We start from the raw sequence: 144,179 nt of genomic DNA on the forward strand, positions 1-144,179 counted from the left end.
ATTTTTATTTTTAAAACTTTTCAAATAGCTTTAGCACACACTTTTTTAAACAAATGGGTGAATATAAAATACTAATTAAGCTAAATGTATTGAGTTATATAATAGTGTAAAATATTTCAATTTTAAAATTTTTATAATTCACTTTAAAATAATTTTTTACTTCAAATTTGATAATAGGTTAATTTACTTAAATATTATTTCTAATAACTCAAAATTTGTTTTAATTAATTCAAATTTATTATATTTTACATTTTTAAAATATAGACAATAAATTTAATGTGGGCGTGGTGTCTTATTAAAAATATCGGCCACACATATCTGCATATATACACATTACACATGTATTAAGTTATAAAAAAATGCATAATATTATATTATGTAAAACATCTTAAAAGTACCTTCAAAATCGTGTACCAAACTATAGCAATAATTTATAAATTAAAAATTACTTTCAGTTTTGAAATTAAAGAGGATTTACTAGAATAATATCTACATGCATAAATACATTACTTACTTTTTTTTTTATTATTTAAAAATAAATGCAAGCAATTAAAAAATTTTTAATTATATATTTTTAATTTTGTGATGAATTAATTGTATTTATATAAGTATTTCATGACATAGGTAAATAAATACATATAAACCAGCGCAAACATATATATTATGAATTATTATTGCAGTCGAAAATTATGTTTTTTAATTTTCCGTTTCATTTTACTGTTAGTGTTATTTCTTCTTGAAAAATATCAAAGCAGTAAAAATTTAAAGTTTTTATAACGTAAATACCTAATATGGTTGATTTAAAGGTAACTGATTCTTTTATATCTTTCATGCAACTAGAAATATAGCATTTGAAATTTTCTAAGTAATTAAATTTAAAATAATAATTCAGATTTTATTGTAACTTTAAATTTTGAACAACTGATATTTTTAATTTATATCCCATGTCACGGTTACAAATTAAAATTTTATAAAAAATATTTTTACTAAGATTTTATTTCAGTATTATTTTTGTTTTTATTATATTTTTTTAAAACTGTAAGTGAAATGGTATAATAATAATATATACATTTTTTTAAATGTATATAGAAAATTTAAATATGTAAATAATGTATTACCTGTACACTGTAAGCATTAACTTATTAATATTATCATTTAAAAAGTCAAGTGTGATGATGTATCAATATAATTTGTTGGTAAATACTAATAATTTATTAAAATAATGTACTATTGTAATGTATTTATTATTTACAGTTTTATGTAATATTACTTATTAATTTATTGCTATTTTTTTTTTTTAATGAAAGCGAATAATAAATTATTAAGTATATTATGAATTTATTATTTATAAATAATATTGAATAGAACTAAAAATTGCATTTGTGGTGATATAATTATTATTAGAAAGATTAACAATGTTTTCATTACAAATTTACATGCAATGGTGTATTATTTGTGATTAATTATTTACTGATTTGTGCATTATACAATGTCTACGTTATTTTTATTTAAATTAAGTAATTTAATCGTAATCATTATTTAAATTTATCAGTAAAATAATACATTTCATCCGATAATTTAAACTTTAAAATACTTTTAATTTATTCATATATAAACTATAAATAAATAGCATTTAAAATGACGAAAAAAATATATTGAAAGAAAAATAATATTTGTATAATAAAATATACCATGGAAGCAAGTAAATGGATTTCACTAAAATGTTAATTATACAACTTAAGGACTTAAGGTTTAATGAAGCTTTTAAAAGAATGAATTTTCTTACTAAGTGTTTTTTAAATACTTCAATATTTTTTCTCTTAAACTATATTAAATATTTGAAATATATAATTATCGGGAAAAATTACTTGTAGAGTGAAATCAATTATTGAGATTATACAGATTAAAAAACTTTTAAGATGTAGAAGTTTTAAATTTAACAAAAATATCATTTAAACTTAAATGTTAAAATTAAATTTCTATTAAGGTAAATATTTTTAAATCAAAAAATTATTTTTGTAGTTCTAGATGGCTCGAGAATCAATCTTTAAAAATTAACTGTGACTATTATGAAAAGCTAACTTTTAAATGTGATATACACATTTTGTTGACGTAATTGATTACATAGATGCAGTCATTTAGTATGTATATTTTGTTATCCACTACTATTTAATATTTATAGTTGTGTTATTATTTAATTGTTATTTTAAGTCATGATTATACTTTCATTGGTTTTTTTATTAACTAAATTGCGCGAGCTATTATTAAATTATAATAATCATTAATTATTTACAATTTACTATTGAATGTATAAATATTTGGTATCATAATTTGTATTATGAGTTATGACTCAACCCTGTGCACATGACGTATCTATATGTTTTAATGTTGCTGTCAAAATATTAACAGCACATATTATCAGACATTAGTTACGTAACATTTATTTTTTTTCATACTGACTATATAGGTACATACATGCTCACTGTCTAGCATTATTGTCAGTAATATAACTGATCTAGAATACGGAAGACTTTTGTTATTTAATATTAATTTACTTTATCGACCGTTTTAATAATTATTTACAAAACAAAAGTAAAAGTTTGTGCATCCATAATATTCTGAAATCCTCAATTAAATTCAAATGAATGACGTAAATATATCATAAAATTCCACATTTTTTTAGTGACCACTATCCAGTTAATATTATATTTTTATAAAAACTATGATACCTATAGTTTATTTTAAAATGAATAATACATTTTCGGCTTTTATTCGTGATGCTATTGTGAATTAATCAATAAAATATTACATTTGTTCTATGATAAATTAATTTAGATATTCCCAAAAAAATTGTTAGCTTTTGTTTATATATTCCTATCTGTTTGTGAGATTGTAAAATTTAATGCCTTCATAACATGTGTATAAAATAAAAAAAAAACATACACGTATATTATATGTAATTTAATAAAATATTATTTATTTATTATTTTTATGTATTAGGTATAAAAGTATTAAATTAATTAATTGATTATATTATTCAATGATAAAAACTGTCTATAATATAATATAATAGTGTTCATTATATTATTGGTTAATATTATTATTTTTATTTTACCAGACTTTTCATTGTGGTTTTTTTTAATATTCTTTATTTACAAAAGGTATTTTATTGTTTCGTGAATTGGTTTATTTATAAGATGTAGGTATTTGGTAGATTAAAAAAAAAAAAAAAAAAAAAAATGCATATTGATAAAATGTTTGTTCTTTATTATTGTACTAATATTATTGTTAACATTTTTTTTCGAGTTTAAAGGACAATCATGATTTTGAGTTCTTTTAATTAGTAATTTTTGTGTTTAAGTCGTGGGTTGTGAATGTGTCAGGGAGAGGGAATCTAACCTAACCTAAACTTACTCTTTTTGTTAATTTGAATTACTTAATCAACAAACCGATTGAATTATTATATTGGTGGGACGTATAAATAATGTTCATTCTTACAATCCTCAAATGCGTGGTAGTAGTAGGTGTAAAATACGCAGAGACGAATAAGTTACCTACTCAACTAGTTGTAATTGGTTATAAGTTATCTATTCAACTAGATGTAACTGGTTATAAGTTACAAGCTACTTTAAAATGGTAAATTTAATTACAAGATACAAGTACTTTGGAATTAATAATTGGTTGCAAGTTAAAACTTAGTAACAAGTAATAGTAACTTAGTATGTATAGGTACTTAATAATTATTTATACATATTTCTTTAAGAAAATAATGACATTACTAAATATTTATTTATATGGTAGGTTTATGAGAAAATATGCATCATAATAATATGCAATAAAGTTAGATTATATAACAAAAATAAAATACATAAACATAAAATGGCTGACTACAATATAATAATATAATGTTGACAGAAAATATAAATAGTATTCGTACACGTACACACGGTCACATGGAAACTTATACACCATTATCACAATTATTTTTATTGTAAAGTAATACATTTATCATTCATAAGTTAGAATAAAAATAACTAATTATATATTTTGTCAATTTGTGATAATATTACCACTATAAAAAGCAAAGAACAAAAATAAAAAATAAAATAATTATCTAGTTAATTGTATTCTATACGGTCTATGATCAAAATATGATTCTTATCAAACTTAAAATCAATAAGCAATAATTAAACTGTTATTTAAAAAAAAAAATAAACTAATTTTAATATTGATAAATATATATTATACAAAAATGTTTAAAAAAAAATTAAAATATAAACAATATTGATATTGTCTAATTATTATTTAAATATTAAATTTAGATAGATGCATATTTTATTTAAAATTGCAATAAAATATTAACAAAATACATTTTTAAATTATTCAAAGTTTTTTAAAAAAAGTATGTAACTGTTTACAAATTCAAAGTTACTAATGCAACTGATTATCGCCCAACTCTGTCAATACGCAATGATATTGTACACGACTCATATTTTGGACCATAATAATTCATAATATGATATATGTACCTACATATGTAGGTATAGTGTTTTATTAACGCACAGAAAAAATACCCGAGAAAAACCGATCTTTCATCCGCATTGTCGGCGGTCGCCCTTTCGTTTTATCCGTTTTCGCCCTTATTATATTATTGTGGAAGACTTTGTGGAGCAAGTCTCTCTTCCTCCTTCATTCTGATTGCGATGAGTTCCCCTGGACTGTGCTGCTGCGGTGGTTATAAGAAATACCGCTGGGATATTTTATTAAAACTTTTTTTCCGTCCACTGCATCGTCATCCTCCAACCCACAGTTTTTAATTGCCCTTAAAATTAATTTCAAAACATTCCCCTGGTGTTTTTAAAACTATTTGTAATAATTCATGGTTGTTTGCAAAAAGGCGATCGCGGCGGCAGTTCGTGTCGGGAGGGTGTGCGCGTTACAGCGCAAGAAGGGGCTCCCCGAAGTATTAACTCCCGAGTCCGAACGGCTGTCAGTCGGACGCGCGTCTTGGTCCGTGTTTGGCGTTCCCTTTTCTCGTCCGCTTCGCGTAGTTCCGTACGATATACTTTTTATTTTTTACTATTACGATCGTAAACGGGAAAATAACGTTTTTTTCAAATTATTATTATTACTTTTACAATCTTTTTTCGCCTACTTGTTGCACAAAAGTACGAACAACTGAAACTAAATAGTAAGTAATTTTTTTATGTATAATATTGTTAATGATACATTTTTTATTTTTTTACTTTTAATTTAAAAAAAAAAAAACACTATATTATAATTTTATTGATATTGACTTTTATGTATAAAATATTATATTGTATTAGAATTAAAAAAAAAAAAAAAAATTCAAACAATATAATATATCCATAAACATTAAAGGCTTTGACTAGTTTATGCAGTCTAATAGTTAAGAACTATTATTTAATTTATGAACTTTAAAAAAATATTTTTTTACGTTAATTATAATTCTGTACATATCGATTCTATATTATAGTGTTTTATTACTATTCAATAATCAAGTGATAATATTATAAATATCCAGAACAATTTTAAAATTATTATTAATTAAGCTACTTTTTATTTTTATTTTTAATAAATATAAGTAGTTTACTATAGAGTAGTATTAATCATAAAATTTATAACTATAAATAAAAATAAAATAGTATAATTAAATCTTCAAATTTATAAATTATAATAAATATAATATTACAATTTTATATTTATAACTTGATAGTTAATTTTAATATGTCGATAAAAAATAATAATCGAATACAATTATGAATAGTTTATGTTGTAACATTTGATAATAATTACTAGATGCGTTTAATTAAAAAAATATATTTATAATAATTATGATATATAAATTTATTATTTTCTGAGTAGGTATTAATTTGAACTATTAACTTTACAATTCTGGCTATTATTAAAATTGAGAAATATTTTTAAAATATTACATAGTTTATGTTTAAGTTTTTTTAAAGCTTTAGTATAATAATTCTAAAGCCAAAATCAATAACAAAATAAATCGAGTACACTTATCTAATTTGTAATTTAAAACATATTTTTTATTAACTTGATTTTAATTTGGTCTGAAAAATCACGTGTATAATATTTGTAGATATTATCGTTCATATAATTAACGGTTTATTATCCAAGGTACCACATTTTTTTTTTATTATTAGCTTCTAGTAACTGGTACTACACTATTAAGTTTATATGTTTACTATGCATAAAATATTGTAGTTTTTTTTTAGTAAATAATTTTATTAGTTACATAATATTTTCATCTTAATTACTAAACGATCTTTTTGATATCATGCTGAACAATCAAGCATGCAGTTTTCATGTTACAGATGATTAGTCAAGTGAAATAGTACAAATATTTTTACGAAATCTTAGACCTAGACCTAATGAAATTAAAGTCTTAAGCTATTATTTTGATACGCTCCAAAAATTGTACGTTAAAAAATAAAATGTGATTAGTTATATCACAACTGTGTGTTGTTTAAATTTTTATATTTTCCAATTATTTTATTATATTATTCAATGGTCTTTGAGAAAATAATATGCGAAACGTTCGTAATCACACATTGATTGTGTTAGCTTAAAACAAATAATTTAAAATATAAATTCTTTCTATTGAAAGTTACTTTATTTATATCCCTTTCAAAAAGTTCTGACCTCGTAAATTGAATACTTACGTGTCGTTTAATTGAAGAGAAATGAAATGAAACCGGATCTATTATCAACATCCAAGAACAAAATAATGCTTTTGTTTTTGTAGGTAATCCTTTTTTGTTTAGTAGCGAACCGAACTGTCGCGAACTTAAATAGGCCGATAGCGGTATATTGGTAGGAGTGGCTCCCCAACATTCCGGCGTATGTTATACATAGAAGTGAAAAAAAACCTTAACACATAGGATGAATCCATTTAAAGTGTCACACAGTCGGTGGTGTTATCACGTTCTATTGCTACTTCACAGCAATATAGGTACCACAGACGCGGCCTCTTCAAGTCGAGGACAAGGCCTCAACCTTCAGTCCGAGAAACGTGACCAGAAGCTCCATGTTTTATACATAATAAAAATAATAACGATTATTATAATACATAATCATTTATTATAAATAATGCAAACGTTACAAAATATTCGTTGTGATTTGTATGATATGTATATTGTATACATGAAAAAAAAAATAAAAATAAATAGCATGCATAAAACAGTCTCGTAAAAATTGTACCTACTTGCGTCGTGGATTTTGGACAATAGTGCAATAATTAAGGTGGCTGCGGTACATTTGCATGAGAACGGAATACTGCCGAGGTCAATGTTTTGGATGGATTGCTGAACAACCGGAAAAAAAAAATGAAAAAGATTACGGAGAGCTATATACTTTTTAGATACATGTATGACGACCTACGGACACCTTGCGCATTCCGGTTTTTCGCGCTTCAGGTTATGCACGAATTAATCATAATACGGGACCATTAAAACGTTGGATCAATAGCCTTTCTGTATATTGGATAAGATCATGATTTTTGTTAAGAATTGGCGGACCTAACTATCAAAGTATTTATTTGACTGGTTGTAAATAGACAAAGAACAGTTTATTTAAAATTTATCAAATGTAATTGGAGTAAATAAAACACCGTATTATCTATTCATAAATATTATATTTATAAAATAAAGTTAGTTGTTAAACAATTTTTATTTCAATAATCAGAGTAGTATAATAATTAAATTACGAATACACTTTTTGAAAATTATGTTTCAATAACACATTATAATATGAATATAATATGAAAATTACAAATTAATCATATTTATTAAAATGCAACTTGACATTTAAATATTTATTGTTATTTAAAACTATGAATAATTTTATTAATTTAACGATCAATCTTCGAGTAGGTATTTAAAAATTAAGAAAATTAAAATATTAATTTTCATAACAAAATTAAATGTAACGCACCTTAATTTAAACATTATATGGCCAAATTATAGCATTTAATTTTATATTATTTTGTAATGTTTCGAATACAATTGTCGTTCTTATCGATCCGACTAATCATATCTTTCGCATCTGATTATTACTATATGACGAATTACGATTCAATTATTAGTGAGTAGTATTAAATTTTGTCTGTGTCCGATCGGCGATCACAAATCGAATGGGAAGATAGTTGTGATGTATGAAAAATATAATAAGACGTTAATATTTTCTGAATACCGTAATGTTTAGTTTATTTATTTTTTTAATTATTTAGCCATCCTTTCTGAAATAACCTAAAAAATAATTTCTTTTTTTAAATTTGTGTTATACAATAGTTTTATTTTTCTAATATTTTTTTGTAATGACAATAAATAGTTCACATAAATTATAATTAGGGTTTAAATTTGAAGGAAAAAGCCTTTTTTTAATAATTATAATAGAAAAATATTGTTTATGTAAAAATATGTTTCGTTTAATATGATGGTGGATGTATTTTTTTTGTTGCCTTTTTCTACATATAAATGAAATTTTGCTTTTTTTTTGCCTATGGAACAAATCGATGAGCTGTGAAAACAGCGCATTGTCGATGTTATGTTAAAAATTATTTAGAATGAGTTAATAATTAGAACGGAGAAACAACAAGTGATGATGATTTAATAAGTAGTAATTTTAATTTAAATAATTATTTATGTATAAAATACACTCCCATAACTTTTATGTATGTAGAAAGATCATTTTTTATGTACAAAAATTATTTGAGCCCAAACGTCAAAGTTTTACTGAAGATAGCTTTTCTAAGTACACGGTAGTGAATTTTTTTTAATACCAACTAGTTAGTATATTGAATTTTGTTGTATATTTTTGAATTGCTTTTTATATAAATTAAATGATTTTTTTTTTTGCCTTTTTTCACATTTTAAATGCTTTTTTTATTGATTATATTGCCTTCAAATTCAAACCCTGCTTATAATATATTTTAGATGGGAAAAACTTATAGTTTCAACTCAAATATTAATATTTTACTATCGTGTTTGTGTTACTAATTTATTTAAAAATAACAAATTAATGATTTTGTTCATTTTATTAAAGATTATTTATAATTAAAATAATTGTTGATATTTGTATAATTTGAGGTGAAAACATAATTTAATTAGATGTACTTCAGAGTTTAAATTATACTTAATAAATTTTTAGAATTTTAAAACATGTCCTAGTTAAACGTTAGTTATGTTATAGCTTAATAAAAATTGATAGGTGCTTTAAATAGTTTTTAATAAATAATACATAAAACAATTATATATGTATGCCATTAGGTATCTACCTTGAATAAATTTAAACTAGAATTTACTATAAATAACTATGTTTTTAATAAAAAATAATTAAGAAGTAGCAAAATAATTTTAATTTTAAAAACAATTTATAATTTATTCTTTATATCATTATACATATTTACTAATTTAATATGTTATTGTTGTATGTTTGGCCGTTTAGATAGAAACTTACAAAATATACAAGCAGTTAATTTAATATACAATAGATTAAAGCAATTCGATATTATTAAAAAATTGTACGTTAGATTTATTTCAAGATTATATGATAATCTATAAATTATTTGAAAAAAAAATTTCTTTAGTATAGTATAGCATAAGGATTAAATATACTTTACATAAATGGCGAGTGATCTTTAATTGATTTCAAATTGAATAAAATTATGAAATTGTAGAATATTGAATAAGAAAAAGATTATTTGTATTGCTATTACTTTTTTCACAACTTTCAAGTTCTCTCATTTATTACTACGCAGTATAGAAAAAATTAATAATTGCCTATTTGTCTATTTACTAATAATTAAGAAATAGGCAAACTTCATTCAAGGTTAACGATGTAGTGTACCTATAGGTTATTTTGCAATCCATATTTTGTGTAGGTGCCACGGAAATTTGAAAAGTGCATAAACACGATCGTAATTTATTGCCGGTTTATAGAACCAACGCCAATTATGCAAAACAATGTTTTGTGGTTATAAGGGTCATTACACGCTAAATTAACCCTTGGGAACCTTTTCGTGTAACTTTCAAAATGTATCTACAATATTTAGTTGGTGAGCTTCCGACAACACCCTAATGAGAAACGTTATTCGAGTATATACTATTTATTAGACTAAAACTTTCGTTTTAATATTTTTATACACGTAACACTGAATTAAGAAATAAAATTGAGGCAATTTCATATCATAAACCATAGTACTTGTGTTGTTTATTCTTATTAAAGAATGTATGTTTGTATTATTAAATTGAAGAAATTTAACAAAATAATATTTGCAAATAAATTTGAATTGTGTATTTTAGTATATTGGAACTTGACTTGGTAATGTGTTCAATTTAAAACATAATCAAAAAATAAAATATTTATTAAGTTAATTGTAAGCCTCGATTCGAATGATTTAACATTAGGTATTTTATTGCGTGTTATAAAGCACCATAACAAAACATATTAATAGCAGGTGAGTTGTATAATAATATAAATATCATAAAATTGTATTTATATATTATCCTTTTCTTATAAATTATAATAGGTATTAACTTATGTATCAATAATATTAAGTTAAACTTTACAATATATATATACACTTTGATCTTCTCTGGATATGAATCAAATAAGAGGCTTAATAATTTAATAATATAATTAAATAACATGCATAGGTACACACAATACATATATATAATTATGAGCGTGCGATATATTGTCTGTTAACATTTATTTTAATCCTCAAATATTAACAATTGATTCTATAGGACAAAGTATATATAAATGGGATTATTATATTTTTATAACTATTTAAAATTGAACAGATTTACAAACAAGAAAAATAAGTACACATACAATTCAAAAAGCTGACCAAAATCAAATTTGTTCATTTTAAAATATAAACTAATGGAATTTATTAAAAGGATATTTAAATATTTAATTTTATTATTATCGTAATCACTGCATTATTTAAAATGAAAAAATATAATACAAATGCATGTTGTCAATTTAACATTAAATATTTATGTTTAATTTCGTTTCTTTGAAAATATCTATAACTGTATAGTATACAACTGTATAAAATAAATTTAATATTAACATCTAAATTTAATATTTTATAATTTTATTGAGAATTTACAGAATTTTAACATTTTTATTTACATTTATAAGAAACATTAAAATTGTATCAACAATTTGTGTTAAACTATAGATAAATGCTAATTATTAACAAAATATGCCATGTGCATTCAATATATTTTATTTCCAAAAAAAGTGTTTGCTGAAAAACAATAATAAAATCATTAGATATTACATATATTTACTCTTGCTCAAAATTTGAAGTTTGATAAATATTAATAAGTGAATAAATTAGGTAAGACAAATTATTGAAAATGTGCATTTTTTAATATTTGTTAATATTTAAATATTCTTACAATATATATTTTAAATCACATATTCATACGTCAAATTAAAGTGACTAATTTTTCAAAATACTCTGAACTTTCCATAATACTTATTAAAAGATTAATCTTTTTGGGTGTACTCCTTTTCCTAATTTATATTTGTGTTATTTCTATTTAATCGCATTTGCAATCTTTAGTTATGTTATTCAAAATTTATTAAGTAATCGATTGAATTGAATTTATTTTTTAAGCCACCAAAAAACATGCTTATCTAGTAAATTAAGTTTAAATTTAAAGTTATGTAATGTATATATATATTAATTTTACATTCGAAATCGATCAATGCTCGGCTTTTAATAAAGATGTGCATTCAATAAAGTTGCAGGGCAGGTTTACTGGTATAATTGTTTTGTCAGAAACGTCTAAGTAAATATTGAACCTTATGTTTTTCCCATCTACTGGTTGTGGGATCTCACACTACGGTATCGAACTTTGCACAAAGTTCTTTTCAATCCGTAAAGTTATATAATTCACGCGTGGCAAACGTTAAAGCTTTTAGTATTTTAACCACATCCGAGTCGACGATAAAAAAAATAAAACACAAAGTTTTTGAATTTAATTTTTTTTTTTTACTGCACTTTCCGGACGTATAAAATAACTTTGTCCGGTTTCTTATTTTTTCGTTGAAAACGACACAATTGAACTTTTATTTAAATGTATTGCTCCTCGTGGAGATGAAATAGTGAAAACAAACAAAAAAGTAGTATACCAAATTTATTTATTTAAAAACTTGGTAGAGACAACTTTTCAAAAAACAAAATATGCATTTAAAATATAACTACGTCCACACAATTAATTTTATTCACTCATCTTACAAGATGCACCTATTACCCACTTCAAATTATGCATGAAAAATTGAACAGTAGGTAATTTCACAATAGTATAAAATAATAACAATCAATATAAAATTATTTTATTTTAATTCCGCAGGTAATATTATACATCCTTGAATTTATGTATCAGTAAATTGTATGCATTTTTAATTTGTATTACGTGATCTTCTAAAATGGTTACCTAATGATTTATAATCAACAAGTTCTTAGACCAATATATGGTATGAAATAAACTAGAAAACTTTTAAGGTAGATAGTAGGTACATATCATATTTTATTCTTTACTTTATTATATAACATAGAACACATAGTAAATACATATACTGTATCTACTGTAAATGACGAGCTTTCATTATTTTTTTTATATGCAAATATAAAATTGTATTTTATTATTTTGAAATGTTGTTTTGCTGTATAAATATGAAAATTTAAATCAAATAAGCGAAACTTCCGACCCTAACGCAGCTTGTTATAAAATTATTACAAAAAATAAATAATGAAACCCGCTTTTAGTTGTATTCGCTAATGAATAACACGCTATTACTTGCATCTCTCGTAGTCCATTAAAGCTCGATGGAAACACATTGCATTAATAAATAGGTGATATTTCACAATTTACCCAAAGAAAATATTTCTTAAGCAATTGTTGAAAAACTTAGAGGATTTTGGAGAAATTTTATTAAATCATAAATCATTTATACGATTAATTACTAGTTGTATGATTTCTATTTCTGCTATAAAATATCTAAAAAGTTCTAATAATTTTGCTTTACAATAATTCATTGTCAAACGATAAGTTAGTTAAATAACACTTATACTTAGGTGCATAATAATATTAATTTTTACATGTATTTATATTTATTGGCAAATAATTAATAAACAATGAAATGTGTGTTTTAAATTATTGGTTCACATACTATACAGTATGGTTTATAATAGCATATACATGTACTGGGATAAAACATTTCCTTGTGCATAATATCGTTCTTCCGATGTATGTTTGTAAAAGACAGGTATCACAAATTGCTATTAAGTTTTATAAAAGAAATGCACTGAAACTCCCAACAGTAAACAAGTACGCTTTAAAATAATTGACTATCAAGCGGAATGGTGTTAAGATATTATATTCGCATATATAAATATATTATATGTGTGTGCGTGTGTGTGTGTGTGTGTGGTAAGGAAATAGAGAAGACTATAATATATTATCGTCAATTCGTCATGTTACAATAAATTATATTATATAGTTGTTAGTCACATAATATAAATATTATTCATTATTTTATGACGACACGAAAAAATAAAAACAATAATTTTATATTTATGGATACCTTACATATCTATTATTGTAGTAAGTTGTATTATATTTTGGAGGAAGTCGTAATTAAAACTTATATTGGCATTAGGCCATGTGGTTTTATTGATTTCTTCCATGTTTTCACGCATCACCGGTTTCCAGAGAAATAGAACAGTATTAAACCCGTTTTATTGCCAAAAAATAAAATACAAAAGCTCATGTTCGTGTGGTATAACACGCGCCAATAAAAGAAATATAGAAGACATTTTTTTGATTGTTCAAGTATATGTGTCCACAGACATAACAAAAACATAATAATGTGCGTAAATCGTATTTTTTTCCATGCAGTCACGGTACAACGAAATATTCGGTTACATGATATGAAACAAAAAAATAAAAAAAAACATGGCCAAGGTTGAATTAAATAATCTGCTATTTTTTCGCAATTAAAACATAATCATAATTGGTAATTAGAGTCATAATTGGTTTTTTTTTTGTGTACAATTATTATTTATTATAACTATAACAAGCGTTGCAGTTTAAATACAGTAATAAACTTAATGGTCAGCTCTTCTGCCGGTGCTTAAGGTCAACATAGTGTAAATCTATCATTAACAGAATTTTATAAAGCTTCGAATCATAACATTATTCGACTTCTTTTTAAGCGACAGGTAAATTTAGTTTACAGGATTCAATAAATCAGTGTCAGGCTATAAAGTATGCTAGCTATACTAGCTATATTTATTCGTAAATCGTAATCTTGCAAGCTATTTCAACGAGCACTCGCGTATAAATGTATAATTACACGTTGCAATAATACATCATCAGTTTCGATAATATCGAATAGAAATATACTTACATTATATATCCATGCATATAATATAAGATTTGAAAAATAGCATTTTTTTAATATTATTCTACTTGTGACAAACAACCTTGAGATAATATCTCCGGGGTTTTGTGTATAACAACGCTCGTTAAAAACCTGAAAAAGTTCATGTATGTTTTACGTTTAAAAATAATAATAATAATACAATACAAATATTCATGATATGATTTTTTTACACTTTTATTCATATGCCTATTCGACATGAAAAGTTTTCATAATAAGATACTACTTTCAGATTATTATGAAAACATTTGATAATTTTCTTATTAAATTTTTTTAAGAAGAAGTCCAACAAACATTTGAGAATTTCATTTATACGTAGGTAATAACATTATCACACAATGATATTATATTTAAATATTGTAAATGGCTTGTAATATTTAAAATTCTTTCAAAAGTAAAATATTCAAAAATACTACGTGGTGTCTTTATAAAGTTATAACTTAACCTAACTTTAAAATTTGATGATATGTGAATTTACTTTGATGCTATATTAACAGAATAAATGTAAAATGTGTCGTGTTCTGTGTTAGTAAGACGGAACAATGGATATAACTTTTTTATGCTAAGAAGCAGCCGATAATCATTAAAGTATTTACTAATGTTAAACTCACTATCGTGGTGATCATATTATATTACAATCATAAATAGAAATTAATAAAATGATTAGTAATATTATTTCATACTAATGCTGTTAAGTTTGATTGTTTTGATTTAATACAAAGAATGATAAAAAAAAAAATTGTCTATAAATTGATTTAATGATTTGTATAATATATAACTTATCAACATTGTTCAATTCATATAATGGCTTTATCAAAATAATAAGATTTTTATGAACCTACTGAGAAAGAAAAAAAAGAAGTGACATTTTTAAATTGAAATACGAGTATAATTGGTGATATTAGAAAATTTTAAAATAAAATAGAAATTTTCCATCCGTCTAATAAAATTAGATGTAGGTAATCTGCAGTATTGTGATAAAAATAAAATAATAAATAGTAAGATTTTGTATAATAGTAGTATTGATGATGCTGTAAATAATACTAAAAATGCGATACATCCGTTTTTACGCTTTCATTTGGTTCGTTAAAAAATAGTAATTATACTTGAAGATTATCAACTGCTATAAGAGGATGTTTAAAGTCTAAACATTATAAACATTAGTCCATAATCAATATTATAGCGTGTCCTCCGGATATCCATTTAGTCGTGGCGTCCTTGAATGAATAATTTGTGGGTCAATGGTTGAACTTTTGTTCTTAAGATCTTCAGACTGGCCTTTTAAATTTTTCAAGGTGGGCATAATATAATACGATCGCAAATCTCGAGTATAACACGTACGTTCGGGTTTCAACGAACGGAATTTGCTTAGCTAAATGAACCTATTTTGAATTTAGTTGGTAACTATCATTGAACATTGGCTATTATACTCGCGTACTCGTAAATATTCGGTTTTAAAAACATTTGCCATTGCAAAGAAGAATCAACGTAATGAAAAATAATGGCATATAAATCAAATGGCGTTGTAATGTTCACTACTATGGCTACTAGCTAAGATCTCGACGAAAATTCATGTCACGTTTGTTACAGCTTCGGTAAAACACGCATTGCCGATAAAAAGCATTCACTGTTATTTCCTTTGGTTTAACTTAAGTCAATGTACGATATATATTAATAGACGGTTTTACATCTCAATAATTGTTAATGTGATAATATTACTCCTATTGTGTTCTATATATTTATTTTTATTCTCCTCAACTCATCACTAAATTAATTTCGTGTCATACCCACTGATATAATTTATGTGCGTAGTACTTTGTAGCATATAAATGTGTTATGTGTATATGTTCATTGAACATATTAAAACCACTTTTTGAATAGAGCACCAATACCTACTTGTATTACAACGATGATTAAACAGGAAGGTACCGACTTTCTTGTATAAACATTGCTAATTTGATTTTAAGCATAATTATACCAGATTGTTATCGTTAAAAATTAAGATTATGGATGTTTAACGTTACCATTTTAACATCACATTACTTTAATATTACGTATATTAAGTACATACCTATCCGTGTTATATAACGAATTAATTAAAATTGTGATGTACATAACATCATAATAGTTGAATTTTATTAAAATCTGAAAAGGTGAAGTGTGGTCGCATTAAAATTTATATTGTTGTAATGCTGTACGTAACTAAAAGACAACGGTTAGTTATATTGAAAAAAATGTACTTTCAAATAAACGTAGAAATACAAAAATGCTTTTGTTTTTCATTAAATGGTATAATATATATAATGTAAAGTATAAACCTTGGATTTGGATTAATGTGTTTCCCATGTCTACCATTTGCACAATGACGTTTTATTGCGCATCTTATTAAAGAAATTATATACCTACAATACTACTATAATTATTTAAGTTGTTTTTCACTTATTTTGTTGTATTTACTTGTACACTAAAGTGAATATTTTCTTTATTAATAAAATGAGAAATTTAGCTTAATTAATTATTCCTTGTCAATGGCTTACTATATGTTTTATACATACTCAAATTTAGCTGGAAATTTACTAGCTTATCATTTATTTTTTTAATTTGTAAAATATTATTACATAAGTGTGTGTATATATATAATATTTATATTCATATTTTATATTTATCTTATCATTATTTTTAGAAAAGGAATTAATTAATATACAGTAAAAGCCGCTTATTAGAAACACTTTGGGACCAAGGTAAATTGTGTCAATTAACCGATTGTTTCTAATAAGCGATTGAAAAAAAAAATGAATAATAGGTACGCGAAAAAAATATGTATGTATGTATGTACCTATATTGTATAATTTAAAAAAGTATGCACAATTGTGTATATTTTACGATATTATGTAAAATATTTATCATTCGTAATTTGTTTTTTTACGTCGAGTAACTCCATGACCATATTTTCATACGAGTAATATTGCCCCTTTAGCTTTGTCACTTATTTTGAGTGCGTGTGTGTGTTCAGGTAGAGCTCCAAAATAAAGCCCAGTCTCGTCCGCATTGAAAATATCAGAGCGTGTGTATTGGGCTAGCAAATCGGTCAAATGAGTTTCAAACCATGAATGGTCGCATGAAAATTGGCTAAAATCTTAGCGTTTAGACATTTTTAGATTTTTAGAAAAAGGAAACACTAATAATCTTTACATACGCACGCTGAAGCTAAACTACAAACGGTACGACCAGTACGTATAGAAAGAGCATTCTCGCGATAAATTACAGTAAAAATAAACGTAACGACAGCAAAGATAAAATTGAAATACATTGGTTATCGCTAGATAATCGGTGTATATGTCAACTGACCTTCTCCCAATTGTTTCAAATAACCGATGTGATGTTTCAATAATCCGATTTATTTTCAATGTTCTAATATACGGCCGATCCGTCCCGAGACATTTTGTTTCAATAACACGATTGTATCAATTATCCGTGTTTCTAATAAGCGGCTTCTACTGTATTTAAAAAAATTGAGCTATTTATATTTTAAATGCTTAATTAAATGAAAATTTGTTGATTTGTTAATATTTAATTAGTAAGTTGTTCAGTATATATGGAAATAAAATAAATAAAAATATTTTGAATGTCAACATCGGCAGGCATTTAAAAATCAACTGTTAATTATATCTTTTGCTATTATAAAGCAAGTTTATTTTTAAGTATCGCTATTAAACAAATGGGATGGTTTTTTTTTTTTAAATAATTCATCATGTCGGAATTGTAACTACGTTATTTTATAACAAAGAAAAATTTTCGTTTTTTACAATAATATTTGTTGAATCATGATAATCAACAAGTCTTTAGGAGGAACTAGGTGCATTATGATAAAATTAAAACCTATTACTTTCCATACTGCTAATGGAACGTTTAATTACCATTATTGAAAAATCACGGTAGAAAATAAAACAAAGTATGAATCCTCTCATCAGGTCTTCTAGCTAGACCTATAGTGGTCGTCACCTGTTTATGTTTACGAGAAGTGTTGTACACCAGTACGTGTCGGTGTAACAACATTACGACATTTCGATAATCTACGCAGATGAACCGTTACGAACCGGTTATTAAATGTTAGACAAGGCCACAATTATAACAACACTGCATCTACATGACTAGGGTCATCATAAAATACCGCTAAACCGGTTCGGATTAACTTCCTGTGCCAATGGAGCTTTGTTCCAATGGACTCGATGGAGTGCCGTCAGCATCTGCAACATTCGCAAATAACCTCAACTTTGAACATCTCAATAATTCTTTCCATTACGCAGTAATTGAGTTAATATTATGTTTTTAATAGGCATAATATTGTATTTTATATCATCACAAATAGATTTATTATTCTTTTTATATACGTTTATGTGTACGTATATCATGCAATATAATAAGTACTTACTTGTATTTTTGCAAATATTATTAATTTGTTCAACTCACTTATAATGTTTTGTATCGTATATATTTATTTTTCGAATAATTTCCAAAGAAAAAAAAATGTATTAAAAGTTGTTTTTTATCAAAGAATTCAGAAATTGTAATATAGTACTGTAAATATGTTTTTTTTTTGAATTTATTATCGGCTAAGGTCATACCTGAACTATTGTTTAATTTAGTGTAATTTATGCGTGCTCATAAAATGAGGTGTTCATATAATCATGACTTAATGATGACAAGTAGGTACAAGTTTGGTTATTATTTTTTTATTCCAAAAACTTTTTAATGAATTCGAAATGTATGTTTAATGGAAATCATAAAGTACGAAGTGTGAAAAAAATATTTTGATTTTCATTCAAAACATGTTATTATTTTTAGAATACAAAATTCATACTTAAATTTTATTACTTTAAATTGTATTGTTAACTATAATGCATATAATTAATTATTAACAGTAAATCTAAAATTAGCAAAAAACTGGTTATTTAGAACACTATTTATGGCATCTAGTTATGCAACTAACGAGTCTAAAAAAACATTTGGAAGTCGTCATAATATGGATTGTACGAATACGGATACGTTAATACCATTCGGGTCAAGGCTAATTAATTGTTTGTACTCTTTTGAGTGACGATCGCCTACAACACGAGTTTATAATAGGTATAATAGATTATTAAAATGTTCAAACATTGTTGTATTTACTTCGCATAATAATATAGGTGTTTGAAAACGTATTTAAATCCTTGAGGTCTTTATGTTAAATGAAAAATAAAATAATTATTTTGATTATTTCAAAATTAAAATAATAATAATATTATCAAACGTGTGACCTCAGAGAAAGATCAAATTGTTTAGGTTTTAGTTTGTAGACTCGTTTACGGTATCTCAGTAATATATTAATATTCATGGCTGAAATGCACAGAAATGACCAGAAGGTTGGATTGTATCCAGAACTGTTGTCATCATAAACATATAACCATAGATAGAAAAAAAGGTTGTTTGTACTGGCTTTGTAATCGCTTAAGCTCGTTTGCTTTATTGTATAAATATTTTAAATTTAATACGTTTTGATTACACTCAAATGCGCATTTTATAAAACATTCAATTCATCATTTATCTTATTTATTGTGAGTAGATATTCTATATGTATAGATAATTGTTTTTATAGTTTATACTACGACAAAATAAAAATAAAAAAATACTCGTATACTAGCATAGGTACTATATTATTTAATTTTATTATTTTTTTTTGTTGAAATAATATTTATTAATCTTAGATTATTTAAATTATGTGGATATTAAGATACACTTAGAATGTTTAATAATTTTAAAATATTACCAAAATAATTTTTGATTATTATTTTTTTTATATAAATACAAATGAAAGACGAAGTTTAGTGTACTGTGTTCTAGTGTTTATAAGCTTTAAATCATATGTTTTAAATTGTATTTAGTATTTACTAATATCATTAGTTTGTTGTATCAAGTAAAATAAGTACATTTAGTAGATACTTACATTTTAGTTTATTAATTATAAAAAATTTAAATATTTAACGCATATTGTTTTTAATTTGAGGATCAGTTTTTAAATTTGACAAGTATAATATTATATCTACCTATAAGTAATCATTTTATTTGTACCTAGATGTTTATACATAATTTATTGTACTATTATATTTAAAATATTTTTGCTATAGAACTCGTTGAAAATCAAATAATTTTACCGACATAAATAATCAAGTAAGCTAAAGTTTTAATCGATTTTTTCCATAAAAAAATAAATTTTTGTTTTGTAAAATAAGAATTTAATACAAATTATAAATACATTTTAACTTTTAACTTATACAAAATATATTAAGCAACATGAACCGATCTAAATAAAAATGTTGTTGACATTATAAATTAGAAAAAATACAGTTTTAGCGCTTATACAATTTTAAAGAAATGTTGTATTTATTCCAAGATAAAATAGATGTGAAATTTTTGTATGTTGCTGAATCTAGCTATATTTTGAATTTCTATTAAATGTTTTACTTTGTTCATATAAGAACTTTTAAAATCAAGTACCGAAGAGAAAGATATGATAATAAAATGTTAAAAGCACAAATTGCTCGTGGGTAATTTTGGGTATGTTTGTAGTGAAACGAGAGCTACACAAAACTATCGTGAAATTTGCTTGCGGAATACGTATATATATATATATATATATACATTGCGAACCCTCGTTTTGATTAATCGGTTGAAAACGATAACGTCAGCACGAAGTTTAAACCACTCAAACCGTGTAATGATAAAGAGGGATGGTTGGATAAAGAGTATTGGACTGGGTAGACAATGTCGGTGGGAGGAGGGTCGCTATGTAGGTAGATATAGGCTTTTACTCCTTTCTCCTTTTATTCATCTTTTAGTATAAATGCCATTTAAGAATATTCGTCCACCCCGCAAATTATACGTAAATGTTGACCATTAATTATGGTCGCGTATTAATTAATAATAACGCTTTCTGTTATAAATCTGACACTGTCAGTGTTTAGAAGTTTCCTTCCGTCAACAGAGAATATATAATATTATTCTCTGCTCTACATCTAATTGTCACTATATTACAATGCTGACGTTCGGCAAATAGCTATAGTATAACAGCTCTTCATTTCGATAAATAATTAATTACGTCTGATTGTATTTAATATCTACCAGGTTCTTTGTTAACGTTTGATTCTGTAGGATATTAGTAGATACAATTAAAAAAATAGTATGTCATACATTATGTAAAACAATGCATAGATTATATGATGTATCTATATAATCATTAATAATAATAATAATAATAAAAAAATGATTTGTTAACTTTAAAAAAATAAATTGAAAAAACGACTATTGATTAGATTAATTAGATTAATTAATAGATGTAGTGTAGTATCTTATTGATTTTTTTTATTATTCACGATTATTTTAATTTATTAAGATTTGAGAAGAATTGTATGTAAAAGGTTCCAACTTCAATTACCCGGATTGGGAAGGCAATTTGAGTGAACTTATTTTTAAATGATAATCGATTTATTTTACTATACTAAGACTATGTGTTTATTTTAACAGTGAGTAATTATTGTTTTTATAAATGTTTGTGTTAAAAAAAAAAAAAAAAAAATTCAACATATTTAGTACTTACTTAAATCACTAAATATTTGGAAAAATATAATTTTGTAAATTTCATATTGGTGTTTTTTCAACGTTTTTTTTTTATATTTTAAAGAAAACCTTTTATTTTAATTTTAAATACTTTTAAATGGAAAACATATTTTTACATTCACACAGTGAGTACTTTAGTTTGAATAAAATTATTTAATACATTTTGATGATAAACTTATTTTTAAAATGTAACATGATATATTTAGATTATAGGTAGCAGAAGGACATGCGAGTCACCGATTGAATAAGTTTTAGACTTTATTGCAAACTGATGTTGACCATATGACGCGGCACATAATGCATATTTTATAATATAATATTTGTAATGTGTATAGGTATATAATCACGTTCTTGTATGGAGTTTACAAACTTTTTCCTATCAATTTTATTTTCCCTTGTTCTTGTTGGATTAGTCATAGTGGAAATTTATCTTGCGAATAAATGTATTAAGTGCTTATTCAAAACTTCTCACAAAATTTAGAATATTTTGGATAGAAAATAAGTGTAAATGGTAATACTTAAAGATTTTGTTAACGTACCTATTTGTTATCTGAATAGCTTTTTATGGCTATTAGTTCATCGGTGTGTTCCATCGTTCTGATAAAATACTTGTATATAAATGTTCCTAAAATAAGTGTGATTATAAGCCTTGAGGTTTGCTTATCAATACTTTTTTTAACATTTGCTTGAATAGTTTTACTTGTTAAAAATATTATGTACGGTATACATTTTTTTCAAATAGTAAAAAAATAAAAAAATGAATAAAGGGCAGTATAACTAACCTGCGGTGCTACGGGCTATAGATTTCATGAGTTTTGCCCTGGTTATTACTATTTGATATTTAGATTTTACAACCAAATGTTACAATATTTTATACTTGCGTTTTTACACTAAACACGCTACATTTATAATATATTATGGAATACAACCTTATGGTTTATATAGCCTTTGTATCTATCTGTGCGCAGCGATTTCCGTAACCATGGTTTCGGATATCACTGTTGATTTTATTAAAGAATTATTCAACGATGGTGTTTGGTCTACAATTATAATGATTGACTTTTTTATTTTGTAGTACTAATATTAAACTAAATAATTCTTTTATTATTTTTATACTACAATTAATATTAATTATAATTAAGTAATATCCATTGACTGCTTTTTATAGATATTTTACCATAATTTACTAGTTCACATTTTAACTAGTGTTTATACGACTAATTTAATTAGTCAATTTAAAAGATAATATTACACTATTAATTAAGTTTTATAATTTTTGACAAATAACTTTCATAGTTATATATTATGTAAAACAAAAACAAGGAATGTTTATAATGCCTGCTTTTAATTTTTTGTTTATTTTTAGAGTAAAAATTTTAATTCATTTAAAACATTCTAAGGTTAAGTTTTCAAAACTATTGTTGAATATTATAATTTCAAACAAATTTTATAAAAACAACAAATTATTTCTGTATTAAACAAACTAATTAACTAAATAATACCATACCTATATAAAATATTAAAATAAATAATTGGCGAGAATGTTAAATGTTTGAAGTTTTCTGAAATAATACAAAATAATTAAATAGATTAATTTTATATGGTTGTATTGCAAATTTCTGAATTTCATTTTAATTTTTTGCTAGTATTTTACTTTATGATCAGGGGAAATCAAAAAATATAATTTTTAAAGGATAACATTTTTTTCATAGTTTTTACTTTACAAATTACAAAAATGTATGACCCTTGTATTTGATTGCAAATTGTGTATGGCTCAGGATGTAAAGCAAGACAGGTCATATATTATAGTAACAATATATTGTTGAGAAAACCTTTATATTAATATTTAATTGTTATTAAAATATTCTTCAAAATGATGAAAAGTTTACAAAAAGTAAATAATGTAAGGTTTTTTTAGACTTTTCATTCTATTCGATTTATTTACTGTACCAGATCCTATCTATCATCAAATTGACCTGAAAATAAATTATTGTTACGGTAGTATTCATACTATGAAATATTTGAAAGGTTTAACCAACCTTTAACCTATAATGCAAGGAATGTAATATGATGAGTAGTTTTGTTATTCATTTATTTTCTAGATCGTTGGGTATTCAATTCGTTTTTTTGCGTTGAGAATGAATTGAAAATAAATGACGAAAAATATATTTATGTTATTACTATTAGAAACGACTGAGGTTTCGTCAGTGCGTTTGTTTGATATTGAATAGAGGCGGCGCAAAGCTTTCGTCTTTTATGAGCATTTATCAAAATGGAGAATTAAATTTTATATTATGTGTGTGGATTTTCGATTTTAATGTAGTTCTGCAAACACTTTATATCACATTTGAAAATGTTTAAAAATAAAAAAAAAATTTAAAAAGAATATACATTTTTATATAAAACATGTTGTTTGTAACTAATTTAATTAAATAAAAAATTATAAATATTTGTGATTGAATATTTTAATTAGCTGCACATTTTTTTTGTGTTCTCGATTCGTTTTCTTTATATTCTTAATTCATTTTCGTATAGGTACTACATGAAGATACACTAGAATAAGTAGTCTACTCTAGTCTTTTATTTTGGGTTAATGGAAAATATATTTTATTTTTGCAATAAAAGTAATAATTCTACTTTGAGCACAGTGGCGGGTTTAATAGGGTGGCTGAGGGAGCAGTATTCTCCCTCCCCCCTTGGGACTAAGCTAGTTATTTTTCTAAGGAAATGATATATATATATATATATATTATGGTATATCAATAATTATTATAAAACATCTTCATTAAAGAATATGGTTATTTATTTATATATAGCTATTGAAGCTTCAATCTCTTTTTAGATTGTTTTTTTGTTCAACGACTGAGGAGAATCAACGTTGTGGTTGATAGTAGTATTATTATTTCATATTATTATTTCATATTATTATAATATACAATATTATAATTAATAATACTTTTTGATATCGACTATTATTTATGTCATGAACACTGATATCTACAGAATTGTAACTATACTAAGTTGTACACAGCAATAGAATATACTCAATTTTTATGTGTGCGAGTTATAAGTTAAATTTATTTATTCGTTAAGTGTTTTACCGATTTTTGATTGTTAACGACACGTGTCCCAACAATGAGCAATGCCGGCAAAGATCATGAAAAATAACTTAAAAATACAACTAGCTAAGTTTGTAAACCTAATTAGCTTTACCCCCTTAGTGAGTGATAAAACTCGTCTCTGCTTGAGCGTATTAAAATTCAAAAAAACTACTTTTTGTATAATTTTTATAAAACAGATTTTATAATTTTTAGAACGGTCTCTATGAAATAATTTAAAACTTTATCTATTAAAAATTGGTAATTCTAGTAATAACAGCAATAAATAATAGTTGAAACTTATAAAAATTAAGTATTTCTAGTTCCTACATTAAGTTCAACAAAAAACTTGTTTACGAAAAAATCATACTAACGAACGTGTTTATGTAATACATAGTATTTTCTAATTGGACAAATAAAAACAATAGTAGAAAATTTGGGAGTCATTATACCACGATATTTTTGTAGTATTATAGTAGAGCTTATATATATCGTTTTGGTTTCTATTGAAACGACGTTTTTCCAAATCGACAAACACGACAACATTATTATATAATGTAGCGAATGAGTATACAGCGAATAAATATATATTGTATAGTAGAATAATATACTATGCCAATACATGGGGAAAGTATTCGATTAGCTTTTATACAACGATTTTAGTACCTATTTTACCACAAATACCCTCTTCTGACGATCCATAGTTTGTACGGAAACCATCGCCTATACAGCATAATGACTGATAATCGTCAACATTTGATAAATAATTACTGTGATTGAAAATCAAGTGTTCATGTCAATACAATATTACCGAGTATGTCGTTAATGGTATTAATGATAAAATACGAGGAAATATAATGCTTTTTTTTTTGTTGTTTAAATTTAAATGAAAGCATGTTATGTATCTCTAATATAGGTATGTGTTTAATTAATATCAGTTAGATATGATTATATATTTTTGCGAAAATATGGACTGTCTAAACGTATTATACGACAAGCATTGTATTGTTCTTGAAAACAGTTAGAAATTTGTTTCGAGGCTTGTCGCCAATATACGGTACCAATTTTCTGGCAATGTGAATAATAATCAACAAGTATAAAACGTTGTATTATTGTACGCCGATATTCTGGATTTATGAGCTAAAAGTTATTTACGATGGACTACATCAATAATAATAATATGAATATGAATATGAATAACGAGCATACATACATTACAATAATACATACCATCATACCAATAAATAGGTACGTTTATTATACGTACTTTTTATTCGAAACTTTGAATAACCCGGAGTAATACTTAGGAATCGACACAAGGTTATAGGTTCCTATTGATTTCATTATTTTATAAGTATCTATATTTTAATAATATTACTATGAATCATGATTTGTACATTTTTTTACCTTACAATAGTTTAATAATAATTCAATTTTTAATTGTAAATAGGTTGTATGATTTTACGTTTTTTTTTTTCAGAATAGCATGATACAATAACATAATAAATGTTAATTATATATATAGTATAATGAAACAAGAATAGTAAACATCGTCTAAGTTTAGTAATGAGCTTATATAAACATATATTACTGCAGATGGTATATACGGTATTAAAACAGAAAACTACGTGTATTGTTATTTTCAACTCGATTTTTTTTTTTTAGTTCAACACGTTCTGAGAGCGGGTGATAATAAAACAACCCTGTAATACCCTTCTAGTCTCGTTCGCGGGATTATTAACATTGGCCGGGTATATAGAATACCTATAGACATACTAAAACGCATATTACATTATAATATATATATTACATGTATTTATGTCGTTTGATGAACGAATTCCGATCGTCCTTCTAGGTGGGGTTGAGCTTTATATGTGTGTATATACGTGTATTATAATAGCAAGTCCAAACAACGAAATGTGCTAAATTATTCAAATGACACGTGCAATTACCGAGGTCACGGGCCTCAGAAAGTCGGTGGTATATATACCTGTATAATATTAATAATAATAATAATAATAATAATAGTAATAATAATATAAATGCAGGTGTGGTTGGAGTGGTATACTAGCTGTATATTATATACTATATAGTATATTATTGTGGATCGCGGATCTCAATCGGACAGAATTCAATATGTATTTTTATTTTTTATTTTGACAGGTTCGAACCCGCCGGGTGAGAGATGCCTATAAAATAATAAATAATATTATATTATATATACGTACGTTGTACGGGTTGCCGCACCACTGCTGTTTGAACATTTTTCCTTTTGATGCGATAGCGTATTCTCTCCGCGGTCTCTTTTTCACAACAGCTTTGTGGTCTTCTAACCCACTCGTTCAAATGTCTTCTGATTGCGGTGAGCTCCCAAAACCTTTTGCTTTGTGATGCACCTAAATACTTTTATTTTTCCTTCATATATTTTCCACCTTTCCGCATTTCTTTACTCATATTCGTATAATATATCTATATGCGTGTGTGTATATATACCTAGATATAGATATATTTATCGATTACCTCGATAGACTAGTCAATAGTCATATCGGTCCTTTTGTGTTTGTGAATGGTGCACAACAGTCATTTTACAAAAGTTTCACCATGAGACTCTTCTTTATATTTATTTTTCACATTTTTATTTTTATTTATTTTTTATTATACATAATAAATAGTTTTAATTCAATATTTTTTATTCTGTTTTTGGAATATTTTGTTATTTACTCGAGTGCACGAGTCAGTTATATTATTTTATCAGGTACACGCGATGGTGCGCTCATGAAAACCGGCGGTTGTCTGTGTCACGACTTTGTATACACGTACCTTCCAACCTACTATCTAAATCGTATTGTTGCTATGAAGTACCAGCCACAGAATTTTGTCGTTTATCAACCGTGATAAATACTTAAATAAAACAATCGCATTGTTTAAAAATAATATACTTTGTCGTGCTTTAAAAATTTGAAGGTTTTGTATTCTATGGGGTAAAAAAATGTGAAAACTACAATCGTGGGAGTGTGCGAAATAGTTTCTGGTGTTCGTCATAAATACAATTTTATCCATTTGGATTAGGATAGGCTTTAAAGTAGGCACTAATTCATTCCTTCGTTGACGTAGCAAATTATTTTCACTAATACGTTTAGATACTCATCTTTGTATGGGGCATATTTTAAATCTGACTTTACTAGAGTTTATATATTAAACAATAAAATCCTAATTTATTGTTAATAGTCTTAATTCACTTTTTAGGTAAGAATCATACTTTTAATATAAATACCTTTACATGTAGTGTTGGGCAGTGGCGTAAATTGGGCTAAATTGTTAGGGTTGCAATCAGTTTCTAGGTTAGACAGACTTGTGGGGGGGCTTTGCCCCCCACACCCCCCTAAAATATTTTATTTTATTCTAGATTTAACATTACAAGTACATAAATTCAACAAAACTATTTTAACCTTAAACACATATTGTATCTATTGGCAATTAGTATTATGAATATACGCTATAAATAGGGTATATAATTACTTACTGTCAATAAAATATTTATAATTTTCTTAAACAATATATGAGTACATTAAAAAAAAACAATTTTTTTATTTTATAAAATTTATATTTTAATAACAGCTGCCATTTATATTTTTTGTGTAATATAATACCTAATACAATATAATATATATATATACATAATACATTATAGGTAGATTTAAAATATTAGTTGGTTTTTTACTGAGGGAATAATATCATTTACTGCAGTAGTAATCGGCGGCCTCTACATTCTGCGGCAGCACTGAATTTTTCTATTACTAAATCTTTATCTATAAGAGATGATCTTTCACGTTCAATTTGCAAGATTCCAAGACTGTTTAATCTTGATTGTCCCATTGTGGTTCTTAAATATGTTTTTAACCTACGTAAACAAGAAAAACTTCTTTCGCATGATGCGGAGTTAGTTGGTATAGTAATAAATAATTGTATCAAACTTGTTAATGTTGGAAATCCAGCTTTATAATTTTCTGATGCAATGAAATTGATTTTTGATTGCACATTACTTTGATTATGTACAGCTTTATACATCCTATTTAAAATTTTTGTTTCTGCTTTAAGATTATCCTCATCAAAACCATACATTTTATTTATTTCTTTAAAAGAATTATTATTTGGAGTATCATTTAAGAGTATGTCTTGCATACAGTTTAAAATATATAAATTATTTTCTTCAAACCTTTCACTCATGTCATTTATAATATTATCCAGAACAGCAAAATATATATTTATTTTATAATGTTTATTTATGGTAGTATTTTCAACCTCCTTCAATCCACCGCCAAGTTTAGCTGGTATTTTTTGCTTTCTGGGAAGTATAGGAGAAGAAACATTATATTGTTTTCTTAAAATGTCTACTTCATTCCAAGTGTTATTAAAACTTTCTTCACACCGCATATTGCATAATTCTTGTATTGTTTCTTTTGCCATTGACTGTACATTACTATAAATTATTGAACTTGATTGTAAATACTTTGATAAAATATTAGTTAACAACAGTATCTTTTTAAGAAAGTATATACAAAATAAAAATTCAAAAGTATTTATTGACTTTAGTAATGCATTAGCATCAGATCCATAAACAGCATCATTTTCCGAAATATCTTCTAATGTACTAACCACAGTTTGAAAATTGAATAAAACCGCCTTGAGGGCATCTAGTCGGCAACTCCACCTAGTATCACTGAGACTTTTTAAAGTTTTAGGTCCTTCACATGTACTTATATTTAAAACTGAATACATTTTTTCAAAAATTGCATGCCTCTTGGATGATGCACCAATAAAATTATGTAATGTATTTAATGTTCCAAATACATTTCTTACATAAGATACTTGTTTAGCCAAATCTATAAGGCATAAATTTAAAATATGTGCATTACAGTGAATGTACATTGCTAAATGATTTTCTTCTTTAATTCTTGCTTGTACCCCTTTATACGACCCTCTCATTGACGCTGCACCGTCGTAACACTGCCCTCTCAAGTTTTCTATTTTTAAACCATGAGATACAAGAGTTGATTTTATTAACATTGAAAGTGTTTCTCCATCTGTATTTTCTGTTTTATAAAAACCAAGAAAAACTTCTGCTGGAGATAAATCTTTTGTTGCGTATCTTATAATAATTGCGACTTGTTCATGTCGAGACAAATCTTGAGTTTCGTCAACTATTATACTGAAAATACCCGCAGCTATTACATTATCAATTATATTTTCAATAACAATATTAGCTAAATACTCAAGAAATGTATTGGTGTAATCACCACTGACATAACGAAATGTCTTTTCTTTTTCAATAAAATATCGTTGAATAATATCATTATCTTTAGCACGAAGTGTTAATAGTTCTAGAAAGTTTCCTTTGTTTGAAGAGTCTTCGTCTTCTCTATGACCTCTGATAGCTATTCCTTGACGAGCACAAAAAAGTAAACTGTCTAAAATACATTTTAAATAGGCTCGATTATCAGCTACTATCTGCTGATGGTGTGTATTAATTTTGCTAATTATACTCCCAGATTTCTTAGAATTTTTATAACCAGCTAATTTGGCACTAGCTTCTTTGTGTCCAAATGATTTTTCATGCTGAGGAAAAGACTTGAAACTAGCTTTTGACCATTGCTTGAATCCAACACTAACAAAAGTTGGATCTGATGTTTTAGATGGAAAAACACGACAGTAAAAACAATATGCAGAGTTACTGCTAGGACTATATTCTATCCAAGGAAAAGAAGTATACCACTCTGTTCGAAATTTTCTTCCTAAATGCTGTGGAAATATAATGTTATTTGGTTGATACGGTCCAAACCCACTTGAAAATAAAATTAAAGCATTTGTATTCTTATGACCAGGATCTCGATTAAGATTGTCACTTATCTAGATAAATATATATACTTGAAATTAAAATAAATTTTAACAAATACCATATACAATTATTCAATTTATTAAAGAGTATAAAAATGAGTGAATATTGACTATTTTGTACAACATTTAAAATTCTACAAATTGAAATTATAATTATTTCAATACTTGTTTTATGTTTTGTGATTGCATGTACATACTATTTAAAATTCAAAACTTTTATCATTGGTTTAAAGATTAAAATTGAATGCAATATTTTATATTTACCAATAGTGTATTTGTAGTTTGATCTGACTTTGATGTACCTACATGGCTAGATATAGCATTCTGAATTTGATTTATGTCCTTGGTATTTGGTAGAATATCCTAAAATGATCAATGAAATTAATACAAACATGATTTATATACATATTTATCACTTTTATACTACACAAAATAACCAATACATTTACTATTATTTATTTAACGTAGGTAACTAGTTACAGAATTTTCACTTTAAATTTATTAAGGTAAAGTGTTTACTGTTAACCAAAATATCCTTAAATATTAAATGATATTAAATTAATATAAATTTAATTTTAATAAATTGTAAATGAATACTAAAGATATGATATGAAATTAAGTATTAACTGTATTTACCATTTTTGATCTTTTTTCTGGGGAAAGGTGGTTTTCTTCAGGTAAGTTAACATTTTTCTCAGCATTAGTATTTTTCTAATAAGCAGGTACAACAATTTATTAGAATCAAAATAATAAAAAAATATATAGCAAAATAAATTTAATTTTCCCAATAATATAATATTACCTTAATAATTAATATAAAAATTAAATTACAGATCAAAAATAAACTGTTTTATTCATCAAAATTGTAGTTTTAATATAATATAAATCAGTAATATATTTTAATGGCTACTCTTAACTTAATGTATACTAAATATGTGTACTAAAGACTAAACAATTATATGAATTTAAAGTAAAAATAGACACTTACTTTTGACTTCGATACTTTTATAAGAAATTTGTCCATTGTAGTAAGTACTTAATTTTAAGTCGATCACGAATAAGAAATAACAAGTGTAAAAATTAAATTCATGAATAAAACAAACAAATAGTAATTTTAAACTATGAAACACGTTTTCATTATCAGCTACCATTGAGACTCGAGTCGGCCGATCACAATAAATATACATATTGGTATAATAATAGAAAATTATTAATAACAAAACTATAAATAAATGTGGAAAGGATATAGTATAATAATAATTCCAGTGCTTCAAGACAACGTTAAACATTGGTTCTCAAAATATAAATTAGTTAGTTTATTATTATATTGATATTTCAATTTTTTGATAATTGAAATCGTAATTTTTTGGAGTCGCAAAAAGATACTCTTGCGACCCTATGATATTTTCAGGGGTTGCAAGTGCGACCCCGTGCGACCCCCAGTTTACGCCACTGGTGTTGGGAATAGATAATTATTAATTTATCTAGATAAAGATAAAAATAAATACGTTTTTATCTAGATAAATATCAGATAACTTCTTTAATTTTGCAAATATTCAGTGATATAGGTACAGGCATTAGGTACAAAAATATATTATTTAAAATATTTTAAAATATAAACATAAAATAAAATAGTTTATTCATTAGAACATAATATAAAAAGCCATTCTCTGATTTAATAATACAAAAAAGCTTAAATTTGAAAAAATTAAAAAAAAGTTAATTCTTGAATAAACTTCATTAGAAGATAACAAGTCAATCTCTGAGATAATAAACAAAAAATTTATATTTAAAAAAATAATATTTTTAATTTTAATTTTTTTTTTTGCCCATAAAAATAAATTATCTAGATAGTTACTCATAGATAACCAGAATTTTATATAAATGAAGATAAATATAAATGAGTTGTGAATTATTTACGAGTAGATAAGATAAAAGATAAATCAATTCTATCTAGATATTTCCTAACATTGTTTACATGTCAATAGTTTGATGAAACATTTATTATTTGAACTCTGAAAAATATGCTTTACAATATTTTTAAATATTTATAATTTATATGCCTATACCCAACATTTATATAATATATCATCATTAAATATGTTATTAGTGTAGGCTTATTAAAACATTTATTTTTTTCCTAAACTTCACATATTAAAATGTATCTGAGTGTTGTAAAAATATATACCACATAAATATATAATACGTACCATGATTTAAAATATAAATTAGGAAAGTGCTAATTTTAGTTTATGTTAGTAGGTTTATTTTTATCAATTTTTCTAATATTTTTTTTCTATTTTGATGTGACGAAATTAGGTAAATACTGACAAAAAATTATTGGTTTTTGTAGTAATGGTAAAATATTTTCAATTAATACTCACAAATACTAAGTATTTCATAACAGAATAACGAAAAACATTGTGAAAGTTTTTTATTTGACGGTAAAGAGTAACCGATTTTTAAATTGATTTTTTAGGTTATTTTAACTTTTTTTAAGTACATATTTTGGCAATTATTTAGTATTTAAGTTTCAAAAATTGGACTCATCATATTAACTTGTATTGGGTATACATCTTAAGTCTATATCTATATATATATTTACTTTTATTTTCATAATAATTTTTAAAAATTACACAATTAAAATGTAAAGCATTAATCTACAATATTATAATATACAAATATAATATTGTATTTCCTTATTAAGAATAAATACTGCGTTAGTATAACATACATCAATATATATGTGCTAATTACATATTAGCTCGTTAAAACGAACAGTAAAGATTTAATAAATTTGGTTTTGGGTGTATTTGTATAACTTATATACTTGGCAACAGCTTTTTTAAACACCCAAGGGGTTAGTTCATATAGGATTGGATTATTTTCTTGTGACCATGTTTATAAAACTTGAAATCCGATCTACATTTCGCTTTATTTATTCAAATTTGTTACGATTTTGTAAACTATTTCATTTGTTTTTCAATTCCATTTGCAATTTAAATAAAATCTCCATTGTGTTATAGTTCAAATAAAAATTTAGGTATAGTAGAAAAATTTAAAGATAATTAGTTTTGCATTTCCAAGAGGCTTAATCAGAAATAAAAATATTATTTAGTTAAAAATAATATAATTTTAATTATATTTGCCTGGTAAAATTGTAAAAATTAATTAAATAATTATTATTTAATATAATGTTTTATTGACCACCTAATTTAACAGTTATTAAAACTTCTAAGCATTCAACAATAATTAATTATAAATATTATCGATTTATGTAAGTGCAGTTTGCACAATATGCATATTGCCTATATATACTAGAGATTATTATTTTTGGGACATAGGTACTTTTCTTGTAAGTTAATGTAATAAAAAATTAAATAATTGCTAAAATAACTGAAACATTTTGAAATTTGTTAGATTTATTTCAATGCTATTTTTACTATGCTGTATTATTATAATTGATTCATTGATTAGAAATAACGAATAATACCATGATATTGAATACAACAAATTAAATTTAAATTTGCAGATTATTCATTTAGATTTTTGGAATTGTATGAATTATATTCAAGACAATATTTTAAGTGTAAAAATTATAACTATTTAGAGTACAATATTCAGAATATTTTTAGGATATTGTTTCCTGAAAGTATTTAATGTTGTATTTTGGATTACTTTTGAAAGTATTTCGGATACTTTTATAATACCTAAGCATTAAAATTAAATTTTTTTATTAAAATATTTGATATAATTTAGTATTGATTATTATGCTGTAAATAATAAATGATCATCGTTATAATTTACTTTTATAGGTACTAAGTGATATATTTTAGTATCGGCTAAAATTTTAAACTTCTTTAAAGACGATTACCATTTTTTTTTTTTTTGTGAAATATCTATAATAAGACATTTTAAAAGTTTTTGGAATAATTTAATAGTACCATATTGGTATAACTATTTTGATGAAAATATACTCGGAATACTTACTATTTTCATAAATATTTAAGTATTTATTTCAAATAATTTTTAAAGTATTTCATACAAGTTTTTTTTAAGTATTGTTACTCAATAATGATGAATTAGTTAAAAATATGCAAGTAGGTATTTTTTGAATTATTATTTATCAATTTATACTTTCTTCCTACAATTTTTAAAATAAGCTAGATAAACCCAAACACTCTTCATATTTTCAAGTTCACTAGGTTTTATTGGTTGGAATTTTTGGACAATTCTATACGAAATAGAAAATATTTGAAAGATATAATACAAGGAGAAGTGTACTGAGATAAAACTTTGTACTAGATATTTTTTCCCGTACTATTTTCACAGCCCTAGGGACTGAAAACGCTCGTTTACTTGTTTACTAGAAAATATCGAAAATATCTTTCGTCGATTTTTTATAAAATCTTATGTCGAATAGTCAGTATTCGATTCTTATAAATATAAGCTCTCAACATTTCAAATGTTTCTACTAATAATAATTTTAATAACTTATAGAGTAACAACGTTTATTTGAAAATTATTTGATTTTTCCTGAGCTTATTATTTCATAAAATGTTCATTTTTCAACAGAGAAATCAGCTTATATAATAAGTTATGTTTGTTTTCAGTGTTGTAAAAATTATTATACGATACTTTTTTCATTGTATTTCTAATCTTATATTTTCCCCCATGTAAAATTTCAAGAAATAAAATTCAATGTAAACTACAATTTTGTTTGTAAAAAAAAAATTGTATTTAATATTACCTTTAATAGTTTTATTCTTGTGTTTATTATTTATGACGTCCCTTTACGTCACACTACATCAGACTTGTAACACTAAATTTTCCTGCACTTGTCGTTTTATGCGTTTTGTTCTTGGCGTCTAACGATATTTTATAGAAACGCGTACTTTGAGTTTGACACGAAAACACAATACTATCACGTGCAAGGTAGTTATTTAGTATTGACACTGTCACATAGATCCTGATCACGGTACTATTTATACATTGTCAGTATACACTAAGCAATAACTACATGTTACTCTTTTAATATAATCTGGGTGGCTACTCGTGTTAATGAAATAATTCAATTGGGCTGAGGGAAAGTCTAATTATTTGTTTTAAAATAACTAGAAATAGATGTTATAGTATTAATGTTTCAAGTGATAATTTTCAGAGGAACGTTAGTTCGTTTTTTAGATTTTAGCGAAATGATGAATGTATTGATTTTACAATGATGTATTTTTTTTTATATATGTAGACACTTTTATAAAAAAACACTTCAATCTTCAACCTTGAGGTCGATTTTTGGTAGAAAATTGGATCTAGTTTGTATCATGATGAGGAGGGTTAAAATCCTCGGTTATAAGGTTATAACGTATATAAGTTAAGTACTTATTTATAATCATTGTATAGTTCAAAATGTTAGTATTTTTTTGGTTATATATTTTTTCTTGATTGTAAGTTTATTGTTTTATACAAAATGCTTATTATACACCATCGTGTGAATTATAAAACTTAAAAGTTTATTTTTTAAATTAATTTTTAAATTTTATGAGCAGAACGATATTTATATAACTCGTTCATATACTTAATGTTCTTTAGAAATTACTCCGAACGATGTGTTTTTTATTACTTAAATAAACTCTCTTAATTTTTTTTTTTTTGTCATAATCAAATTAAATTGTTATTTTGTCTCGTTAAAATCCAGTATACAGAAAAATATGGTATATTAGAATTTTTATGTTAAGAAATTGAAAATATTACATTACATTTTGCATTTAATGAATAATATTATGTATATATTGAATACCATTTTCAATTATTTTATACTGAACATTAATGATGATTCTAGATTCTATTATTTAGAATCTAAATACACAGCTTATTAGTTATTAAATATTACGAAATAGTATTAAATCTTTTATAAACTTTAGTGTTATAATTGATATACCTTTTTTTTTCATTTTAAAGTTTATTTTTTTTTATTAGATTAAATTCTAACTTATATCAGATTTAGAAAATGCATTTAATATATAATTGAATGTGATTTTAATGTGATATAATGTGAGATTTAAAATATAATAGGAAATATTGCGAATTATACATTTAAATATTATATACTTAAGTAAAAAGAGAAAATATTTTTAGAAAATTCCAACTTATTGTTTATTTTTATCCCTTTTTATTTTTAATTAAATATATATATATATATATATGCTTTCTGTGAATTTTTACTGATAATTACGTTTACTTAAGTACTATAAAATAAAAATAAAAGGTCAGCAAAAACAATTTTTAGTTTAAGCCCAAGGTAGGTAGTTTACAAAAAAACATAAAATGTATAATATGTGTTATATTATGACACCTTAATATCCAAAATTCAACTCACGTAACATATTTAAATTGCTTTCATTATCGACCGAAATGCAAATATATGATGATTTATTTAATCTTTTAGTTAAGTTAAGACATTTTTTTTTTAACTTTTTATTATACTTAACAATATGTTTTTCACAATATCGTAAAACGTTCTCATTATGTAGATATATAAACCATAAGAAATTATTATTTAAAGTATTTTTAGTTCTTAGTTTAGTATTATAAATTGTTTGGTATAGTTTTATAGTATTAAGTATATTTTATTATTTTGAAATACATAATGTTATAGGTAATATTAAAAGTACTTGTGGTGTTACCTAATTTTACTTACTTGACCGTAATTTTTATATGCATGCCAATTCACAATTTCATACTACTTAGTACATAATTATATTAATATAGTTACACGATTATTTTAAAAACATTTTTATTTAGACATTAAAATACAAGTATATAATTACTATAGAATATACATTTTATTCTTTCCGATGTTTAATAAAGTATTCAACAAAAATCTGATATAATATTTGATTAAATTAATTTAGCTTTTTAGATTTCTATATCATCATAGTGTATTAGCGTAGATACCAACATTGATAACATATAATAAAATATTAAATAATTATGGTATCAATGATGGCAATGGTGCTATAACGAATATTTATACTGTAATAGAATAACAAATATTGCTATTGTGTCGTTCATCTGTTATTATATTCGTTACCATGGTTACTAAAACCATAGTTGATTTTATAAAAAAGTATTAGATGATAATATTGGATAACCTTCTCGGAAACTAGACATTAAAATTTAGCAGTATCATTGTATTTTCTATTTTTATCGACTTTAAATATTTAATCAACTATTTTATTTTTTAGATGTATTATATGTATTTTGATATAGAAACATGTTCTAAAATATTTTAATAATTGAAACGATAAATTCATTTTGTCAATTTAATTATAAAATTGGTTAATACTTTATTGTTATTATTTTATAGTTTATTTTAAATACATGACACATTTTCTTAAAATATAAAAAAATACTTAACATTTTTTTAACCTATTTCTTAATGATACTTATTTTGAATTTTAATATTGTATTGTATGTTTATAATATTTGTCTTTTTCTACTTTGTATGTTTATTTTTTAATAAATCTTTGAACTTTTACAAATGCCATATGCAATGTTAAATGCCATATCAATACAACTTTTAATTCTTTAGATTTTAACTTTTAGTCGTGTAATCAAGCCTGGATTAAGATAATTTTTTAGGTGTTCATACACATAATACAAATATTGTTAACCTACAAATAAATATATTTTAGAAATAAAAAAAAAATTATATTTATTTGATACATTTTAAATATTGAAATAAAAATGTTATTTGTATAAATAATTTTTTCTCGCTTTTTTGGGAAGTAAATTCTTTAATTACACCATCAGTATTTATTACTTCCAAAACATCACTTTCTGAACACTAAACCATAAAGTTATTTAAATTTTCTTAAGTGTTTGTTCTATACTTGTTTTTTATACGAGCTAGTTTGGAGAAAGCTCTTTCAGCCGAACAATTTCCTATAGGTGTAGTTAGATATATTTTAATTGTAGTTGTACAAATTAGGAAAAGTGAATAATATATTTTTTTCATTGAAATGTTTCTAAATATAAAGGATATAAATCTGTTTGGCTAAAGAATATTATAACTAGCTTTATTATAAAAAACAGATTTTTAGCTTAATCTTTAATATCGCCTAGTGGTTAGTAATAACTAATAAATAATGTGTCAATCGTCATAACTCCGTAATCAATGATATTCACCGTATAAATACCATATCATCCTGCTAAAAATATGCGATATTGTTGATATTACGATGGCATAATAATAATAATAATATATATATATATTATAGTCATAGTCAATTTTAATGTATTTCATTAAAATATTTCTTATTTAATAAAAAAAAACGTGCGAACCGTCATGGGCTCACTATTGTTTGATAACCGTTGTGGGCTCGGCACTATTCTTAGCCCGGGCTTGGGTGTAACTATTATATTCACAGTTTTATGTACGTATATTATATATTATTATTATTATACATTACAATATTATGTGCGTGTACCTACAATATTAAGTCCCACAGTTTGATTTTGATTTGTTTGTTATAAACTAAACCATTTATATATATACGTACTTTACGTACTTACATATTATATACCTAGCAGTATAATAAGTATTCTCATTATGTGGTGTATTATACGGAAAAAAATACTCAACTTGATATTAATAATAATAATAATTTGGTTGTAGTTATAATATATTATAATAACATTATCATAACAAAGATGCTGTTTATAGTAATATCAATAAAATAAAATAAAATAAAATATACACATTACACATACATATATATAATTGCTTGCGATAGTTTTACACAGTATACATGATTGTAAAATAAAAATCTAGTGCTATGATTTCGGATGTGTAATAAAACATAATATTATAACAATACACTACCAGCTCCTCGATACAATAATAACAACAATGATGATGATATTAAAATATAATATTACATTATTATTAGTGTCGCAACTACATGTTGGGGGCCTGTATGTAAGAGTTTAACAAGAGGTCTTTAACTAACTACTAACAAGTCAATATAAATATGAATTAACTTCTTAACTATACGTATATTCATAGATATAATTTTATATCATTATATATACTATTTTTTTACTTAAAAAGCGAAAAAAATGATTTTTATTTTTTTTATCTGGGAATAAAAAGATCATACAATTTATAAAGCCATCTTAAACTCTAATAATCTTAAAATTACTAAGTGGAACCCTTTAAGTCTAGTAGTCATAAGACTATATTTCACTAAATAAATTATAGATAATTTAAATATCTTAAAAATCTTGTATACTAGTATTCCGTGAAGATTAAACTATTATTCGTAGTGGAGAAGTATCAACAGGATAAAAAATTATTTTATTACAATTTTTTTAGAAAATGAAAAAAATATTAAATAATTTGAGGTTAATAAAATTAAAATTACTCTAATATTAATAATTACAAATTAAATCTGTTAGGTTTCTGTTTTACTTTTTTCAATTATCATGTTACCTATAATGATAATTAAATAATAATCAATTTAATGATAACAAGGAGTTAATATTTAATAGATCAATGGATAAATAGTTGTAACAACTATAATATTAAAAATAATAGTGGCTTGTGGTTAAACGTATATAACCATGGTTCATGATAATGCAATTTTATCATTTAAATACTTTTGCTTTCTAGAAAAACTCAGTTGTCAACAATGTCATCTACTACTGTCTACAACTATTATTACGGATAATAATATCCCTTTCTCTGATTAATAAATACATTGTAAACTGACAATAAAGTAAGCTAAAATTGAGCTATAAAATTATTAAATTTAAAAGACTGGAGGTCCCCTCAAAACTTGGGGATCCGTGTGCGATGCACGTCTCGGGTAGTCGCGGCACTGAATTTAATATTTTTATGCGCCCAGAGGTAACAATATAATATATTTTATATTATAATATTGTTTGTACTATTTCAAGCGAACCACGGCATCAGATAATATGGAAACTACAAACTCGGTGGCTTTTATTTCCGATTTCGAGTACACGGCGGCGAGTAGGTTCCTCCGCCGTGAACAACATAAACATTAAACATAAAAAGTAAACACAATAATAATATCGTATCAGCTATTGCCCATTACATTATTATGGAGTATAGACACCGAGGCACAAGTGCACAACCGTCGTGTATTTATTTTTATTCCAATATTACAGCGAACGCGTGCGGGCGGCACCACTCGCCGCCAACGGTGTAGCCCGTCGAACGTCGGTCTGTCGTCGTCGCTGTCGCCGCCGCCGACGTTATCGCGGTTTACCTTTCCGAAACTCGTCCAAGGTCAATATCGTAGTAGTCGCAGTGGTCGTCGTAGTCGTCGTAGTGGTCGTCCGGCGTGACCGCGCCTAGCGCGCCCGCACAGGTTGCGACACGCGAAACCGGCGGCAGTCAGCTGTGCGTTAAATTAGCATAAACGCGCCGTGACGGTTAACCGCATTGTGTTAGCGGCCGCCGTTATTGTTGGATTGACCCAAAGACAATATTACGCCGTTCATAATAATAATAATAATAATAATAACAACAATAATAACGTATTCTTTGTGCGTGTGTCGATGCAAATGCACATTTTTCCTCCTCGTGATAATATTTTCCTCGTCACCTCCACTGCACCGCGGTCGTCTCGCTTCCACGACGAAGCACTAATATTTACACGTTTATGCGCGCGACGTCACTGGCAACCATAGTAATAATACATAATAAACCCATTACCGCTATATTATTATAACTCTATATTATATACCTACGCTGTACACATATCATATTGTTGTATAGCTATCTATAACGTCGTCGTTGTACACGACGTTGTCGTCCTTAAATTGTCTGTACCTATTATTGTTATAAAGTACCAATAAATACAACACATAAGACGTATTATCGTGCTTATGGTCATGAGTCATGACTTTTTTAATTGATTATTTTAAGCAATTTATTAAATGTAAATCGTACAGTAATTTTTAAGAAAAAGATCACGGGTTTGATTGCAAAAACACTACTACGCGAGTATAGAACTACTATATTTGGGTTAAAAATAACAATTTCTTAAAGTAAATAGTATCATAGATAGCTATAGTTGGGATTTCGTAAAATATTATATAAGAGGTATATATCTATATAATACAGCTTAATTAACTTGGCGTGCAAAATAGTTGCTTACAAACGAGATAGTATACTAAGAAAAATAGGAATTTGATAAAATTAACTTCCTATCCAATTTCTTCTAAATCTCGGTGAAATATTTTAAAAACAGAGTGGATATTTTTAATCGTCTTTAATATGTATACTAAAATTTATGATTATAAAATAGGTTAAATAGGTATCAGTATTATAATACAAATCTGAAAGATATTTAACTATGGATTTAAAATGTTCTTGATCGAGACCTGAATATTAAATAGTAATGTAGTAAAGATACCATATTTTTAATACCTATTGTAAATTAATAAGATGTTGTTAATAAATTAAACCTGCTAGGTTCCTATATAATTTTATCTATAACAAATTTTTAAATATTTATTTATGTTTCTATTATTATATAAAATAACATAATATGAAGATTGTGTTTCAATATTTCATTATTCTCAAAAAAGTACGGCATTAAACAAATTATAATATGTAAAAGTATACAATATCATTATTATATCAGTTATAATATTGGAATTCTGCGTTAAAGAGTTCTTTCAAGAAATCTTTTAAGAAGAGTGTAATGGAATTTTAGTGCTTTTATAAAAATGTCCTTTCAAAGTAATTGTTGATACATCTAAAACACTTATTAAAAAAAACTATTAATTGTGTTATCAAGTTATACATTTTGTTAGCCAAGTGCTTGTTTTTGTTTCAGGTATAATATTTTTTATGTCTGTAGTAAATATTTATGAAAATATTTTTATTGCTTAATAATCTTTGTAAATAATATACATACTTGAAAATTAAACTTGGTTCTTTAATTGTTTTATTTAGGTCAAGACTTACCTATAACAAAAAATTCGAAACCATATTAAAGTCATTCAATTAGATTGTTTTGTTGTAAATAATACTCGTATAGGGGAAATAAAGATAAATACTTTAAGCCAAACATTTAGCATTGTTGAACTTAAACGTTGAGCATTTTAAAGTTTTTTTTTAAGATGTTAGTTAATTATGTTTATTAATTAATAAATTACATTATATTTGTTTGGTATGAACTATAACAATTGTAAAAGAATCATTGAATATATGTCATATACTATCATACATAATATATAAAAATATGTATTTCATGTATTTTTAGTTTAGATCTAGATATATTTTAATATAAGCAAAGTACCTACCAACAAACTCAAACTATAGTTATTTTAATATTAGCTGAAAATGTATTGAACTCAACTTTAAATTTCTGCTATATTGTACACCTAATTTAAACATTTTATAAGCCATAGTAATATTGAAAGTAAAAAAAAATGATTTGAGTTAAAAATAAATAAATAAATAAATACGATATAAGTAATATACGAGTAGGTAGTTCATTGTGATTCTATGTTAAATATCTTTTAGGCTTTTTAAAGTATAATTTTATGTATCGTTCGTTAAAATAATTATATTTTTATTTAAAATAAAAATTATGATAAAAGATAAAAAGAACTAAGTAATATTGGAAATTCGTATGTAAACTAACGAAATATACTATTAACAAAAATTTGGTGTTTGTTTTAATATAGGTATGCTTTTAATCAATTAATTATTAAATTATTAAAATAAAACACAATTTTTTATTCTTGATAATATTATATTCATCATTGTCAAATTCGATTGTAACTTCTATTCCTTTAATACTTACAAATACATATTTTTTTTTATTTTTTATGCCATTCCATAAAACTTCCAATATATTTTCTTTTCGTTTATAAACTAACAGCCAACATTTATATTAAATTAAATTAAACTTATTTGTTGCGTCATGTTTTTATTCAATAAATAATGAATATAATATTTTTTATAAGACTATAAACATTCAATGCCTTGATTCTATGTACCCGTATATTTTATTTAGTCATTAGTCTTATACATAAGTATAAAATACTTAACTACAATATTGGTATAAGTAGTTCTATTTAGTATCCTTACGTGTATGTACGCCGTATGGTGATATTTTGATGATATTTATGTTACTAACTGATGATTACCTAATTACTTAAGTTTTGAAAACAAAGATAGAGTTTTGCATTGTTAGAAATATAATTTACTAGTGGGTATCATACAAGACGACTATCCTAAGTTTCTAACAACTAGTAAATATAAAGTAATATTAAGTATGTTAAAATAAAACACATTTTTTGAAAATACCCAATCAAATGTCACGTAGCAAATAAAATGTTTTTATAATGTTTGGTGGCTGAGGTGCCTTCTCTGGGTGACTTATCTACTCACGTCTACTGATTCTTTACCTCCATCAAATTTACTTATTATACAAATTGTGAATTGTCATATTTTAAATAGGTAAGTAAAAAAAAAAAAAAAAATGTAAGAAAAAAATATATGTTGCAAATTAATTTTAATATAACATACATTCACTAATATTAAAAAACTGTATTAAATATTATAATTCATTTTTTTTTTTTAATATTAAGATTTTAAGATCTTAATTTATTTTCAATTATAATATTAATTTAATAAATAATAGTTGTATTTTTTTATACCTACAAATTATATTGTATTTAAAAGTAATGAATATACTGTCTATTATGTTTTTAATATAATTTATGTGCATTTACCCGTACATTTTATTTGATCTAACGATTACACTAATGTGGGCAGTTCTTTGTCTTTAATAATATACATGAATGTAGGTATCTATAGTATATCACCATATATTACATGTTCGTGGTCATGTATATTATATTAAAATTTAAAACATCTAGGCCATGGGTATTGTGCATAAGCAATTATTTATTTTTTAAAAATTAATTTAATAATTATTTATTTTTATAAATTATATAATTTTACCGGAGTCCATAGGTATATTGTAATTTATATTAATTTATTTTATGGTAATTTTTGATGTTCCATTGTTAAATACCAGTTCCAAATATATAAAGCTAATGATGATTTAGTTATACAATGTAGTAAATTTAAGTTTCAATTATATACAACTCTGAAATATGTTATTTATTGCCAAAATAATATTTAAATTTAATATAATACTTATAATTGTTAAAAAATAAATAAGTATTTATTTAAATTAAAAAATTAAAAATAGAAGCTTTTACAAGGAAAAAAATTATGAAGTTATTTTTGTGTTCATTTTTTTTATATATTTTTATAATTTTTATGTTTATTACAAAGTCATAAAAATTCAATTATTATTTTTGGTCTATAAAAAATATTTATTATCTGAAACTGCATTAAATATATTATTTTTTTTTACTAAAAAGTATAGTTATTATCAGCTTTAAAAGAATTATAGCTGAAGCAGAAAAAAATATGTATTTGTTTTGAATTCTGATTTCCAATGTTATAATTCATTACTTACAAAAGTATAACAATAATTATTATAATTTTGGTCTAATATAGTAATCGTACATTTCTCCCCTTTTCTACGCTTCAATTAACAGCAACAAAGATTAAATTAAGATCTTCAGAGTGATTACTTTTATGCGATTTAGTTGTTGGCTATATGTCATATTCTCTGTTCCTTCTGATGGGATTTATTGGCTACATCCGCAATCCTCGTGCACAGCAGTAGTATATTTACAATAACAAGAAACTAACATTATTTTTACTGACAATATAATATGAACATTATTCGAGTACGTTATGCAATGGGTTTACGTTTGCAAACACATTTAGTTTATCCTATTTTTCTAAAATAACATTATTATGCTCTTACGTTAGATTATATTTTAAATTATTCATGCATTTATTTTTACCTTTAAAAAAAATTATCATATTTTTAATACTTGATAATAATCTCTCTCTAAATCATAATTTTATTGTAGTGTAATAATATACGTATGTATTATACAGAACTGAACAAATTATTACTGTAAGCACACAAATTGATTATAAAATAAAGCTTTATTTCACAGTAAATTTTTAATTTGATAGGTCTTATAAGTAATATACTTACATAATAAATGTATAAATGTATATATAAACATATATATTATGCATTAGATTTTAACAGTATTTATAGAATGAACAATTATTAGGAAATCTAAAGTTTACAGATAAATTACATTATTCTGTAAAGGATTATGTTATAATTAAAAATATTATTTACGTTTGTAAAATATATTTTAAAATAGTCTTAAAGCCCTTTAAAGTTTTAAATGTGACTGAAAAAAAAATTAAATATTTTGATACCACTTAAATTTATAACCAGTTAACTTTTTGAGCAGTTTGAATTTTAAAAACGTATAGTTTTATGACTTAGGTATATGAACCACACTATTATTTGCAGTTTTGGATAAATAAAACGTTATAGTGCACTAGTATATAATTTAACCGTATTTGGTATCAACAATAATTAAACTCTTATGGTAGGTATTTAGAATAATATGTTTTCAATATTTTAAACAAAGATATAAGATATACCCAAAAATATTAATTGACATGCGCGTTTCGTTGTTTCTACGATAGAAGCATTAGTGAAAAATGATCGGTTGATAAATGACTTTGATTTTTAACCGTCGTCATCATTACCATTGGTGTTGCGCTGCTGCTAAATACATTTTACTATTGTATTCAAGGTCGTATCCATATCAACTTGTCGAAACAACATATCATACCAGTATATTATGCAGTTCATTAACCCGAATGCGAAACTCTTCGAACCACTTCTTCGCTAATTGCATATTATAATATTTTTCCAGTCAAATTGGAGTTATTATATCTTCCTGTAACCCACCATATTAAACTTAATTCGTATTTGCATTATTCCCGCTGTAGCGTTATTTGTATTTGCATGCTCACTATATATCGCGTTATTCGTATTCGCATGACTATTATTTTTTCTACGGATACATTATTATAGGAATCGAGTTTCATCATAACCGAATCATGTTCGCAGTGCCAATTATTGCTGTCTACGAGTATGAACACGTGTAGGATTTACACAATAGTTGACATGAATACACGTAAAAATAATACATAATATATCTAGCATGTAGATATGTATTGTTGTACAATGTCCTAGTGAATAAACTATGTTTTTAATTTCCCCATCATACTGCTACTAAAAAAGTAAAATTATGTCAACAAAAATTTCGTTGTGCACGTCTCGCATCACATCTTCACAAAACTGTAACGAATTAAATAAATAATAGCAATACGATCTTACGATCTTATTGAACATACTAATATTTCATTGTAAACAACTAAAATGTTATATAATAGTCGTTAAATTTATATTCTAGTAAAAAATATTATATAATTATATTCAAGAGCTCTTGAAAAGTTGGTGTTTATACTTCCATATTATATTTCATCTTTAAATTGTATAACCACTTTATAAGTCTAGTGATGAATTATATAGAAAACAAATATCTTTGTATAATCCATATACAATGCGTAATGAAAAAGTTTTGAATAAAAAACAGACTACTCAATTTATAAAACGAAATGAAATATTTTATTTTATTATTGTATTTTTTCAGGAATTTCTTTGTAAGCTGCTGGACCAAGAATCTATGCCATAAATAAATGTAAGTTATGTATATTTTACAAATAACTTAAAATGATTATAAATTATAATCAAAAATTTATTGTTAAGTAAGGCTAAAATATATTTACAAAATTATGATGGAACAATTTAAATTGAATAATAGCAAGAATTTTGAGATTTTACAAAGAACTGAAAAAAATAATCATTAAAACTTCTTTAGTGAAAAAATCTCCAGATGAGTTTTTTAAAAGTTTCGTCCATAAATCACAATTTTTTGTGTGGTGAAAAATCTAATAGATTATGTGAACAGTTGTAGACTGTAGTATAAACTGTAGAGAAGTCTTCTTATCTTCGGAAGTTAATTATGTCTGTATTGAGTTTGACTGTTAGTTACGTCTGGATAATAAAACTAATTTTATTATTTTTTATTTTTTTAAATATATATAAATAAATAATTTATTAATTCAACAAGTAATTATACACAAGTATATAATGATTAACGTGCTTATAATAATATGAATATAATTATTAATTTATAGGATAATTTTTTTATTGGAATTGATTTTATTATATTATATTTTTTTATATTGATTTTAAAAGTTATCACGAAATCACAGAAATGGATCGTCGAATTCATGTTGAATTTTATTATATTTTAAGCTGGCTGTAGTATTTCGTAATATATCACAGGTATAATACTTCGCTGATCGTAAAATACAGCAATAATTTTTAAAATGTTTAATACTATTATTTTTGATTTTAAAACTTATAGTAGGGACTAATGGATTATAAATTGGTTATAATTTTTTACAAAAGTAGTAGTGTGTGAAAACTAAAATTTAACGGAAACCCTACCGAGTAGGTAGTTATTAGTTTATTAAAGCTCGCTATATTATTATATGAGAAATTGAGAAATAAATTTTGATAAAGGTGAAGTTATTTTTACGTTAGGTAAAAATTAATATAATATATTTTTATTCAAAGTATAGTTCATAGTGGTTTAAGGATACAAACACTTCGATAAAAGACTAAATTAAATCAAATTTTGATTAGAGTGCATAAAAGTTTTCAAAAAAATAAATAACCAACTAGAAAATTATTAAAGTTGTAATTTAAAAAAAGAAGTTTGTATCTCCTTGGTTACTGCTTTAAATGGAAAAAAAAATTCTAAGTATTTGAAAATATGGTTATAAAGTAGCCATACTTGAAAATAATATAGTAATTAATAATACTCTAAAGGATAAAGTGGGGTGAGCGCGCTTGGTGAATCACTCTGTGTATATACTATTTCATAATTTTATAATATCTCCATTAATCCTGTATTTAAACTTAACAAATATAAACTAAATAAAAACATTCTATTTTAATTTAAAATTTTAATTAAATTTATTTTGGCATCAATCTGATTTATATTTAAGTGTTTGTTTTTTTTTTTATGTGTATATCTTTAATATTTCTAAAATGTATATAATGTTTTTTTTAATTACATCATTAAAAATACGAAAATTGTTTACGAAATAGCACAAGTAATACGTTGTATGCATAGAATAATTATTTTACTAAAAATTATACTTCTTTTACAAATGCTAAGATTTTAGTAGTATTCACATACACATAATTAAAGTAGTACATCTCATTAATTTTTAAATTTTACATTTGATAATTGTATAACCAGTATCGGTTAACAATTTTGTAATTACATAATCGTATGTGAATGTAACTATGTATGTACCTCATATACATTTAATTGAAAAGTTTTATCGAACAATACATGATAATCGATAAAAAAGAAATAAAAGAATAATAATATAATTTATTCTTTTGACTTTTTAGAAATTATAAATTGGTACTGGAAATTTTCTTTACATAATGAGGATAATTAAAATGTGATTGTTTCAGTGGATAAGTTGAATTTTTTTTTGTAGTTAAAGGTAACTTTATAGTTCCTGGAAAAAAAAATAATCAACAAGGATATTAAAAATAGATTTACATGAAAATAAATTATCAACAATTAATTTTTTTCAATAAAAAAATATAAAATATAAAATGATTATTGATTAACCATTGTTTTATAACAGTATCATAATATAATCATAATATATTAATAAAAAATTAATACTCTTAGATTCTGATTTTTGGTAGAATATTGAATTTAGTTTATACACATAAAGTTAAAAATGTTCAGTAATTATTTCAATTAAAAGAAAAACGAAAAAAATAAATTGGAAACAAGAATATTTACACAATACCGCAGATTTTTATGGACATTGTGTAATTTTGAAAATATTTTAGGGGTTTTTGAGCTTAAAGACACTTAAGATTTTTGACAATTTTTAGTTTATTATGTATAGATAATATTGTAAATAGATTTTATGCTGGCTTAAAAAGCTTAGTAATTAAATACAAGGTTACTCATAAAATGTTCTTTCTAAAAAAAAAAAAAGTTGTGTATATATCTATATCAATTCAAATTTTTGTAAAATTCACTATAGTTTTTTTATTTTAATTTAAAAAATATTATTCATAGGTGTTTGAAATTTTTCACTACATTATTATTATTATTATTATATTAGTTATACACAATAATAATATTTAAAAAAATATTAGAGTAATTTATATTCTAATCCGTATAACTAATTTAAATATATTACAATATAAAAACAATCTTTAAAAATATAAACCGCATCCGCTTCAATCTTTTTTTGAATACAATGATGTATAATTACCGAATTTATTTTCAATATATCTATATTTATTTATTAAAAAAAAAATTACATTCAATACCTAATATACGTATAATATCAGGGTGATTTTCTTAGTTTGTTTAAAGCTGAAACTATTAGCGATCTGAATTTTTGCATTATTTTTTGTATAATTGTTATTTATATTTTATAAAATAGTTGTGTTAGTACTTAATATTTAATAATTTAATTTTTTAAGACATTAAATCATGATTATAATCTATTACTATCAAATTCCATTAAAAGTAATTAATAAAGATTTTATAATTAATTTTTTTTTAATAAAGCCAAAATAAATGATTTTATTATGTTAAGTTGTAGACGTTAAGGATTGGTTGTTTGACGGGATGGTCCTAGTGGCCGATAATACCCAAGAAGAAGAAAGAAGAAAAGACGTTATTCTGTCATATTATAAATTCCAAGTCAAAAAATTAAAATATTTATATAAACAACTACTGACAGAATATAAGGACTGAGTATTGTGTACTCATTTTGCCTCACTTAGTTCATTGTTTTGTCATAAAATTTTAACATTTAAAAAAATAATAAATTATTACACTCGTGGTGTTCACATAAAAAATTGTGATTTAGAATTTTTTAAATTGATGAAAAATTTGTTTGTTCTATATAATGTCAAATCTAATACTAAAAATTATACATTTTACCAAATTAAATTTATAAATAAATAAAAGTTTATAAATTATCATTATTTGTGAAATAAAAATTATTTTTTAATTTTGTAATATTATTTCTTAAATCACAGTTTTATTTTGTCTATACTAACAAACCTTTGTGTACTCAAATTGCTTGGCCATAACTAATTTTAATAAAAATTGTATTCATATCGTTTATTACTTATTAAACACAATATTATATACAGTAAAATCTATTCAAATATTTCAAATAAAAATAAATTCTCTAGATCACTCTTGTCCACACTTCGATATTTAAACCAATTGTAAATTTCAGTTATGAGATTATTTGAATATTTTGGGACGTTTTAAATTGAAAATGCGTTTAGCAGATGACTATAAAAAAAATACATCTTTATGAAATAAGTTTGAATTCAAAATAGTTCCAGTTAGGTTAAAATGTTATGAAATATTATTTTATGTTGTGCAACAATATGCATAAGGTAACTTCTTTTATTACTACGCTTATTTAAAGTTGCAATCTGATAGTTACATTAAATCTCAAAATATTAAATAATATCTTCATTAAGTAAGAAAACTCTTAATTTTTTTTTTAACTCGCATATAGTAACTTAATATCATTAAAAATTTTATTTCATAAATAACTTTTTGTTTTTATAGTTATATCACTATACTATGTCTTGTTGGAGTTCACATGTTGTTTTGTGTGATTAACATTAAAAGTCACGTGTATTCGCTTTTATCCTTTAGTCGGAAGTTTAAAAGCAGAAATGCATCCGGTTAAAATACGTCATAGAAGCGTCTTTCATTTAACTTTAAATCGTAACACAAGGTTCTATGCCTTTGCTCATTATACTCTAAAAAACTTTCTTGTTTGAGCAACTTTTCAATATTATGAATTTATCCATGAATAGTATTAGATTTTTTAAAGGAATTATCACGATTGTGTACTTATGTCAATTATAAATGTATTTGTTATCATTGACCAATCTAATTTTGAACTACAGGAAACTGTAGAATAGGTTTTAATCAAAACTTTTTACGACTATCTTATCTGTTCTTAGAGATGCACACTTTTTTCAAACAAATGAAATTAAATTCACTTTTATTGTGTAACTACTAGTTTATAGTATAGGTAGGTAGTATTAAAACAATATTTATTGTACGTGTCGTAGTAGTTTTGAACGAATGAATGAAAAAAGTTTTAAATGAATCGGCGTTTTTTCGAAAACTTAAAAATTGCATAACATTGTACAAATATTAATACATTTTCATAACTAAATTTTGTAATTTATTCTAAAGCATATTTACCAAATATTATTTCGTTTTCTCATGATGGATTTATGCACGCGTAGTATAACGTTTTTTAAAATTAAATATTTTAAAAGGACTTATTATAGTAGTAAATTATATTAGATTGTTAATAGTGTTGCTAGTTAAAATAATTTTATAAAGTTCAAAAAAATTAAAATTATATAATTAAAAATGTAAATTTTTAAAATTATAGCAATAATCTTATTTGTAATTAGAAAATGTCCAAGATAGAAATATTATCATGATAAATACGCTAATTTTGCATAAAGACCCTTAATTAAAGTTTTTTGTGTGTTATTAATTTATACTTTTGTTTTGAGACATTTGAATGTTATTAAATATATGGTAAAATAGTTAAATCAAAAGGTTGTTTGGATAAAATTTTAATGAGATGCATATTATAATATGATAAAATATGTATATTACAATTAACAATTGTATTTTTTCAGTATATTATATTAATATTCAGCTACGCAACATAAGTGCTTTATTCAATTAATTCTTGATGGTAAATTTTTTTTCTTAATTATTTTTAAATGAAATAGATTTCCTGGAAAAACAAAGTAGACTCAATTGAAAAAATTAAATATTAATTGTAAAAAAGATGTATCTATAAATAAAATAACAATATATCAATATATTATCAGTAATAATATATAAAATTACTTTAAATTAAGGAAATACTTTCTAGTGTTAAATTGATACCGAATATACATTTTTAACATAGGTGTTTGTAAAAATAGATTATTAATAATAACTATTGCATACATATAATTTTTATTTTAATTCTACAATACCTAGCTAATTTAATTTTAAGTTTTTTTTTTATTTAACTAAATTAATTGTTATAAATGTGATGATATTTTTTTGAATAATAGTTGTAATTAAAATATTAATGACGTAATAACACGTTTATAATTTATTTGTAAAATTGAAGTTATATAGTCTTATAGTCCAAAATATGAATAGTTATTCACGGTATTTGTATACTGTAGACAGTTCTTCAAATAAATACGTATAAATCTTTTTATTACTTTTGTTGAAAATAATTTATTAAAATAATAATTTTATTAAACTAATATAAGATTTAACTTTTTTAGATTTGATTATAGGCTTTTAATTTGTTTGTTTTTTTATTACTGGATACCTATCCGTTTATAAATTAGATCTGTTTTAATTAGATATTTTTCTGTGATGTTTGGCTAATATTGGTCTTACAAATAAATAAATTCATCTTATTTATCTATTTAACAATTATAATTTAAAAAACCTTAAATATCGAATATTGGACGAAAGTATATTTTATTAAAAATATTTCAATATTTCTATTGTTTAGTATATTATTATTATCAATTATATCTTAATTATATAGAGTTCTAAAAATAAGTTATTGCTGTTTAAATTCTAAATTTAGTTTCCTTCTTTTTTTTTGTAAAGGTTCATATGACATTTTGTAATTAAAGTTTATGCTGAGATTAAGATTACAAGAGTTGATATATAGCATGTTTATTGTGTTTATAACTTTCGGATTATAGTTCGTGTCATATCATATTATTTTTCAATTTAAACTTATTATAAAAGAATTACAACTTTTATACAAAAATAGGTTTATATTTTAAGTACAAAAATGTTATTCTGCAAATGAAAATTATTAATTATAAGATTTAGAATTAAGTATTCTAAACATAATATCTCGAATAAATAAATTAATGAGTTAACTCATTATTTTAATATTAGGGAATATGTACTGAATTTGATTTTAATGTTTAGATTTAAACTTCTTTTGTTTCAAGTTGTCCATTGTTTATTTATTTAATAGTGAGCACTGAACTTAACATGTACTTACCTGAAATAATTGAAAGTATCTTTATATTTAATATGCAAATTTTATTGTTGATATTTTTTAAATAATACTAAAGATTAAAGTATTATAATTCGAGCATTCTATTAAAGTGTATCATTTGCAAGTTAAGATTTAATCAATAACAAACAATTACCTTAAATACGATACTTTTGTGAAATAATTATAATTTTATTAGTATTTCAGGTATAGATTTATTAATGCCATTGATATAATTACACAATTTCTTCTGCTTATAAAATGAATTATGTTTAACAGAGAGTTGGTGTTTATAAAATATAAAATTTAAAGACACATATAAAATGTTCGCGTTTTATATTAATTTATATAAATGCATATTGTCTTATGATTAAACATTTTGGCAATAAACTGCAATTCAATTTGATTTAGTTTTAAATTTAAAAATATTTAAGTTGGTATATCGATAAAATTCAATCATTTGATTTATTTAATATTTATTATATTTATTTTTGTACAAAAATTAAGATCTTCATATCGGTTTATTAATTCATTTTTTATGTCCTATGTAGTAATAAATTTCCAAAATAATAAGATAAATAGTTATCATTGGAGACTTAGATACTAACCATGAGAAACATGAGAATCATATATATAGCTACATACTAAGGATTTATTAAAACAAGACATTTTATATATAATAAATATAACTAACTATTTAAAAGTAAACCATTATCAAGTTATAAAGCATAGTTTAAAATGTACAAAATGAACAAATCAAAATCAAACTACAATCTTATACTCATTGCATTTTTACAAATATGTCAGCAGTACGCTTTAATATTATGCCTAAGCTAAAAATGTATGTACTCGTACTTTAAAAATATGTTTCCTAACAATCATTTTTTTATACATACGATTTATTATTATTTAAAATATAATATTACAAGGTAAAACACATGACTATCCTGAATGAATGAGTGAAGCGCGGCAAGTGTCAAATATCCGGTTCCTTTATAATTTCTAGCGTACTTTATTTGTAAGTGGATAATCGTTTTTAAATAACAAAATCGTTTGAATGATCTTAATATCGACATTAGTTAATACGGATAGTGAAGTTATTAGTTATACACATATAAGTAATCAGTTAAATTTAATACCTACCTGTTTACTAATAAACTATTTTTTTTATCTTTTATATAGTAAAATATTATTGTATTTGTTTTAATAAAACCTTTAGCTTTACTCTACTCGGTGAAGAAATTAGATAAAGTAATCTTCTATATCATACCACCATCTTTGTATCTACTGAATGAACTCAAATACACGTAGAAAACATTTTTTAATGAAAATCTAAAAGTTTGTTTCAAGTATAACAACTGTATATTGAAGTAGTTTTAAACTTCTTTTTATTTATATTTTTGATCATTTATCTTTTACACCACTGTATTATAATAAATAATATAAATCCACTTAAATGTTTGAGTATCAACTACATATATTTTTTTGCCAAATTTACTTTTTAGAATAATTTTTGCATTATATTTTCACAATAATTAATACTTGTTAAAAATAGAAACAAAATCGATTAATAATATCTATAATATATGGTGTAATATTTAAAGATAAAATTACTATTGCTGTTTTATAGAGTTAATAACTTAAGTTATAGTAGACATTAAAATGTATGCTTAATAGTTAATGTAACTTAGTTAAACAAAGTATATTATAAATGTGTTCATGTATTTATAAATATTAGTTCTTACACAATTTACCAAATTATTTAAATATTTTTACTTCATGTATTCATATTGTGTATATTAATATTTTACAATATATTTAAAATTTAACTATTTTTAAGATTTAAAAGAAAAAAAAAATTATTTGTTTTTAATGCAATCAATTATACATTTTTTCTTAGATGGTATTATTTTTAATGAACAATAATTTTTCTGAGAATTTTAGATTATAACAAAAAAACGTTTTAATAAAATTCTGAACAATTTTTGGCTAAAATATATATATATATATATATATTTTTAAAATTAATTTTCTAATCATATAGTTTTCGTGTTTAATGTATCAAGAACAATGACATTTGTATCATTGTTGTACTGTATTCATATAAAACAAAATAAGTAAAGTACCTACTCTGCAATGTCTCAATATATGAAATGCTGACCATTTTATAAAAAATTACTTCATAAGAAAATTAAAGACAAACAAATAATCTTGATGTCTTAAGCAAACTTGATACATCTATAACAAACCATAATAATATATATTATGTTTGGTATAAGGTTCAAATAATATTGACAATTGTTGTTGATATTTACCAATTTGTGTATATATTTTGTTAAAAACGTCTAAACGAATGTCGCAAAAATATTGTTCTGTGTAACTCACTCAGTGGTCCTAGGTCATACTGTTTTTCACACTAAATTCCATTATAGTATTTGGTTCATTACACCTGGATGTAAAAAATACCAGTAAATATAACAGCTACTCGTGATTGATTAGCATAATTGTATTAAAACCCAAATGCGGCTGAATTGGCAAATTATGACGAATCGATTTGATCTAGCTAACTTAATATTACAATTTCGTAATACTACTATAGTTAACAATTACGATATTTTTTTTATTTCTGAGTGTGCGTGTAACGACGAACTAAATATGTATGCATTGATTCTTGTTAACGTTTCTTAGATTATAACCCCAAGGACTTATTGCCTGTCGAATCGATTGTTCGCCCATAAATAATTTACAGCACCCCTCAAAATAAACCACAAGGAATTATTTTATCAAGGATATTTTTCCCTATTTTTATTATTTGACATTTTTTCTCAGGACTTTGAGTTAAAAGAATTTTACGAATAATTTTATTTATAACACATCTCTTATTACTTGTTATTTGCTTGTCGTGCGCCCGTGTACGATCAGGGACGAAGATAACTAATTTTTCCATTAATTTAGTGCTTAAGAACAGCATAATATTGTGATTGGCTATAGATAAATATTTGCTTCCCATTTCTAGACACCTGTCAGCAGTGGTGGATAGTGATAATTTATAAGTATTTGAGTATTTAATAAATTCATGGTTACTAGAGTATACTATAGATTCGTCAATGTTTCACAGGCTGTCATCTCTATTAATTTATGATTATTAATTATAACGCGAGAAGAGTCAAGTATACATATTACATGCAAATTATTGGCCATACACAACATTGCACGTTTTAATGATATTCATGAGATCTGCCAACGGCCGTTATCTCCACTGCGATAGGGTATTATAATAATAGGTACATGAACAGATTTGACCATAACTCAATCATTTTGGGAGACAATACCAAAAACCGTTCAACGTTCGACTACCACTTTGATTGTTCCATAAATGATTGCGATTCGTTTAGCCCATTAAGGTGTTACTCAAATAAATTATGCTACCAATACTGCCCATACCGGATATACAACTATAATATTGTTTAATTGTTTTCTCGTTTATTAGGTAAATAAGTGGAATATATATATATTCCACCAATCCAAATTAGAACCATCTTTATGTGAATAATTTACTTTTTTAAACTATCTTTTAATTTATACTAATGAAATTTGTGTTTAGTCTTATTGATATTCATTGCATTCAATATTTTGTGTGATGCATAAATATTTTATGACTCGTCCATTTTAAAAATAGTATTATATAAAAATATAAATAATTATTAACTACTAATAATGTACAATAGATCATATATTATTTTGTAGGTATTTTTTTCAACTATTTTTATCTATAATATATACTATTATTGTTGTTTACATTTAATAGTTATAATAGCTAATTTTACTTTTTTTAATTAATTGAAGGATTTTATTCGATTCCTTAATACATATGTTTTTATCAATGTAATGAAATAGGTACATTTAAATAATAAAATTAACGATTTATGTGTATATGCAGTAATTATTCAGTATTTACTACCACCATTTCAATTTATTCAAAAGTATATATTACAGTTTTGTAAACTATTTTATTTTTACAAATGAAAAATTAATATTAACCTATTAATAATAAATATTCAACGGGTAAATTTACAATTTTTTTTTTTTCATTTAAATTTAAAACGCATATTAAATTTGTAAGTAGTAATTAATTAGGTCATCCATATTATATGTAAGTGATGTATTCGATAGTATTTCCTTATTTAAAACAAAGAATCGTTAGAATAGAGTTAAAATGTTATGATTGTTTAGATATAAGGTAGAAATATATTATTGAGTGATTTTTTAGGAAATATGGAATATATTTATTATTTATTAATATAAAATAAGTAAACATTAATTAGATCTTATATTTTGTTTACTCTAAAAATAAAAAGCTAAAAAAGTTGAATCTAATTATTATGTAGAGATGTTTTCGTGGTGATGGAATTCATCATAGGCCATAGTACTTATTGTATTAGTTAAGTAATTATCCGACCTTCGAAAAACATCAACAAAACAGTATCTGTGTGAATTTCGATTTTATTATTATTTTTTCATCTAATAGCCCATTATTATAAACTGATTTCTAACAAGATATCTGTAAAAAAAAAAATCTTAAAACCATACAGCTTGTTAGTCGTCTCTTAGGCTCTGGTTTCGTCACGTCTCTTACTAACCATTTCCCCACCATTAGTTCCAGTCCAAACTTCCAGTCACGTATCGAACATTAGGTGAGTATATCACAACAAAATCACAAACGCATTCATTGCGACCACTGTAGTAACACACTGATCTATAAACATACGTATACGCAAATACAATATCATGTTGTAGTATAGTAATACGCTGCTTTTTGATGACATTGTTCGTAATGTGTTGTTCTTTTGATTTTTGTTTTTAGCGTTAAACCATAGTACACAGTCCGGATCAGCTGATTGGGGCCATCATGATTGTCAACATTCACATTGGTCCGGTTGTACTTCTTTTAATTAACGTCATTCATAATGGTAAGTTTATTTATAGTTGTTATTTCTTGTAAATTTGGCTATTTTAATTTGACTTGACAGTTCACAGAGAATATTTCATAATTTTAATTCAGTGTTGCACTCAGGTATTTAAAGTATTTGCGAAACTGTTGAAGTTATTGGAACTAACAGTTTTATTACTTGGGTATGAAATATTATTTTTCCTTAATATACAAACCATATAACGTATGTCATTATTACAGATATGTCTTCATATTTATGACATGTTTATAAATTCTGTATAAAAAGTATTCATGTTTGGTTTTTTCATATTTAAATAATTAAATTGTTGAAATTTTTCTGAAATTTAACATTCCTCAGCTATGGTAAAAAAAAAAAAAAAATATCAATGCCATATAAATTTAAATGCACGTAGGTAAATGTTAATTAATGTTTTTCATTAATAAATAATTTTTATATACATAAAATATATCATAATATTAAATACTGTACTTAATTCATAATTGTTATGATTAAAACAGATATAATAGTTTAAAAAAAATTGACTTTAGTTAAAGAGATTATATAAATAAACAAAAATGTTAATCAAATATTTCGAACAATCTTTTTAAGTTATAATAATTTTCTATAATTTATCGTAGAAGATATTTATTTTTTTTTAATATTTTATTTTTTAGTATTACTATTTAATGATTTTTAATGAATTATAAAAATGCAATTTCTTTTTGACACTAGTCATAAAAGAGTAATGGTTTTTATTTTTTATTTTCTTATGAATTATTTTATAAACCTTTACATATATAATGCATTTTACATGCAATATATTATATAAATACATAAAATAATTAACTCTTGAGTATAATTAATACACAGTTATTAATTATAAAATATACTATAGAAATTCAAATTAGTTTACAGTATTTTAAATTAAAAATAATTAGTATTTCATTAGTATTATTTAAATAATAGAAACTATTTAATAATCTAAGTTTATGTATAATTATAATTATTTTATTTTTTAATTAATTCTTATTCAAACACACATTTTTAGTGATGGCAAAAATATAAATTTAAATAATAAATAAGACTTGAAATTACATCTATTTCAATTACGTTACACATTTAAAAAAATAAATGAACAGAAAAATTGAAGTGAAACTAATAAGAAAATTATTGAAAATTATTTGTATTTGAATTTAATTCTATTGTTTATTAATAGCTTTCATATTTACGTATATAAATGTGTTAAAATATTAAACTTTTTTTACGAATTTCATCTTTGAATGTTAAATATTTTTAGCTTTTTAGTTTAAAAATACAACTTATTATGTTTTTCTTTATTACCATTTTGAACACTGATTGAAATAATTAACTTGTTAATATTTTCTTCATCAATATTGAGTTCTGGTGGGGCTTAAAATCTATTCACAGCAAGCTAAAGTCATAATTCAATCTATTTGATTTATTATGGGATACAAAAAATATGTTTAGTAATTTTATGTACAATATACTATATTATCATTTTACTATTAAAGTATTAATTTATGTATTTATACTATTGTGAGTGTCAGCTAAAAATATTTCATTTTATATGCACATACCGAATTCAATTTGAATTTCAATCGTTATTATTTGTTAGCCTTCAAACATTGTTGACTTGTGAGTGCTCCTTGTTTATGTCATTATTTTTATTTTTATGGTACCATTAAGGAATTTAATATCATGTTTTTCCATGAAATTGTTTTATTATAGTATTTTTATCTCCGAAAAAAACACTATTTTTATTTTACTAAATATTATACAGGTAATGTGTAATAATTACTATTTTAAATCATTGTTGATCTACACGTGCCTAGTTTAAAACGTATTATTTAAAATTATTCTAATGGCATAGGTATTACAGTACTTTACGCTTGGGGAATACAACTGAATAATTCAAAACGTATAATTGTTCTTGAAACCAATGAAATTTCGATTGAAAACTATATTAATGTTGTCGTATAATATTAATTCGACAAGTTGTACGATTGAAATATGCATATTAAGGGAATCAATATTTCTTATAAGGAGTCACGTAGCTTAATTAAAAATTAAACGCCACTAGTTGAATTATTCGAAACGCATTTAAGACATTTATCGTATCTCATTATACAGACTTCTATTCAAAATAAATAGTTAATGCATTTTACGTTTTCTATTCTGCCGGAGATAAGACGTGCGATATTCTATCCGTTTAATTCTCATTTGATATTTCATATATTACTTCGTACGTGTCCGATCTGACATTTCGACCTGATCGTTGTCTGCATTTGTCATCTTCACGTTTCTGCTCTGAATCAATAACGAATAGGGAGTCTAAGTCCGGCGGAACAATAGTCATCAAAACAGTGATTCGCTTAGCGCGTTGTGTCGCGCTTGTAGGTGGTAAAATGGTTTTTAATTTTAATGTTTAACGGCCGTTAAGGGAGATAGGGTTTAAATTTATGGAGTTTTAACGCGGTCAATGGTGCCTCTTTCGCGGGCTCTGGGAGTGGGTCCAAAAACGGTGAACAATTAATACTTGCCATTCCTTTTAAAAGGGTGGCGCCGCCACTAGATTTTTGCTTTTTTCCTTTGAATTCGGCGTAAAATGTCTGTGTGGGATTCAGTGTGCCGCACCACTGTCCCGCGGGGGTATAGTACTGGAGCCAGATTAATGTGAACTTAATGTCTTGTATAGTAATTAGATGGGACGCACTAATGGCAAATCAAACGTCCGCTGTATATATATATATATCACGTATAATTCACTGTCTGACGATAGTGGTCCGTACGTCACTATATAGCGTCTAGCATAAATTTTTTTCTTTTTAAACATACGTTTTTCAACTTTCCTTGTCATTCACTATACGTCGGTTTTAATGTGCAGTCTCAGCGATTGTTAATGTAGTTCATGATTATCGTTTCAATTTACATTTTTTTTTTTTTGCTCCAACGTCGTCTATAGACCAAAAATGAACTCTTAATGGGCACGTGTTTCTGTCACAAATTAGCGCAAACATTAATAACAACCTAAAATGTTAATTTTCATAAACCCATTGATTTTTATTTTATTCTCTAAGCAAATACTTAACGACAATTAAATTATATCGTTTTTATAACTATGTATGGTTGTGATATATGCATATTTTACATGTCTGTATTAATTACAAAAAGTAAAATACACTATTATATATACGATATGTATTTTTTAATTTAATATAAAACCGTAATGATGACGAAAATAGATGTGATATTATTTGCTCATCAGCAAAAATTGATAGATTAACTATACGTACATTTATGTTATGTATAATAGTATAAGTATTGATTTCATGTGTATAGATTACAATCAATACACATATTTAAAAAAAAATATATAAATATTTACGAAGAATGACTTAGCTAATATATTACGAAGAAAATATATACTCTATCATTACAATGTAAATGAGTTTTTATTTTATGATTTTATATGGACCATTGATGAAAATTATTATTAGTTTTATAAGTTACTTATTACAAATTTTTTTCAAAAATATTTAGTTGAACATAATATGTTCATATAAATTTGATCTATCTTACTTATAATGTGATACAAATTAAATAATTTGTAAATGATTTTCATGTGACCTCATTATGTATTGAATAATATTATTAAATATATAGTGGGAATTTTATTTTTAAATAATTTTCCAAGCAAAGTTTTGAATTTACCTTTAAACTTCCTTTTTTAATTTATTTTTAAGTTATATATAATATGTATATTTTATTTTAAAATAAAGTATATTTAATTTTTTAACTTAAATTTAAATCAAATTTGTATTGTTCTTGACTTCTTGTACAGTGCATATAATAACAGGAAGAGTACTTAGTTAAAGATAATATACTCGTATATGGAGGATAATAACATTGTTACTTTGTTTTAATTGTTTTGTAAATCAAATGTATTGTCATAAAAAAAACATTGAATTTTGTCGTATGGTATTTTTAAACTCATTTTAAAGTAATTATTTACACAATTTTAAAATACTGTTTAATTGTTTATAACGAGTAGTTTAGTACAGTTAAATACACGACAATTATGTAAGAGTCATCAAAAAAAAAAAAAACTTTGATTATTTAACAAATTAAAATTGCTTTAATAAATAAAAACAAAAAAACAATTATGAAAAAGTTATTATGCATTTATGCCTCAATTTTAATTATTATTTTTATATTTCAATATATCAAGTGTATTGATTATATTTGGAATATAATATAACGTATCTAATTATAAAAAAAAAACATATTGTACCTAATATAAGTTGTTTGTCTTATCCGCTTTAAATTCGTTAATATTATATGATTTTTAATAATATAATATTTGTATATATAACTTTTAACGTTTATAATATTTTCAGTATTTTTTGTTTGCTTTTTTTTTTTTTTTTTTGTTTGATTTGGTATAAAAAGTTTTTTCGATTTAAATGGTATTATTAATACGAGAATATAATATTTGATCATAATATCATACATGGCAAAAAATATGAACAAGTGTACTACTTAGGTAAACAAGGCATACATCATAAAATAATAGCTTGTTCACTTCACTCAGAATCTAAAATGTATACATTTTAGTATTTTACTATATCAAAGTGTCTAGTGGCACACGTGCCTCTTCATTCGGTCAATTTACGTCAAAGTGTGTTTCTCTTTAGAGCCACCGCTGTCGGGTTATTTATACGAATAGTTTTTTTCATTTTTTTTTTATTTTTGTGTATTCTTTTACTATTTTTCCAATGACACTAAAATATGTACTAGTCCGTTAATTCTGAAGGCCGTACATTTTATTACTGTACTGCAGTGCCGTTCCGGCTGTTGAAGACCGTAGCCGCTAAATGGAACAACGTCCCATTGATTTTATAGTTGACACGGTTACGGGCAATGAGTTATGCTTATATACACATATACATATATATATACACATATACATATATATATATATATATATATATATATGTTTACCATTTAGAGATAAGTGATAATCAAAGAACAAATCATTCTGATGGCCAACACTTGTGGTTGCACATTTTTATGCGCACCTGATACTTACTAAGATATAGCCATAATAGCTATAGTGTAGGAAGACATTTTCACTATTACCACCAACAGTGGTTTTCATTTTCATTTATTTTTTTTATTTTTATGTGAGGTCATAATATTATTATATTATATTAAAATTGTACACCTTCTGATTATTACCTATGTGTGGCCATATAATGACAACCAGAGATTAGATAAACTTTATTTCCTATTACTTTTGTTTTGTTTAGTAATACACATCAGTCTAACATAATGGTGGCTTTAAGCGGCGTCGTCAATCTAAATAAATCATAATTCAGAAAAATTGAATTTGCCACTTTTAAATAAAATGTATTTAGTTATATAGGTATAGTTTGTATATCTATAAATAATACTGTTGAACAAATATATCAATTGATTTTTTTTAGTTTAAAAAGATTGTCCATAATATATTTTTCTTATCTATTGCGTGCAATCCATCAGTTTTTATTTTCGTCTATATTTCTTTTAATCTCTAAAAATGAGTGATTCCCATTGACTTTGTCTTTCAGTTCTATTATTGTTATGAAATTTTCAGTTTTACTTATTTTAAGTAGAAATTTAGTAAAAACATAACCAGTATTGTCTACACAATCTAATAATAAAATTTTAAATATTTCAACTTTGTGTAAAAATAAAATAAAAATTTATCATGAATTAAATAATTTCTTAATGTATGTACTTTTTATATTATGTAATTTAACATAAAAATATATTAAATATCAACATAATTACTTGGTAAATAATTCAATTTTACCTATAATCTATAAATCATAATATTATGTGGATAAATACTGATTTATATATTACCTTAATCTAAAATTACACAGATGAAATAAAAAAAAAACGTATACTTTAAACACTAATAAAAATTGTACATTTTTTCTGATTAAAATTATTATTTAACAATAGTTAAACAGTAAATTTAACATTTTAACCTTATGTTGTACTTATATTAATGCATATATTTTTTATATTCGAGTTAATTTTTATATAGTTAACACTTGTAGTGTTGGTAGGTTATTTTATTTTTGTATTATTTAATAACACGTTTTAACAGTCAGGTATTAGTGTTTTTTAAATCTAAAGTATTACAATTTAAGTTCGTAGATTAATGTAGGTATAATAAATATTTAAAATAAATGATACTAGTACGACAAACTAGGAAAACTTAAATTAAATAGCATAATTATTTCGATGGCTGATATAAAAAAGTTGTGGGCAGAGTGTTGGTTTTTAGAATAGATGCAAGAAATTCACAGAGGTTGTATGAGGTACTGAGAATTGAAATAATCTCGAAATCCTTGGTATTTGCGACATTTGGTAAAAATATGCTTGGTTTATCTTGTGTGACACATGCGTTACAGAGAGGTTGATCTTGTCCAGCCCTCAGGTGCTTGTGTATAAAATATTTGTGTTCAATTCTAAGTTTGTTTATTATTATATTTTGTGGTCTGTGTGGAAGTAATTCGGTGTATTCCCGAGGAAGAGTGGTTCATAGTTGGTTATTAGTTGTAGTTTATTCAATTAGGATTAAGACCAATTTAAATGTTATGAAATAAATATCAAATTAAATAATGATTAAATATTAATTATTCACGGAAAAGTGATTTTTACTTAGTACATATCAATATATTTAAATGTAAATTCATGAGTAAAGTTTATAAAACAGAAAAACTACGTTAAAAAAAAAGTATAAAGATATATTATTTTACAAAATTCGATTCATATATATACACATGACTGAACTATAATAATAATAATAATAATATCGTATGCTGAAATTCTGTCTATTCATAATTCATTCCTTAATAAAACATCAATAAATATATTTTTTATACTTGAATATAATTATAGATAAAATCAATATTTTTAATAACGATATTCGTATACTGTATTTGGTACATATTATGATAATATATATGATATTAAATTGATATACCTATCTATATTTATATTTTTATAGTAAAAATATAAACGAAAAGTTATAAACGTTAATATATTATTACCCATACTGAGTAAATATCAAAGTAAATTTTAAAAAGGTTATAACTTTTTTGGTTAAGATTACCTATTTTTTGCTTTTATGTTTTATTATATAATTTGCGTATTTTAAATAATTCATAATTTATGAATAACGGATTCATTTAAAATCTCTCTTCTACTTTTCTTTACATTAATGAGATTTATATTAATCAAATACATTATAAACTCATCAAGAACGCATTGTTCTATTTTAAATAACATAATGTTATGTCTTTAAAATTAAAAATAGAGTCAAGGCTTGGAATGTCACAAAAATGATCTACAAACAAATGTTTGGCTTAATTAATTTTACTCCATAGTAAGTAATAGCAATGAATGCGTGATCATATAAATTGAAATTAAATATAAATACAGAACTTTCCTTTCAAATTTGATCTATTATATTTTATATTCTCTACACAAAAAAATTAATTTACTCCATATTTTAATTTAAATGCATTAATTGGACATTTTTTACCTATTTAACTAGTATTTTGTTTATAACGAATTATTTAATTATTGCGTCTTATTTTCTTACAAAATACAAATACACTAAATGATAAGAATTCATAGTAACCTTAATTAAGATTAAGGATCATTGTAACTATAGTAACTATATACACAAGGTATATATATATATATATATATATATTCGATATATTATTATAGTACTATATTTCAATTTTTTCCATTTTACTTATTCAAGCACGTTGTTTGAAAGTGTTTCAGTCATGAAGTGTCAGTCGCTTAATAAGTAGTATTTGGATTTTATAATAACGTACAAATTATTTTGTACCCAGTATAATAATTTCAGCAACCCAACACTTTCGAACAATGATTTCTGAAGTATACCTCTAGTGGATTACAAGTGGAAGGGATTTCTTTTCTTTTAATACTGAAAATAATTTTCAAAAGAACCATGTTTCAACTTTCAAGTACTGTTCCTTGAGTTATTTTAGATTCAAGTAGTTTTTTTTTGATAAAATAATATATTCTATCTTATAGTTGCAAATAAAGGTCATCATAATTAAAAAGGAAAGGAAGTTTAGAGTTGGTAAAAAGTGCTTAAAGTACTTTACTACTATAAAAATGAGTAATTTAATTAAAATATTTATAAATCTTCTTGATACACGCGTTGATAAATAGAATACCTGTTTTAGTTTAAATTAATTATACCTAATTATTTCAGTATGGTTCACGAGTATTGTAACACAATACACACGTATCTATTACTTTTTTTTTTTTTATAGAAACTTTGTGTAACAATTAGTTTTGATAATTATTTAATCTATTACTTCATTAGTTATTATGTGTACAAATAATATTTTAAGTATACACGTTTTAATTAAATAGATAAAAATTAGGTAGTCAAAGTAGGTATATTTAGAATATTAAGCCTAATTTTTAAATTTCATTAATTGTGAATCTATCGTTAATTATAAAAAATAGTATTTCAAAGAGCATAAAAACATACACACATCCAACTAGTTTATATGTGCACATCGACATCTGCGAATGACGCTATACATTTCAAATATACCTATATTCGCTTCACTCTTCCAATGCTTTGTTGTACAGTGTTATTTATTGATATAAAAGATACAGTATAGTGTGGCCAGAACGTGAAGATTTACGAGTGGTGTGACCCAGGTGCCTTATGGATAGTACTGTTCACGGTTTCTGTCAGTAGTATTTTATAGAGTAAACACTTGTGTTTTGCTTTAAATATCTTGCAACATTGTTTATACTTAGATTATACATTTTTTCACGCTTATTGTTTAGGTAAATAGATGGAAAAATTTTACACAATTCACCGAGTTTTCGGGAATATAAATCTAATGCTATTTAATTTATTGTTTTTATATTTTTTTCTGTAGCAAATGTTTGTAACACTATATTGTTATCCTTTTAAAATTAAAGTAGATTTGTTTGAAAGCAATACAATTCATTAATCTCTCGTAAAGTTGTTTTATTTGAACATTTAAGTTTTACTATATTTTCATTATTGGATAGCGTGTATGAAAGATTGTGTTTTTCGTAATCAAAAAGTCACGTCACAAAAATTATTTTATCGTTGTTAATCTTTATGTTTCTATTATTGTAAGATTCATATATTATGTTTTAACTTTCAATTGTATGAGTCTATATATAGTGATAGATAGATTTGAACCGTATTGGTTGAACGATTTTGTTTTCTATGGACTTGATCATTGTCTAATGTAAATGGTCTTTAAGATGTATCTTTCCGATAACAAATATGTGAATATTGTATTGAAATATTCTATACAAGGCTGGTTGATACATAATGATTCCTCTTTTGTTTTCCATTTACCTAATCAATACTACGCGAATTAGGGCGATTAATATTTTACATGTAGTCATATGTCTCGAAGGACATCATGTACTGTCTGTTGTAATATTCTGATGTGTATGGTGCTTTTAAACTTTGACCTATTTGTACATAATATTGATGAAATTATGAGCCCCGCGATGATGGTTACAATGGTAGAATAGGAGTAAATAATTTAATTGAAGGCTGTTTTCAATTTATTATTGACCTACATATTAAAACTTAAATTTTACTTTTTATTATTTTTAGTGCAATTGTTGGGTACTGCCGAATTGCCGGTCATGCAAGAACCTACTGCAAAACCCATACACTCTAAAGAAGGTGACTCGGCTCTTATGACATGCGTCGTAAGAAATTTAGGGGACCACACTGTAATGTGGAAAACTGAAAATAAAGATAGACAGGGATTGAAGGTGTTGACCGCAGCGGAATCTAGAATAACCGCTGACAGAAGGTTCGAAGTCTTACACGATAAAGGTAAGAGGATATTTTATATTAAATAATACATTTTAAGTTAGTATTTTTTTTTGTTTTGTTGTTTTGATATTAATTTAAACGATAAAGAAAGGTTGTAAAAATTTGTATTTTTTAGAGTTTGTTTGAATCCTTATGGATCATGTTATGTTTAATTCTTTTTATCCCCAAGCATTATTAAAACCTTATTTATAAATCAATCTGTAACTATTAACTTAACAAATTTGCACAAACCTACGTAAATTGTATGGTAATACAATATAGGTTTACTTAATAGTTTGAATGTTTAATTTGTATCATATTAAACTTATATAACTTTATCGATTAAAACGTAAACTTGAAAAGGTTGTGATGATAATTGCACATTCTCAAAAAATCGATAAATTTGCTTATTTATTCAAAAAACTTTCGTAGATTTCATAAAAAAAAAAATGTTTATATACGTATTTTTGAAGGAATATAGTCATAAAAACACCTTAACTGAATCGATTAGACTCTTTTTTCCAAACAGTTATTTAATCATATTTTGATTGGGAATTTCTATTCTGAAACGGTAGTAGTGGGATAAAATAAAACGAAAGAAAAGAAATAAAGTTCTTCCGCAGAAAAATACTTGCGAAAAACTTTTTTTATAACCCTAAAAACTTTACACTGTCCGTGAAGATTTTTGATCGCATCAAGTCTTAAGTTTGCCACCAACAAATAAACCTTTAATATAATAAGTATGCCAGTTGGCAGTTTGGTGAAGTTTTGGTAAATTACTTTCACAATTCATGTTTGGAATCTTAAATAATTATCGAATTACCCTTTGAAAACTAAGAAGAATATACTAATGCATAATATGAATTACATACATATAATTGCTTCTACTTTAAATGTAAATTATCTTTTCAGTGAAAACATTTTTATTTATGCCAGGTCAAATTGTAACACTGTGGAATATTTTATAGAAATATGATCTATGAATAGTAGTAGTTAATATTATCAGTATAATATGCTATTAATTTATAAAGATTTACCTAAGCTATACTAATAAATTTGTAAAATTATTTTTCAAATAATGTTAGAACCGTGTTGTTTTAAATTGTAAAAACAAATACAATTTGATAGATATTATGTAAATATTTAATAAAAAAAGTAGTATATTCTTTCGATAATAATTGCCTATAATATATTATATCATATCATTTTATCTTATATGACTGTAAATTAGTGTCGTGAGTTTTTGCGAATCTAATGGTATTAGTGTTGTAAAAAAACTAATATTAAAACAAAAACGGCAACAACAAAAAGTAGCTTTTTAAACAATTTTTGCTTGTACTAATGTATCAGTGTGCTATATTATAAAAATAACTTATGAAATTGATCATTTCATTTAACAGATTTTTATTATTTTTATTTCATATGACAATTAAACAAATAATGTCTATTTAACTTACCTATAGTATTTTTGGTGTTTAATTAATTTAAAACTGTAAAACTAATATATAATATGTAAAAATACACGTAAGTATTCAATTTATTGTAACTAGTTTTCAATACAATATTAACATAATTTTAATGTAGTAGGTACATTTTAACATCTAGTTTATTAAACACTTGAGTTCAAATTTACATTATTCTTTCAAGGTACTTTTTATAATACAAAGGCTCAATACTTAAAAAAATAATATAATTTGAATTAGATTAATAAATTTAAAAATAAAATAAAATAATAGCCGGATTGCGTAATAAGTAACTACTATAGAAGTATTAATGTACAGTTATATAGATCACTACACTAGAATAAAACAACATGTAATTAATTAATTTTTGAAAATATTCGTAGTTTAACTTAATTGTTTTGATTCAAAAAGTCAAAGAAAAATAAAGAAATGTTTTTATCACAATAAACACTGACTTGACATTGAGGATTAGCATTGTTCGGCCCAAACGGCTAACGTAATATAAACTCAATAAAGTTTCATTACGTATCCCGTGGTGTTTAAAATGTCTTTGTTGTTAATGGTGCAGTAAATTCAAAATTTACACTGCAGGAAATTCACAGTCCCGTCAATTTCTGTATAAAAACTTTTGGTAATTTGTTAAACGTGGTATACACATTTAGGCAAATCCCTAGATTATGAATAATTAATACGCTCGCCTTTCTGTAGCAGATAAGGGTCCTGGAGAAAACTCTCGCGGGTATGAGCGTAGGGTAGTTGAGTAAGGGGTAGACGATATGCATTTAAGGATGAGAGAGGGAGGCCATGTACAATTTAGAATATACAAAACTACCACCACAATAATCATTAAGAATTATGTCTAGATCGTTTTAGTAGTTTGTTCTATAGGTTTTCAGCAAAACAAATGTAAATTGATCATTAATTTATAAGCAATAAATGATTTTAAATTCGAAATGTAATTGTAATTTAGCTAGTGTAGTGTATTTTAGCCGTAGAGAAATTTAACTTAGAAATTTCTTGATAATAGTTCAATGTTCTAAACTTGAACTTTTAATACTAACCGATGAATAAATAATTACATTTATGAGGAAAAATTGTAAAATATGATAGAATATTAGACATTCTTATAATACAATTACTTTTGTGTGAATGAATCTTTTATCGTTAATATAGCATACAAATTGATATAAATGGGTAGTATTAACTGCTATTATTTCAGTCAAATGCATTTCATCTTATAATGTACAGAAGTTTTTTTATAGATTTATATTTTAATTTTATCTATCGTATTTTATTTTATTAATATTAAAATCTAACTTGGTATTCAATAGTAGATTAAATTGTTAACTAATGATTTACGATTTACGATTTAAAAAAACATTCAATCAAATCGTTTTGATTGTAATTTGGTACTATAGAAAAATTATAACCTATATAACATTGTATTTTTTATTTCCATTCAAAAAAATTGATATTAAAACAATTATTTAATAAATACCTACGTTAAAAAATTAAACTATATATATTATGAATGGTCTTAAAGCATGCCCAAAAGAAAAAAAAATGATTCAAAACGTTGAAGAACTGATAAATATACCTTATTATGAAGATGCAAATCATTTGAGTTTCAAATGTAAAAGTCATATACTCATATCGTAAAAAATATTTGATGTCAAAGAATGCCGTGCTTACTCGATTGGTATTCTCATATTGTTATTTTTACATTGCCCAATTAATTTTAATTATACTGCTATTATCGATAAGTACTAATATTTATTCTATACATCAGTGTTACTCAAATCGTGTCACGCGAGCCGCATGTAAGTAAACAGTGCTGAGTTAAAAAGGATTAATTTGTATGTTGTTATTACATGATGTCATGATCTAAAACTAATTATATTTTGATGTAAATATGTTGTCTTATATGGCGTATCTTGATGTAATTTGTATTTAGATGTATTGTGGAGAGTTAAATTATAAATTAAAATATATCTCTTCTCTCTTTATATATATATATATATATATAAATATAATATATTTACTTATTTTAATAAAAATGATTAAAATAAATCATAACCTATTTTTGTAAGAGTCATAATGTAGAAAGTGTATAGGAAGTGTATAATTTTTTTATGTCATAAACCGCGGTATTACTTGTATAACTCACTTGTATTTGACAATAAACGACTTTTTGAATTCAATATTTTATCCAATACAATATTTAAACGATTCTGTCAAAATTATTTGACGTCTTCTTGAGCAGATTCAAGTATCGTTTTGATGTCGTTATTCAAATATTCAGAATCTATTATATTAAAAGAGCAAAATATAAAATTGTACATTTTTTTTTCGAATTCCATGTTGTCTGGTCTTGACCAATGTACTCGTATTTTTAAGATTTACATTCTTAACCCTTATGAAATGTATTCATATTTTCAAAAAATCTTCATCCGTAAATTTACGATATATTTTTATGTATACTTTATAAATACTATATGCTTTGTGTTCCGTTCTAACTCCGTATTCAAATGTTTTTGATAAACAGGTGGTGACGTATGGGTATTATCAATCAAGAACGTCAGGTTTAACGATTCTGGGTTATACGCATGTGAAGTGAATAGCGACCCCGTAGTTAGGTCTTTCCACTCGCTTTCAGGTAAAATGAATGATTATAATATATAAATAACATAAAATTCGATGACAATTATATAAAAATTAAAACTTGATTAAATAGTTCTGTCCGGTAACTTGGAACCACCACCACTTGAGAATGATACTGCTACATATTACGGCAAAGAAGATGAATCAGAACCGATTGACATAAAAAATCACAACTACACGGACTGTTGCATTGCGAGAAATGTAAGCTCAAGTTGCCTGGGCTTTTGCAACATACAAAGCATACTGGATGGCACAACTGGACAGGACCCGGAATTTTGTGAACCAGACTTTAAGTCCATCGTAAAGTGTATGGCAGGTTAGAACATTGGATTTCCATCATTATTTTTATTTTACTATTTTTTATTTCTCATTCTCCCTTCAACTCATTCTTTCAGACGTTCTGTATATAGTTATTATTATTTTATATATATATATATTTTTTTTTTTTTACAACAGACGGTAGAAATCATGTCCCTTGTTGTGTACAAGAAGGTATTCCAGACATATGCCAAGATGTTTGCCAAGGGGAGTACACCCCAATCACGGATAATATAAAAACCATGGTCTCGTGTTCTCCATATACTGAACAGACATTGGCATGCATCGTAGAGGGGATAGGTAAACATTATTGATTGACATAAAAGCTACAAACGGAAAGACATAGAATATGTATATAAAAAAAAACGATAAACTTTACTTTTGGTCTGTGTTTGTCTTATTATAATGCATGGAATTCAATGACATAAAAAAAAATGTATATATATATTGTATTACATAGATGTTACTGTACTGTGTATTTTAGAGATTTTGCCGAGTCAACCTGAAGATGTGCAAGTAGAAGTAAACAGTAGTTCTATGGTCTTTGTGACATGGGACAAGCCGACAGCCAATTCGGCGTCAGTCAAAGGATATGTGGTCAATGTAACCATGCTTAAGTCATTTGATGGTATGAAAACGTTTCCAGACAACGATGGTAACAGTCAATCAATTGTCACTCCCCACAGCATCCAAGTCAAGGTATATTATATTATGATGTGCATATTACTACGGTATAATTACGTGCGCGTGCAAAATGTTAAACACCGTACAATTTTTGATTATTAATTTACTCATCTCTCTTAGAAAATTGTGTATTACAGCTCACGTATAATAACTGTACCTATATGTTTATGTGTTTTCATAATTCAAACCTTGTACTGTAGTCGTAATACCCTAGGGTTTTTGTGTGTATATATAAAGGGTCCAAAGATAAATTATTTTTTGGTTACCCTACTCTTCGTGACTCACTACCTGTTCTATCTTACTTTATTTCTAGACATTTTAGGTAACTTTGTAAGTGCTTCAACCCACGCGACCACCTACAGTTAATGGCAAGCGTGTACTGTCTACCTTTTATGACTATTATATCACCCTAACCTGTTTTAAAAAACATAAAAAAGAAAAATAATAATAATATAACTAATAAATAAAAAAGTCTGTATAACGTTTGAAAGCATGAATGGTAATGTATTCACACAGCCTATGCAGTCTAATGGATCGATATTTTTAAATAATTCTGCACGTACTTCGGGGACACTAGCATATAAAGAGCGATATACGAAAATGTCACGAATACTGAAGTCCCTGGCATGATCTTAACATTATATAGTAACCTCGTGTCTTAGAAATAAAGTGCTATAATCCCTTTGTTTTAAAAACATTATTCAGAACATTTCTTGATTAATATTTCTACTGCCAATTCATTTTTTTTTTTTAAATCGATTAAGTGTGTATCAATATTAATGATGATTTAACGTAGCGGTACATTTATTATAATGATTTCGTTCAATTTAATTTTGCTCCTACCATTATGTATTTACTTAAAATCATGTATAAGTGTAACTAAATTAAAGGTTTGAATGTATGTTTTCAATAAATAATTTTAAATAATAGAAATAAAAATACCATGAATATTTTAAACTAATAAATAATTGTTTGATCTTGTAAGTGCAACTACGGTTTCCAATTTTAGTGGTAGGGCTGGTATTATATTAAATACCTTTGGTAGTTTTTTCACTTTTTCATCTACTGACGAAAAATGTGTATTAAATAATACAGAAAATTTCTCTGTTTGACATAACATATTATATTGTATAAAAATGAATTTAAAAATTTTTAGTACTTCCAAAATTATTGTTTCTGTTGAATAAATTTTTTTTATGATTTTCAAATAGAAAAAATTCTAAAATGTTTTTGCTATACATTCTGTGTAAAATAAGTAGTGCTTTGATTTTACAATGATGTTTGATCTTTTTTTCCTATTCAAGCTTTTTTGTATAGTATAATAAATGAGATATGTAAATAAGTAAGCTTTTAAATGAAGTACACTAAGAATAGTTTTTTGCGTGTAATGATTTATCATTGGCGAATTATTACGAATTAAATACGTATGTATAATAATAATAATAATAAACCTGTACCTACTTTATGTCGATATGTTTGTAAGGAAAGATTAGGCTCCTACTCAAAAATTTAGTATCTGACTATGTACTAAATCAGTATTGTTTTAATTATTACTCTTTCTATTATATCATGAAAATCATTTACAATTCATTTTCGATACAGTTAAAAATAATAATAATAATATATTATTATTATGTCTTTATGTATTATTTTATAATGTAATTTTTTTTTTTTTTAATAATATAAATGTTTTTATAGTGGTTGACAAACGTACTTATTTCTCATGATAAGTTTGATTACATTTTAATATGTTAATGTTTTGACTAGGTTCCTGGATCAGAATATGAAGTCAAAATCGATAAGCTTATACCATATACAATGTACGAAATAACAGTAGTGGCTGTAAATAAACATGGTTCTAGTCTACCTTCAACAGCTATTCGTTCTCTTACGTTGAACAATGATCAAAAAACATCACGTAGAACGAATATAGATAATTCAAAGTTACCTCCATTACCCGATATTCGATCTTGTTGCATGAAAAAAGGCATTACTCATTCGGCGTAAGTAGATTTATTTTATACAGAAATAATAAAATAATATAGTAGTGGTTTTTATTTTTATAATTATAACGAGCATTGTGATTACAATACCAATAATTTATTCAATTTTAAATACATTAATTTTACGTTAAATTGATTTATTGTTGATTTATTGCAAACTTATCTTCTACAATCATTACTTATAAATGGCTTAAAATTGCGATAAAAACACTAGTATAAATTTGTTTTAAGTTTTATAACATCTTTTAAATTCTAAGGTTTTTTTATTTTTTCCTAGGTGTTTAGATAAATTATGCGACCCATCGCGCTCTGATGTAGCCGAAGTTACCGACCTAATGATATGTGCTCCTTGGGCTTCTCAAACATTTAGTTGCCTCACAAATGGTATAGATCACACTCCGTGTTGCCGAGCAAGAGGCTTACCACCGTTATGCCAGAACTTATGCGCTGGAAATCTAACTCAAATTGATTTCAGTTACTTCAAGTAAATTACAACCGATAGAATATATATATATAAAAACTAGATACAATTTCTCGTATTATATTTCAGATGTTTACGGTTTATGGATGACTACACTAGCTGTCTGCTTCAAGGATATGGTATAGTTCCTTCAGCTCCAAGACGTCTCCGTGTTTCCAACGTTGACGTTAACTTTGCTTTATTCCATTGGGAACCACCAAAAGATTTGGCAGATACTGTAACACATTATAATGTGTTTTATAGACTAGTTGATGATGAATATGATTCAATAACTAATGCACATTCTCCATTTATTTTGGAACATTTGAATGCCAATACATTATATGAAGTTTACGTGGAAGCTGTTAATGGCCATGGTGCTGGAGAGCCATCGCAAAGAGTTGTTTTTTCAACTAAAAGCCAGGTATATTTTTATTTCGTATATTTTATTCATAAAAGTAATAGATAAACTAATATTGTATTTCAAAATCGGCGAAAGAGAGTGCATTATTTACATACTCAATACTGTAGTAATACTTAAATAAAAGATAGTGTAATCTTTTATACATCACTCTTATTTAAATATGGTCATAAGAGAATTATTACAGGCGCTTAGTATATTGAGTACTACTTTCTACAGCGATAAAATTTCATACATATTTAGTGACATCGAGAAAAATGTGTTTGTAATAATTTTCGCGTTTTTAATTCAAATAAAATATGTTGGGACTGTGTAATTTATTAATATTTCCATACATTTACAAGATCATAATAGAAAACAATTAAATTCTTTTATGAGCAGATTTACATAGAATAAAAATTGATCGATTTTTGACAAATAAAAAAAAGTAAAATATTCTGTAATTTTATAATATATTTGAACTACTAAGTCTTTCAAACTATATACCTATAAAGGACGTTATAAATTTATTTTCATAGGACAAATTACTATGTTTTGTTGTTTTAAGTTGATTAATGATTTTAGATTGTAGTTGTACCTAAAAGTTAAAAATCAAATTATTATATTAAATTCAATGTAGATTTAAACGTTATTTATGTTCCAGCAGATTAGCATAATCATTTTTTTAAATATATTTGAATGAAAAAATAGTTTTAATTTTTATATAATATTACATCATATAAATTGAATGTATATATTTATTTAAATTTATGAAAACCAAAGAAATAACGATGGTAAAACAGGGAAAAATATTTTTTCAATACCGTCGTATATAAATCTATTATCAATGTTGTCTAATAAAAAATTACTTGGAATATTTTTTCAGTAAAAGTAGTAAATATTTTGACAAAAATCCCTAATTTTCCACGAAGTACTTGTAAACTGTAATCACTAAAACGTTAAAATAAATTATAAAATTCTTTTAAAAAATCACCGACGATCATTTCACAATATAGAATCCTATATTAATAGGCTTGATCAAAAAATACCGTGACTAAAATTATATCTGCATTATAATAATACGTATCGGGTAAATAATCGAAATAAATAAAAGAAAAGATAACACTCAATTATGTTGTTCAAGCAACGAGTTAATATTTTTATTTTTTTTACTTTATTTTTACTACGGAGAAAAATCCTTGAAGTCGTATACTTTTGTTGTGTCTGTTGTTTTTGTCACGTAAAATAAACCAGAGCAACGTGCTTGCATTAAGGTTTGTGTTAAACCCAAGAAATCAGTGACTAAAACTTTTTAAGTTATTAAAAAAACCATTTTAAGATAAAGCAATGAGCAGGTCTTAAACATTTGAACAAAATAAATGGTTTTTAGTGAAGCAGTTAGCGATGACTCTTGTTGTTGATCGATCCTTAACTACAAGAAAATAATATGCTGAATTGGTGTCAAAAGTTTCATAAATATTTTAATCGGAGATTCTTGAACGCAACAATTCTGTTTAAAAATAATTCCAAAACTGTTAGGTTATTCCAAGACCAAAAAACTCACTGACTTAAAGTTTTGAGTAAAAAATCATTTTTAGAAAATTAAAAGTGATCTTAAATTTATTACGAAGATTTGACATAAAAACCAAACTCAAATAACTTAAAGTTGAAAATTTCCAATATTACTTCAAAAATTATCAAGAGCGTTGAGATAAGTGTTCAACATCGTGCTGTGTATATTTTAATGGTATTAATATTTAAAACGTATTTTTATATTGATTATTAAAAAAAAAAAAAACCGGTATTTTTGATCACATCTCGTATAACACTTACAAAACATAATATCTTTCTGTTTAATCACATTTATGTGTTGAAAAACGCTTACTCGCCACGTGGTTCGTTTCGGCACCCCACGACACGGTATCTCGGTTTAGTTCTTCCGATATTTACTTAACACAGTATCGCATTATTATAATTTTTTCGTAGAAATTCTCGTAATATATTAATTACGTCTTCGCTACAGATCGCTAACGACCGAGAGCTGACTACGTCGTCATACAACCTGACCGACTGTTGCGTCAACATCAAGCTGCGACAGATGTGCATGCCTCTGTGCTCGTTCGACGCTAACATGACGGACGTCAGAACCCTCGCTCCGTTCTGCGGCGCCGAGCTTCACAAGCTCATCAAGTGCGGCGCGGGCGGACGCAACCACGGCGCCTGCTGCACCCGCCGCGGCGTGCCCGGCATTTGTACGCCGCTGTGTTCCGGCATCGTGCCCGATTCGCTGTTGAGCGTGGCGGTAAACTGCGCCTCGTTCATCGGCAACGTCGTGCAGTGTTTCGAAGAAGGTTAGTGTTTTCGTTTTATATTGTAATGATAGTGGTTGACAAATGTTATGAAAACGAACATTTTGAGAGAACGAAAAAAAATCTCCGAGTCGAACGTGCTGCAAAAATATTTTTGACTCTTCCGCGGCAAAATATACGCATGATATTACGTAGAGTACGTATAGTCGTCGGTCGATTATCGGATCGGGCGAAATATTATTGTTGTCGTTGTTCAAGCTGATTTGTCAAAAAAATATATTGACACCGATTAAGTTCACTTCTGTGATATATTTGATTGATTCTACGATCGTAAATTTACTATAATAATATCGAGTTGTTAGTAACGGGTGTAGTTGTTTTACGTTAGACTTTTTTCATTTATAATTTCGTAATCAATCATCGCACATAATATACGAGTTTTATAATCTTCAAGATCACTCGGTAAAATGAATCTTCAATAATTGAATTTTAATTATCACATTTTATAAATAAAGTGTAATTCATAACTTTATATAAGATAAGTTTTAAAAAACTATTCAGGTTTTTTTTTAATTTATCATTTTCAACAACTTTAGTAGCAATGACCAATAGTATTATATTGTATTTACATTCATTTTAAAAATAGATAATAAGTTATATAGATTACAATATTGGTTTTTAATTTAAAAAAAAAAAACAAAGTGAAGAATTAGTCGTTGAATTTGAATACTATATTTTTAAATTTCGTTAAATCATTTAATCATAAAAACTTAATAATAAGTTATTACATTATTTTGATGTGGGTTTAGTCCAAAAGGATAAGCCAAAGTTATTGGTTTTGACGAGGTTAAGTCTGTTCTGCAAATGAAGCCTTTAGTTTATTTAAACATTTTAAGCCATAGGCAACAAATAATATTTACAAAACTTGTAATTCGGTGATTCATTTAATACGACACACTTGTTTTAAAAACTATTTATGTTTTTATAATTATATTATTTACATAATTTTTAGTTATTTTAAGACAACATTTTTACTATTTTTAACGTTATTATTTGTTCATTTTTTTTTTTTTTAACGACAACAATTTTTTTTTTTATTTTTCATTCTTAAACATAATATTTTTTAGAGTTTTTCGATTATTTCGAATTTTTAGCGTAATGTTTATGAGTTAATGTATTTAAAGTTTAGATAAGCGGAGTAGAGTGATACAATCGTACAAGAATACCTCGTAAAATATTGTATGAGAAAGCAGTTTTAGGAAAATGAATCAATGTCCAAATTGTATAAACAATCATCATTATCTCTTATTTTAATATTTACCACAACACTATAAAACAACATAGCATTTTATCACTGTCGTAAGTGTTTAAGTTATGACATGTTGATAGTTTAAATATATCTAATAATGCTCAATATATTATAAGCTAATATTATACAGTGTTTGTGTTTTAAGCTGTAAGATGTTTAACAATAATTATGAGATATAGGTGTGTTCAAGTTGTAATCTCTTATAAATATGATCAAACTTTGTAAATTATACAATAATTTTAAAACTTTAAGAAAACTATAGTTCTAAGGTTGACATAACTTAAAATAGCAAAATGTGTGTTTTATAAATTGTAAACATATTAAAATACGTATTTTTATTAAAGTTTTGGTTTATTTTAAATTCTTATATACCCATAATATGTATGTGTTGAATTGTTCAAACATTTTTCTGTGAAATCTATTAATATTTTACCACTAATATTAAATTATGATAATGATTAAATTCACAGGTACAGGGAAGTTACCAGGACCAGTAGGTGACATGCATGCAGTGAAATTGACCAACAACAGTGTTTCGTTGGTATGGAGTCCTCCCAATGACAATAGTAACGTAACAAGTTTTGTAGTGCACTATCAAAAAGTTAATAATGCCACGGTACACGAAAACACGATAAAACTGGATCAGGTATGAATTTAATATTTAACGTGTCAAAAAAATATTTAATTAAATTATTTGTAGAAAAATTGAAAGAACCGATTAGATGTGTATTGATTAACGTAATATAATATATCCAATATTATAAAAATTATATTGAGTTGTTTAAAACGGATTACGTTATTGTAAAAGTTATGTTGAAAGTTGAATATAAATAGAATGGAGAAAATATATGATGTTTATAATGTGAATATTTATTTTAACCTACTATGATATCTTATTTATTCAGCAAATTGAAGTTAATGAAAACTCGGTGGTATTGATAAAATTGGAGACTGGGAAGCTCTACAAAATCTTTGTCGTATCAAAAAATATACATGGTACCTCTTTACCATCATCTATACTCTTGCTCAATATCACCGAAACAGGTATAAAATAATTAAACACAATAATTTCGTGTATTTGTACCTATTTGCTAAAATTACTGATCCCACTATAGATTTGGATAGTAAAGGTGTTGTGGGCGTTACATCTCCACCACATTCGTTGTCCGTTTCAGCTCACAGTGCCAACTACGTTACTATCACTTGGCAGCCACCCGAGTTTAGTCACGTTTCCGAAGAAATAACTTACAAGTAAGAATTTAATACTAGCAGATAATGGTCATTTTGAGATGGATATTTTAGCACACATGTGGTCGTATACTTATCGTTTTATTGGTTTAATAACCATCAAATTATTGAGAAGATAGTATAAAGTTATATGGTAATTTACGAAAAATACTTTTTCAAAGTAATAAAACAACCCATTCTTAATGCCCGTTGTTATTATGTGGGAAAACTGAGCTTAGAAGACTATCTGAATTTTCCATTTGTACTATATTTTATCAGTAAACGACCATTTTCAAATACCCTACTAAATTATCGTTTTACAAGGTACGAGATAGGTAACTTTTATAGTAAATTTTTGTGTAATTTTCAAAAATAGCTTAATTTCAAGCCATTGCAAAAATTAAAACTTAAAATTGTTGACAAGTTGTTTTTTCATAATTAAGAGGGACGTTAGTAAAATTGAAAAAAAAAATTATTAAAAATTATTAATTAAAATAAATTTGCTAAGTTAGACTTGTTTTTTTTTATTCCTGTATTATTACTTTATAAATGCTTGTATTTTTAATGATCGTTTATAATTATAGTAATAATTGTAATTTTTGTATTTTCAATAAAGAGTATTAAATGTTCCTATATTATTGGAATATGGAATGATAATAAAATTGATGTACCTATTGACAAAATTAAAATAGTGAATGCCATTTAAATAAATGTTGTTGAGTCAACGATCCTTCTTTTATAACTGCGTATTATAATTTAAAAAATGTTTATATATTAAATCAAATAAAACAGTTAAACTTTTTCAATTTACAGAACAATATGATAGGATAGGTATTTATAACATTATGTTAATTTAATTAACTAAATACATACAATAAAACCCATGATCAATGATATTAAATAATATATAAAACAATTATTTACTCTAAAAAACAAACGATATTTATTTATGTGTCTAGGTTGTATTGGAAATCGGTATCAGAAACGGTATTCCATCAAGTGGATGTAGTTGTACCTGCGTATACCGTGGACAATCTATCACCAAACTCTCAGTACATCATTTACATAGTGGCCGTGTCGAAAAACGGTAAAAGCTTGCCGTCAGAAACATTGATTGCATGGACTGATCCCGCGTATCCAGCTTTCGTTGAGGTTTGTAGAATTATACTACAATAAAATCATGCTAAAAATAATCAATAGAATTTAGTTATTATTTTCATTTCAATACTTTAAAAAACTATGATTTTTTTAAAAAATAAACAGTTTTTATAGTTTTTCTACATATGCATTTGTTTCAAGTAGGTACTATTATTAATTCAAAGCTATATTTAAATTAAATTAAAATTAATATTAAAATTACATTTGGTTAACTATCTTCTCATATTTTTAATAAAAATAAGTTAACCGTGATTAGGTACACATTAAAATATACATTGCTAATGGCCTTAGTCGTTGAAGTTTAAGATCAATAATAATAATAAAAAAAAGTATACATTTTTTTTCCATGTAATTTTTCTTTTACCTAATAAAGACAAAATTATAATTTTATGACTTCTTATTAGATGAATAAAGTAAGTCGCTAATGTTGTTTGCTTAAAATCTATCACTGTACAAACACTTATACAGTTATATAATAAAGAGACGTTATTTATGGAAAAAGGCAAGGTGAGAAATTGCCACTGTCTGATTAGAAAAATAACCTAATGGGCTGGTTTCTTATAAAAAATATGATTATTTTCATAATTTTGAGTAAAGCATAATATAATATTGCGTAGAATGTATGTACTATATTTATTTAGCTTCTCTACTTCTTTGCTATAAGATAAAGCTTTTTTTCTAGTGTTACATATAAAATTATAATGAAATAAATAAATTTAGATGAAAATTGAATTGAAATAAAAATACAAGTGTAAATTAACTTGTTTATAAAACAAGTGATTTTTTTCCGGTTTTATGGGCTAGTAAAAACTTTTGCTCTTTTCTAATAACAACTGAAATGACGCCACTGAGATAGTATTTATGTGTCTGTGTATATGAACAAAAAAACATTTTGTTAATAAATGCGTTATGTTTATAAAGTTTTTGTAATCGTTTATTATGATATTTATTATGATAGCCTCCAACAGTCCATCCAATAAACTTGGTCATGGAAGGCAGCAGCATGACCGTACTATGCATAGCCATGGGAACTCCATCGCCTACTATATCACTGTACATATCTGGAAGATTAGTCAGACAAGAAACATCTAGACACATGGTGACTGTTATCCATAATGTCACACGAGACATGGACGAAATCTCATGTTATGCAGATAATGGCTACGGAACGCCTATGCAATCGTCAAGAAAAATCAGCATTAGCTGTAAGTACAATTTTTAAAATAATTGTATACTCCGCTCGTCTTATACTACCCACTCTTAGATAACTCTTTTAGAATACTACAAGCGTATTGATGTATAGATTATTTTTAAACTAAAAAGTTACGATAAAAAATACAAATATAATGTAGTTTTCGAAATTTCTTATAATGTTTTAATATCTAGTAATGTTGTTATTGATCAATATTTTGATACATTTCATAGAATTGAAATTTTATTTCTAAAATATAGATTATCTAGTACCTATCAATAGGTTAGCAGTTTTCAAATAACGTGTATTCGTATTTGAGATGATTTAGAAAATAAACTAATTAATATTGTATGTCAAATAAACTTTTATGACTTAATAATAATCAAGACAAAAAAATAAAACAATTTATAATACATTATGTTATTATTATGGAAATCTGATAACATACATAAATTACTTCAATTATTACATTAATATTACGAAAATAACACAATGAATAAAATAAATAATAAAATGCAAAATGTACGATTTTAGTATACATATACGTATATTTATATATATATATATATATATTTGTATTAATAACAACTATAAAAAGTTTATCATTATTTTATAACATAGGTTACACACTTATATGTATTTTTGGCTCAGTATCGTTGCATTTTAAACCTTAATAACAGTAGGTATAAATTATAAAATATTATAACTTACCCATATAATGAACTAATATTTCTAGTAACGCAAGATCGTATCATTTTTAAAGTATATTTACACTTTATTCATGTTACTATCTACTATGGTTTTGTGTTTCTATAAAATATAATTAAAAATCTTAATTTTCTCTGGTTTCGTCTTTGGATATTAAAATGAAATAAACACGTAAAACTTAGGATACTTATGTAATATAAATTACATAGTCATTTTATTTTTGATTGTTCTTATAAAAAAAAAAAATAAATAAAAATATTAGATCATAATTAAACAGTTACATATAATTAATTAATATAAATTTAAAAGTACACGTATTCAATTATTAAAACTATTGGAGTGCATTAAGCAACACTGAAAATGTTGTAAATAAATAATAGAATAAATAAAAGCTTTTAGATGGTTTATGGAATCGCGTTTGTCCGGTTATCTCAACAAAAATATTTTTAATAAAAAAGAAAAATATATAGAAAATTAGGTTTTAATGCGATAAACATTCTCAGATGTTGTAATATTTTCTTGGCGGTCTTAACACTGAAAATTATATTGCATTTCTCCTTCTACACATGGGCATCAGATAACGTTAATGTAGATTTGTATCCCTTTGTTAGATGTTGACAGTTTAGTTTAAAAGAAAGCTTTGAAAAATCAACTCAACAATATAATTTTCGTGGAACGAGTTTTTTAAAGAAATTCTTTGATGTTTTGCGGAATGCGAATAGCGTGTATTTTTACATATTATATTTTATTAATTTTTCTTTCATTTTCATTGAAAACACGTAATATTTCAAAGTTTTCAAATTTACAAAAACTTCCAGTTAGATGTATATAATTTGTTGACTTTACGATTGATAATATATATTCATATATAATATTCACATATGTTTGAATATAAAATAACGAATATAAGTAAATTGTAAGACGTTTATGCTATGTATAAAATAATATAATATATTAAACAAATAAAACAGTATATAATATTAAATTACAAATCACAATCGAATTTAAGGATAAAAGATAAAATAATTCAACCCCACTCTAGTGTTATAAAATCATAACCGTAAACTATATTTAAAGATTCAATTACAATTATCATGAACCGTTTTACTATGTCAAAATATGTATACAAGCAGTTAAATTACTTAGGAAGTTGTTGAAACTAGAAAGTTTTGTAAAACATTATTCACAGTGTTTTCTGATTTATCTCAGCTTTAGTTTTTACCTGACATTATAAATACATACCCAACATAAAACATTTCAAAAAAGAAAAAGAGATTATTTCTTTTTTCTTTGTGATACAGTTTTAACACTTTCATCTTTCCTTCCAGAAAATGGATGCTTTATCAGCAATATATTTCAAATACGAGTAGGTATATGAAAAAAACAAAACTAGGTCTAACGTGACTTTATTTTTTATAAATGCATTATTCAATTAAATTTGTCATGGGTTTAATTGTAATATTTTTGTGAACAGTTAGTTATAACAATTTTAAATAATTCTGTTATTTTAACATTTGATAAATTTTAAATTTTTAGTATTCTTATGTTTATATTTGTATTGTTTTTTAGTATGTTATAAGTAAAAATCACCATTAATTCAAATCTGTTAGTTGTAAAATATGAAAATTCGATACAAAGTTTGTAACTTTAAGACTAGCATTTATTTTTATACTGGTTAACAGTGAATATAAATTTAATAATAATGAAATAAAAAATATTAATTTCATTATATTATATGTTATTACGAAATAAGAAATTATATTATATGATCAAACGTGATTAGTGAATATATAAAAAAAAAAAATAATAATATTAGTGAACGTTTGATAAGGGATGAAAATCAGTAAAGTTTAACGAAAATAATTTTTCTTGTTTTCGTAGAAATTAATAATTACTTAATGGAATAAAAATTTGAAAGTTTGGTTTTAATCTCAAAAAATTGAGATTAAAATAGATTATTTTTTTTTATTTTTGTTGAGTGATTAAAACACTCAACTGTTGAGCTATGTTTAATTGTATACACATTTAGTTTATTTTGTATAATGGGACTAAAAAAGTGCTAAGTTTTAAATACTTAATGACGACAACTACAACAGCGGTTGTGATATAAATTGTTAAACGAAACGTGTTTTATAAGTTTAGACTTTTAAGTCGTGTTTGCTGGGAGAAAATTGTGATCTGGGGTGTACAAGTCTTATAAAATTACCTTTGTAACCATTCGATAAACTGCAGAATATTTTCCTGCGCACATATCATCGTTGGTAAACAGAGCACGTGTGTTTCGACCAATTTGATTTTCGTCTAGTAACCAAACATCGCTGTGGCGTTATTTAGACACTAGGTTGGAGGATGAATCCGTATTGTATTGAATTGGAGTAAGTGCTAGGATCTCTAAAACTAACAGTTCCGCATAGAATATGCCGACTGGGTAGTTTTTAGATCGGCTATATTCCGTTCGCATAATAATAATAACAATATATTATATTATGTGATATTATTATTATTATTATTATTATCTATCTTACCCTATGGCCGTTTATGCTAAGCAATATATCATTTAAAACGGCGTTTCCTCCCTCCGGACCAATGCGACGTCCCCACGCTGGTGTGCCGGTAGTTTTACACTCGGTTTACCGGCAAATCGCCTACGCCACCGCATACCACCCTTCATCATCATTGTTTTATACCACATAGTCAATCCACCGGAGACACGATTTAAGTAAGCTCTAAGAGCGTGACGTGAAATCGATATCGTCATTCCATAATCATCCCCTCACTAACAGCCTGTCAGAAATCGCATCAAAATTCGAAATGGACTGTTTAACTAAATTTGTGCCAAAGCACATAAAATGGACCAAAACGGGTGTCCCATAATAAAAGGACGTAATATACACGCACACACACACATATACAAAAAATATATTTATGTATATTATTATATAATAACCGGCGAATTGTGGTTAATGCTTACCAAAAATAAAAGTTTAACGCAAACATAACCAAAATTATTCTGTGCGCTGTTTAAACTCAATTGGGTACGGTATTTTAACTGGCTTATTTTAAACAAATATATATATATATATATATATGTATATTTTATCGTGGAGTGTGTGTATTTATAATAGTTGGTGGTAGTAAAGTAATAACAGCATATTTACTCATAAAAAAAATACATATATATATATATTTTAAAATATAACGATGATATATTTTAGGAACGATACAAAAAGTTAGTCGTTTACTTTATTGGAATAGATACTTTATAATGTAATTTAATGTCTACTATATACTTGTATTTATTGGAATAAAATCAATACAAAACAAACATTAATACATTAATAAATGTATAGGTACAGTGTACCTGGTACACAAAACACAAGTTGTATACAATAGTAATAATAGATCAGTCTATGGTCAAAGCACGCATAATTAAGTTTTGAATAATTGAATATATTATTTTCTTGGCTGTTAATGATTGTGTAATGAATTGTAAATACGACGTATAGGCATTTAAAACTATTATATAACATCTGTACTTAACGGCGGAACGGCAAAACGGTACGATTATGCGTACTGTATAGGGTTAAATTATATTGTATTACTCCATAGTTGAAGCATATTGGCCTCGAAACTGGGCTTATAATATCGTTTGTATCATTGACGTGACTAGATCCGATTAGCGATCGATAATGGAGTCATTTTACCATGATACCTAATGCGTTTAGCAACGTTGCCCCGTGTATTAGATTGAATTTGCAGTTTATATTATTATTATTACTATTGTTATTATTTTTGTTACCTATCATAGAAATATATATACATCATCATATCCTAAAACAATGCCGTTGCGTTTATGCCGTGTTTCAGACGTACCCAAATTGGTGGCGTCGAAAATCACCATGGCCAACCTGGGCGACACCGTGACACTCGAGTGCATGGTGGACGCGCACCCCGAACCAAAAATGATGTTTTGGCGGGACGCGCAGGGCCGGACGCCGGTGATCCAGAGCGGCAAGCACGACGTGAACGTGATCCGATCCAAGGAGGACTATACCAAGTTCGTCATGGAGCTCACGATTAGCAAGCTAACGGAGACGGACGACGGCGATTACTTCTGTCACGCCGAGAACTCGTTTGGCAGCTCCACCAAACCCGTGTCCGTGAGGATTAGGAACTCCGTAAGTATACAACACGCGGTCGATCAGTCGATCGGGTTGTGCGTGTCTGTTGTAATATATTATTCATAGTACAGTAGTGCATGCAAATACGCACGCGCGCACTAGTTCCGTACTTGAATTTTTTTCCACAACCATAAAAATGTAAATACACGTTTACTGTGAGACCAATCGAATCGAACCCCATCCGCCCTATATCTTTGAAAACTCGGCGTGAGGTATTTTAATCATAGGAAATTGCTGCCACTTTCTGATGATACAATACTCACGTTCTAGTTGAGTATAAGTATAAAGTATGAGTACGCCTATTTGTTATTCGATGGTGTTTCCAGGTGATATAATATTAAATATACATATGTAACTTACACCGTATACACTTTCAAATTCATTTGATGGATATCTCATGGATAATACGCACTATGAATACTCTCGAGAAATTTGGTAATATAAAATGAACTAGTATAATACGGTTATATTGTATAGATGCTGAAAATAATAGAATGAATCTATTAACTGCTTTGAGGCGTCATTTGTAAAATGATGGAGTTGAGTGATTTTTATTAAATTTTATATGGATTTCGAAAAAAAAAAATGTAACTACTGTTTTATTAGAGAATTTTTGATACTTCTGTGTCTTCTATTAAACATAAGTAAAAATATAGAATATTCATAATCAGACAATTGGTGGCTTAGCATACACCTTAAACAAAATTGATAGAAATATTACCGATAATATTTGTACTTACTAGCTATTTGTAGTCATGAAAACAACTAACACTATACACGCGGAGTAAAAGGGCGATGCGATGTTGTGTGATGTCCCCAAACACCTACACCTCTCGCGCATATCACAGATATACACATTTGCTGGACCCACGTGTATTATTTTACAGGAATTTATATATATTGATGAGTAATGGAGGGTTTAGAATACACACGCAAATGACAAAATACGGCAATAGCTTAGCCGGGTTCAGTCCGGGGGCTTAGGACTATTTTACTTTCTTTTTTTTTTTTTGTCACCCTCCATCTCACCACCGGAATGGCGATGAAAACGCGTTGGCGGTGGAATGGGGATAAATTATACTATGAGGCTCTACAGTGAACCAACATATTGTATATATAATGGCAATAATGCCGTTGCCGTGGCTGTGACGGCCAGGGCGAGTCACGTTACGGAGCATTTGTCACGGTATAGGATCAAAGGCCGCTAGGGGATTAAATACGGCGGCGGGATCGGCCAGGACGACGGTACCACACCACTCGTGTGCGTTTACACATATATATATATATGTTGTATATAAAATATTTAGTAACGCGGTATAGCTAGGTATAAACAAGACGCGCGTAGTTTGCAAATCCGTGTTGTGCCCGCCATTATTATTATTACCGACCGATATAATAACAAGAATTAATGGTTTAATACGAACACATTTTGAACTGACGAACAAAAGGCTGCCATGATGTTTTTTATTTTGAAATCCTTGAAATCACCTTAATACGCATCAAATATCTATAAGCATATTCGAGCATTCAAGCATGTATACATATGCATTCATACGCTCGAGAGGGACGACCGGTCTCAAATGACATTTGCATACTCTATTCATTCCGTTTGATTTAGTTTAACCCATCACATTTTTATTATTATTATTATTATTATTATATTGTTGTTCGAAATACTTTTCCTGGTTACTGTGCATAATATATTACCTATGAGTATATAGGGTGGAAAACAAGGAAGTAACTCGTATAAATATGATATTTTATACTGCATATAACATGAGTATATATTATTTTATTTTACTCAAATTGACATTTATTATTTTTATATTAACCAATTAAGTTTTTCTGATAATAAAAACTTATCACTAATATCGAACTAGGTGTAAGGTTTACTTATAAATTGATACTCAATACTAGTTCTTAGCATCATCATAGAATTTTTTTAAAACAGTGTGATATACACTATTATAGGGTAACATTTTGTGACCAATTTATTAATGTCAATCTTATATCTCTACTAAAATTTGAAGTTAGGTGAATAAATTGTATTTATTTTAATTATTATTTTAATCTAGATACCACTAGAAATTTTCTCTCACAAAATATTACATACCTATCAGAATATTCAATATTTATTTAAATCAAAACAAAGAATAATCAGCCAGATAAATACTAAACGTCATTAATGTAGGTATTGCAATTTAATTTATTAATATAGCAGACACCATTATGAATTAACATATTAACTAGACGATTCTATTTAAATTTGTGCAAAATGTAAATGTACAATATAAGTACGATAATATTTTATAGTTTAACTATAAACTAAAACAAATTAATTATTAAATATACATTTAAAATTAAAGTAAGGCAAGTAATACTGTTATTTGAAATTGAATTAATAAGTGCAAAAATATCCAGCTTTAAAAACAAGATGTATCTACGACACACATTCTTATAGTTTTCCTATTATATTAGTAAATATGTAAATCATAATGATTATTATATTTTTTCTTCTTGTAAATATTTTGATGTTTAAATAACTTCATAAATAATTTTTATTGGATATCAATTTGTACAATTTTTATTTTTTTTTTTTTTTTGCTCAAACTAATGATGATGATAAATTTTAAAATATTATCGTTAAAACTTATTTGGTTTAGATTAAAAAAATAAATTTTGAGTAAAAAAAATAAATAATCACCGTGTACCGTATGGATGATAGTCGGTTTTTACCATCCTATAAATTGTATATCTGCGTGTTCGAAAACAACTATAATATGGCTTTTCCATCTCGCCCAGCACTCAAATTGACAACCGCAATTTCAACAATGCACTTAATACACTACTAAACTATGCTCTATATCCATTAACTACAACGCATTCGATATAGTCCATTATACATTATGATATATAATATGTATAAATACATAATATGTGTGTATGTGTTATATTCATAGGTGACGACCAATAACGTGACTCAATGCTGCGTTCAACAAAACGTGACGGCCGGTTGCTTAGATGCTTGCTCTTCGTCATATTTGGACATCAACGTGGCCATTGGAAGAGCCGATTGTTTTAATGATTTCGACAAGCTTATGAAATGCGCATCAGGTACCATATTTAAAATTATATTACCTACGCCCGCATTACGCACTAACAATATGTAGGTGCCACTTAATCGGATAGTTGGCGATCCACTCCTCTATATAAACCGTTGAGACTTATGGTTAATTTATTAAGTTCCTAAATCACGATAAATCGATTTATTTTTATCTATAAAAATTATTATGAGTGTGATTTATATAAGCAAGTAAATATTATATTGAAAAACTATATTATAATATATATTTGATAACAGCTAGGCAATATCAATAAATTTCTCAAGAACTTTTTTTTTTTTAAAGAAAAAATGCATTTCAAATAACAACAACATTTAAATTTAAATAATTTAATCTAAATACAGACTTTACTTGTATAATATATAATATACGTTGTAGAGCAAATTGAACATTACAAATACTCCATAAAGTTGTGGTATTCATCCATATACATATCTGTACATATTTATACAATATTAATTAAACCATTTATAACACGTTATGTTTTTGTGTTATAGATGGATCTGATCATAGGGCTTGTTGTTCAGACCGTGGTGTTCCTAGGCGCTGTTTAGAATGGTGTCGTGGTGAACCCGTCAACAACAAAATGTGTGTGCTGTCTTATTCCAAGTCCATACTGGCCTGCTTCCATGAGCTTAGAGGTAAAAAAATTGTTATGGAAAAAATTCTTTTTGGTCCATTTTGGGAAAAGAGTGGGCATGTAAAAGATTCCACTTGACAAAAAATAATTTCAAAAATAAAAAAGGAATAATTTTTTTATAAAAATTTAAACATTGATATATTTTGTCAGGAATAAATGGCAAAGTTTATTAATTCATAGTCTTAAAGATCTTCAATAACCTTCATTATAACAGCCCAAATGACATTTCTAGATTCTAGGTCTGTTTTGGAGACCATTAGAGTCATCCAAAGTAATTTAGTTTATGTTTTAACTGGAATATGAAACACTTTGTTTCACTCACATTTGTAGTTAGTTCATAATATTATCGATGTAAAAATTTTGACTACAACAATATATCACTGATATAACCATAATATTACGTCACTTTAATTATGCTTTATTGCATTACTATGTTATTATACATCGTTTTACAGACAAATTGCCTGGGCCACCAATCAACGTGCGTTTGGAGAATGTAGACTCACACACTATTACGGTTAAATGGGATCCACCTTCAAAGAACCCGCAGACCGTTGAAGTATACAGGTGAGTAAAATAAAATAATTATTATTCCACACGATTTATAAACAATAATTTAATAATAAGTTAATACAATATATAGATAAACTATGTAATATGTAATAACGTATTTGGATATGGAATTGAGGCTAGTAATAATAAGTTTAGCGGTGTTATAACATTTTTGAGTAGTTTCATTATTACTATAGAACAATACCCAATGATTAATTCATAAATTAGATATAGAAAAATGGTTGAACCTTGCCTATATACTATGCTAAATACATTTGAGACAGCTTCACCGGTAAGTGGGGAAATTATGGATGGAAGTAATCTTAGATAACACAGAAAACGATGAGTTTTCCATTTATATAAATAATATAATAAAAAATATTTACCTGATTATATAGTTGCCTAAATAAAATAGTTTTATATTTTGAGTATAGTATAGTGATAAATGGTATTGTTCTAATAATAGTAAGAGTTTATTTTTTATATCTGTCATCAATTTTTGGACCAGTCAAAATGTTTCTATCTTCAACTTTTAAATTGGTTTTTGGTAGAAAATAACTGTAAATACTTGATGTTTAAATTAAATATTTATATAAGCATTGCTCATGCATTATAATCATTAAGAAATTTTTAAAGTCAAAGTTTAAAAAAAATTCTTTTGTAGTTAGTGATATGAACATTTTAAAAATTTTGTTGCATAAGATTAAGTTCTTCATACGCTTGTCTTATAGCATTCTAAAATACGTATTATTTTTTTTTTTTTTTATGGAAATTCTTAAGTTCTAACAAATTAGTTATTTAAACGAAAAATAACATTTTACTTTTTTGTTATAGTTATTAGATATTAAAAATAATTAAAAAAAAATATATTACAAAAATATTAACTGTAGAGACTTGTAAGTTTATATTATTACGTACGTATAATATTATTTTTTTATACAATATCATTATATCATATATTGTATTGTTCTATCTATATTTAAACTAATTTAAACTATTTTTATTGTTTTAAGGTATGTTGATATTAACTTAAAAGTTTATAATAATAATATATCATAATATAATTAAATAATATCTTGATGTTTTTTTTACAAAAAAATAGTTCCACATACTATATTAATAATAAGAAAATAAATTACAAACAGGAACAGTAAAACCTCAACTATCCGTCACTCTCATACATCAACTTTTTTTATATATCACCAAACGTCATAATGGTTTCGTGACGATAAAATGATTTTAATAATCATAAATAAAATATTTTATGTTTGTATCATAGGTATACACGCACTTATTTTTATCTATAAATAAGTTATATCATGTTTCAAGTAGCATATCATAATTTATGTTCTACTATTATATATATGCATTAAATACCTTTAAATACGTATATTTTATACACTTAAAATCAGTACTTAGTTTTTGTTGTGAATTCGATGTACTCGTACGTGTGTTTTTTGTAAAATAAAATATTCATAAAGCGAAAACATGTGCTTAATAACTTAGAAAAAAAGTATGAAATAGCTCAATAATTAAGACAAAATTTGAGTAAAGTGTGAGTGCAACACTTTAGGAAATAGTTATAATAGTCCAAGTACACATATTAATAACATTAAACGGGATGCAAATAAAATTAAAGACTTCATAATACAAATGAAGCAGCTGATGATAATGCAAGTCGAAATTACCATTTAGATAAGGCTATTTTGGTGGTTTGTGCAACAACGGAATCAAGGTATTCCATTAAAAAGTCAGATAATAATGGAAAAAACACTTATTATAAATAGGAAATAAAATAGTAACCCTAATTTCAAAGCCAGTACAAAACTGTTAGACAAATTTAAATCACATCATGGTATCAGACAAATTATAATAGAAGGAGAAAAGCTTAGTACTAATAATGTGTTCATCACTGACTATGTAAAATAATTAAACTTGGAAATAAAAAAACGAGGATTGACAAAATCTGAACAAATTTATAATTGTAAAGACTAGTTAGATATGGATAGTTTTGGCGTAAATATTATACTTAGTATTTACTAAGTATAAATAGTGAATTTATCACTAATATTACTGAAGAAGAATATGAAGTAGATAAAAATACTACTTGAGAAGAAGATAAGCCATTACAATGCATAAGTCATTAAACTGTACTTGAAAACCAAATGTACAGATTGGCACGAGAAAAAGAAGAAGCTGATTTATCAAGATGTATATTTCTTAGAAAAATAAAAAAAATATCTATAAAGAAGCCCATGATTTATAAAAACAAATAAAAATTACTCTTTTTTCAATTTTAAGCTATTACGTTTAAAATAAAATGACTACATTATAACTATAAATATAAAAATACTTTTTATTTTTATTCGTCTAATTCAATTATCTTTCATCCTCTTGGTCTCGTCACAGACGGGTAATCAAAGTTTTACTGTAGCAATATTTAAAAGCTACTATGTAACAGAGACTATCCCCAGTTTTTATAAATTATTTTGCAAGTAATTAAATTTATTAAAATTTAACTCACTAATATTGTACTCATGACCCAAAGTTTGGAAACCTTAAAATATAAAATCTAATATTTAATGAAATTAATTTTTGAAAACTAAAATATCATACTAAATTTTAAGTGGTAATTTATTAATGGATCAGATAATTATTTTGTTTGTATTTCTAAAAAATAAATAAATAGAGAAAAACTAAAATGTGGGCGGATAAAATATCCATCGCAAAAACTAACCCGTAGTTTCCAAGTATTTAATTACTCATTTTAATATGATGTTACACATGTTAACTAGTAACCCAAAAAATACTATATTTTTTTATTGAAACAAAAAAAAAGTAAATAAAAAATCATAGTTAGCTTAAAAACTTTGTTTATAAATAAAATAAAGGAATATAAGGATTTCATTTAATCTAAGTAGTACGAGTGATACATTTACAATAAAGTGATTTTATTTGTGTGATTTTTTGTCTTTAGGGTATTTTGGAGACGTGTGGGCAATAACACCCCACCAGAAAAGAACGATACAAAAGAAACGTCTATGAAAATTAGTGGCCTTAAGGACGATTTGACATACGAATTGGTACTTAAAGCCGGTAACTCGAGGGGCATGAGTACACTAACTGAACCCATTAGATTTACTACTATTGAAAAGGACGTCACGTCAGCGGCTAGCATGGGTGAGTATATTTTGCTTGCGTTTACAAAAGAAAGTTAAAAGAACATATAAAAAAAAATTGTATATAGTTGTATAATGTTTATCATAATGATGAAAATACTGGTTGTGGGGATAAAAAATTTTGAAAACTGGAACAATGTTTTGTTGGTTTTTACCGAGTGCTAGTATATTAACAAATAACAAACTTTACTCTCATTTTTTTAATATTATTGAAAAAACATCTTGAACACTGTAATCAGACTATAAAATATATGGTTTATTTTTGACAACTTCTCACAACCATGTTTCAAAAATAAAAATAGGTTTTGTTATAAACACTTATAACTTTTATTTCAATTATGGAAACTAGGATATTTTATGAATCATAATGATTTATTTAAATTAAGGTAAAAAAAAAAAAGATCAAATGTGTTAATAGGTAAAGCTATTTTCCTATATTAAATTATTCAATTTATTTTAAAGTTGATAATTTTTTTATAGTTATTATTATGGTAGTTTATAATGAACATAAATAATTAATATAATAATCTTGTTCAAAATTATTAATAAAAATTAAGTTATCTATTTACATAATTTATATTATTAAATTAATCAGTTTGCGATTCAAATCAAAATGATATTATGTGTTAAATTAAAGTATACTATCCAGATTTATGATGTTGAAAATATAATTAAAAGTTATATTGTAATTAGTTTAGTTTAAATGTTAAAATTACTTTATCTTTAACTTATTAAGTAATGAATGCTTTATCTTGTCAATTTCATAATGTTATATTATAAATTTTAATTAGTTTGGTTTATAATTTTTATTATGTAACGTTATCACAGTACGATTTTCTTTATTTCACAATGTTAGATGAAATAAGTAAAATATTTAAAATTAAGTTTTAAAAGTATTTAATTATGATAGTTAGAAACCAGTAAATTAGTATACTTAATTAGTATGAAATTAAAATTTATAGAAACGTTACACTAAATTCTATATTAAAAAGTACTAATTAAAATTAATTCTTTTACGTATTATTATTACTATCGTTCTTTAGGTAGATGTGGTTAAGTTTTTGTTCTAGGTATTTGATTAGGTATTTTATATAGTTCTGTGGGTTTTGCTTACTTAAGCTATTTTTTTTTTTTTTTTATCGAGTACTTAATATTTTTAATATATTCAACTAAAAATTATTAAAAAAAAAAAAAACACATTGTGTAGTTAATTTATTTTTTTATATTATAAAGATAGGTATAAAAATAATTATATTATTATGTATTTTTATTTTTGTTGATCGCACGGCGTCCTAGGTAGGCTATTTAGCTACACTACTGTCGTGGCATTCTTCCTATAATATTGTCATATTTAATTAATGTATTTCAAAATTAAAATTATGACTCATGTACAACCAATAAACGTCGTTTGAGCCCAAATAAAATACAATACTTTCAAACTTTGACGTTCCTTGGGTTAATAATAATTTAATAATAATTATTGAAATATAATTCAAATACTTTTATTAATAATCGTAATATTTTTTTTTTAATATCTTTTAATACATATATTGCTTTTTAGACGTATAATATATTGTAAATCATATAGTGTAGAAGAATATTATTTGTGTAAAGGTTAATTTGGATAAGTTACGTATATTGGATATTTAAGATACAAAAGGTAGAAAATATCTTTATGGAAAATATTTAAGTAAAATCAACTTAGTTTTTAGTTTTATCTTACTTGTGAAAATAGTTATCAAAACTAAATATACTATTTTTAATTTACATTAAATATAAATCTATCATTGATTTTTAATTAGGCACATTCAATTAAACGAAAATATTTGTGAATGCGTTCAAATTATGTTTGCTTATACATTTTAGGTGAAAGTCGTGCCGATATTGGAACTATATTTGGTGTGTTTGTTGCAATTTTGATTGTCGGCGGCATAGTAGCTGGTGTAGTATATTACATGCACGGTCATGGTAATTTATTACACAAATCATCTAGTGGTGTTTCATTTGAAAATCCAAGTTACCTAAGGGAAGTCAACATGGAAAATATGGTAATTATATTTTTTTATTATAAAATAATTTTTATTATTATTTAAACCCAGTTTTTATTTTTTTTTATAGTAAGACGTAGACAATTTTTTTTTTTAAATAATAGTTATATTTTATGCTAATTTATTATTATACTAAAAATTTATAATGCAAGCCAAATATGGCTATTTAGTACCACTTGACAAAAAGGTCCATATTTGAAAACATAAGTACTTCATTACTAAATACGTTTCATATTTTTGAGAATGTATTTATAAATAAATATTAACATCAGAATTAACTATTTAAATAAGAGTCAATTTTGTATGAATTTTGCTTTAAAAATCATACATTCTATTCTACATAATTTTAAAATATAAGATATGTTTACGTAAATAAATTTACAAAATTCTGAACAACTTTACTTAGAATAAATTATTCACAATGATGCTTTTGATGGTGTATATTGAATTATTTAATCAGCATGAATATTTTCATAGTTGACATACAATTGTTTAAATAATTAATACAAAAATAATTCGCTACTGTTAAGAGTGAATTTTTAAGTAATTGAAAATCGAGAATAAATTGAAAACATTTCATGATTGAAATTTAAATATAATTCAAAATTAATTTTGCGCATACAAAATATTGTTATTAAATTTTTCTTAAATTTATTTATATGACAAAAATAGTAAATATCAATCCTCATTAGAGTAAAAATTAAATTTATCTATACTTTTCGGCGAAATTATCAAAAAAAAAAAAAATAATAATTTATATTAATAAATATATTATATATATTTTTACAGTATCATTGTTTTATTTTATATATGCATTATTATTTAATATTGTTCATTCAAACGAATACATTGTTTTATTCAATTTATATGTAGATAATGTCTTAGAATGTTCGTAATCTATTTTCAATATTTATATAAAGTGTATTGATACGTTTTAGTACTTATTAATAACATATATTTAAATAACATATATGTTAAAAATATATGTTATTTTAATAACATATATTATTTATAATTATCTAATTTATAATAATTAATAAATATTAAAAGTTAGTCATTTTCCGTGTATTACAGAACCATACTGATTTACCTTATTCGGGCTCAGCTAATGGTCTCAATACCGCTGAATGGAAACAAGACCACTTGCATACAGCCACCGAAGTGCCACCCACATTATATGAAGAACTTAAACTTGGATCGGACGGAGCTGGATTTAAAAGATTGAAGCCATAAAGACTACAGGTTGGGTAAACTATATCCTATTTTCCCCACTTAAAAAAAAAATGCATATATATTTATATAGAAATCAATGAAACAACATTGGTTGTTTATATGACCAATTGTATTTTAAGCACTAAGGACGCAAAATCATATTTTTAATAACACGAAAAAAAAAAATTTAAATACCTTACATAAAGGTATGTCTAGCTTTAGGGGAAAAATGGTGGTTAGGGATGAGAGACCTATTTGCATTGGGGTGAATAATAATTTCTGATTCGGCGCCTTTTTTAATTCGTGACCACACATTACTTTAGTTATTATAAAAAGAAACCCAAATGAACAAAAAAAATATGAGATGAAGCAATGTATCGTGTAATTTGGATGCTTACATTAAAAGGCGTTTAAATTTATATTGATATAATAACTGGTCATTAGATGAATTTTTTTAGGGTATTATATATGATATATATATATATATATATATATATAGTATTTTTTCTTTGCGTGATATATGTGGTATTTATATATATGCGCCTGAGAGCATCTTTATAAATTATCAATGTACCATAAGTATATAATTCTGATATCTTAAACACCGCTACTATGTATAGTCATTGTTAGGTATAATATTGTAAGATGTTTTTATTTAAGTTTAATATTATTGTTTTTAAATTTTTTTTGTAATGTAAGAAAACAAATTATCTATATGACGTATTAACGTTGGTAACCACTGTGATCTCTATTATAATATCTATATTATATGAAATATAAATATACAGATACAAAATAACATTCGCACCGGTCGCATAATTAAAATCGAATAGAATTATAATTAATGAAATTTTAATGAACTTGTGGTTTTTGTACAGTATATTATATAGGATTACATACGAAAATATAAGAGTGTTTTGTTTATCTTGTGTTGTTAAATTATTTATTTACTTACCTTTTAATGATTCCTTGTGTACATATAAGTATGTAACTAAAATATTTATCAAATACGTATGTTTGAAAATGGAAAACTACAACAACTTGTGTTTAGTTTGTTTATATTTTAAACAAAAAAGTTTTTCTCGAGTACTTGTCGTTCAGATTTTCTATTTCTTAGAAAAAAATTAAAAATAAGTATAACTACACTCATATCATACTAATTATTGAGATATCTAATATGGGCAACAGTATACTGGTATTGTTTAAATGGCATGTTATAAGTGCTTAAATATATGTGCAATTACAGTGTACATTATCACGGGAATAGTTATAAGCAGAACGATTTAATTGCCGTCATAATATATAACACTATGGAATCGTTTGAATTTTAGCAGGGAATTTAATTAGATAAATGCTGGGGAGAATGAAGCAATTGAATTAAAATCAAGTTAATGAAATTTGAAAATAAATTATATCATGAAATTTCCAGAGGGGTAGATATATATTTCTTCAATAACGGGCAAAGCGAGTATTACGTGTAGGGGAGAACGAGGTCCTTACGCAAGAATGTATTCACGACTGCAGGCGGGAAACAATTTGCACGAGGAAATATTTTTTTTAAAAGGGTTTTCAAGAGCCAAGATGACTATAATAGTTCGCTATACTATGCACATTTGCCGTGTAACAGCTTACGTATTACATTGTAGTACGTCGTATAGTGTGGATAACGAACAAGGTAAACGTCGCTATAGGTACTATATGCATATAAGTGACGGAGGATTTTTTTTTCACAAAAATTACCATAACATTGTGCTCCCCGACAGTTTATTCGAATATCGCTATAATATAGGTGGGTACTATGTGGAAGGTTAGACCGTGGTCGTAGGCGTGTAAATATACTTTGATGATATATTGTTTGATATTGGTCACGGTAGTGATAATAATTCTGTAAAATCGCTTATGCCGCTGTCGTCGGTTTACACGGTACCACCCGTGAAACAATGGAATGATATTAAACAGGCACCTAGATATACCCACCGATTACTATTGTCAGTGACTGGCAAATATTGTTTTCCCGAAAATAACTTAATTTACGCAAGCATAGTGTACTTATACTATACCTATACAAGGGTATTCATAAATTATGCTCATTTAAAAAAAAAAATCATATTTTGAATAACTACATTTAATACAAAAAAAAAAAAAGAAGAACATTATGCTTGATGAATCATCCTATAAAATATACTATGAGCTTTCATCCGATGTCTGGTTGGTAATTGTTTATTGCACTCAGTGACATAGTTGCTATGACTATTATAAATCTGGAAAAATATGATTTTGAAAAAAAAAAAACTTTGCCCTGCCACATTGTCTCTTATTGAGAGTAATCTCTTATGAACACGCCCATACTGCTATTTTCGTCTACTCGTATCATTATTATTATCTATATAGCAATTGAGCCGTCTATAGGCTCTGCAGGCTTAATGTAACTTATCAGAGTTTGGTACCGTGAATATTATGTCAAGTATATTTCAGAGTTTGTTATAATAAAATAACATTTTGATTTATTTTTACTATTTGATTATGCAATTTCTAATGACGAGCCAATGATTAAACGACCCCTCCCTATTATGAAGTGTGCACACCTGATCACCGGAATATCTGATAACAACAATACATGATGTACGTTTAATATAATATTTATACGGCACACCCGCACACGTGGTAATAAATTATAATAAACGTTTCACGTGGTGAATTGTAATATGTCGATATGTGATACGAAAATAAAATGTTGAATAATAAATTACTGGAGAACGACAAAGTAAATCATCGTTTCGATCAATCTATGTACGCGTTGTATAGGCATATTATATAATTTATTCGTGTACGCGTGCAGATTATATATCAATATCATTATCATTTATCGTTGTTATTGATCGCATTCAACGTTATTTACTAAATGAAAAAAAAAAAAAAAACAAATAAATTAAAATGATAAAAATCAAAGATTTTATAAAATCATAAAAGTTTATAACGATAAGCTAACGACGTATTCTCAGAAAATCAGACAAGTGCAGAATTATACGAAATAATTAAAAATTTAGTCATTACAGAATAAGCTAAAACCGGGGAAACAACTTTGCAGTAAAATGATTGCCGTTTCCGTTTTAACCCTTCCTTTCAGAAATAGGAGTAAAAAAGCATTTTGCGTTTTAACCGCTACGCAAAATGATATTATAACTTACAAGCACAAAATTGATACACATTTTAATGTGTTCCGTGAGATACAACGGACAAATACTTAAACAGGGAAAATACTTAAAACCAGTATATACATAGCGCGAGGATGGGGAATGGACAAAATAAATTAATTTAAATTAAAAATGAAGTAATATTATTCCAGTACAGTGTTGCGCGTTATTTTGATACATTTTTTGAAACGAAAGCATTGCGATATTATTTTTATAATATGATTATTGTGTATATACGCGGCATATTATCGTACAAATTATATCTACATCGAATCATATTATGGGCGTGTGTTTATAGTGAAAATATAATGAAAAAAAAAACAACGACGATTTATGGTTACCGTCCGATATTAATACGTTCGTACCAAAGTATACAATTTCCGAGACGAATACCACTCGGTTCATTACACGTCAATACGTTATATAAAATATCACGTCTACTTACATTTTGATTTTAGTCTTTTTTTTTTACAATTTATACATGTATAAAATAATGATAAAATGTTTTTCTCTCTGGTCACATTATTATTATTACTGTTATTAATATTACTATTATTATTACGATTATTACTGTTATTATTATCACAACGTCAAAGTCTCTCGGAGAGAAAGTAATTACATTTTAAATGGTTTAACCATCCATTACTCGGCCACGACGCGCCCACTACCGTCGCGGTCGCCACCGCACTCGGTCACAATGTGTTCGTGTGTCGTTATCACGTCCAACACCGTGGCGAAGATTAATTACACGCAGAGACAAACTTTATATATATATATATATATATATATATTATATAACATAGTCGTACATTATATTATTACATACACGCGTAAAATAGACGCAGATACATATTGCTAGATTTGTCGATGAATTGCAGACGCGTCTCATGCGTATTGTATACCTATACAATGTTTACCGATGTAATAATGCATGACAATACGACGTCCATGACATCGATGTTGGTGTTGCAGTTATTGCGGTCTTACATATTATATAAATGTCATGAAGAAATTTTCCGCCCCAAACTGACTGATTGTACACGTGCGGGCGATAAGCGTGAGATTGCGGGGGCGGTAGTCGGCACAATAGTTACTACGAGGTTTTAGAAAGATCGAGAAGACACAAAACGATCATAGATATTTCTTACTACAGCTTTACTTTTATATTATAATATATTCAAGTAGTTGTGACTTTTTGATGTTCGTTTAGACGAGGTGAAGTACACACACACACACACATACATATTATATATATATAAATTTATCTATAATTTCTCATTGGTAAATATTATTATTTAATTATATTAGATTCAACCATTTTAAGTTTGTCAAGTAGTTGCATAGATACTTATAATATTATACTGCACTTATACAAATTGTTTTATTTATTTTTTTTAAATCGCCTCTCTCTCTGAATTATTCATATGCCAACGTTGTATGCAATAAAAAATAAATCGCTGTATGAATGCGCTAGCAACTTATTTTTCATCTTTAGCAAAATGTCAGAAACAAAAAACTACAAATACTATTTATTTTTATTTTTATTGGCGCATGTCACTCATCTTATTTCACCTTGCTGGATACTATAGTGGCGGTATTATTAACGTCAAAGTAATGACACATCATCGCATAATGTGGTATATATGGTTAAATAATCCGGATACATATTATTTCTCAAAATCAGTACAGAAATATAACCTAATAACATCATACGAATGTATTGACTCCAGGCATCACAGTAGCATAGCATGAGTTCAGAACTAAAGAAATGTGGAATTTCAAGGTATTATATTGTTCAGAAAAAAAATTTTAAACTTTATTACGTTTTCTTTTGTAATGATAGATTTTTAAGTCTAACAATTATTATTTCATTAAATCTTATAAATGTAAATCGAGGTCAGTTAAAAGCAAAACTCAACGCAAAAAAAAGGTAAGCAAGTAGATATCACTCTGATATGCATTAGGCCTGTCGTGTGGGTCACTGTAATAGGTGTGTTAAATTTGAATTCAATGATATACCATTGGACCTAACAAAAAACAATTTTGAGCGGAGGATATGGTCTGGCAGCCTGTATATTACTAAGTTTATGTCATGAATGTTTTATAATGTAGCTATTTAAGTCATTTATTTTACTTTTACCATTAAGTTAGATCGATTAAATTTTTTTTTTAAATATTGCATTTATTTTATTATTAGTGTTAAATTATTAAAATAATATGCATTTTTATAGTATTTTTATTATTAACTTATGAGTTAATGATAATTTACTGTAAATACCGTTAAACAGTGTGAATATGAAAATATGTACTAAAAATATGGCTATAATAGACAAATAATATTTTAAAATCAATCTACTTACCTATTTTGAAAATTTCACTGCGTGTGGTAAAATTTAAAATATACATAAAACTATATTATGTCTCCAAAAATAATTTTAATGAATCAAAACAAAAAAAAATAAATTAACATAATTATTCATCATTTAAATACGTTATTTCTTCTAAATTTAAACTTTAAATATAAAAAAAAATTAAAATAATAAAAAAATAATTGCGTTTGTATGTTTTTAGATTTTTCAGTACTAGTATGTTCTACTTATATAATGAATATTGCATTAAATTTTCATATCTTAGTTGTGCTTATTAATATCAATAGTTTTTATAAAGAACACAATTAAAACTTATGTGGATCTAACAATAAATTTTCAAGAATCTTGACCTAGTAAATAATTTTCTATCGACATTTATAGAAAAACAATTTAAAAACTAATCGAAAATATTTTCCTTTTTTTTCTTAAATTTTTTGTTTAGTTATCTTGATTTTTATGAAAAGTACTAAAAACTTTTAACTTTTTCTTATCTAAGGTATTAACTAGTTGTAATTTTCTATCTAAAACTACCATTAAAGTTGAAAATCGAAGCATTACTTATCGTATATATATGCAAAAAAAAATATACTACATCATTGTAAAATAAATAATTTATTGCTCCGCTCAGAATCTAAAAAAAAAAAAAACAATACTTTAAATTATAGACCAAAAATTTCTACTCTTAGAACTGTTTTTTATTGGATACATATTTTTAACTTAATAGTATTTTAAATAACCTAACGTATTTTAGCTATCTAGATCACTATAAAATAACGGATTTGTAAATTATATTAAATTAGAATTTTTTAGTTTTCGATAAATTAATTAAATAGTTTTCTTCAATGATTGTTTGTGAGTTTAAACTATAGATTATTTTCAGTATTGGAAATTAAAACAATACATAATGTAAAAAGTTTATTTAAAAAAAAATCAAGTCAGCACTTTTTAGTTTTAAGTCCATGATACTACATTACTAACGTACTGCTCAACTCGTAACACTATTTTATGCGTAAAATATAAAATATTTTTGTAATCAGTTTTATCTTACTTCCGTAATATAGTATTCATTTTTCTCGGAATCAAATTATTTGATGATGACAATTAATTTGCGCTATTTTTTTACACTTTTGTACATATAACTTCACTATGATTATTATAAGTTATAACTACATCGATAAATATTTGTTATACCAGTATTTATATAGGGTTCTATTGTACAGAGTAAAACATCCGGGAAAATCTGCTACGTGTGTATGATATAATATTATGCACTGTGTGTGTACAACGTGTATATTATTATTGCCGTAGAATTGTGCAGCTGAAGCATTAACGAGAATTATGAAAACACCGCGCCCGTAGACGGTGTTTGTCTATTTCTGATAGAAAGCGGTGAGAAAAAAAATACTTCAGTAAATCCTATTATGAAAACATTGATAACAATTTGTGTGAGTACAATTGAAAAAAAAATGGTATTGCCTCTACTATATATTCTCTATAGAACCTTTATAACATTTTAATGATATATTATATAATGTAGATAAATGCTAAATACACGACAACGACGACGACGACAACTACCTCGATCGTTAAAGACGCCCGGAAATTGGATGGCGAATACGGGAAATTGATCTAATTAATTTATTATTATTATTTTTTTAACGAATAATTATAAAAATAAACGATTGGAATAGAACTCCACGGCCATCACCCTAGCTTAACCGGAATAAGCTCGCTTGGAGAATGGTGAACATTTGCATGGTTAAAAAAATAAAAAAATAAAATTATGAAAATGCATCCAAACTACATAATATATATATATATTAAACTATTTCTTGTAATACCTAATAATGTGTGAGGACCAAATTGGAATGTTTGCGTTGAATCTAGAAATATTTTGTCGTTTCATTTGCCAAAATACATTTGTTAAATAATCGTAAACGAAATGTATTGCTTACCTATTTTATTGTTTAAAAAAATACTACCGACTGTCTGTCGTTATGGTTTGAGAGTTTATTGAATATTTAAATATTCGTTGGCAGTAGAAAGAACCGACACGTCAGATAAGTTGCATAAAACATTTCGAGCGCACTTTCGGGGAATTTGAATTCGTTGAGGTGCCCGTTATAACGAAGTTTTATGCGCCATTACAGTTGTGGTACGCAGAAACTGTATACTATAGAGTTATACATTTGATTAAATTATTTTTCGTGACTGAATTTATTTTAAATGAATTGTATTAAATACGAATTACTGAAAATTATTTATTTAAATAGAAAGCAAAAAATCTGTGAAAAATAAATATTATTATAATATTATAAGATTGAAATAGCTGTATTTTCTTCTTCACAACAATTTATTAAGTCTTAAATTAAATTAATGTCATGGTAATTTATTTTTATTATTGATAATCAATAATTTTATTATTATTATTATTATTATTATTATTATTTGAACTACGGAGGTAATACTATGATAGAAATATTATTAAAACATTTATTAAGTGATCTAATGCTTTCTTATTTATTATTTAGTCTCTAATTTTAATAGTAAAACACGTTACTGAATATTTTAAATTAATTTAGGTATATATTATGTATAAAAACATCAAAAAACAACTATAGTAAGCACATTTTATAACTCGTTAGTTATACATTTATTATATTTCATGAAAAAATTATTACATCTTAATTTTTTTATTAAACTTATTACACTAAAAAAATGTTATTGTTGTTGTTTTTTTATAATTTTTTTTCTTTGAATAATTTATTTTTACTATTTATTATATAAAAATACTATCTTATATATTTTTTTTTATCATTAAAGAGGATAGTAGATATTATAAGTGTTAAGTATTCCACCTTAAAAGCACAAGCTAAATGAAATGAAAAAATAACTGTTCTGTATATTATTTGTCAAGCGTAAATCATCATTTATTAGGTCTCTGACTATATATATTCAATTTGAAATTTGAATCCAGTGATAAATCATTGTATACCTACAAAAACTTTAATGAGCGGAGACATTCTGATAATCTATATCTCTAAGGATATTTTATTATGCAGTTAATGGTTTAATATTTTATCATTAATGTGGTTGGTTGAATTTACCAAAAAAAAAAAAAACATAAATATGACATACTTATTACCTAAATATTATAATAATATTACTAGCTTTATTAACGTATAACTGGAAATTCAAATATCATTGAGCAATGAGAATAAATTCATGGTATAGTTTAACAATGATTTAAATATTTTTTTTTAGAAATTAGTTTTGATTAAAAATTTAGGTTGGAAAATTTTCAATTGAAAATGTCAAAAATTCAGCAATTTTTTATTAATTTTTTCGAAAAATAGTATATTATACGAGTAAAATAAAAATATATAATAATATGAATATAATATGGATGACTACAATGTTGTCATCATTATAACATCTTATGAATACATTTAGTTAAATTGTCATAAATATATTTATATAGTTATATAGAGGAATAATTGTATAAAGGTATTATTATTTTTTTATTCATTCACGTCATTATTAGAGTTCGAAAGCTATTTAATACGTTTATTATATAATTATCACTTTCTATTTATTCTTAAAATCGGTTTTTATACAGGGAAGAGTAAATTCAGATACTTACATTGTTATTCAATTACTTCTACGCATTTGGTTTTCGTAGTTGTATATCATTATGTTAGATTCTCAGCTAAAGATTAGTAATTGGTCTTATTATTATGTGTATTCTGTCTCCTAGTATCCGTTCTTATAATATAATATTACTTAATATACCAATCATTTCGCATGATACAAAAAAAGCGTTCAATCGATTAGTAATTCTATGCAAATTATACTTGGTGAAACACTGAGACTTGTACTCTAAGTTATAAAATATATAAATTACTTTCTAGAAAAATTCAAAAATATAGCCTCATTAATAAGGTTAATTTAAAGTAATATTTTAATATTTTAGTACGTGTTATTCATATATTTCTATGTTTTTTTCATCAGTTAATTAACATTTATTTTATCTCAAATATTTGAATATTTAAATATTTATATAATAATTATTGCAATTTATTATTTATCTAAAATTTTATTTATATTTAATAACTATAATGAATCATACATCTTATGTAAATTTTAAAAACCGTTCAAATTCTCTCTCTATGCGCATATTATTTAGTTAACGAGTGGAATATGTTATTTTTTCTCATGTTTTATAAAGATTTGTAAAACTTCAAAAATATCGCAAAAATATTTTAGAAAAAAAAAATCGGAAAGTTGAGTTGAACGAATTATTATTGAACTAAATCTGATTTTGTGACATAAAATTTCTTATTTTCTTTCTTTTTCCTAAATGTCGTTTTATGGCTCGAACGTCGTACAATAATTTCAGATGTATATAGTCTAGTTAGCTGTTTAGCACCAATAAAAAATTAGAATGAGGTCTACCCAAATCAGTCGTGTGTTGGATCAATAAACTATTCACTCATATTATAGCAGTTACATATCCGATTGTTTTTTTTTTTTGTGTTTTTTCATTATAAAAATATGCATTTGACCAGACTGATATTAATATTAATTATTTATAGTCATAACTCGCTGCAATTTCATAGAATAAATATCAAATACTCGTAAAATTCATAAAACATTATACAATAAAAAATGTTTAAAAGTACATTTTTAATTCGCATTTTTTCTGATAACTTTTAATTTGAAAACATTTAATAGGTATGATATGGATACGTTTTATATTTCGATAACTTTATGGTGCAATCATAAAATTTGTAAAATCGATCATGCGTGTCATTTACTTTTGTGCTATTTTATCATAACCACAAGACAAATAAATACTAAATATTATCAAATACATTTTTAAAAATTATTATTATTGTTATTGTTATTATTGATTTTCAAATAAAGTAAGGAATTATTACTAATAGCGCATTCATATTGCTTTTGTGAATTTTTTTTCATCTCCGATGTTACAATCCAATATCGTTCTTGATATTTGGTACAGTGGTAAACATAATAAAATATAGATTAAGACCATTTAAATTACTGTTGTTTGACAATTTATTTATAAGCAACGTATTATGGGTCGTACGCTGCTGCGTGTAGTATTCATCATAATTTAATGGCTTTTATCGATGCATGTTTACTGAACTGCAGCCTCAGTGTATAATTTCTCTACTTAAATTGTTTAAACCATATAATTAACAAGCACATATTAATAACTTTGATGAATAAATTGGTTGACAATGTTCATTATAAATTCCTTAAGTCGATTGCTTTTCGTCTAAATTTACCAATTCTAGAGACTCGTTTACATAAGTAATAGACACTATTTTTATTTTTTCAAATGTGGTTTGAATTCTCTGATTTTTAGGAATGATTAGTATTGCTTTTCATAATAGTTATTCAATAAGAAACTTTAATTTAATTTTCGTATCTATTCAATAATATAAATATAAAAAAACAAAAAAATATACAGACTAATTTTTTTGGAGAGCACTTCATTATATAATTCAATCTATAATAATGTTTTGTTCATTCAAGCACACTATTATTTTTTTTCAATATCTAAAATGTTTCTAATTGTAAATGTAAAATATATATTTAATTACATTTTTAAATAAACTATTTATAGTTTCTGTTTGAGCTTACAACAGATGTATATATATATATTAAATTAAGTAAATCTCAAACTTTCTACAAGCTTCTAATTCAATGTGTATATTATGTAGTATACAAACATGAGTTAATATAATATGTTTATTGCGTATACGTTTTGCATTTTTTTTCAAATATATAATTGTTTTAAAGCTTATATCTTAATTTTTTTCTTAGATTTATTTATATTTTAAAGTATTTTTCTGACTATTGAGTAATCCTTAGAAAAAAAGAGAATAACAATAACACGCTTCATTTAAAAATTTCATCAAAAATATATCATGAAATTCATTTTTATTTAAAATGCTAGTATTTGTAGATCGATAAAATTAGAAATTTAAGTTGGTACCTTTTTTGGAAGTTGTAGAATTGGACAGGAAAATTCGTCAAGCTGTTATGTATTGCACTAGGTGGTCTGTTTCTCAGTTGACATTTAATGAACATCTATTGTGTTAGAAGTTTCTTGTCAAATATATTATTAATCTGTTAAAAGATATGTATTTATTAAAAAACGTAATTCACTTGGACGAATGGTATAATGTGATTATGCGTTTTTGGTGGAAGTAGACGATGAGAATGGGAATTTTTTATATGAATATGACCCGATATGTATAAATACAAGTCAACCCTAATAAAACTTTTGTATACATACGTGATCTGTACAATGCACTTATATACTCATCATAAAAAAATTAAGTCAAATATTAAATGATACATAGATGATACCAACCACGACAGTATAGAGAAAAAAATGATGTGCAATAAATATTTAATAAGATTTATTATACAAAAATAATTAATAGCTAGGTGTCTTTTTTCTCGTCTCAATACATATTGAGTCTTATATATATATCTACTAATAACGTTTCATTTATAAATATGTTTCATGTACAATTTTTTATAATAAGTAATACAGATACAGCAATTTATCGTTATCAAATGTTATCCGGTGCGATTTCCACTAAACTGCTGACTACTATTATTAGATGTTAACAATTATCCTGACGATAGATGATAATAATTGACATCTGATAGTTCGTTATTGATAATTTATAATAATCGTCGGCCATCTACAGTGGACTAAGACATCTTAAATTAAAAGCTGGCCTTGTAATGTCACATGTCACATTATTTCAGTAAACAATACATGCAGTTTCAATTGTTTGAGTATAACTCTTGCACGACTGTAGTTATATACTTATATAGATAATGACTTGAACAACTACTATGAGTTATTTTATATAGACGATAAAATAACTATATTTCAATTCAATATTCACTCAATTCGATAACTTTACCTAACTTAAACAAGAATATATTATTCTCTTAAAATGTATTATGGTATAACATAATATAATATTATACACTTCGAATAATAAAATTACTTAATTGATAATTAAATACAAATAGGTAGGTCAAAGACGAGTGCATACACCCAGTCTTTTTATAAATAATTTAATTGGTTAATACTTACCGCTCACTTGCTTTTATTACTAAACTTTATTGAAAAAGCTGATTCCGGGGGGGGGGGGGGTCACTGGAGGCAAGTAACACCCCGTTGGAAAAAAATATTATTAAAAAATGTTGTATTAGTGGGGGGCTATATCTATTATCTATATTATATAATTTTTCCCTTAAAGTACTCCGACCGTAAATTCATGCTGGATCCGCTCTTCCTTTATAGTAATTTATATATTAAGCCATGAGGTAAGACTAATCAGGGTTAGAAATATCCAAAAATTAGTTTTGTTTTAAAGAGCGCGCTATGAGAGTAATCAGCAGATTAAAATAAAAGAAACTATACTTTATTTATATTTGTATAACATTATACTCAACAATTTTTATCACATATACATCCAAGTAGGTTAAAAATATTATGACTGAAAAAATAATTATTATTAACCTAAAAAAATTAATTAAAATAAGTTTATCGTATATTTAGTATAATATATCAATTTTATGATGTACTATGTACATATTAGTATTAAAAGTTTGTGTAAATACTATGCAAATTAAACTAATATTTATTTAAATAGTCCAGCTTTTAACTTATTTGAATTGTCATCGTTACCTTCTATAAAAAGTATAGGTAGATATATACCAATATAGGTTTATATAGGCAATTAATTAAATGTTTTAATAAATTTTCAATAATAGCATTATTTTCTATTACCTAAGTTCAAAATATCTATAGTTCTATATTATAAACAAATATAAAATTAAACACATAATTTTCAATATATTATATTTTTGTAACATTATTGAGAAATAAAAAAAAAAAATATGGACACTTATAAAAAAAAAAATAAAAACATGAAAAATGAGAGGTGTTATAAACAGCTCAAAAATAGTTAACAAATTTAAAGTACCTACGGTTATTCGTATTAAAAACAAATGTTTTTGAGTTAAACAAAAATAAAAATAAAAAATATATATATATTTTGACAAAAGTTACCATTTTTTATCTTAATTTATTGTTTATTATTCCTAATTATTCTGAAGAATACTGTAAATTTTTAACTTTGACTTGTTCTAAATACTAACTAAATTTAAATTTCTATCAAAAACATCTCTCAAAAATGAAGATCAAAGAATTTTTTCAATTAGTTATAGTGTACTCAGATAGAAAAAAAACACATCATTGTAAAATCAATACATCCATCACTTTGATCAGAATCCTATAAAAATAATTATCATTATGCTATATATACTTAACTAATACTCATATAACAATATATAAAAAAAAAAAAACAATAAAACAATAAAAACTTTTTAATGCAGTAATGGTAGTCATTTAAAAAATATTTGAATTACATGATGTTTAAAATAGTTTTGATTATAAAATATGTATGAATATAATTTAATATTTTTATAAACTATATTTAAAAAAAAAAAAAATGTGTTCATTAAATTATCATTTATTAAACACATTAAAATTTCAAATTTTATATGGTAGTTTCTAAAAAAAATGAATTTTATAATTGATTAAATATTAAGTAAGTATTAAACCTTACAATTAAGCTATCATTACATTAAGTTACGATATTGGTGGTTAGATGAAAGACCATAGATTCTGGTAACTTCCGGATTTGAACATAAGCTTTTAGTATGTATGCATTTCATATTCTGATCACACCATGGAGGATGCAAATCCGAACGTACTGATCTGGGAAATCGGGGTGGTGCGTAAATTTCTCGTAGGTACATAACAAGAACACCTTTACAGGTGGCTCAAAGATGACTACAGCGGAACCGTCAAACTGTAAAAGTCCTCGTAAGCTTTTACCAGGTAATATTATTCCATGGATACAGCACGACAGAAATGCCGGCGGATAATGAAACTACATGAAAACTTCAAGTTTCCAGTGAGTACTATTACATTTTATTAAGCCGAATCTGGAAATGGAAAATACAAAGAGTTGCTACAGCCACCGACTGCATTTGACCGTCGAAAAATTAAACTATCTATAATTGTTTGTATAATATTGTCAACTTTTAATGTAAGCAGCAAGTTTCTTTAACTTAAAAATATATAAACCTCTCGTTTCATACTTTTCACTTTGGTTATACGTCCATAATAATTATAATAAAATACAATTACCGAGGTATTTATAGATTTTTTTATTTTTTTTCTTCATATTATGAATGCATGAAAAAATTCACAATTATTTCTGAATTAAGAATCTAAACGTTAAGTTTTTAAATATTATATAGGCATGCAAACAACAACAATAAAATTTGAAAAAAAAAATTGGAATACCTAATTGCATAAAATCGAATATCTTCATTTTGACATAGGTACTATATATTTTGACGTATATATTTGTTTAGATACTTATCTAGGGAAAAGTTTTTTCTTCGGGTCATATAATATTCAAAAATTCAAGATATTTTAATTTAATGTGCAATTTATTATTTCGTGTCATCGTCGTTCATTTTCGCTTTCACTGTATTTGAACTTTTCCTGCGTAATTGCTTTTACTAGTTTTCATGTAAGATATTGTCTGTAGACGAAATTTTTAAATAGCATAGGTACATAAAAATAAATTTTTATTATAGTAATTAAAAAAAAAAAAATGACTCAATAAATACATTTATGCACAAAGCTCAAAATAGCTAAAAAAAAATATTAGATTTCAGAACTTAATAAAAAATAATATTCTTTGAAGTAGTTCAAATAGAACATTGTCATTATCTTTATACAAAGCTCAAAGTGGTTTAAGCATAAAATGTTAGGTATTTGGTTACAAAATGATATGAAAAAATATTCATGGTTCAATGTAGTTAAAATTAAAAATTAAAACATATAAAAAACTTAATCATTTATGTTTATCAAATAATAAATACATAAGCAAGGGCGAAAAATATTTGATTGTATAGTGAGTGTAGATAGTAGATGTATGTATAATATTACAGGTTATGTCTCAGTTGCAACCGGAGATGACGATGACGATATGAATAATGAATATGTAATACCGACTAAGTATATTAACGGACTCATAACAGCTATGATGGAGATTCAGCACGGGGTGAGTGATAGATCTAGGAAAGAAAATGACTATATTTACATATATAGCTTAAACAGATTAGATAATATCTATTGAAATTAACATAATAAATGTTAACAGCAAAAAATCTTCACCTCAGGACCTGGTGGTATATGACACCGGTAGTCAACAAATGTGGACACGACTGTTGGACGCGAGGTCAAAAACCATAGCGTATCAGGACTACGATACGATTTAACAACTTTTTTTTTAAACAAGTACCTATTTATTATTACTTGCTACTTATAACATTATAACATTTTGAACGATATTTAAATGTTTTTATTGTATTAAATACACTTACTAATGCTTTTGTATGCTTTTCTACGTGGTTATTAAGTTAAAATTAATGTACAACCGCTTCCTTTTATAAAACAGCCTAGAGACACTTCTGATGACTGACAGTCGACAAATTTAAGTTTTCGTTGAAAAATGGTAGAGTAACGCGGGGTACAGTATATAATAGACATTGCGGTTCTAGAATCACGCGAATAGTCAAAGAAGAGAAGATTGTAGGTGAACATCTCCGAAAACTAGCACTGTTATTAAACACGTATACTTAAAGCCTCGTAATCAAATACAAAAGATTTTCCAAGTAATCACATTTTGTTTTATACGTTAAACATATTTACTAGATCATCGTTAATTAAAATTGTACGTTTTACTCTAAAATCGATAAAATATTGAACTTGGTTTATGGTAGGTATATTAGTATATTTTATTTTATTTATTATTTATATATTGTTTCTATCGTGAATCACTGCAATTTAAAATATCGTTTTATATGTCAGTAAAATTATTATAAATCCGAGATCAAACAGTTTTACTAATAAATGGAAAATATGAGTAATATTTACTCAACAAAATTGATAAGTATTTTTTATTTATTAAATTAAAATACTAGATACCTGACTTATAGTTAGGTTGAGTTACAGAACAAATAAAATTTGCTATAATATAAACTGTGTATGGTCATGAAATATTATAATTTTATACGCATATATTAGTAGATTTTCAAAAGTAAATATTATTTATTTAAATAATTTAGTTTAATCAGTCTGAATGATACCTACATATAGAATCAAAAGTGTAATTTATAGGTACGATATAACTAATGTGGATGGAGACACCGGCAAAAAAATGGCCAAAGAAACTGAAGTTAATACTTATAATCTTGTAGGGGTTATTATAGTTATTATAAAAATAATTTTATAATCAAATTCCATATCTATAGCTAATATTTAGGTTATGATATTACGTATAATACAATTTAACTAAAACTAAATAATAATGTTAAAAGACGTTTTTAATGTATTTAATATACTTTCTTAATTTTTATTTATCTAAAATTATATTTAGTCGTTCTATACACGTGTATAAATTTGGTCTTTCTTACATTTCCAAATCGTACGGCTTCGTTATATTATTAGTGAACTAATTCTAAATCGAAACAATCAACTTATGGTAGTAATGTAAATAAATAGATCTTCAATTTTCAGTTTTTCACTAATGAATAATTTATCAAAAATACAAACATTACAGTTTTTAAATTATTTTATAGTTAAAAATTAATAAAATGTTAATTTTTATATCCTAAACTTGTAAATTTAATATACGTTTTAATTATTAATAAACGATTATTTATTATTATTATTATAAAAAAAAGTTTAGAGTAAAGCCATATTCATTTTTTATGAAAATTATTTGAATTCATATTTTTACGAAATTTGATATTCTTCATCAGTGAAACGTATAATAATGATTTTACCTCAAAAGAATTTGACTTTAGAAACTGGAGAACTCCATAATGATCAGTTTTTATCCCTATTTTAAGATGTTCATAGTATTTAAAATTTATAAAAAATGTAGTTTTTTTTTTTGTTAACGTTTTGATGCTTAGTAAAAAAAAAGTTTAAAAAGTTTATACAAGATCTCGTATAAGTTTATTCCTTTAGTAACTTAAAAATATTTGAAAACACATTCACGGATTTTTCATAAGCACTGAGGTTAAAAACTTGATAAATTAGGTCAAAATCACGAAAATTTACAAATTTTTTTCTAGTTAAAAATTTATCATTTTTTTTTTTTTTTTTTTCATAACTTAATTATAATAATAATGGTATAAAGTGAGCATAAATTAAAACTGTTTAAATGTATTATATTTGTTTTATTAAATATGATTTTTTTTCCTTTAAAATGTAAATACTTATAAGTTTGATTTATCTTTTGAATTATATACGTATAATTTTACAAGTCTTATCTACAAATAAAAATCAATTTTTAACAGATCAAAACAATTTAATTTCTTATATTGATTACTACTGAATAATGTATGAGAATGAGGCTGATTTTCATCTAGTGTTAATATTACACTGTATTGCCCTACCTCAAGGAATAAAATATGATACTTAAGTGTTTTTACACTATATATATATCTGACATTATTACAAATATAATTTTAATTATTATTCACAATTAATTAAAGTTACACCAAATTACTCTATATTAATATTTTTTTCTCTTCTAAAAATTAAAATAAGTACTTTTTAACTCGTTCTATATTAAAGAAAAACGATATTTTTATACATAACAATCATATTCTTCAATAAAAATAAAAATGTAAGTACCTACGCACGGATACGGACAAAATACTCACCGTGAACCAACTCATATTTGATATTTTTATAACGTTAAAAGACAATGTTCTCAAACATCTGTGCTATGTTGCTAAATATCCTTGCGATTGTCTCTGTTCACAAAAATCTACAAATAGTTTTCAATTACCATCTTAAATACTCACGAATTTCATCACTACTGGAAAACTAAAATAAACGGAACTAAATTATGTTTTATCACATACACACTCAATTATGACATATTTCTATAAGTACTTAACTTTAAATAATGTTCTCATCTAGACATTTTCATTTAAGAAGTACCTTGGATACATTTTGAAAAATAAACTGACAATATTAAATTTATTTTTCTAAATTTAATACGATTATTTATTAACTTATTTTATTTAATAAATCAATAAGATTTAAACGTACTTACACAATTTTTCTACTTTAAAAATCCGAACTTCTACTATCACTCATTCTTTATTCACGCCACACGAAATAAATGTATATAAACCCGTATAACTTTAAATCATTGAGACTTTACTTTAATAAAATGCGGACAATTTAATACCAAATATTTAAATTTATAACTAATATACAATATTATACATAAAATCAAACCTTTGGTTGAGACTTGTAAATGAAAAATGCAGTATAAACCTCAATAGAATTGATTATAACTTACAACTAATAAGTTATTAATAATTTTGTCGATGTTCATTGATTAACCTAATATGCTCACAAAAATATTTACCATCATCATTGATACTTTAAAATCTCTCACAACAAACTTAAAAAAAACTTATAGAAGTGATTTCAAATATTTGGTTTTTCTGCATGCCACGTAACCATGTAGGCTGTAAAATTAAAACTCAACTAATAGAATCTTCAATAGGAGTGGTTTTTATAAATAAATACAACACAGAAATTTATTGAGTTGTCAAAATCAAATGTTCATTATATAAAAAATATTGTGTGCATTTTAAAATCCAAAAATAAAATAATAAATAGTTTGTTTATGGTATTATAAAATAAATATCAATTATTTTATAGTTTATAATTGTTTAGGTTTACTTATTAGTTTTAAAAAAATATTAGCAAACAAGAATAAAATAAAATTTACACGTTAAACAAATGGTATAAGTTAAAATTTTCTCAATTTTACTAGAGCGCTTTCCTCTTGTGTACTATTATTATAGTTATTTAATAACTATCCTATAATCGTTCAGAAAATAAAAGAATTATACAGTTAAAACTATACTAATTAATCCTAGAATAATATTATAATAATGACTATATGATTGTTGATTTTCATTAATACTTTCATTGGAATAATTATTTATAAAGATAAAGTTGTTAATATTTGTTTATTTTCCAAATAACTTTAACCTAATAACAAATATTTTAAAAGAATATTATAATTTATTATCTCTATAAATTTCCGTGAAGAATATTCTGCTCATTTATTGTGATTCATACAGTTTTTGTTTGTTTTTCTAAAGATGTCGGACAACATAGACATTTTTTTAATTGTTAAATAAATTAACAGACCTTATATTTATATTGTTTATGACAGGTAAATTTTGATCTTGGTACTCTTTGTTATAATTTTTTTTTCATTTTTAATATTAATTTATTATTCCCATCAGAACTATATTATTATTATTAAGTAAATAGGTATGCATTTAAATTAATTTGTGAAGACTTTTGAATTTCTGTTGAACTTAATTGATCTTCGTCTTATTTTAAATTAACAACAAATTCCAGTGAACGTGTACATTCCAAACTAAATAATATAATGCGATATAAACAATAATAATAAAGTATCCTTTATGTTTACCAATTATCGGCCTAAAATATACATATTTAATTTGAATGCATGAATTAATATCTTACCTATAAACAATATACATTCCTATATTCTATATAATAATACAGAATACAGTTAGTTGATGTTATTTATTAATATATTATGTTACATGAACTTAATCGTCACGTAACGATAACATAATATATGGTAATGATGACGTAATGTTAAAATTGTTAACTAAATAAAATTATTACTTTGTTCTGAGTTAGATTGGGTGATGTTCTCAGTAATATAACGATTAGGTTTACTTATATAACGCGCGTTTTACGTTAGATATATTATAGTTTTGCTACAATACTTTGCAGAGCGAAACTTACAGAGGTTATTTAACATCGTAAATAAATTATTGCTTGTCAGTCGTGTGTGTGAGCACTATAAAAGTTTTTCTGATCGTAAGACGGAATATATACATACCGTCGTGCAATATCATTTAAACTCAATAAACGTAAGCATTTGTTGTCGACGGGAATCCGAATAATTTTCACGGCAGCCATTCAAATATATATTGTACAATTTATTCTATTTATAATCATTATCATGTTTAAGTGATATTATGATTAAATCATTTTATAATGAATGACATCATTACGGTATTAAAATATTATATTTTATTTTACAACAGCACACGGCTCAATAATACGACGAATACAAAGATATATTTTGCACAACACGTCGCTGTAAATGCATTACTATATGGTACATTGTAATAAACAGTTGACTAAAATGTTGTTGTAGGAACAATAGCTGTTGTTTTATTTGGTACGTAGATTTTTTGATGTTTGGTTTAAACATATACACTATGCAAAAGAACTAACCCACAACTGTTGTGCTAGTGTTTTTTTTCTTTCTATTGATATCAAACCTCATGAATTTCCCACGCTTGTTTTAGTGCTTACATTTTGTATAATAAGAAACACCGAGGAATGTACTATACTACGATATGTTTTATTTTACTATGAACCACCTTTTTAACTCCGGAACAATGCTTCTTAAAAAAAAAATTCAACTATGATTATAAATATTTTATATTATAACGTTATAATTTATTTGAGTTGAATGTTTGAAGAAGTGTTGTTAAATAATTGATATTGCCACTCATACATTATATAGCGCAATACTATGCTTCTAAAACGTATATAATAGTCAAACATCGGTTTATAAAGTACTATAACAACCATCTATAATCCCTAAATAGTATTTATTTAAAAAAAATTACTATTTTAAAACGTGTTACACTCATTTTGTTCATTCTATTTTGTTTTAATCATAAAATGATATTAATACCTATATGAAATACTAGCTTTCCCCATGCAATTCATTGCCCGTTCCAAATGCGTCAGTGTTAAATTTGTTTGCCCGAAGCTAACATTTAGCATAACGCATGTGAATAAATAATAATTTTTATTTTTTGAATTGATATGTACTATATACTATATAAACAATATTTCCGACATATCAACTTTACTTAATTATTTCGTTTAGTATTACTCGTGCTAACAGCAGCATGTTTTCAAAGTTCTTTTTCTTTTTTTTTTTATATTGAACGATCTAAACTTGATTTCCTTTTCATTCTAGACCAAAAGCCAACAACTCATAAATTTTCAATAGCATGAACCAAAAATAAAAAAGTTTTATGATTACTGTTATAATAAAATACAAATTTCTAAATGATAATTAATAATTGGTAACGTGGACGAAAAAAAATAGCACTATGTGTATATTTGCCAATTATTTAAAAAAATAATAACTAAACTTTGCATTCATTTATAGAACCAAAATTAGGCTTGAAATCTGCGATATACTCTTTTATTTTATTTTTTAAACAAAAAATAAAAAACAAAAATCAAAATAACCGGATGAAAAGTTTCAAAGAACGTGTGAGACAAAGATTTCCATTTTCACATTTATGTATTTATAGATGCTCTCTGAATCTTAAGAAATGATGGATTATGCAATCTCACTGATACACTCGGTAACTGTGTATATAATATATAAACATTGCATAATATATATATCATACTATATAAGTATAAAATAACATATACATTTTGAAATCATTTGTATGGTACGACTTAAAATGTATGAACTGAATTAAACATAAAATATGAATATTTGAAACAACATAGATATTTAGTGATTTCTTTTATAAATGGTACTGAATATTTTGATTTATATTGAATCATTACTTCGATATAACATCATACAATATTATATTAAATTGTACTTTTATATATTTTAGTTTAGTATTTATAATTTACCAGTTACATTGAAATTCATTTTGATCACCAAATTAATCATGTTTATACCTACAAAAATATCTTTTGATACTTGCTCGTCCACACATACAAAATTTCCCAACTCTACCTGGCCGTTTTGTTTTTATATTTTTTACTGCTTGAATCTCTTTTTCCGTTCATAATAATTTTCTCCCACAAAATCTTATTTTGGTAAATTTTATTGAGTATTCGTCTCTCTGTATTTGGTCTAATAAGACATAGTGCAAGTGTTTCTAAAAAGTCTGCTCTGTTTACTTAAGCATAATTTTTATTAACGAAGTATACATTTAAAGCATCAGTCCCATAAATATTTAATAAATTAAAAATTATTGTCAAAAGCCAACGACGTGAGTTTCTAGCGACATCGTACAAATTACACATTTTATCCAAGTGATCCACACTACATTTTGTTTGGATATAAAATGAAATAATATCTAGTTTTTTTTTATCTCTAGTTGTCGGATCAATATCATTATCACGATGAACTGTAAAAATAGAAAACACTAGATTTTTTTTTTTTGTATACGAGTATATGATGTCAATGTGCAATTCTTGTGAAATCCAAACATCCAAACAAAGAAGAAATTATTGGCCTATATTTTGTGTCTACAAATTGTTTTGGAATACAAGTTTTATTATAACTCATAGTTCCAACAACAGTTAATTTTTTTTTTTTAATAATTAAAGTACCAAAATGGAGAAACGTTAACCAATTATCTATTGTTACGTTACATCTAATACCGTCAATCGGTTAGACAAGTCTAACCACAACTGTATTTGAGCTATTATCTATTTTGTAAGGCCCATCAGGTTATATACCTACATATATTTCTAAAATTGTATAGGTATATACGCATTTTTGGCATATTTTTATGGCCTATTGCGTGGGTTTATTAGGTATATATATTGACGGAATGAACAACGATCTCGAAAAACAATCAATTGTTCATCTATAGTTAAGTATTCACTAAATATAAAATTAGTTTGAAAATCTTGTAATGTTATTTCAAATAATTCTCTGACAGCAGCTTGTTTATCTGTCTCCCTCTTTTGTTTTTGATCAGTAACATTATCATGACGTAAATTTCTCATTAAATTCATTTCTCATTATTTCTATTTCATCCGTTTTCTGTGCATCACATTCACAAACTACTATATTTATTCTGAACTTTTTGAATTTTTTTGTTATAATTGAAATTACTGAATTGTTAAAAAAAACATTCCATTAGGAATTATTTGTTCTTAGCATTTGATCTAGGCCCAGGCAAATGTGTTATTGTATTATGTGAATGTGTTAGACTATTTGTTGATAGAATCTCTTTTTTCCACTTTGTTTGATCTTTCTCAATATAATATTTATTTTGTACAATTGGTCCAATATTACCATCATCAAGAGTGAACTTATCTTCAGTATCTTTTTGTTCTATACTAGAAGATTCTAATTATTCTTCAACATGATCTGTATCTAATAATTATTCATGACTATCTACACCAGCACCTTCAATCAACTCTTTTTCTTTAAGCAATCTTGGTAATAATATTGTTAATTTTCTAAATTTAAAATTATATTACAATATAAACATACAAAAAGTATCATAACAAATAAATACTATTAATATACGTACATTCTTACTTAAAAATATAATAAATATTTATATATATATATATAATATATAAAATTATCATATTATGTATTATATCAGTATAAGTTTAAAATATTTCAATTCAGTACATATGACAAGAATCTAAAATATGGGATATAGTATAAAAATTATGTATCAGCTAAGTAATCGCGTATTCTTCAATAGCAGATTATAAAACTTTATCACTTAATATATAGAACTATATTGAAAGATTAACTCCAAAATCATAAAAGTTTTAAGGTACCAATAATATTATGTAATTTAAAGGTATTAAATAATGCTATCATTGTAATTATATAGTTTTAAAACCATCTAAAATTAAATTGATTATCAGTGTACACAATAGTAGAATGAGCGATTGCAGGGTTAAATTAATATACCTAAATATTGATTAGTCTAGATCTAATTTACTTGAATAGTTTAGCTTTTTTTATAATAACATTTTTTTTCAGTACTTATATAATTTTTATTTTATTATATCAATGTAACGCAATAATCTTTTTTTTTAGTATTTTTCTATAAAAACCATTTAATTTATTTAATTGAAATATATATAACAATATAAATTAAATTTTTAAACGCCACTACTATAAAATTAAATCTAACGTAATGCAATTAAATCAAAAAATAATATATATTTATAATTACATATATATTTAAAGTTAACCTTTGATTACATTATAGCATAATATAAAGAAAATTTAGTTTTTTATTTTCATTAAATTTATAAAAATAATTAGTGATAATTTCATCATATTTGATGTAATATTTTGAAGTTTTTTATGTTAGTATGTTTAAAACAAAATTATTATTTATATATCTTTAAATATTGATAATCCGATCGCAATATACATTAACTGTTAGTTATAAATTCGATTTCAAAGAATAAATTTTCCTTCATTTCGCTTAATTATAAATGGGTATAGAGAACCCAAAATTTTTACATTTTAAATAAAATACTGAAAACCCGATTTAAAATAAAATTTCAAATTAACTAATTTAAGTATACTCATATAAATTATAATCACTGAAATAAGAACATATTATTCGAAATACGTGTATTATACAATTTTAATTGCCCGTTATTTGATTCCCTATTAAATTTCTTCTAAAATTTAGAATAATAATTTTATTATTAATATTATTATTATTATTTTTTACTAGATTTTAGAAATTGATGATGTAATATTTCTAAATTTTGTATAGTATCTAAACAAAAATATTTGAAACTAATTAATTAGTAGCTATAGCTAAAACTGTTTTATTATAAATATCTAATTTTAAAAATGAATTGAAAATTCTTATTAAGTGTTTACTATATATTTATGGTTAAAGTTTTTTTTTTTTTTTTTTTTAATAGATTTTAATATAAAATAATATACTAGCTTCAATTAATATTTTATGTTTAAAAATTAATAAAGGTTATTTATTACAAATCTGTATAGCATTATGAGATTAATTACGTTTTTAAAAAAGAATCAACAATTTTTCTATTTATTTTTAAACGTTAAATTTTAAAAAAAAAACTATATTATTTTATACACGTTTTTAACGTTTTTAATTCCTTTTAGTTTATTAAACATTAACGAATTATTAATACTAAATTATGATATTATTTTATAAACCTATAATTTTATGGAAACATAGACAGTAATACAATATATTTTTAACAATAAATATAGATAGTTTAAAACTAATAGATACATTTCAATAAAAATTCCACTAATAATACAGAATATTTATGTGTTAATAAGTTTTAAATTTAAGTTTAGTAGGTAAGTTGAGAAAAACAATCAAGAGTTATAATAATACGTTATTAAATACTTTTAACATAAAAAATATTAGGTTATTAAGAATAGGTAATATATTGTTCTAATATAATAAATTATATTGAATATTGATCGATGTAAACTCATTGAGATAATCAGATAATATATCTATATGATATCCAATATACCATGAGGTGTTAACTAAGTTTCAATTAATGTGAAAATAAATACATGGAAATATGATTGAATATTATTCATTTTTCAATTAAAAGGATTTATATTGTTTGTTTAGTTAATTTGACTAAAGTTAATAGAAAATACACATTTTAATTAATTTTTGATATTGCATATTTTAGCATATTTATACAAAATTTGCGTTTTCTATTATTTTTATAATAACCTTCTAAAATGTATCCCTATAGTGATTGGTATTTCCTATGAGTTATGAATATCGAAAATTGCGAATCATAATAAAATACCAGTTTTTCAACACGATTGAAAAAAAAAAAACATAAATACAAATATTGAATTCTTCGATTTAGGTTTTTTACATTAATTTTTTTTATAATTAATTGATTTTTTTACATTAATTATAAAACACATTAATATTCAGTACTAGATTTATTATTTACGAATAATTTAAATAATAAATGGTCATTATAATATAGTAATACTTAAAGCACTTCGGTACCTCTTTAATATTAGAACATTTAACAAAACTTGAACTTACTTATAAGGATTATACTTTATTAAATAGTTATATCCACAATCATTATTATAAATATTAGAATTTCACTGAATAAAATTTAAATATCTATGCATACCTAAATCCTAATATGATATAACACACATTTCCATTTTTAAAATTGAATAACATACTAAAGATATTTAAAAGAAATAATGCACAAATAAAAGCGTCGAATAATATTCCTTTTATTATAATTTTATATTTTTGTAATTATTATCCCCAAACAATTATTAAGAATTTCAATGTGAATCGTTTAGAAACAATTTAATTTAATATTCCTATATATTTATTAATTAATGTTATGATATTTAATACTGTATATTTTGTTTATTCTGGCTGTATTTATTTTTCTATAGGTTAATATTTTATAACTCCATAGAAATATATAATTATGTACCACCTGTTTACTTTGTTTTGCATACAATTAATTGTTGTTACAAACTCAACATATAACAATGTAGGAAGAAAAAAACTATATTAATGTATATAGGTATTAAAGAATTCGATCAACGAGACTATAATAATTATTATTGACATCAATCTATTATTATATATCATATAATATAAATAATAAATGAATAATGAATAACATAAAATATTATAATCACATTGCATAATTTTTGTTTTAATTACATATTATGTATTTATATGATCGTGTTTTTATTTATACAGTACTCATAGTGAAATATTGTTTAATTATAATTTATTATGAGAAGGTTAATTGTGAGAAATAAGTATGGACACGAATAACTATCATGAAAATGCCCAGTTATTTAGCCATACGAGCATAAAGAGAACCAGAGACAGCACTATTTAAAGATGTGTCTTATTCATAGACCTTATACTCTAAAGAGTGTAAGGTCTATGGTCTTATTACAACTAATAAATACCTCCACGTCAGTCAAGTTAACACTTTTGTATTTATGACTTAAGAAAAATTACTTAACTGCATTTATTTTTTAATTCTTTTTTTATTTCAATCTATTTATTTAAAATTACAATATAGAGGTACGTATTTAAAATGTTACTATTACTTTAACATTGCGTCATTTTAACACTGCATAGTCAGTTGTTGATTAAATGGATATACAATAATATAATTTTAAAATATTATTTAAATTATAAAATCAAATACCTATGTATTTATATATATTGATACATTTTTCACTGTTTTGAATTATATTTTTCAATTAAAATTACATAATTGATACTTTTTTTTGTGAAAAATATTTATCGTGATGTCACCACTCAACATGTTATATTATTGTATAATCTTTTACGTAAAATATTCTAATACCTTATATGACATAATAAAAGGGAAAATTAGACATTAACCCTTGATATGTACAGTTGTACATACATTTAACGTAATGTTTTACTATATTAAAAGTATTAAATATATGAACAACTGAATTGAATATTACGAGGATGAAAGAATACAAGATTACAAGTAAAATATTACTGGAAAAAAAATCATTGTTGATTTTAATAATAGAATTTTGAACAAAGTATAACTCGCCCAGTTTTTCTTGGCACACGCCAATCGTTCTGATTTTTAATAAAAACAGTGGTTCGAAAACTATATTTTATTCGTGAGATTATGATATTTTTTTTCAATATAACAGTTTTTAAACAACTGTCTTTTTTTTTTTTTAATCATAACAGTTGTCAGGTATCAAGATGAACTAGATAGATTGAACAAACGTTGATTATTATTATTATTTTTTTTATATTATCATTATTAAAAAAAAATTATTCACACCAACTGTTGCAAAGTTTTTTTTTTTTTTTTTAACAAAATTTTATATTACGTCATCTGTTTCAATTAATGAACAATAAGCCTAGGTGATAATACAAATAAAACAAAAGACAGAGGAGACTGGGGGAAGAGGCTTCCTATCGGAGGCACTTAAACTAGAATTTAAATTTAAGAGTTTATCTTAAAAATAATAAATATATAATAGTTATAAGTATAATAACCATAGCTGTAGAATACATTTTTTTTTAATTAGTTAAGTAGGTCACGACACCATTGCCTTTTTAATCTTTTATGGGGATGTCCTGGAATATCACCTGATGAAAGTTGGACAATAAGGGGGTTAGAATGATTAGTTAGTTTGCCATTGAATCGTTTATAGTGGAGCTTAGCTAATTCAGTGACGGTAGGTAAATTGAAGTCTGAGTGAAGGGTATTATTGGAAACATAGAATGGAGCTTTAGAGATAGTGCGAAGTACTTTGGACTGAAACCTTTGTATACAGTTAGTATTTGATATTTTGACTGACCCCCAAAGCTGTAAACCGTAGGACTAGATGGGTCTGAGTAATAGTTTGTACAGTAGTAATTTAGTAGGTAGTTTTATATTTTTAGAAGTTAAGAGCGGCCGAAGAAGGCAAAAATGATCGTTAAGTGTTCGAGATTTAAATTTTATGTGAGGTGACCAGGTAAGTCGACGATCAATATTGACTTCAAGGTAGCGTACAAATTGGGAAGTAGGAAGGGGCAGATTGTTTAGGAGAGCCTGGCAAACTCCCTGCCGGAGCGTAAAAGTACAATGGATAGATTTGGACTCATTAATTTTAACCCCATTCCTTGTACCATGCTTGGAGAAGGTAAAGGTGATCTTGAACATAGTTAGAGGCTAAGTGAGGATCAGAACTAGAGGCTAGGATAGCTTAATCGTCGGCAAAATCACCAACAAGAGTATGGAGGGAAGATGGTAGATCAGATATATACAAGTTGAATAGGAGGGGGGCTGTGACTGTGCCTTGAGGTACACCTGCATTAATTAATGTTGGAATAGAAAAGGAGGAACCTACTCTCACAGAGATGAGTCGGTCTTCTAGATAAGATTTAAGAATTAAATAGTAATGACTAAGGGACTGTTGCATAGTAATTGAATAATAATCAAAATCAATAAAATAAAATATCAAGAAGTCAGATGTGATGTAAAATGACAAATAAAAGTTGAATTTAATAATGTTATTTTATGCTCTGTGTAAAATAACATGACGTAAATATATAATTCTATCACACCAAGACATTATTTCTTTAAACAATGTGACTTTACGATTTTATTAGGCACGGCTAGCGTGGTTATTCCCCAGTTTCACTTAAATAAAATAATATAACCTGCGATGCTATGTTTTTTATTTCCATTTATCAATAAAAGTATTAAAGTAATAAATACTTCAACCACTTTATTATTCCTATGATTTTTAATAACTACTAAGGATAGGTTAAGTCATCTATAGAGATATTACGTAAGTGTATGATCAATAATTATTATCAAATGTTAAAATGTTTGTATAATAATATTGCATATTCATAGCTTCTTGGTATCTAATATAGGTAGGAAACTACCGAATTTAATTTAAGTTATCTTTACACCTTATGCTCTCAATAGATTCAATAATAAATTCTAAAATTATAGTTATCGATATTTCGAAACAGAACAATTCAAACACAGTCTTGTTAATAGAATTTCAATTGAAAATTGAAGCATTGGAATCTCTTATAAGCATGACTGCTTATTGTTTATTATTGGTAATTTATAATCGTGTTATAGAATACGTACCTTTGATTAGAGACATAAGAAATCTTGTGTAAATAATATTTTAGAATAAATTTATATTTTATAATATTATCGTAAAATATATTAAAAAAAAAAAAAAAAATAGATATCAAAAAAGACATTAAATAATGCAATTTGAGTTCTTTTATCACTTGAAAAGAATAAAATCAGTTTTTGTAAAAAGGTTTAAAAAAACCATAAGCTTACATAAGATAAATATTTATTTCTTTTTAGTAGATAATATGAGTAATACTGTAATGAGAATACAGTAAATTTAATATTTTTATGTGTGTAACAAATCGACGGCCAGAAAATATGTATACAGAAATATATTTATACGGTATAATGAAGATTTTTGTGAGAAACATTCCAGCTCGAACAAGATTTGATTGGCGTTATAACAAAAAAATTAAAACGGACTATGAAGAACAAAATATATACTATTCTTATTTAGTGCCTATATATTATTTATAAAATATAAATTTTAATAAAATTAATGTATAAATTTTTCTTATAAATTATTTTTATTTTTTATTTTCAATTCTATTAAAATAAATTATGATTGATAAGAAGAATGTACACATTACATTTACTAAGAGTTAGTTATTTTATAATCAAAATGTTTTTTTTATTTCCAATTAATAAATAAAAAGTTTAAAGCTCGAATTTAAAGACACCAAAATGTGTGCATAAAACGAATACAGGTATCACTGATACAATCAGTGGTATATTACTAAAAATATTTATGGATATATACACCTTCTTGAAACGGTTAGGTCTTAGATGTTAATAATATCTTATCATTAAGCTTAAAAAAAAATGTTGTACATCACTTTGCTCGAATAAATAATTTACAACCCTTAATTTAACTATCAGATTAGAAGTATATAAGTACTTAGTACTTTACAACACTTAACTGAATGAAAAACATAAAAAAAATGAAACCACGCTTTCTATTTTAAATATACTCATAAAATAAAATATTTTTATGGCTTTCAAGTTTCAATACTAAAATTGTCAAAATGTATGCTACAAATGTAGAGTAAGTATTGAGCACAAATATTGTGAATTAAATGTTGTTATTCGCTTATGACAAAATTAACCATATAAAGTGCTCAATTTGGTCGTATCCTCGCGATCTACTGACGACTAGCAATAAAATTCGACTTGCTTATATAATAATTAATTATAATGATTATTCAAGAAAACATTTCATTTTTAATGTGAAAAATTATATTCTTAGTTTTAACAAGCTCCTTAACGTTTGGTGTGAAGTTGGTGCAACTGATTTGCAATAACTCGTTAAGATGATCATCTCACATCCATTAACCAAGATCTGAAATTGTTTTTAATAAAGTTCATTTTAGAAAATGTGGGCATTGTAAACATATGTTGAATCAAACATCGTACACAGGTTCTTTACTTCTGGATATTTCGACCAAAAATATATTTCATCCAGAATTGATCGCACTATAATGTGTTTGGGACTTAATACATTTTTTTTTTTTAATTCAAGTCTTCCTGGAACTCGATTATTTCCATCTGCAAAGCAGTTTAATTAAAGCCAAAAATGCTTATGGCTTCACTACTCCAATCACTGTTGGAATGTAAAGAAAACAATTATTAAAAATGTGCACTACATTCTCAATTTTTTTTTTTAAATTAGTTAATCTATCATCAAATTTAGTTTTAAGTTTTTTATAAAATTAATGAACTGACTGACGTCAATACCTTCATTATCATCTAACACGGTCTTAAAGTTGGGAAAGTGCAAATGTTTGCTTTCAATATCTTCACAAAAGAGATCCCTTTCTCTTGAAAAACATTTGATTTCTGACAGTAGGTGGCACACTAATTTTCCTTTACCTTGTAGTTTGAAATTTAAATCGTTGATATGTTTAAATAATTATTATATCTGTTAAAAAAATGATAGATACCTACAATATATTCTTTTATATCAAAAAATCTAAATAGTCTTTGGCACATAATTGAACGCAGTAGATAGATAGAAATAACTTAATCTTATCCAATATTGCGAAAAATCGTTGAAGTACAAAACCTTTGTTTAACCACCTTACATTATTATAAAGTTGTAAATCGCCATACTGAGATTTAACTTCATCGAGAAATAATTTGAACTGACGGTGCTTCAGTGATGATTTGGTTTGAACAAAGTTTAATATTTTGATCACTTGTACCATTTTATAGATTCGATACGGTTAGGTAATCTAAAACAAATCAGTCTATACTGGGAGAGACGGTCTATTTCCAACTTCTATTTTTATTTTATTTTTCTTTCTATACTCAATTTTTAAAAGAAAAACTAACGCCAACTAGAAATATTAAGTATTTAAAATACGAACGAAACGTCAACACTCACAATTAACACAGTAAACAGTTTGAATATTGTCTATACTCGAAACTTGTGTAGTCGTGTCTTGTCCATTACGGCGCGTTTAACATTTATCAGCGCTCTACCTCACGTTCTACGCAGGCAGACATTTGACGGTACATTTTTATCTTATTATTTAATATCGATTTATATTTAATATTATCGCATTGACTTTCTTCCATTTATAATTATAGAAATACAGATTATTTCCAATATCTTAAATAATATTTGTCTCGTAGTATTTTATACGACACGCTTATAGTTTTTATATATTTTATACTATAAAAATTTAAAAAACTACTCCTAATAAAGGTCTGGAAAAATAATGCTCGTGGTTCGCCAGTGGGTGATCCCTACTTTATGGAATAAAATTGGCAATAAATAAATACATATTTAATATTTTCAACGGGTAACTGATGTCTAGTAAAAATGAATGATATGGCACTTAGTAGTCTTTATAGTTATATTTAATGAATAAGATATTTGACAAACTTTTGTATTAAATATTTCAGAATTAACTATTTTATGTAAAAAAATTAAACATTAAACAATTTTAGTGCTGCCTTACCAATCATGTGCAAAATTATTTAAACTTTTGATGATTATTATAATCATCACTAACCATTAGATTTGTTCTTTATTCTTGCAACCAGTCTTTTCCATTTCGACATTTTGGTTACCATAATACCATCTAATAACTATTGACCAAGAATACTTGTTAAACAATGCCGCTTTGTAAATTACGTAGAAGTAGAATCAACTATGTTTTTGTCTTGGATATTGAACACTTAAACTATATAACAACAAATATTCTACAGAATTAAATTATTTATTGACTTTGATTTCGTTTATCTTTCTTCTTATTACTTTATTTAATAGTTATACAGTTGTCATTATTTTGCTTTTTAATTAAAAGTTTAATATTGAAGTATCGTCACTATCAATCATAAACCAGAAAAGCTTTTTTTATTTATGAAAACAAGTAACTAACAATAAAATAACATGTGATCAGAAAATAGATAAGTATAATTACAACTTGCTTGATCACACAATCTGCTCAAATATCTCCTAACTTCACTTATATCTTAGAAAATAGTTTACCACTTCTGTATACATATGTTTACATACATAAAGTACATACATATTATTATATAACTTTATGGAATATTGACCATTCAGGCAGAATGTGAAAGAGAGATACTCCGAATAAACGATTTGAAGATTATATACGATCAGTGCTCAGTAGAAGGTTAGAACTTATATTATGTAGGAAATAACAAACAATTATTTGATCCACCCGATGGTAATTAATTGATAAAAGACCGACCTTCTTTCTCTAATATTATGTTGTATTGTTATTATTAAATAGAATAGATCAAGCTAGTGTAACGCCTTTGCCCTTTTGGCAAAAAAAGTTTAAACCTATAAGCCAATACAATCTATCCTAAGTACCTCTAGCATCTACCACTCCTATAGTCCTGTATAATATCTAATTACTCTCAACCATGAACTATCAAAAAAAAAAAAAAAATTATATGAATCTTCACACTCACAGAATTTCTTGAAATAACGGCATCATATATATGTACAAAATATACTATGTATGGTATATTAATTATTATCACAATATTACCTATCTATTTTGTTATGTGTACGTTACAGGAAAAAAACTAGACATCAAATAACAACGTCATTTACAATGATACCACTTTAATAATACAACAATATTTACCAAACAATAAGATGTCCCGAAAAACATGTATGTACTCGCTTCTTCCTAACAACACAGCGGCAATTTTTCATTCACAATCACTGATTCATAAACAATTTCAATATATTTACATGCAACTAGTGCAAAGTGCAACCAGTACATTAAAAATAACGATGAAGTTATTTCAATATATATACAAACATATATATATATATATATATATATATTATATATACTTATATTTATGTATAATATACTTACCTAAGTATAAATATAAATACATACAACATAATATATTCTATTATCAATGATATATCATGTAATAGATATATTATTTGATTGTGTCTATGACTAAATGACAGAAATAAGAATTGGTGTGATCGTTTTCATTATTGCTCTATACAGTATGATAGGGAATTATTCATTTACGCCAAAACAAATAAATTCATTTTGGAAACAGTACTTGTGTACTAAAATAAAAAAAGTAACTACATTTTTTAAACAACTCAATAATTGTCAATAATATAAATTTAAAAAATTATCTGTCAATAGTATTAATACGAATTTTTGTTTCATAGAATAATCAATCATAGATATTTTTTTTCAAAACAACCTAATCTTTACCATAGTAAAATGCAACTACTTTTACAAATTTATAACATTTCAATTTTTATTTTTATAATTATAATTGCTTTTAAAGTTTCCTTAATTTTATCATAACTTGTATATTTTTTGGATAATTAGAAATATTAAATAATAGCTACACTTGATTTTAGTAAAAAACAATTATTTGAACTAAAATTGATTACAATTTCTAAAAATATAAAATATTAGGATTTATATTAGTGATTTATAAAATTTTCCATTAAAGTAAACGACAAGCGTGAAAGGAATTATAGTTATTGGACATTTTTATTAAATATTTATACTTAAAAGCTATAACTATTGCAATATTAAAATAATATATGTTTGATTGATTATTATTATCATATAAGATCATTGTACAGCGTAGTTAAGTTTGATGCAAATTAATGGTTATTCTTTTTTATTTTGGCGCATATGAGTGTGTGTATGATGTGTATGATCATATAATATGTATATTGTTATTGTATAGGTAAAGTATTTTTTTTTAAGATTAATAAAATAATGGACCCTGTTAAAATAGCTATTATTTTTATCTAGTAATAGTAAAATAGTATATTATATGCACATAATTTATACCTTATGACCATAAATAATATTATAAAAACAAAAAAAGCACCAAAATACAAATGCGGTAAACTATAAAGTAAATTAAATTCATTTTTTAATAGCATCATGCATACTTATTCATGAAAAGGTTAAAGAACCCTTTTAATATGTTAATAATTTTAGTTTTTGAATAAGGGACGTAATAACAGTAGTTAGGTACTATAGTTATGTTTGTTGCAAATGTTTAATATTTTAAGTTTAGGTACCTATATTATGCATGTATGATAATATTTTATATAATTTTTATTTAATCATCTAACGGAATTTGAATTTAAAATTATAACTGAAAATTAGATACAAATTAATTGAATAAGACGATAATATAATAAAAACAAGGTTAAAAGTATTTTACCTTTTAACTTAGCCAATGAAAACGCCCTAAAAGCTAAAACAGTGTGCAACATAACATTAATATTGTAGCATAAAATTTAATTAGAGCATACCTACCTATTCAATAAATGTAAATGTGTAACTTTATTCGAATGGATTATAATTATTTCCAAGAATTATTTTCATTTTAGTTGTATTATATTACACTGTTTCAGTGAAGAATTTATAAATAATATCATCGCAATAATAAACACGCATTTAATAGGATTATTAATAGTGATCAGTAATCAAAATAAATTAGAAATGAAGGTAGGAATATGTCTCATTACTAATAATAATTAAAATTTGAACTTTAAAATATACTATTAATCTTCTATAAATGTTAATAATTATATTTGTTATTTTTAAATATAATTAAATATGTACAATGAAGCGATAAAGATGACTATATAAAAGGTAAGATAAGATTGAGAAAAGATTAAAACAAAAAGATAGAATCAGAAAGACATAACACACGTATGACTTATCCAGTGTCGCAAAACCCACAGGGGCAGCCAGGGTAATGCCCTTGTAAAAGGACCACTTGGTATTAAGGTCTAATATTATAGATGACAATATTAAAATGTTCAATGAGTTATTTTTATGTATATGATTGGGATTTCCGAAATAAGCAGATAAGGTTTGTAAAAGCCGCCCGTGGCCTTTGCGGGCATGCGGCCAACCTCTTCATCACGCGTCTGAGTGTTTGACAATATTATCATCTGTCATTGTTTTTACAGCTTACAAGTTACAACTTAAAGATATAACTAATCTTATCGATTTCAAATAATGTAATCTAACGTCAAAGTAGTATTTAAGCGAAGATGCAAAAATAAAAATAAAAATGGAAAGAGAAAATGAAAACAAAAAAATGGCTGGATCAACGGACCAAAAAGAAAAACTGACAAGTAGGTAAATTATAAACAAATAGAGCATAGAGCTTATAAAAATTTTACTTAAGGATAATAAATAATAACTAATGTTATTTAATATTTAAATAATAAAAATATTAAAATTATAATAAAATACTTAACAAATGGTAAAATTCAAAGAACATTGTAATTTATTAGTACACTCAAAATTTTAAATTTTAGATAATAAATAAACAGTAAACACGTATTAAAAAAATGTTATAACTAATAACAGACAACCCATACATTTTATTATTTTTAATAAATTAAAATTTTGTGTCCATTACATGGGGAATCAAAACATTTTTAACAGCAAAATACAGATTTACAAAATGCTTGTGATAAGCTGGAAAATGCATACAAATCAATTCAAAAATTAAGATAGTATAATAGAAAATGCCAGAATGTTATGTAATTAATAAACAATATCAACCAAATATAAATAAACTTGACAGCGATTAACAAAAAACATTTTGATAATGTAAATGGAGACCGACGATTGAAATTTATAAATAACTGAAAATAATTTTAGAATAAAGGTTTTCTTTTCTGTTATTGATACTGTTTAGTAAACCAATTGAAAATTGGTTTCTTAAGCATGCAGAATGTATGTAGTATGCATTTAAATTTGTAAGACCTTGATAAATTATTGAATCTGGAGAAATAATGATTGTTAAAAACACTTATAACTTAGTGCTTAAATATCAATTAGACGTAGGTTCTAAATTTATTAATATATTTATTGTCTTAGGAAAATTAGCATAAACAAAAATTTAAAAACAACTGGTGAACTCGCTACATTTATTCTTGAAAATGAATTTTTTTATTATTTGCTGTGAAATTTCCTGAAAATTCGATAGCACAAAATCATCAAACTAATATAGCTCTACTGAATTTTGAACAACGCTATACATCTGAAATAAATTTGGACAAAGTTATAAATGACTTCGCTAATTTAAAAGCAAGAAAAATGAATTTCGATTCTTAATGATTTGGAAGAAACTATTATTATATTTTATATAAACGAATATACTACGTCATGTATCATATATTTTTTATGAATATGGTACACATTACGTTTTATTTTAACTGTCAATAGACGATATTTAGTAGATTTGATAAATTTATATTTTATTAATTAATTATCAACATCTTTATTTTTATTTTTATAACTTTTTTTTAATTTGAATAATGTTTTTATAATTATATATTTAATATAAATCTGATATTTATGTTTTGCAATATTTTATTCATAAACATATTTTAATACAATATACACAAATATACTGAGTCTATAATAATTAATATCTGTAAAGAAAATAAATAAATATTAGAGTAGTTATATTTTAATAGCGACATACTAGATGTTCACTACACTTTCTTCACATAAACAAGAATTTTAGACTTCTTAAAACTTTTACAATCATTACATTTGTAAATTTATGAGTTATGGACCTATAAAAAAATATTAAATACATAAGCTTCGGGGCCTAATAGATTGATTATGTCCTGAGCCTCAAGACTTCTAGTTGCAGCGCTAGGCTTTTATTGATATTGCAAAGATTTCCATATTATTGACTCGATGGATATTATGCAGTTCATTCAAGCGTATTATTTAAATACCTAGTGAAGTAGGGTTACTTGAAAACCTTTATACTTTTGTATCCTTGGATTAAAAAATACCGTATACCACTAAGTAGTTCTAGAAAATAGTAAATATAATCTTAAATTTGCAGTAAAAATATTTGTCAATCATTGTTTGATTAAAATAAGCCTTTTATTTAAAAGTTATTATAGTGCTTAATAATCTATCTTATATTTTTATTTAGTAATATAATTAAATTTACTGTATGAAATTATACACACGCGTCACGCATATATAAGATCAAAAAAAAAAATAATTGTTATTTAAGATTAAGTGAAAAAAAAATAAGGATAATATAATTTTTTTAAACAAATTGATAAAACAAGAATTAATTTCAATCAATCTGTATCTCATTTTGGTTGGATTTGTGTACAAAACTAGTCTATGGTTGCCCATGTTCTAAAATTCACCTAGTACCATAAATTATATTTGTTCATTTTTTTTTTTTTTTGCGGATGGAGTCGGGTAACCTAGCATAATATAAAATAATCTATGATACCATATTTACCTGACCAACAACTGGTAAAAGTTTTTTATTTTATTAAAAAATAGCTTACAACCTCGGACCCAAATCCACGATGCTAAGATTTAGAGTTTTGTTATTTATCGACTAAGTTAGCCAGATGATAAATGACATTGCCTATTTTATGTTTTACCTCTTTTTGATCAAATTTTCCGACTTGACCAGTGCTGGAAATATTTACATCTCAAAAGCGCTTCTATTACTGTGATGACATTTCAATTTTCTATCCAATCATGTCAAAAGGACCAATTACAGTGTAGTAGGTACAATAATGCAAAATCAAGTTCAGAAGTAGTATAGGTATATTTCAAGTTTCAATTTAATACGTAATGATAATTATATTGGCGTTGAGCAAACGTTAGTGGCAAATCTTACAGAACTGAAATATATTGGAATTTGCGCTCATTAATGTTTTATTAAGCATTAAAATTCAAAATTTGATGCACCACAACTAGTCTCTCACTATAATTAGACGAGTTAAAATCTCAACATTAGACATACTATTACTTATTAGATACTAAATTAATTTAACCACTTATTTGAAAACTTGCCACTCGTGCATTATTAGTGATGTTCGATTTTTTTTCAATTAAGTGCTAGAGAAAAATGAAGACCAAAACAAATTAGTCGTGATAACATCTACATTTACAAAATTACCGCAGAAATTCAAATGAAAATTAAATTAAGTATAATTTCTGAACTATTGACTTCTGTACTAATTATATAAAATGATATATATAACGACTTATTTTAACATCTTACAACAACAATTTTAACAAATTATGATTAAACTTAAATAACTGAAATTCAATAATTGATAAATTAATTTATCTATAAAATCACACATTAGTAATTTATTTTTCAATGAAAAAATATAATTAATTTATCACATTATACTACGAGAAGATATATAACCACTAGGCACTAAGACACTATAGCCATTGTCAAATTTAAACGACCAAAACCCAAAAAAGACGTCAGTTAATTTATAATTATGTGCTCATATTAACAATTACTTTTTATAACAGACACTATTTCGCTAAATTAGCATATTTGAATCTGAATTTCTCAAATTTCTTTATGAACAATAGAAAGTGACAATAAAAAATAATATGACAATAGGAACATGAATTACAGCACTTTAATACATTGGTGAACACCTAACTTCCTAACCATTATTTAGACATTATATGGTATCAAACAAGTATAACAGCTTACTTTAAAATATATGTCCATTACAATATGTTTAAGAGCTTACCTCAAACAATCAGTTGACGATATTCATTTTTAACATCATATTAAATATATATGATACTTAAACTTCACAAATAATTAGAACTATACTATTCTATACAAGTTATTTTTAAGAATACATATTGTTGGATCGATATTTTACTAAATATAATAACAACATAGATCAAAAAAAAAATATATATATATATTAGAAATTAAAATAATAATTTTAATTTTGAAATAATAAAGGCCAATAATAAACAAATTTCAGATATGATACCAAAATATGAAATAAATATAATGAATTAAGACAATGATGACCTAAACGCATAACTAAATTATTACAATATAAAATCATTACAATACAAATTATTTTTTGTATAGACATAATTACTGACTAAATCAAATTTAAATCAAATAAAGAAAATATAGAATAAATTATTAATGTCGAGAGACTCTAACTTTTTATTATTCCAGATTATATACTTTATTGGAATACTACAAAAATAGTACAATATAAAAATTATAAATACAAATAAAATTAATATAAAACCGAACAAAGATAATAAATAATTATACATTATAAATAAATAATAGAAATTATTGAAAAATGTGTTAATTTGATTAATTTTTTCTTAGTAAATTAACTAAAATTTACGTCAAGATGTAATCTAAGTTAATTAATTCCTCAAAATTAAATTTAAATAATGTAATAATATCTTCAAGCCTACAAATATAAAAAAAAAATTGAAATTACACGATAATTTATAAAATTCTAGGATTACCTATTGTTGAAAAATTTAATTATTTTAATCGAAACTTTAACGCATTGTCATTAAGTCAATTTTGGTTTTAGAGCTATGATAAAAAGAACCAAATCGACTTAAAAAATGTTGGTTTATCTAAATCTACTGTTGAAAGTAGGTGTTGCTATTTAAAAAATACAAGTTGTACTACGTGTGCACACAATAAAAAGGGTTAAAAATTAAAAAATTGTAAAAAATGTGTATATATCAATAGCCTCTAATTATTTAAAAACAACCCACCTCAATCCAATGTCTTTGAAAAGAATTATTTAGTGTTACCTTTGATAGAAATCACACTGTATATTAACTTGGTAGTTCTTAATCACTTAATAGTTAATATAAAACAATTTTCAATAATATACAAGATTTAATAATAAATGAAAATGTAAAATCAAGTAAATAGCTGTACATTATTTAAATATCTATATATTTAGTCATTATAAACAAATAATATATTTTGTAAATATAATTTTAGACTTTAGTTATTAACTTTACCATTTTCATGATTATATATTTGTATGTATTTTTTATTGTTCATTATTATTTCGCTACTTTATATTATAAAATTATCTTTACTTTTTGTTATGAGGGCATATCAAATAGGTTAATATTTAATAATAGATTTACATTATTTTATATTAAAATAAAAATGTATTGGCTTATCAAATCTATCAAAAATAAAGGTCAAACATTATATTATTACTAAAAAATCATTGTATATAGTACCTATTAATCTAAGAATGTAAGCTATATTTTAATTAATCGCACTGCAAACATCATTCACTACACACGCGACACACGCATTATGAATCGTATTTTTATGTTTTATACTTTACTACTTCTAATGTAGTTAAAAATATTTTATTTTTACATCGTCAAATGCAGAAAAAACTGGCGAAGTCGCTCTGTTATATTATAGCAGGTGTACCTCATCATGGAGTATGTCACTGTAATGGATGAGTTAAATTTTAACTGAATGATAAATCATTGCATACGAAAAAAGATTCTGAGCAGGAACGGTGTGTCAGCCTATATTATTAAGTACACTTTACAATATATATTTTATATTATTATTTGATAATTTATTTTAGTATTAGTACCTAATAAAGTAGATTGAATTCATTTTTTTCGAAAATATTGTATTTATTATTTATTATAATAGTATATATTCTTGAAATTTATATCGCGTATTATTATTACCCTTTAAGTTTTGAGTTCATATACCGACTTGCTGTGGAACGATGTATGAATAGGTTCATAGTATACGAGGTAATATCTTAAAATTAATCTAAATGTTTTACTAAATTCTTTATTTATAATAAAATATAATAATATATACGTGAAAGTTTATCGTTATTATATGTTTGAATATTCAATCTCGAAATTATTTTAACTTAAATCAAAATTATAAATATATATATGACTTAACGCTAAAATTTTTTGAAATTTTTAGTCATAAAACGTGCGAAGAATGTAATCTTGTAATATACATTCAAACTTAGATGTAAAAATTAAAAAGGTTATGAATTTTTATCTAAAAAATAATTTGTAAATGTTCGTAATTCTCATGCATTTGAACTTGAAATTCAAATAAAAAAATTGTACTGTATTTTTAATTTTTTTATTTGTAGTATGACGAAATTTAAAAAAATCTTGGTTACGTAATACATTTTACGGTAAATTTATAACTCTATATCTATAAATATTGTACTTATTTATTATTCGATTAATTTACTTAAAAATTTGTTAGACAAATAATGTCCATGTATTTGCTTGGTACCTATCATAAAAATTACGTTAATATTTAGGTAACACAACAAAAAAATACGAACATATTAGTTTGAAAAAATTATTATTTTATTTTAATTAATTTTAAATTTTTTGTTTGTAATTATATTAGAGGTTCTCCTTCTAACACATTTCAAAAAATCCCTAGTAACTGCAGCAGTCTATATACAACGGTTAAAATAAGTTTAATATTTAAGTTGATTGTAACAAATAAATTTCATGTGTATAGAATATATATAATGTGACTAATAACTTATAAATTTATAACCTATGACTTATGTAGATCATAAATATATGATTTTGAAAAAATACTGATGCATACAATGATAGTAATGGCTATTGGCCAATGGAAACTATTAATAGTATTTGTACTTGTACGTATACTTAAAAATGCTAAGCACCTGAATACATTTAAACTTGATAATAATAATGATTCTTTATTTTGGTTGTATTCATGTTTGTTTTTACTTCAAAAAAATCATTTAATTTACAAGCATCAACTCTTCTATAAAAATAAAAATAAATACACATAAGTACACAATTTTGTTATAAAATAAATACATTTTTAAAAACTTTTATTTTAAAGATTTTATCAAATTAATATTTACTCGTTGTTCATAGATTTAGAACAAAACGAGGAATATAATTATTTTAAAATAACAATTTTTGTGGGAGAATTCAGATAATTATTTACTTTTTATTCCAAAATTTATGCAATAGCCAATGGCTATAAATCTAGTTTAATTGAAGTTTTAAATTTATAGTTTTTCGAATTTCCTCTGAAACAGTTTTCCTATAAGCGTAAAGATAATATTTAACTAATGATTAAATTATAAATCGTTGCTATTTGTTTACAAATTTAAAATAAAAATACATTAATATTAGTGTACTTTATTTTTCCTTAGATAACCGACAGCAAAGGAGGATCTGTGTGAACAATACTACTCTTTAGCTGGCATCGTTTATTGTAGTAAACAATTCAGTAAATAATATATAACAAACAGCACATTGCACATATTATACAGATATATATAAAATAAGTATGTAGCTTTGTACGCCAGACTCATCCGTTGTACCTCTTTCCGGCTCGGTTACGCACGCGCCTGATTATTATAGTGTACCTACTTGCGTATAGTACTATAGTAGACCTACAATATCTAT

The 144,179-nt window shown here is 24.9% G+C and overlaps 2 protein-coding genes across 2 annotated transcripts; one reads left to right on the forward strand and one right to left on the reverse strand.

Annotated features, from left to right (window-relative positions):
- The first annotated feature begins 4,982 nt into the window (after positions 1 to 4,982).
- LOC112599157 (Ig-like and fibronectin type-III domain-containing protein 1) lies at positions 4,983 to 100,176 on the forward strand. The gene is made up of 24 exons (XM_025345937.1): positions 4,983 to 5,191; positions 47,820 to 47,867; positions 59,240 to 59,345; positions 69,070 to 69,297; positions 73,285 to 73,395; positions 73,474 to 73,716; positions 73,857 to 74,018; positions 74,203 to 74,417; positions 76,170 to 76,405; positions 76,683 to 76,889; positions 76,956 to 77,289; positions 79,289 to 79,616; positions 81,354 to 81,529; positions 81,789 to 81,927; positions 81,999 to 82,134; positions 83,070 to 83,262; positions 84,227 to 84,473; positions 89,036 to 89,346; positions 92,310 to 92,463; positions 92,969 to 93,112; positions 93,567 to 93,678; positions 96,641 to 96,843; positions 98,709 to 98,890; positions 99,965 to 100,176. Exons 3-24 carry the CDS (start codon positions 59,285 to 59,287, stop codon positions 100,121 to 100,123), a joined length of 4,281 nt encoding a protein of 1,426 aa, XP_025201722.1. The 5' UTR covers positions 4,983 to 5,191; positions 47,820 to 47,867; positions 59,240 to 59,284; the 3' UTR covers positions 100,124 to 100,176.
- On the reverse strand, positions 28,956 to 32,603 carry LOC112599158 (zinc finger MYM-type protein 1-like). Its single transcript, XM_025345938.1, has 4 exons — positions 32,143 to 32,603; positions 31,791 to 31,865; positions 31,419 to 31,517; positions 28,956 to 31,166 (listed from the first exon to the last, which is right to left on the reverse strand). The coding sequence occupies exons 1-4, from the start codon at positions 32,176 to 32,178 to the stop codon at positions 28,998 to 29,000; spliced, it is 2,379 nt and encodes a 792-aa protein (XP_025201723.1). The 5' UTR covers positions 32,179 to 32,603; the 3' UTR covers positions 28,956 to 28,997.
- Positions 100,177 to 144,179: the final 44,003 nt, after the last annotated feature.

This window comes from Melanaphis sacchari, unplaced genomic scaffold, assembly GCF_002803265.2.
Source record: "Melanaphis sacchari strain LSU unplaced genomic scaffold, SCAv2.0 Contig4_pilon_pilon, whole genome shotgun sequence".
Classification (NCBI taxonomy): domain Eukaryota; kingdom Metazoa; phylum Arthropoda; class Insecta; order Hemiptera; family Aphididae; genus Melanaphis; species Melanaphis sacchari.

What these genes read in the sequence shown, in the direction of transcription:
- LOC112599158 (XM_025345938.1), bottom strand. Translation starts at nt 32,178, where the DNA reads ATGGACAAATTTCTTATAAAAGTATCGAAGTCAAAA. An exon ending in CAGAAAAAAGATCAAAAATG is followed by an intron (nt 31,518 to 31,790) that starts GTAAATACAGTT and finishes TGATCATTTTAG; the next exon opens with GATATTCTACCAAATACCAA. An exon ending in AAACTACAAATACACTATTG is followed by an intron (nt 31,167 to 31,418) that starts GTAAATATAAAA and finishes ATATTTATCTAG; the next exon opens with ATAAGTGACAATCTTAATCG.
- LOC112599157 (XM_025345937.1), top strand. Translation starts at nt 59,285, where the DNA reads ATGATTGTCAACATTCACATTGGTCCGGTTGTACTTCTTTTAATTAAC. An exon ending in GTCTTTCCACTCGCTTTCAG is followed by an intron (nt 73,396 to 73,473) that starts GTAAAATGAATG and finishes TTGATTAAATAG; the next exon opens with TTCTGTCCGGTAACTTGGAA. An exon ending in CCGTGAGGATTAGGAACTCC is followed by an intron (nt 89,347 to 92,309) that starts GTAAGTATACAA and finishes TTATATTCATAG; the next exon opens with GTGACGACCAATAACGTGAC.